The sequence below is a fragment of the Sturnus vulgaris genome, chromosome 6 (assembly GCF_052056855.1).
Source record: "Sturnus vulgaris isolate bStuVul1 chromosome 6, bStuVul1.hap1, whole genome shotgun sequence".
Classification (NCBI taxonomy): domain Eukaryota; kingdom Metazoa; phylum Chordata; class Aves; order Passeriformes; family Sturnidae; genus Sturnus; species Sturnus vulgaris.
Genome location: NC_142248.1, coordinates 36,834,823 through 36,954,506, shown reverse-complemented (window position 1 = coordinate 36,954,506; position 119,684 = coordinate 36,834,823). Strand labels below are relative to the sequence as shown.

Sequence of the window (119,684 nt, the reverse complement as noted above, 5' to 3'; positions counted from 1 at the left end):
TCTGCCTGCCTTTCTAATGCCAGCTGGAATGAAAGCCTGAAAGTCTCAAGTCAGAGCACAGTTAAAAAAAAAAAAAAAAAAGAAGATGAATGTAGTGTAAGCACATAGACTAGTATACCTTCAAATGCAGAAGACAAGGTGCTGAGACAAGGACAGAAAAGAAGAAAATTAAATGGTGAGGATACAAGCAGTGACTAGGAAGAGCTGGGATTAAGAGACCAAGATCAAGGCTAGCTGAAGAAAGCAGAGCAAATCTTTTCAGTTGAAGGCAGGCCAAACCCTTATGTAAGGAAAATGGGTAATTTAAGATTCCACAATTTTTTGATCTGTTTTGTTCTGTCCTGCTGTAGTGCTGTATCTTTACATTCGCCTGTCCCCTACATAAAGAGTAATCCCATTGTAATGCCATACCTTATTTTTATGAGGAAGCCAATAGCTGAAATATAGTGACTCACCAAGAGTATTTCAGCTGAGTGAACACAGTGATTCTAATAACTGTCTGCTAATTAGCAGGTTTTTGAGATAAAGACAGTTGAATAGCTTGCATCCTCTGACACCCCAAATTAATAATGCTCCAGTAGCAAATAATAAAGTGGTAGAGACTGACATTATTACTTTTTGGTACAGTACAAAATAGATTTAAATTAATCTGGCTTGTTTATCTACACAGTCTAGACCATTTCAAAATGCTGGAAACCTCTGCCTTGGCTCTAACATATGATGCCCTAGAGATCTCTATATAAAACGAAAATAATTTCTCCTAAAGCAAGATGCAAAAATTTATACATTACAATTTTATGAATAAAATTAATTAATCAACAATTCATTACATTCTAAAAGCTTCATCTGACCATAATAATCCTTGTTTGCAGCCCAAAGAGTATTTGGTAATTGCAGAGTGATGGAATAATGTGGATATTTTTTGATTACAGCTCATTACATAAGATAACAAGGAAGAATTTGTGTTTGAATCATAATGAAAACTTAATTGACACCACTCTTCTAAAATATTTCCAATGACTAAGTTTCAGTCTGTGTCTTAATCAATTTTATATTAGAAAGAGATTTCAACGAGATGATGCTGTGAAAATAATTTCATTGCATTACAAAACCTTTGACTGGATCTTCTAAGCAATTAAACTCGAGCCATCTTGGAAATCTGACATAAATGCAATTCTAACTTCAATATTCTTTAAGATTGTACAATTTCAAGTTTCTTTTAATTTTTCTACTACCTTTAATCAAATTTAAGCTTTTGTCTCTCTCTCTCCACTCAAATAGTCTACAATTTATATCTGCAAGATAACTTCAGGAGGGATAGATTCTAGAAACCAGAATCTTGCCTCAGCACACAAGTTAAACATAAGCAACATGGATAATCGTACAAAATTCAGTTATTTTTCTCAGCCATGATTCCCAAAGAGCCTCTCTCAGGACCTTCCCTCTATCCAGACATGCTCCTACTGAGGGTGAGTGTGCTGAGAACTCAGACAGAGGGAAACGTTCATAGAAGCTGAGGCCTCATCCAAGAAAGCATTTCTACCATGAGCTCACCTTTATTTCAGAGACCTTTCTAAAGGCTGTACTTAACAAAATAACAGATAACCTCCTATGGAGATAGGTACCAGGTTGTAACAGGAACAATTACAGTGCTGCCCATCCTTCACATAAGACACACCTGGCTGCCCGAAGTTTTAAAGGGGTAATGGTACATTTGGAATTAAAACACCAGGAGGGAAGAACACAGAACCACCCCCTTGGAAAATGCTGTGCAGTTGGGATTCAACCTGCCTAGCAACAGGCAAAGGCTACCTCACTTCCAGCTGACCTCCTCCTGACTTTTATGAGGATCCCACAGCTTGAATTAGGAGTAACTCAAAACCACTGAACAAGTTTCTATTTAAAGGTACAGCTGGCTTCTATACTAGAGGCACAGTGAAGAAAAGTGCAAACTTCAGGTTTCTGCTAAACAGTTCATTGCTGAACAAGGAAGCAAGAAATAAAGGGCAATCTGGAAAACTAAGAAAAATTGCTTTCTCGTTTCAAGACTCACTTAAATTTCATGCCCTATGTTAAAACCTGTCATAGCTGTTGATAAGGTGATTAAAACCATGCAGTTACAATATCTTGGTCTAGACACTGTAACTGGACTCACAGCCTTGGTACAGGCTTATTTCTCACTGCAGGCAATAAGGAACATAAACTACAAACCAGTGGAGTACACTATGCTCATTAATTAATTAAAATCTGCTGTTTGCAAGAGTATTCTGAAAATTTTAATTTTTTTCTCTGAAAAAGCTTTTGTTTGCTGAGTATGTAAAAAAAAAGCGGATAGAAACCCCTTGCATTTGTGCCAATATGAAAAATCAGAAGAATAAAAAGATGCTACAGAGGGAAAGTTGTTGCTATACATTGTTTCTGGATTCCATGACAGAGACAATTTACTTGGTGCAATTATCCTGTGTATGTTAAAACACCTTTACAGACTAACCAGACCAAAGACAAGCTTACAGCACTCACTACAAGATAATACAAGTTTATATGGAGTCATTATTAGGAATATATATGGTTTATGTGATTCACAGACATACCATTTTTCATACATATACATACACATAAAATATTTTCTAGAACCAAGTAATACAATTGCAGGAAACACAAATTTAAAGTACACTTACAAACAATCTCTATATATGTAAATACATAGTAATGGCCTAATGAACTTTATATTTGCTGAAGAATAGCCCAGCTCCTCTTTGAGTGCTGAAGAACTTCCCCTGCACTGAATAGCATGATGATAATTTTCTGTGTCCAAGCAACATCAAGAACTATGGAGAAATGCATGTGTTTGCCATAAATTAGAGTAACATGTTAATTGTTTTCGCTCCCAAGAATCGATTTCATTATAGGCTTGTGTACTAACTTGTCAAGAATAATAGGAGTAACGTAGTAAACAGAGATAGCATTTATTTTTTTAAAAAAGTTTATTTTTTCCTTAAAAATATTTATACATAGCTTCATTTTGCTTTTATACAGTCATAAAAGTAAGTTTAAAACTCAAGTTTGAACATCAGGATTCCAAGAACACAAATGTATTGACTTCAAAATTAGGTTTAAGCAATCTGTCACACCTTTCCCTGAACTCTCAGAAGGCATTTTACAGTAAGTTGAGCTGATAATAGACTGTGCATTATAAGAAGAAGCAGTCCTACCTGCCCTGTAACCTTCCCCTTTCTTGTGCATAGAAGCTATTTTGCCTTGAACTACAGTATTGCTTCTCTAACCCTCCAGTGATCAGGTCAGGGAGCTAAACTAGTACAAAAATGGGAAAAAACATCTCAGGAAGATGGAATAGATATTAACTGATCTGAACATCATTCACTGTTAAATAGTATGTCCTCATCTTTTGGTGAGGACAAGAGGAAACAGTCTCATATTGTGACAGAGGAGGTCAAGATTGGATAACAGAAAAAACTTCTTCAGCTGAAGGGATGTCAGGCATTGGAACAGCTGTCCAGGGAAGTGCTGGAGTCACCATCCTTGGAGGTATTGAAAAGATTTGCAGATGTGGCACTATGGGACATGGTTTAGTGGTAGACTTGGCTGTACAGGGTTAAAGCTTGGACTCAATGATTTTAAAGGTCTTTTCCAACCTAAATGATTCTATGATAAACCCTGGTCTAAGAAAGCTGCATTGACAAGATGCATAAAAAGAGTATTAATTTTCTTAAATTTAGGTACTCACTCAAAGCAGAATAGGACTGGATGAGCACTAAAAGATTGACACAAAAGGGTTTAAAATTTGTCTCCAGGGTTGAGAGAGACAGTAGTACTACTTCTCAACAGCTAAACAAAAAGCCATCTTAACTGCATTATGAAAGCATAAACATAGAGGTCATAGAAGAAAAGACAACAGTCTCTCTCCTTCTTACAACACATCCCAACAGAATTTCACATTCCATACTCTGGTTTATTTCCTAAGCCTTTGACAGACTAACAGGAGAGAGACATCCTAAAAAGTAACTCTGCTTGTTATTGCCAGATCTTGATTTCTCCAGCCCAGTCACATGTTGCAAGGAGCGACGGCAGGACTGGGTGAAATATTGCACTCACACAAGCTTCTTTATGTGCAGACAAAGTGCGAATAATCCTTGAAGTATGATAGTTGTAGAAAAACACTTTGCCATCTGAACTTCCTGTCACCAAGAGTGTTCCATCTGGAGAAAATTCACAGCCCACTGCAAATCCTTCCACCTGTAAAAGAGTAATTTTTGATGCTGATTAAAAAAGTTCATTGTGGTATGCTGAAAATTAATATAGTACAAAACCCACATATCTTTAAATAAAGATACACTAAAAATTTCTTCAGGTCTTTATTAAGACACAGCTATATCAAAAACTTATTTAATCAAGCCATTAAGCATTCATAAAGTCATCTAATAACTATTTTCTTCAGAGTGCATATGATTCAAAATAGACTGGCACATGGGAAAGCAAATGAAGCAAATTAATATCTATCACTGATTTATAATAAAACACTATTAGCAGACATTAAAAAGCAGAGGTGCTTTAATATCTATCTTCCTTTTAAACTTGGATACTGAGTTCCTGGTGGGGAAGGATACCTTGTGTCCTTCGTATCTTTTCTTTTTGTTGATTCGGTAGGGTCGCTGGGCAGAAAACAAAGCCATGTAGTTCCCGTTGGTCTGAGCTACAAACACAGACTCCTTTGGGTGCAGGGTCAGACTTGGGCACGTGTAACGCTCCTGAAAATTATTTTAAAGGAAGTTTTGTTGTATCAAACAGAAGATTAGTTCAAATGATTCAAGTTACCTCTTGATATATTTGAAAGCCCATGAAGGACAAGGTAAGGACAAGTCATCTCCATATATACATTATATAAAGATATTTAACTCACTACTGACCACTGTAAGTCTTACATCAGGACAAATGCTAGATCAAACCTCTACCCTGTTTTCCTAGATATTGACCAAAATCCCCTATTTCTCTGAGTCATAATTATACTGCAGAATAGCTGCAGAAAGGTAATTCCAACCAGATGGTTCTCCATCATTCTCTTCCTGCCCAAGGAAACCCAAAGTTTGAATGTGAAAGTGAATCTTCTTCTCCCATATCCCTTTCTCCACAGCCATACTGTGCTTTCCACGCTACTTTGTACAGTTCTGAAATCCTCCATTCTTCCAGTTCTGGCCAGACTGACAGGAACAGAAAACATCTGATTGAAACAGACACCTTTCCCCATCCCACTCTTACAAAAAAGAAGAAAGAGGGAAAAAAAAGGATGATTATTAGTCTCCTTATGACAGTGATGTGGGCTGCTGCTGGCTGCAAACTCATAAATACCTGCAGTAGTTAGTAAGACTTGGCTTTACTGTACAGTTCCTATTTAAGAGTGAATTAAGATTACTATCAAAACTCTGCATGGTGACTCCCTCAGAAATCAACTGCTCTCCTAAGGCTTCCACCAGGTCCAAAGCTCTTCTAGTTTCAGCCTAACCTAAAGACAGAGTGCTGAGTTTTGATGCCATGAGAGCTTTGGCTGTAGGATCCTTCTGCATGTGAAGAAGCCCATGGTGGCAGGGACCACTGGAAACCATGGGCTGTGTGGTAGAGCAGGAAGAACATCAGATTGGTTTTGTTGTGTGAATTGAAAGTGAGGGACTGGAAGGAAGTTCTGGGTACTGTAAATTATTAGGCACAGTTCAACTGTGTGTTTCTGCAAGGAAACTGGGTCTGGAATTATGGCATCAGAGAGCACAACACAATCCACAGGAGCACGGTGCTGTCATGCTGAGTATGTTGTAGTAATGGGTTATTTTAGAGCTGTTAACTATTCATTTATTAATGCAGACAAGCAATAGATCAAGTCCTGTTGGGATCTACTCTGTTTGGAGAGCTGAGGGGCTCACTCCCACCTCAAAGGTTTCAAAAGTGAAATTCAGAAAAGTGAAGCAGAGTTTTGCTTATTCACAGTGCAGAAAAGTAGGGGGGGGGGAATTCTGGTCTGTAATTTATATATTCACACTTATTTATTTTTTCCTTTCCTATTGTCTGTCCAAGGTATTGATAGATCCAATATTGTACAAAGACACCATTCTGGAAATTAAGCATGAAACAATCCCATTAATTCATCAACTATGTGTTATTGTCAGCAGAGTACTTTTCATTTCAACCAAAAAGGATCTATATAAAATCCAATCATATTATATTACATAGGATATTAGACTTGGGTTTTCAAAAAGACCGAGAGAGTTGAAATTTTCTATTAACTGCCTTGGTAATCTCCTTTGAAGCTGTCAGCCTTTCTAGACAATTTAGTCCATTAAATGTCTTGCTTGGTTAGATGACTGAGAAATACTGCACCTGCACTGATAAATGCAAATTTTACCTCTGTGATTATTCTGTATTAGGTATCTATATGCATATATCAGGTTGCTATTACTACGTGAATATTAAACTCAATTTGTTAATAACCCTCATTGCAACTGACAAAAATGTATGAAAAAGTGTGGGAAAAGAAACATTGCACTATAGCAGCTACTGCCATGCACCACTGGTAATCCACATTGTCACTGCAAAGTCCTTGCCTAAATATAGCGTAGATGTCAATGAAATAGCACTGAAATGTAAATATTTTAAGCACAAGGAGGTCTCTCAGTCCTCAGGGTTATTTTTTAATAACAATTAAGTGTTAAGTATAAAAACAAAGAAAGTCATCAACTTACATGTAAGGCATCTTATACATCACAAGACCTTACTGAAAATCAAATGCCTTTTTTTCTACACTGGCAAGTATGAAATATTAAATCATGACCCAAACAACAGTAGTTGTTAATCTTACATGAAAAATCTGATTGGAGATTTTGGCAGCACTTTGGAAGTCCCACGCAACGATGGTGCGATCAGCTGAGTCCCGGCTCACTGCATCCGTGCTGGTAAGAAATTCTCTTCCTTCAGGGAGGAAGAGTATATCCAAAGTCTGCTGTACTGCAGCTTTGTACACTCTCAACACCTAGTAGACAAAAGAATTTGTTATTTTTTGACAGATTAGAACTTGATAACCTATGTTTTCCCTTTATGTATTAATAAGTATCTCCATTAAATGACATAATATTTTTAAACATCAAAAGGTAACTCAATTTTAAATGTTGACATACTAGTATTTTAAATAGCTTGGTCAATGAATATAAAGAATCAATATACAGGAAAAATAAATTATACTTTAAAAGCATCAGTTTGTACAATTTATATATTATATGTGTATTTAGGTAAGAGCCTGTTGAAAATTACCAAGGAATTTGAGTAAGACTCAGAAAGGGCTTCAGACAACACATTGTGAATGTGGGTCTACACAAACTCCCTTCCATATTAGAAACTCTTCTAGATTCCCTAGAAGAGGCAAAAGAATCCTTGGCAGAAAGCTGTCCCACTCTGTGAGTTGAGCTTTAAAATGAAGGACTCAGGAAGTTTGGGGTGTCCAAAGCAGCAACACTAAACACAACACTGCATCCAGCTGGGGACAAGCCAGGCCAACCAGAGCAGCAACAAATGTTCCTTAGCTGCCTCCCAGGATGAAAGCCAGCAGACCAGCCACCTCAGGTGTCTGCAGACCAACACACACAGCCTGGGAACAAGCAGGAGAAGCTGGAGCTGTGTGCTCAGCCAGAAAGTGAAAGGGGCCTGAGGATCCTCATGGACAACAAGCTCGACACAAGTGAACAGTGTGCAGCTGCAGCAAAGAAATACAGCTGGGTGCTGGGGGACATCAACAAGGGCATCATTAGCAGACATTGTCATTGTCCCACCCTCGTCAGCTCTTTTCAAGTCACATCTGGAACATTCTGTTCAGTTTCGCCCATGCTATACAAAGACATGGGGACAGGCTGAAGAAGGACCAGAGAAGGGCAGCAGCGATGCTCAAAAGACTGGGAAGCTGCTACATAAGGAAAGGCAAGAGAGAACTGGGCTTACTCAGCTTGAGAGAAAAAGGTTTAGGGGAGACCAAGTTCCAATATTTAAAGGGTGGCTACAAAGATGATGGAAACTCCCTTTTTACAAAGACCTATGTGGAAAAGAGGAGGGGTAATGGGTACACCTGGGGATATTCTGATTGTACACAGAAAGTGGGTTAGATCCATGCAGAAATGGGTATCAGACACAGGATTCTGAATATCCAGCCTGTAATAAACTGGATCTTTAAGAGATATTTTTAATTATTCTAACACATGAACAATTTGAATTTCCTTTCTTTCCATCTTTCTTCATGAAATTCTGTATCTATGTTGTCTAATTTGAATTTTGCAAATCAATACTTTTGCTTTCTTTTTTCTCTGATTTGCCTCCAGTGAAGAGAAACTTCAAGGCAAGTGGCCAGATCAAAGCAAACCATCTCTCTGAATATGGTGATCCTTGAAACTAGGACATGGGAAGACTCCTAGTTATTAATATCTGAATCTCTCTCTCTCAAAGATAGCTAAAAACATAACTGCCTGCACTTCCAACGGGTATTCAGAGGTTAGTTCTTCTTCTTCTGTCACTAGAAAACCAATAGAGTGGAGAAAGTGCTTGAAGCATTATCCTGAAATGACTCCCAACTTTGTGAGTCATTTCAGTGCCTACCTGATACCCCTTATATACCTAGTGACTACTGACTTCAGGTCCCAGACCATTTGCAGATACTTTTTTCTTTAAATAACCACCAAACAAACAATTTTCAGGTGTCACAGTGAAATATCCTAAATTATACCCTTGTTTTACACTTTGACCAATAAAAGAAAAATAACTTCAAGTACCAAACACAACATGAGAACTTCTTGATTTCTTGCCTGAAACTCAAAAAATCTATGACTGTTGGGAAAATGTTCAGAAAGCTGATCCTGCTTTAGGGTGGTGATCTACTTGTGGGTGTCCTGAGGTCCCTTCCAGCTCTGCTTCCTGTGATCTCAGCATGCAGAAGGATGGCAGCAGCAGCTGCTCCTGTTGCTTTTCACAGGTTTTGTGAAATACACAGTTTAGACACATCATGTTTGCATTCAGTGAAGAACCTTAGCCATGTAAGCACTCTACACACCCCATAATAAACAGCAATAAGATGTAAACCTGCACACTCAAAAACTTGCACATTTCTCAGCAATCTGTCTGCTTTTTTTAAGAGTGAATATACAAATGTGTTACTTGCTCTCATCAGATTTTACAGTCTCAGAATCTGCATAATATACAAAGCAATTAAACTTTGTAAAGCCAAAAGGGATATTTCCATATTTATAGCCTCTCCTTTCTCTATGGAGAAATCACCATGCATATTTTCTTCACAGAGTTATAAAAGGAAGTCTATAGTTCATTAGTAAAGCAGAAAATGAAGCTACTTTGTAGGAGCAAAAATGAAAAATAAAAACTCAAACTGAAAAAAAAAAACCCACAAAATATAATAGCTGCCTGGAATGCGAAATGGAAAACCCTACAGAAACCTGACAGCTGTAGGATGAAGTTAAATTGAGGGGAGTGGACACAAAAGTCTGTCTGGACACGACAGCCTGAGGAAGCAGCTACTTAGCAGCAGGCACCTTCTGAGAAGTGACAAGTCCCAACCAGAGAGTCAGCAGGAGCAAGAGCATGGAGCAGCACAAGTGTAGAAACAGGGACAAAGAGCCAGAAACAAAGGCCAGTTAGTGCTGGGAAATGAAGAACAACATAAGGCAATAAATGACAGCAAACTTCCAAATGGATATTCATGGTAGTGATTTTTAATATTTTCTCATTTTAAAGCTGAAAATCACAGACATACTGTTCACATCTTCATCATTTAAAAAAGCTCCAAACTTGTGAAATGTGAGTACTTATCCATCCATATGCTGCGGCCAGCATTGTAAAGGGTTTAGGTTTTGGACTTGCTTTTGACAGTTTTTGGAGCAACAGACACCTCTTGGTAAGGTAAAAGAAGATATTGTGAAGTGGGTAATGTGCAAATACTGTTCAGGTTTGCTGAAAATCTGTTGGGTTCTTACAAAACTGCCATTATCAATTTAAACATTTTCATCAGTAATCATTAAATAATATTGTTTGTCTGTTATTTAATAGGATATTTAAGCAAATTACCTGTGTACCTTAGCTTTGCAACAGGGAACTGTCTATCAAAATTAGTACATTCTTTTTTCTATATGTTTGATACATACCTCCAAAAAACTGTGCAATTTTATCTTCAAACCACACAGTAGGAAGTAACTTAGAACAGTAAATTAACACTTTGAATAGCAACTGGGAAGTTGATACACATAGTATTTCAATTGCCCCATAAAGACAGCTTTCAAAAATAACTAATTGCAATATCCCTGCTCAGGAAAGTACTCATAATTAAATCTGCTTTGTTCTACCTTAGGCAATTAATTCATGACGTGCCTGAGGAACTTGTCTGGGGAAAGCAACAATTTGCCCACCCTGCTGGCTTTAGTTTGTTAATAACAGCTTCTGCTCTTGTCCTACTTGCAGATTTATCACCCATCAGCACTGAAAACCACAGTTCACTTCTTCAATCTCAGAATTTTATGGACATAAAAGAATTCATTTCAAAGGAAGGCCTAACTGTTCCTGGTGTCAACACAATCCAACATAATAACAAAGCTTCTTCAGTAAGGCGGGAGTTCATGGCTGCAGGACCTCAAAAGAAAGGTAATTTAAGCAAATTAAATCCGTTTTAAACAGATTCTTATGGTTCTGGTGATTTGAAAAGCAAACTGTGATGCTGAATTCAAGGCATATATTTCAGATGGGTGTTCTATACTTTTTTGCATTAAGCACATACCATGCACATACTGGTATTCTGTTTGTCAAGAAATCTCAAAGCCTCCACATGAGCAATTCAGAAGCTGCTATTTGCCCCAGCTCTGTGCTGGTCTCTTGTATGCTGTGTGCAATGCACTTTACAAAAAGCACCTAAAATTTTATGCTAGTGATGAGAAAGAAACATGCTTTTATAGTCATTGTCCTGGGCATCAGAAGAGGAGGTCTCAAAACAAATTTATAGGACTACAGACAATATGACTGGTCATCAAAAAAACCCCTTAATCAGTCAGATCCATGGCTTCCAACCTGTAAAATTTGGCATATTTTTTCTTTCATTTCTTGTCCTACCTTTTTAGATTGTATGATTTGGCATGGACCTGCCTCTTCCTACTGACATGCTGGGTAATTAGATCAATGGGAGACCGATTAAATTTCCTCTGTGAAACTGCTACACCATAAACAGTAACAAAAAGTAAATTTTAACTTAAAGAAAAGCTTATTTTTTTACAAAATAGAAGGGGTTTTTATCTATTGCAGTGCAAACCATTTGTGTCAATCTATTTTATTTCTCTTCATGCAGTTAAAAAACTCTGTTTTTCTTTACTGTTTTTTTCCCCGTTTGTAACTGCTCTGTTTTCAGAGATACAGCTCAAGATTATCAAGGGATCTTGAGAATAATTAAAAGGAAAGAAACACTTTTTAATATAAAAAAGGGGTTAACCTTAATCTGGTATTGAGCTCTAAGTCTTCAGATATGAACACTGGCTTTTTTTAAAGTCAATTTTGGATCACTTGAAAAGGCACAATAATCTTGTGATAAAAATCATCAACCATTTATAAGAAAAGAAAAATTTCCCATCATATCTTTTAAAATTTAAAATTATCTCCCCATCTCAAATAGGATAAGAAGTGAAATTCACATATAGGAAAGATACAGGAAGATACAGAATGGTTTTTCTGCGAGGACCTCACAGAAAGTTTTTATCCAAAAACAAGGAATTCTTACTGCAGAAATGAGATGACTGAGGGGAATCTGAAAGAATTTGAAATAAAGTCTGAGCAGCATGGAGAAGGTGAGTAGTTTCCTCCATTAGAAGATTTCAGACTGCAAATGAACAAAAGGCAGCTTCAAAACGCACAGAACGAGATGCTTCTTCAAGCACTACAGATTTAAACTGAATTCCTTGCTAAATGAAGTTGCAGATGTAAAAAGACCAAGAACAACCAATTCGACAGCGTGAAAACTCAAAGTGATCCAAGAAAGACAAAGAGGAAGGAAGCCTCAAACTCTAAGTTGAGAGAGGCCTAGGTAACCATTGCTGGGAATTGTGATAAAGACATTTGCTGTGCTTTGTATTCTCATTCTTCAAAAGTGTATTGGTCACTGCTGGAAGTGCAAAAGGTGTCTAGAAATGAGCTGAAACTGGAACAGCCATTCCCTGACAGTTTCTCACTTGAGCACTCCCACTCCAAAAGAAGGAATGTTGCATTCCTGGCTCGTTTTAGTTCCTCTGGAAGCACAGGAGTGACTCTCCACAGACAGGTGTAGGATTTTCATCTGCATTGCCACCATATGAGGCTCCCAAAAATCACAGCACACTGCTCACCTCTGTGCCACAGACACATAACATGTGCCTTCACACTCAGAAAGGACCCCTGAATGTTAACATTTAAAATCAAATGCCATTATGCAAGTGCAAATATATCCCCACCATATTTCTTTGAACTTTTGTCCATGGATTCAGGAAGGATTTCTCTGAGAAGAATAACTTGAGCTTTCTAAAACACTGCATAAATCATCTTATTTTAATTACCTTGTTCTTCCTAATACCACCAGTACATGACAATGTATTGGCTGTTTCTATAGAAACCAGAAGTGGAAGCAGCTCCATGAGTTTCTACAGCCTTTTTTCATATTTATATGCTATCCAGAGACAAATTCATCAGGGCCTCCTAAATACATGCTATTTAAAATGACTGCATCTCATCTGAAAGAAATTGCAATAGAATGTTTCCAAGGAAACAAATGCAGTGCATTTGCACCTATTAATTTTTTAACTGTGCTTTAACAGCTTGGGCTTATTTCTTTATAAACTCAAGTATGAAGAAATAGCTCACCAACATACAAAACATCTCTTTAATTTTTTTCTTTTTAAGCATAAAGTTGTAGATGAAAGTTGTAATTTTGTAGCTAAATAATGTTCAGAGTAATAAACAAAGATGTGGGGGGGGAAAAAACCCTGCTGTTACTCTGTCTTGAACTCTTTTAATAAAAATTTTACAGTTCATTTCAAGACTTATTTGAAAAGCTTGAAATAGGAGCTTTCACTATTTTTTTTCTAGTTAATTTCTTCTATATCTTAGAAGACCTCAATCTTAAAAATGGGAAATTCTGTGCAAATCTTCATACTTATGTTTTTCTTAAATTTGCCTTGACCTTATACTAATCTTCTTTCAAAAAAAATTTGAAAATTTTGTTATTAACTCCAAATGGTTGAACATTTCTATTTCTTTGTACTCTTTCAACTTCTAGTAACTTGTTGCTGTTTTTCCTGCATAACATTCTATTGCTTTTTTAAATTGATTGTGCTAGCACAAGACTTTCTGCAACAAACATTTTTCAAAAATAAAATAACAAATTTTGTCTCCATTTAGTGTCATGCCTGAAGCACTTAATTAAATTCTTTCCAGCCAGTTCCCTTCCTTGAGACATCCCTTTTAGCCAGTTTTCTCATTATACAGCACCTAAGTTAATTTCTTCCTTCCTCAGCTTCTCTTACTGCTCTATCAAAATCCAACATCATAAAGTGACATCAAGTAAACTTCACATAATCAATATTCCCTTAAATAATATAATTTTTAAAATGTCTTTTATTTCTATATCTGTAACTAATCTTTTCTTCAAAGTCTGTTCTGTGGCTGTCCAGTCATATTTTACTGGGTCTCCTCTACCTGATGCCTTTCTTCTCTTTCCCTCCTTGTTTAACATAATCAGTGGATTTGCATTTATGGAGTCTAAGAGCTTCAAATATTGCTTTAGTATCAGAGCCACAGCCCTGTCACCTTTCCCTTACTCACTCTCCAGATTACTGATTGGTGCTTCATCAGGACTTGCTGTTCTGACAGTGATCACAAATAGCTCTTGCCAAAGCTCCAACAAACCTCACTAGCTTGTGACACTGGACACATGAACATCAACAGACAAGAGGTCAAAAAGAGACTATATCCAACAGCTGAGTAAATTATTCCTCTGTTTTTAATAGAGTTCAAAGAAAAGTCGTTAGTGATCTCCACTTTTAAATTCCCTCGCATTTCTGTATGGACACAATGAAAAACCAGTTCTTGAATGCTTACAAAACAGGTTTCATCAAAGCAGAATACAAATAAAAGGTAAAATATGCAAATCTCAAAAATAATTAGATGGATACATTTAGAAACTTTAAGTGAGTACATTCAGATGTAAGCTTTGACTGCTGTATGTCCTTTCACCAGAGCTTACAGCATCCCTGCTCTACACTACACAAACCTTGCTGACACAATAAATTGTGTACATACATTGTTTCAATGCAGTTTGACCATTTACCAGATCATGAATTTTGGCTCCTTTAAAAGTATTATCAGTTTTAGACAGGTACAGTTGAAGTCTTTCCCTGATAGTACATCTGTGTAAGCTTAGAAACCCAAATTAAAAAGCAAAAGAAACATCTGTAGTCATTTACTTTAATGAATAATAGAAGGTCCATATTGCTGGGTTAAAGGATATAAGTCCCAAACTTTTGTTCTCTTTGGTATTTCAAGGAATACTATAATTTCATGTAGAATAAGTGGTTGGAATATATATTGTATCCTGTTTGAAAAGCTAATATAGATCAGCCAAAATCAAGGGCGACTATGCTGGCTTGTGCTGAACATCTTAAGAAATTCTTCCATGGCTCAGAGAAAGGAAATACTTCTAAAATACATAATTACTTTAAGGTCTCGGGGTTATTGCACATTTCTTTTTACAGGATTTTACAGGGTTTATCTAGGTTCAGCTCCGAGGTCCAAAGATCCCACGGGAGCTGCTCAATGTGATGCTCCTGCCTTGGTCGACACCACAGATCGTTTTGGGTTTTTTTAAACACAGCAGCTCACTTCCAGGTTTTCTAGTCTTTTCATAAAATCTCTATAAATATTTTCCAAATTTTTCATAAATTGAATCAATCTGTTATACAGTAATATAAAATCCGCAGAATAATCTCTTTACTAAAACTGGATTTAACACAAACAGAAAGAAATACCACTGAAATAAATCTCCATAGGCTATTCAGCTGTCTCTTTTATTTTTTTTTATGCTTTGATTACTTATGTCTGTACTTTTGAGATGCCTGTATACTTTACATTTCACTGAGCAGTTAACAAGCTGTCCCATCCATTCATTTCTCTGAAGTATATTTCTTAGCTTTATCTTAAAGATTTAAACTCCCTTATTGTTTTTTCATTCTTTGTCTTACTTAATACCCAATGCTGCATTTGAAACTATTTTGCCTATTTGCTAAACAGGACAGGGATAGCAATAAGTATCTTTCAACATTTCCCCTTTTTTTTTTAATAACTGCCTCTCTGATTAATGGCCAACTGCACATTTCTGTCGTGTTTTAAACCCAGTCAGCAACTAAATACCACACAGCCACTCGCTCACTTCCCTTGTACCATGAGTGAACTGTCACACTGAATTGAAAAGATTCATTTATACACGTCAGCAAGGTTTGCATTGTGTAAAGCAGGGACACTATTAGCTCCCCTAGAATTTTTCAGTGTTTTAATAGCTGAGAGGCTGCCTCAAACCAACTTGATACATTTTCTCTGGGACTTGAAAATCCAATTTTTGTACCACATTCAAATCACAAATAAATATTAGTAATTAAAAAAATTCATAAATTCATGGTCCTGGTCAGAAGTACTAACTTTTTAAAATATCACTGTGAGCTATTCTATGTCATTTTCCATCAGCAGAAAGCATCAATGTGGCAAACTGCCATAAAGAAGCTCATTTAAACCATGGCATGTGTGTGCAATTGGACAACATTTTTGCAATTTCATATTCTCTGTCTGTTATGCTTAATGTTTTCCTCTGAAATTACACAAAAAATCTCCTTATTTCCTGATAAAATTATCATTTTGCCTCACAGTTAAAGTTCTGCAAGAGAATAACTTGTTAAAACATAGGAGTACATCCTAAAGTATGACCCCTGAAATTGAATTACCTGCAAATGCTGAAATTGAGTTTTCAATGTGCAATGAATAATAAGATTCAGATGCCTGATTTAGGGTGTTCTCTCTATTGACAAAATATGCTGCAAACCTGAAAAGGCTATCAGGAGTATGATGATAGGAACAAAAAGAATCATTAGTTCACCCACAATCATTCCAAGCTGAATGACAAGTTAATACACTTGAAAGAACAGGCAAAACAAGAAAATCTTGGAATTAATTAGGATGAAAGAACTTGAAATATAGAAAGGTTGCTTGTATCAAAATTGAAACAAAAGTGGCATGAGGCCTCAGGCATCTATTTCAGTTAAGAGAAAATGTTTTTTATTAGAACAGGATGAATTTCAAAATATTGGCTAGGACACTATCCAGTTTTAACTAAGGTTATAACTGTGTAATATGGAAAAGATGTGTGAATAAAGATAACAATAGAAACAGAAAGCAGGAATACCTGAAGAATCCATTGAAATCCCCCAAACTAGGAAGTGGCAGACATGACACACTGATAATTCATGCCTAACCAACATTTCATTCTATGCCCAAGAGTTTGAAATGTAACTACAATATTTTGCAGTAATGATGCACAGGTGAGACTAACCTCCACCTGAGGACCCTTTGTCTATTCCTTGTTACTGCCTCGTGTAAACACCTCTTTGCTTTGTCCCTGTCGCAGCTACACTGTTCATTAGTGAAGGACATGTTTCTTCTCTCCCACCAGTTTTCAGGAACAGTTTCACCGAGAAGACTTTCCAAGACAGCCAAACAGCAAACTCCAGCCCACAGAGATGCACATATTTCTGTAGGAGGCACCTTCTGCAGAACATCAGGCTGAGGTGGTTGGCAATATTTGGCAATCACAGCCCGGGATGTTTGTGGTGCTTTGCAGCCTCTGTCCAGGTTAAGCACCACATGCTGTTCCATGCCTGCTCCTCTACACAAGGAACTTTCTGAATCTACATTTATGCAGGTCTGAACTACAATCAGGTTTGCCAGAAAAATCATTTGACAGCTTATCTGTGGTTAAACTGAGGCACCATCAGAATTTAAAACCTAAAAGGAAAGACCTGCTTTAAGAGACAAACACATTTATCGTCGTCATTGCTTGGAATACAATAACATTTGATACCTTGTCTAGTGACAAGGGAAAGCACTACTGAGACTGACAATTCACAGGAGGTAAAAAAGGGCCAAGAACAGCATTTTTCAAGCCATTTGTCTTGGTGATATTATAACACTGTTCAAAGATAAAACAAAAATACTGCGGATTGGCAGAGATACTGACAACAGGAGAGTAGCAGACTCAGGAGACAACTCAGAACTAATTTTTCTAGCACAAGCACTAGCATCTATTCTCTAGCCCCTTAGCTCTACTTGAGTCAATGCCAAGTTTGCATAGTCTTCAAATCTTGTCATCAAAATCACTGGTATCAGAACTGCTGAAAAAAAAATGTATTCAAGCAAAAGTCTTGGATTGTAAATATTCATTGTAAACTAATCTTCTATTTCTTTGAAACTGAAATGCTTTCTCCATTATCAATATTTGAGATTGTGTCCTACCACCTGTGAAAAATTTCTAACACATTCCTCCACAACCATACACAACAGGAGCCCTGTCCAGACAGGCACATTTTTGTAACATGTGACTTCAGCCATTTGTTACTGTAGAACAGAATTGGTTATAATTTCCCATCTGGAAAGACTTGGCAGTCTAGACACACACAAGCTAGAGGCATTGCCAGTTTTGGCATGATCACAATCATCAATCAGAATTGATTTGAAATCTATAGAAAAGTCATCTTCACAGATTCTCAGAGAAAGTTGCTAGTTGCTCAAAGATACGCACAGGTGCAAAAGCCATCACAAAGAAATGGCATGGGGTGAAAGAATGTCTCTGGCTCTGTACACAGTCAGACTATCAGTTGACTTTGTGTAAAACTACAGTATCATTTTCAGAAAAGATTGTTGGACCAAGTCAGAAAATCGCTGAAAGAATGTTTTGTCACATACATCTGCCATCTTCTCCTGGACTACAAAGACCTCAAATTTGACATAACAATCAACAACCTTTAAGCCTTAAAAAGATGACACGCATTTAGTTCCTGAAGCACCTTTTAAAGGCAGTTCAGCATACCATGACAAACAATGGGTTCTCTATGTTAAAAAGGACACTGAAGTACTCAATTACAGACTGCATCTCCTCAATTAAGTTCTACTGCTATGAGAAAAATTGTATTCTCTATGTCATTTGCATGCTATGAAACCACTGATCCTGCTCTTCAGGAGAAAAGACTTCTATTAGTCTTTCTTCTTCAGTTCCTGCCAGGGGGAACAGTTAAACAGAAAATCTAATTTCCTTTTTTGAAAGTTACATAGATATTTTTTATTAAATGCACTTATATTTTGCAATTTAAAATTAAAACCATCTTCCTTCACAGACCTGTACTTTGAGAATCTCTTCACATGCCTGTGAAGGAAAACTAGCCATCATACTAGTATGATGGATGCAATAAATCCCATCCACTTTTACAAAGATTTTCATACTAACATATAACTCTGAAACTCATAGTAATTTTATTTTCAGAGTAGCCTCAGATGTGGCAGTCTCAATATGTATTTACTAATGTTTTCCTTGTAAGAACCTATTCATGTGGTAGAGATCCTACATAATTAAATTCTTTCCTCAAATATCAGTGACAAATGCAACTGCAGCACAGGAACTTCACCGTTAATTGCACAGGAATACTCTGTTTCCTCAACAGAGCAACTGTCACCATGATTTCAGAGTCCCCTTGTTAGAGCCCTCATACCTGAAATGCATCTCCCTGTATCTCTCACCTATTATTCTTAGGACATCACAGACAAAGTGTGGCTATGTTGTCTTACCTTTTTCAGGTCCCTTCTGCTATCCTCAAGAGCAAACAGATGGCAAACCATGATGAGTAGGATCTACCCACAGAGAAATCCAAAGGAGAACAAAGAACTACTCACTTTACAGACCCTGCTTCTCTTTGAGCTGTTCTGTGCATGAGGATGTTGCTTACCTCACACTTCCACTGGCAGAGTACAGCTCTGGTCTTACCTGAGCTTTGAATGGCAGCTGGGAGCACATTGTTCTTTGTGATTCATAAAGTAAAAGCAGACTTATCTGTGGCCCTTCATGAATGTAAAAATTGCTCCTGGCTTCTATACAAAAGGTACAGGAATACACATCCCAACCCACATGTAAGAGCTTGAAGAACAAATTTCCTGTACTGTTTCCTTGCTTTTCACAATCCCTAAGTGAGCTATTTGCTTTGTTTATTTCAAACAGATATTACTTATATCTATAGAAAGAGAAAAATAATATTTTTCTGTACAGTGTTCCTCATAGCACTTAAAACACATTACAGAGGCTCATATGAACAAATAGGAACACAGTGACAAATGCAAAAGACTTCAGAATAACATTTCAATGAAAGACCAGTAAGTACATCTAACGCTTTGGTAACACACAGCACACACAACCTAGGAAACAGTCTGAAAGAGAAAGAGAAAAAATATTTCCTTTACCTTAGAAGTCCTTAAATCCCACGCTTTAACTTCTGGGCTGAACCCTCCACAAAGGAAAACATTTGACTCTGTAGGGTGGAACTTCAGTGCACTGATCCTAAATTCTGTTTTGCTGCTAAATATCTGCTTCCCTAAAATCAAGTGACAAGCAGAGATTAAAACTTGAGCAAAAAATGAAATATATTATTCATTTCAACTTAGTTTCAAAAATATCAAGATTGCTTAAAGTGAACATACTTATAATAACACATTTCAAATATCTGTGACTAGTGTAATTTAACAAAAATAAAAGACAACTCACTAATGTCTATCCACTTGAAATTGTTCCTACTCCTGGGCCACTGCACACTGACTGCTTCCTACTGAAAGGAGACAAGAAATTCTTCCCACACTAAGGAGAGCAGATCCACCGAGGTCACAGTTCAGAGAACAGGCAGGAAGAAATCTACAAATCTAATGACTGGTTTCCCTACAGAGAAACCACAGTCTTTTTTACTTTCAGTGAGATAAAAATAACTAGAACAAAACATTGTCTGTACCTAAATACCAAGTCCCAATCTATATTACAACTCTTAAGTTGTTTACTTAACTCTCTGTGAAGGTAGGAGTGAAACTTCATCTTGAAATTAGGAAATAATTCGCAAACCACCATAGGAAGGCAATAGCTGTTCCCATGGATACACTGTTGCCAACATTTAATTGTGTACACTAATCTCCACAGGATCCTGTGGTTAGTATCAATTGGCTTGCCTGCACTTTGGAACACAACAGAATTCAGCTAGGTTAATTTATAGGACTTTTCCATAGTTCACCGCTTCCTTTCCTCCTAACAAATTCATTATATTACCGTACATTCACTGAAATAAAATTTGTGGAACAGCAGTATGGATCAAGATAAATATATCTGCTCACTTTCACGATAACAACTGTGATACATATCCCATATGAAGATCTACATTAAATAAAGTTACTGCTGTAAGCAGCAGTGAAGGAGGTACTGCAGAAGTAGAACAAAAAAACCCTTTAAAACACTATGATAAAAGCTTCTTAAAATAGTCTTTAATTTGCATTTTATGCAAGTGAGGGTTATCTTAAAACAGGCTTTTTCAAACAACTGAAAATACTTTCAGCTAAAAACATTACTGACAGATGTAAACTCTTGCAGTTAGGTGTACAACACTGAAAATCATTCACACAGATTTTTTTATACTTATTTCATTCTCTGGGGCCAGTTTATTTGATTTCATCATCAATTCCATTTTCCTCATCTGCTGAACTCAGCTTACACAGTCAATAGGCTAAGGCTTACAAAATTACTTATTTATTCAGTTTAAAGAAGAGAAAGGTTTTACTTCATCACACATGCTCATCAAGGGAAAAGAGCCTAAAGGAGGTTCAAGTGCTGTTCTGTGTGAATTCTGGTATTTGTAGGGGATTTTAGTCCTTTTTTCAAATGGCTCTCTACTGATTGCCAGTGCAAGATCTAAAAGGCCTCTCTGCCACCACATTAAGTGAAACACTTAATTTTGTCCATGAGTTCCTTCCCCAAAAGGACAAAAAAGTCATAAGGGCAGCAGAGATTTTCTCCACAAGTCATGTCTGTGGCCATCTCTTGCCATGGGACTTTTCAGAACCCCAACAGCTACAAGGAAAAGACACAACAGGGAAGGAAGTATTAAAATCATCAGTTATAAAAGCAATAAGATATTGTTGTCATGTACACCACTACCAGGCATCATTTGGGAGGGCTTTACAAAAGCCACATACACAGGCGTCTTGCTCTCACCCACAGCACTTAAGAGGCTCACTCCTCAGTTTGATAGCACTTTGCTCCCAAAGGAATTTGTTTCTTACTAGTTCCCAGTCTAATAAAAATCCTGGGAGTATACTCAACAAGTTTTCGATGAGACTGCAGCCAGAAATTAGCAAAAATGCAGACTACCTGTACTAATCCTGTCACACAGCTTTATAAAGGACACATCAAGTGATCACTGTTCTCCATAAACTGTGCTGTCCAAATGGCATTAGACATATCCATAACTGATTCAGTGGAACGCCTCATTTAAGCTTTCAGCAAACACTGGCTTTGCTGTGTGTTTACCTCCATAAGACTTCTCAAAATTGCTTTTTCTATAATAAATATTTCCATTCTCTAGACTAAGACACGAGAAAGTCAGGTAAAACACAGGCAAAAAAGATGTTCATTTAGTTCAAGATGCATTTAATCTACTAAGTACAAGATCTGTTACCTTTTCCACAGACAGGCTGGTTTAACATAATTTGTTATTAATTAGTCAATTTTTCAATCTCATTCCAAACTGTTTCCAAGTAATTTAATCATTTGCCTGATATTTTCTTCAGAAACTAAAATGCTCTAATTCCCTACTTTATCTCCCCCGCTTTGAAAGAGAAATGGGCACTGAATTTGCCCTGTTCTTGTCTTCTAGAGGCTGCAATTTATCCAAAAGCTCTCAGTGACAGTCACTAACATAATTAAATCATAATAATCTCAGTGTTATGAATTCTACATTACAGTGTAATAACAAATAAAGTTAATGCAAACAACTTGAGCATCTTACTCACCTCTATACTCATTCTTTTTCCTATTTTAAGCTGCTGCCTTACAATTTGACACAGATATTAACCATTTTTTTTTGCTTAAGTCAGAAACAATGACAATAAACTAATCCTAAAAGCTCAATCTCTTCAATTAACACTTTGAAAGACAGCTCTCTCTCTCGTTGTCTCCCAAAGTGAAATTCAATCAAACATCTCTTTTTGGAAATTGAGTAAACATTGTTCTGAAGACTTTGGTGTTATTAGATGTATACATGAATTCAATCCTACTGCTGTGTCACCGAAAATGAGCCAGACTGGAATGTAGACGGGCTGAACAGCAGCAGTTAAACTCAAAAAGTACTAGAGAAAGGAAACACTCTTATTGTCAGAACTAAAATTTATTCATGATTCACTCAGAAATTTAGGAAAAATATCCATCTGAGAGATGAAACAGGTCAATGCAAAAGATAACATGGGGCATATTAGCTCATGCAATTCAGTAATTTGAGATAATGAACTCAACTCTTTGCTTTTTCTCTACAAACTTTGCTTAGTGTGTTATACTACTATAAGCAGAGTTTATTCTTTCCAGGCTATGATCCTGCTATGATGGAACCATAGCTTGGGAAATCCAGGTTCAGGGTTTGCTATAGATCCTCCTCCACTTTTCTGGAAATAATTTTTTCAGTTACACATCTTTTTCTCTACAATTACTCAGTTTATTAAAATGAAATACTTTGGAGGCATTAATTTATATATTGCAAAAGATGGCCTTTGAGGAGAAAACCCCTTTATCCACAACAGGTATAAGTATGCAGCTTGTATATACCTTTATTGTATATATTTATTTCATTTTAGCTCCTAAAGGCAGCATAACCAACTTATAGACTAGAAAATTAGGTCTTTTGAAAATATCTTTGGCTAACTGAGGGAAAATCCATACCACATATCATTCTCCTTTATAAGAGGTTGTTATTCTAAAGCAGAAATCAAATGTTTCTCTAAATCCTTAATTTTCCCAATTTCAGTAATATCTACTATATCTTTTGCAATTGTGTTTTATGTTCTTTAAAGGCTTTAATTCAATTCTCCAAGCATTAAAGGTTTGTCATTAACATAACAATAACATGCACAACATGGAAAAAATCTTTAAAAATATCTTGAATATATGTTTCTGCTTCTTTATGCAGCAGCCTACAGTGAAACTGCTCAGCTACAAAATCAGATGTTTTAAAGGCTATTTAACATTCTGAATTTTTCACAGAACATCAGCACAGTTACTCAACACAGGATGTTTCTGTAATTCTGTAATCCTCAGGTTCACACACCTACCTGCATAACCCAAAAACATTTACTACCTTACTCTAATCTGTAAAGAAAAGTGAAGCCTGAGACTTACAAGGACACGAGAGCAATCCTGCTTTAACAAAATGGATTTCCCTCTGTGTTTAGAAAAAGACATAAGACAATATATATAAAAATATTTCATTACAGTCACAATCCCTCTAATGCACAACAGTGAGAAAAAGCACTAGATTGATTAGACATCATTTGTTCTTAACAAATCAATGTTTTCTGTTACTTCTCCATTCTTGGTGTGCTTACAAATGGCCTTATTATTTTTTCAAGAGCCAAAGTTATATTGGCTACCCATTTTTCCTAATTTTTGTCCCTACATGCTCACAAGTTCACAGCATGTGAAGATGTTTGAAATATTAAATAATTTTCTCTTTTAACTTTTGAAATGTCCCCAAAATAAATAGTTTTCAGCAAGGCTTTACACCAGTGAGCATAAAAAGTAAAATGCTTTTACCTCCTAGCTGGAGAGTGACCTCTCAATTATGTTCAGCATATTTCATAAAACTGCTGAATCTTGGGGCAAGCCTTTGACCTCACATCTAAGGTGCCTGCATACACTCAACAGAAAAAAAATAAACAAGCAAACAAAACAAAACAAAAAAATCAATCAACTGGGCTTTTTTCTGTGGTGTCTCATAAAAGCTTTCTGCATATTAAAACATACTCTCTAAATAGAACTGGGAAAGAAAAGGAGGAACAGAGGAATGCCACAGCTTTCCTGGGGTTATGTTTAGGTAAGAGAACTAAAACTCCTATGTGAATAAATATGAGTACATTAAAAATAGTAATGTTATATCTATAGGACTATCAAATTAGAATAGAAAAAAATACATAGAAAAGAAAATTTGAACCATTCTCTTCGTAGGTACAAAATGTTCCATTAAGAAACTCTCTCATTATAATGCTGAGGAAATTATATTTGAAAGCAAGCTCAGTCCATGAACTAAAATACAACTGCAGCATTTGGCAACTTAGGAAATGTGCCAAAATTTCTTGGAACATTCCCTCTGTCATAATATTAAAGAAATGAAAAGTATCTACAATATGCAAATAGTAAAAACCCCAGCCAATGTTCTGCCTATGCTATTATACCAATTCATTTGTGACTAATGAAAAATCTACTGATTAATAAAACATGCATTCCAAAAATAAAACAGTTATAAATAAATTCTAAAAATACAATCACCCTTCCAAAGTTGATAGAGCATCTCCATTGCATCTGGATGTAACAGAAGTTAAATGTCAAACGTATTTGACCTAGAACTGTTTTAAAAGCATTTTTTCAGTGCTCTCTGAACATAGCACTATTTAATACTCTGTGAATAATAATGTGTCTGAACTACCAGTAATAGAAAATGACTGTGTGTTTTTAGAGAAAAACAAAACCAGAGAGTCTCAGACTACTGCATTATTATCACATTTGTGAAACCATTCAAAAGGCTTTATTTTTATAAAGAAATAATGTATATAAAATAGGACAATAAAAAAAAATAACCAGTAACAGGCAGCAAATCCACAGGTTTGGATTTACCAATATTCATGAATCTCCGTAGTGCAGTACTAAACTTGCCTGATGCAAACTGCAACTAATCACAGAACCACTCATGTGAATGACTCATGAATAACCCTGAGTTCTTTAAAAATTTACATACATTTTGGGTCTGGCCCACACCGAATGTGTAAAATAGCTTTTAAGAAAATCATATTTGTAGAGAGCTTCACATCCTGGTGTTAAGGAACTAGATGGCCCTTGAAGATAATAAATTATGATCTACAAGAATTGAATCTAAAAAAGACTTGCACAGCAATTTCTCTTATCTCTTACCCAAGCACAGTAAGAGAACTCTTGTACCTCATTAACTTGAATTCTTCACTTGTCCTGTTCTTTATCACAGTATCGTGTAGGTTGGAACTCCAGGGATCATCTCCAGGGACCTCCAGGGATTGTCCAAATCCCCACTCAAATCAGGTCCAGCTGCAGCAGATTACTCAAGGGTCTGTCCACTGAAGTTCTGGGTATCTACAAGTATAGGCTCCACAGCTTCTCTGAACATCCTGGTTTAGTATTTGACAACCCCTGAGTTGAGCCAACAAGTTCCTATATTGTTCCTTTGTCTCTTACCCTTTCACTGTACATCTCTGACAAGAGCCTGGTATGGTTTTCTCTACATACCAGGTAAATACTTCCTCATGTGGCCTGGAATGACGTTGGCTTTCTTTGCTTCAAGAGAACACTGCTGATTCATATCAAGCACCAGGATCTCCAGTATTTTTCTATGAAGTTCCTTCCTAACCAGTTTAGTATCAGCCTGGTCTGCTGCACAGGATTACTCTATTCTAGATGCTTGCCCTTTTTGAACTTCCTGAGATTCCTAGCAGCTCATTTTTAATGCTTGCAGTATCTTACATCTTTTTATATATAAGAACTTTCATTAAATACACATGACAAGGGAAAGAAGTTTGATGGTGTAAAACTGCAGGATAAGATTTAATGGATGTGTCTTCTAGCCTTACATTAGGATTTTACTGCCAACAACAAAAGTTCTGTTTCATGATTAATGAGATTTCAGTGTTTGCTTCTATTCTGATGTTGTTCAGATCATAAAGATTGGAAAAAAAAACCAACACTCCAGAAGATGCAATATGTTAGGACATGGGATATTCACATTCAAGTCCAATCTTAGAAAGAGTATTTCCTGAATAATTTATTCTAGTGCTGTTTGTTAAAAAATTGTTGACACATTCCTTTGAGAAATATCATAACTAGCCTTCATCAGACCCAGAACAATTAGCCAGACTACAATTTCAATTTAATAGGGCAGAAACTATGTTCCCAACAGAAAACCAACAGAAAATGACAAAAAACCCCATACAACTCAGCAGCTCAACACCATGCATGTACTAAGTTGTATTTGTAACCTTTTTTAAACTTTTTAAGTCATTCTATATAGACCATTAGGTTTCTTTTAGTGAAGGACATGTAGCAATTTCTATAATACAGATACAATATATAAAACATCTACTGAAAACAAAGACAAGAAAGATTAGATTTTAGGAAGCGACTGGAAAAATGTTGAACCAGAACAAAATATATAAGAGCATAGAGCCTGAAAGAGAGCATTATTATTTATAAAATCCCACTGGCATGCATTTACTACATTTAAACACACTGGTAGTTAGTTCACACTAGCAATTCAAAGTAATTAGGACTGAAGTCCAAAAAAGTATATGAAAGTCCTCTGTGAAGAAACAGTTCTAACATCTATCTGAAGTTAATCAAAGAAATCATCTCAGCACTGATGAAGACTGAGGAGGAATGAATGATTCAGTGAACTAATGTAAATCAAAATCTTATAGATGCCTTAGTGTTTTCAAATGGAAATGAGGCTTTTTATATCAAATTGATTTGGATTCCAGAGGCAAACTGCTTGCCCTGTCTCTCTGAACAGAGCTGACTGAAATGTATGAAAAGAGGAGTAACTTTACAACAGGGAAGGAACTCAGAAACTGGCTTGCATACATAGGAAATCAGACTAAAATTCAGATCACTCATATTATGCTTTTCCAAATGAGGTGTGAAAGTCAGGTCCAATCACAACTGCAGTTCAGAGGAATTACAAGGAATTCTGTGTTCTGTAAGGCAGTAATGAATATCTGATATTTCCAAGTATATAAGCATTCATTTTACACATACAATTTATTTAAGCAGCTAGAAACACTACATAAGAACCGTTTATAAATTTATCTGCTTTGAAACTTAGTAAATATATCTTGCTATTATTGTCATTTCCTAGAGAAGTATAAATGAATACCTGTAATCAACTTACTCCAGACTCCTGTCCCATTACTGGATAGTTAAGCCAAAGAGATGTTGGAGATTAAAGGATATTATTTAAATTATGTGTCTTCGGAATTTTTCCTATGATTTTATGAGATTTTTCCCAGAGAAGGGAAAAATTACTCAGACACCCAAAACCTATTCAGCTACTGTAAATCTCATTATGAAGATAGCAATTCTGCTTCGATTTGTAAGCATTACAGACAAAAGTAAATGCACTTCCATTAGTAAGATTCAGTTATATGTGAGACTAGAAAGGTTGCTCTAGAAGTCTAACAAATTAATGACTTGGTATATTAACCTCATATTCTACTACATCAAGTATATAAAGCTCTTTGCCTCATTAAAAAAGCTGAATATTCTCAAAACATCAGTATTCTGTAACATATTTTACATTCATACACTGCAACAGCTCCCTTCCAGCCATCACTGAATTCAAATACTTCTGGTACGACCATTGTTGAGAAAAATTAATTCCTGATGCATGAAAAAGAACCTTTTCCTCATGTGAACAATAATTTTAAATTTTCTTGGCTGCTTTCCCAGTTCATCTGAATAGGACTTCTGCTTTCCAGATACTCACATACAATGTAGTTCTTGCTTTCACACAAGAGAAAATCCTCCTAGACAAAAGCCGCTTGTAATTTTTGTAAGGATTTCTATTGTAGTCTTACAAAAAATATTGCACCTTTGCAGGAGTTAAACACTTAAAAATAAACTAAGTGGGAAATGTAAAATGTTGCATCTCTTCCCTTGACAAGGTCCCATTTTGGATGTAATTCATACACAGGCAGAGAGATGTCCTATTCTGCACAGCCCCCGTGAATGCTGCTGGATGTTGGTAACACACGTTAAGGAGAGAAGGAATATAGCTGATAGAAGCACTTTAGTTTGTGAAGGAGACATGAGGAGACACAGAATCAAGGAAATTAGTTGTTAAGGTTACAACAATCAAATCCCAAATCAAATTCAAAAATGCATCAAAGCAACACAAGTTCAGTCTCAAGGTTTCATACCAGAATTTAAGTTTCTATACTCCTAATTAAGGTCCTATTCAGAAAAAAGAAAAAATCACCTAATTAACTTCAAGCACAAGCTTCATCCCAAGAGAGAATGAGATACAAGCCTATGTTTAAATTAAATATATGTATAAATGTTACTGAAGTCAGCCTTAAGAGGCTGCTCAAACACTTTAATGAATGACTGTGACAGAGCATAAAAATACACATTTCATTCCATTCATCTGTGTAGCACCTGAAAACAGAAATTACATGTGATTGTGAACAGTGAGGTATTTCCGTTTTCTCAAACTTCTCCAGCTACTCTTAATTGCCAAAATGCATTTTTAAACTAAGGTCACATTTCAAGAATTCTAACTTTCATCTAGAGATTTATCTATATTTTAGAAAAAAGAATAAGGCTAGTAATATCCCAAGTTATCTGTACACAATAAAGAAATGGCTATAATACACTCTTCATGGCTTTTACCTGTTTCTACATCAGTTAAATGCAGCATGGAATCAAAGCCCCCACTGAGGATCCTTCTTCCACAGAACGACCACCGGGCAGCCCGAACAGCACAGGAGTGACAGGAGAAGGATTTTAAACAGCAGCCTGTATCTACAGCATCCCATACCTTAAAAAGAAGGATAAGGACACCTTTACAAAGAATCACAGTATTTTTTTTTAAATAATAAGTCACTACAGCAAATCATTTTGGTTGAGAAAGCTTTGCATTCTGAAGTTGTGTCAGCTAAGCTGTAAAAAAATGGTTTGAAATAATTGCATGGTTGATTAGAATTAGGGCATTTTATTAACAAGCAACAAATCAGTAATACGTTTTTATTACTTTTGTTATTTCTTGAAATGTCTACATTGCTTTGTATTCATATTATACATTCCCATTCCTAATGCTGTCCTAATCTATGCAGGGATGTATCCAAATACATTTTATCTTTAAATCATTTTTCTTCCAAATTTTTTCTATATCACACTGTGCTTTCCATCAAGTAAATATAATCCTTGAATATTACAGCTTTCACATCTGCCCATACATGGGCTTTTATCATATTTCTTAGTTTGTAATTTTAAGCAGAATTTTACCTTAACTTCACTGAGGAAGCAGATAAGAATATCATCATGCAGCTACATGGAGATTTTTAAGGACTGGTCTAAGTCTTCTCACTTTTCATTTTCTTCTGGACAGAACTAAGTTGATGCTGAGAATTTCTGAAAATCCCACTAGTTATTCAAATTTTAAGTATATAACAGCTACCATTTTGAGAACATAAATAGTCCTGCTCATGTTTTAAAAGCAATTTTTAAAGCAATTTAATTTTTTGAAATTTTTTATTTCTTGTTTCCAAGTAATATATTTTAGAAAATACAACTCCTTTGAGTTTAGTTACCAAGTACAGTTGACAAAAATTAAAAGCATATCCTTTTCATGGTTCTCTTTTTGTCATAGTTTTAAGATAAAATTAGAAGTTTAGCAACAAATGGCCCAAATAAAAATCCAGTATGATCAGCTCTGTGACAGAAAGCTAAACATCAAAACTATTTTCTTATAAATTTTCTTCTTCAGTAAAACCTGGATTATAAAATATTCTATGGTTGTACAATATAATACCTATTGAGATTAGAATGTGAACAAGGAGAAAAAAGTGAGACTTTGGGTAATGTATTTTTTATCTTCAATTATATTTTCTTCTTACTGGACAAAAAGGACTTGCTGACAGTATAGTTACATAATGCATACTCAGAAGACAACATTCCATTACAGAAAATTATTTGATAAAAAGATCTTCTATCATGAAGCACAGTTCTGCAATGCAAAGCAACCAATTATCATTAATTACTTGACTAGCCAGTAAAGACTGAAACTGTGATGGCCATACCCTTAGTATTCTATCCTAATCAAAAGTTTAAAAAATCAGAGAAATTTTAATATTAAACAGCTTTTGAAAGCAAGTTTCTCTCTTTTAATGAGTTTAAATGATTGTTTCAAGTTTCACAGTATCAAAAAAGGGTTAATTATGTCTTGGAGGGCTTTTAATACAAGGCAGATAATGAAAATGAATCAAGATGAAAGGAAAAGCAGGTGGTACACGCTTCCAATATTTTCTGTTATGTTTTAGAGATTAAGTACAAAAACTCAATTTTCACAAGAAAGGTAAAGTAAAGCAAGTCTGACAGCACTTCTTGAGTTCATGCTTCGTTAAAAAAAGCAACATAATTGGAAATGGCACATCCTGAAAGCTGCACATTTCCCTCCATTACGTGAGCTGCAACAAGTGATCCACTTCAGTGGATGAGACCACTGACCATGCCCAAGGGATAATTTACCAAGTAACACATTTCTTCCCATTGTTTTATTTTCCATCAGCTCTTTTTTGCTCAAGTAATGGTGGTGTTGCAATGCTTTCTGGAATTAGATTTGCATGAGCAAGGCAGTTGTGACTGAGGAAGTTTACTGCCAATTAATGTAAACTTTTAATTACAGAACCAGATTTTGAGGAAAAAAGAACACAAGTTAAAGAAGCACTTAGGGGAGTACCATCTCACTTCAGTCCAGTGCTTCTCCCCCCTGCTCCTACTCAGCTCCATCAGTTTTCACTGGGCATGATGGTGAAATGCTCACAGAGCCCCAGGTTACAAAGCACCAGTCTGTGCCTCAAGTGACAGAGATGTTAACCATGGTATATGCACAAATGGAGAATCTTCTGCATTTCATTACAAGGGAAAATGCTTCAGATCCTATCAGAGGATCACTGCAAAGCCACCATCGTGTCTGCATTTCCTTAGGGAGCCTCTTAAGCTTCCCCATTCCTGTGTATTTCCACTGTTTAACCAGTGGTAAGTGAAAAAAATGGGGCTGGTGGAGAGTTCCACTGTTCTCTGTCCAAAGCTCGAGAGGAATGTCTGTTCAGCTGCTGGTGCTTGCTCCATCAGGCAGCCACCACCACTGAGAAAAGGAGAGGTTGCAAAAGGATGAGTCCTCTGCATTTGAGTTTGCATCTCTCTGCCCAAGACTCAGATGTCACATCAGCAGATTCTCCAGGGTGATGGGCATTTCAGGATTTTAATTTCAACTGAGAGAGTCAAGTGTGTCAAGAATAACTTCTGTGGAAATAAAGACCTTTCTAGTGTTTTTTTCTTCACTTCTTCCAAATTCAAGGAACTAGGGCCATTGATGCTTCCTATTTCAAGTGACTGATGAAGTGAATCATGTCTTCGTTGGTAAAAAGAAATATGAATTACAACCTCTTTACCAGAAGAGGATCCCAAACATATTCATCTGAGTGGCATCTATACGTGAACTCAAAAATGGATTTGTTTTTTAAACCAGTCTAAGGCTGAAGATAAAGTCTACATTCCCATAATCTAAGAAGTCATTGGTTTAATAATTTCAAAGAGATTTTTTTAATAAATTAAGTGTCTTAGATCTATTTAGAAAAATTCACTTTAAATACCAAAAGCTGCTAAATTTTAACCTGTTAATAAATACCTTTACAATGAACATTTGTAGAATAAACTGCCAAATTTATATGGAATAAAGATCATATTTAGTACTGAATAAATTACTTGGGCAGAGGAAACAGTTCACAAAAAAATACAGAGGCTGAGATATATATGAGTCTTCCTTGACAGGCATTGAAACACATGTATCAAGTATTCTAAGACTAGATATTATTATGCATCTGCCAAAGCAAGACACATTTATATGAAATTATTTTTACCAAGAGATGAACTGCTTTAAGTGTTTGTAGCTTGACTTCAAAACTCAGCTCTCACAGAAACTCAGTATTATTTCTAGATGAAATACTGAATTCTTATTAAACCTGAGGTTGCTCTTTTATCTTGTGATGACCATTGTGATTTTAATTGCTGAGCTAAAAAGTTAAAAGCACACATTTTATCCTGCTACTCTGAAAATACTTCTTTTTTACCACACACTCAAGCAATGTTACCTATTATAAACAGTAACCAGTACATTCTTTCCCTTTCCCTAAGAATCACAAAAACAATGAAATATGCAACTATTATTAGAAAAAATAACATATATTATCATATTACCTCCTCTAAATCTACAATTATTAACTAACTAATTATACAGTATTTGAAAGAAAGAAACAGCCGATACTCATTTCTGGCATAAAGGTATCATAAAAACCTTAATTTTATTTTTTTTTTCCAATTTTATTAAAATTGGCTTTAATTTAGCAAACAGGTTCATCTTTCACTACTATTTCTTACTCTTCTGTCCTTCTGTCCTTCACTATTTCTAACACTGCATTTCTATTTCTTTTCCATAAAGCGTTTTCATTTCATTTCCTCTCCCATTATAGAAAGTATGGCGATTACATAGTTATCTGCTAGGATTAATATATGGGGCCAAAATGGCAGGCACAAACAGCAAAGTGACAAAATTATACTAAGTGATTTCTTTACAAAAGCAATTTTCCTTTTACTTTCTCTGAGGCACATTGTAATTCAATTGCTCTTTCACATTCTTCACAGTATTTGGAAATAAAGGCCTCAGAAGTTGTTTGCTTTCCTGTATAGCCTAGAAATGCTATGAAAATACTGTAACATGTATTTTAGGTAACATAACCAGACCTCCCTGCCCTTGAGAACAGAAGTTCACAAAGCACATAAGCAACTACACAATATAAAAGATGAGTTTTATTATAGATATGTTTCCAGATCCTATTTTCTGCTTTCATGAAAACAGCCTTGGAAAATAAAGTAGTTTGGGTTGAAGATAAAAACTCTCTTGGCAAGTCACAGCAGGAAGCAGGAGAGGGTAAGCACTTGATACTCAAGTAAACAGCAATCACAGAATAAAGCTCTGGGGTGTGCTGCACTATCAACCAGCTCATAAGGCACAAAAGAAAGGCTTTTATCTTACTGATCATACAAACTAGGGATTCATTCCCAGAAAAAAAGGACACAGTAACATAAGAGTAACCAAAATAATATGAGAACTCATCAAGCACACCAAGACTGATAAATTAGGAATTGAGCACATCTCTTTCATTGCCATGCTACGATTATCTATGATGCACTTGCCTCCAATTTAGAGAGCAGAAAAGAAAATCCAGCAGCCTGACTTTTAGAAAGAGAAAGGTGCATCTATTCAAGCAGGCAGTCAGTAATTGCACAGTGAACCTGAGAACAATGATTCAATTGTGATAAATTAGAGGTTGGAAGCAAGTGAGGAATTAAGTTGTATGCATTTTGAATTTGCATGCATAGAGGAACTACAGCAGAGCCAGTCAAGAATACTAAACAAGAAATTAATTTCTGGAGCATGTGTAACAGAATTAAAAACTTTTTAAATGGGTAGATACATGTCCATTTCAACATAACATCCATACTAAAAGAACTCTTCCCCCCTCAGTCTAGCCAAGTCGTGCCAAGTTGTGTTACCAACTTCCTCTGTCAATGGCTCCTAATGAACTACAGTAAGAAATAATTTCATACTTGTCAATTACTATAAATACAAAAGTGGCATTTAAGAAACAGCCCTGTTCAAGGACGATGTGGGATAGTACTGAGTTACAGGATGCATGAAGAAATTACTATGCTTTGACTAGAATAAGACTGTTCCATTCCACAGCACACTCACAGCCTCCTCCACAGACTTCTGAAGCTGAAGACATGAGCCTCTCTTTTCCCTTTCTTGGAACAGCACTGCTCCCTGATGTGTCTCAAGGAAAACTGATTCGGTTTTTTATTTTGTTTTTTAACTGCATAACTGAATTCAGGCTTGAAAGACAATATGTCATATCTGCTAACATGCAGAGATTCAAGAGAATGGTGCTCCCTGAACCATACTGCTTTTCCGATTTCATCAGTATCTAAATACAGTCATTTCTAACAAATACAGTAGAGGAGGAAGCCCCAAACTATCTACATAAAATGTCTTTCTAGTTTTCAAAGTAGTCTCTGATCTGTACTTTAAAAGGTTCTTTGAAAATCAATGGGCCAGAGGACAGAAATATGGAAAATGGAAAAATTAAAAAAAGGTATCTCCTGCTGTTACTGCTTCTTCAGATTCCCCCGTTGGATGAGGTGCAGCTTTGGGCAGAACTGCAAGAGCTAAAACTGCCCCTTGGTTATCTCTAACCTACAGCAAAAATGATAAGGGGATACATAAAGTACTTTTGTTCATAGAACTGAGACAAGAGAATGCAAGGAAAGGAAGCAATAAATAGCCAAGCATTAGAATTGTTAGGTGTGCCTATGCCTCTCCAGCCATTGTATGACTTACAAAAAAGTCTGATCTTGCATGTAATATATATAAATTCCTAAAGTAACTACAGGAATATTAAGAATGTTTTATTCTTGTTTCAATTCATGTCTTCTTAAAATATTGAGCTAAATAATACTGTTGTAGTACAAAGTAAAATTTGTCAAAAGAACTACAAAGGAGATCACTTGAACTCTTTTGTCTAAACCCACAGTTCAACCGTGTGAAAACTAAATTAAGCTCAAAAAAAATCTGTGAGCTAAGGTCACTTTGTGTATAACTTTCAAGTGCTAATAAACTTACTTTCAGTTATGAAGGATATAAATAGATGTTCAGATTGTTACATGGACTATGAGTGATGACATTTTGGACATACCAGCTTAATTGTTAAATCAACTATCCCAAAAAAGACTTTTTCTGCAGGATTCTGTATAGCTAGATAAAGCTAACACATTTTCAGATGTGTTGTACACTTGTTTCAGGAATGTTTCAAGTGTCCTAGGGAACATATTTTAAATTACATCCCTCTTCCTAATGTAGACATGGTGTAAGAAGTATATATCAATGCTGTCATTTGAACATTTACAGATTTCCACCAGCTTTCTTCTTACAGCAGTTGTAATTCAAAATGCAATTATCTTACTAATCTGAAGGGAAGAACCAACTTTACTGTTGCTTTAATATCTGAATAAGAGAGTAAGAATTTGTATTTGGACAGCTTATTACTAGACAACCCTTACTACTGCAGAAAGAAGGAGAATGGAAAGTAGAAAAATACGCTAAATTCAATTGGCTGAGACAGCCAGCATAAGGTCTACATTTGTTATTTTTCCCCTAAAAATTTTAATATTAAAATATCGCAAGTGTATTAGTCAAATCAATTAGGTGTAAAATCTCTTTTACAAAAAAAAAAAGAAAACAAAAACAAAAATACAAACAAACAAACAAAAACCCCAGAAACAAAATCAAACTAAACCCAAAAACAGCCCAGTATATTAGATATAAGATTGTTCTAATTTTGTAGGAGGCTTTATTCAGGCAGAAGCATTTTAACTTATAATACTTGTGGCATACTAGCTGGCACTACTATTAGAAACTACTCAGTGGTATGAAAACTGATTTGCACACATGTCAAAAAGCTTTAGTCCTAGAAAATCCAGCAAAGGTTAAGTACAAGCACTACATGAGCTTCATGCCAACCATGCCTGTGAAACACATTTCCAATGATTTGGGGTTTTATTTTAAATAAAATCCTTCCCACAGAAACTCAGCAGCCCTGTCCCCAAGGAATGTTCTGTAATTGTTAGTTGTGAAGCTTCGTTTGGGTGGTTTTCCCATTAATAGGAAAATAAAAACCCAATCAAAAGTGCACTTTGAGCTGCCAGCATCCTATAAAATAATTTTAAGAAAACACTAATGGAAAAAGATAAAACATTGACATTTTCAGTTGGCAAAGGAGGGACAAGACAAATAAAATAGAATTCTATAAAAAGGAAACAAAAATTCCATACCATTGTGGTAAGAGCTGCCCAGCTGATTACATACAATAAAGAAATATTCTTGGTAAAGCTTTCAGAACAAGAGCTACTACACTTCATTTAAATATACTTAATGATTCCCTACTTCAAAAGTTAACCTATAACACAGGGAAAATCTAATCAACCAAGGAAAAATGAAGACATAAATAATTTTGAAGTATACAAACTATCTGGGGGTTTGCCAATATAAATAATTAATATTGCCTCCACGGGAGTCTTTCAAGTCAAAACTGGCAAACAGAACTCTTCAGAAAGAAGTAAATTATATTTTTTAAATGGTAACAGTAAGACACTGAACAACATCGATATAAATATTTCATAGACATTTCTATTAAAGAATTTGCAAATTATATATTCCCCTTGTAACAGAAGTGTCCTCAGGACATACTAATCTCATCTGTGAAAACTCTTTTTTTAACTATTTGATTCAGAAATGGAAAAAGTAAAGAAAATATGGACTCTGTTGAATTCCCATTTCTTGGATGTCATTCATGTCTAGAATTACAGACAGAAAGATGAAATGTACAGTTGAGCCCTTATTTCTATTCAGTGGTTTCAATATTCTTTCCCTGTTAATTCCATGCAGTTTCTGGACAAACAAGCTCAATCCTCCACAACCCTTCAGAGGGAGGCTGCACACACGGGTGTTGCACAGCACCTACACAGAGCTGGTGTCCAGATGAAATGCTGCTAAACACTCACCAGTAACACATGCATGGATGCAGTAAGATGGAAGAGCAAAATACTAATAACATATTTAAGCACATGAAAAGTAAGACCTGCTGCTCTTATAAACTGAAGGTAGAGATTAGAATGAGATTGTTTATAAAGAATGTTTACCTAAAATTATTATCTCTATTGTAAGAACTGAAATACTGGAGAAGTATGAACAAGTGCAGGTGAAATCTTGGCCTGCCATGTCATTTACATGAAAACACAGTTAAAAGTTTCAAAGTAACTCAGCAGAAGTTCTGAGTTCTTTCATGACATAGCAACTCCTTGTAAAATTTTCTTTTTATTATGGCATATTTGTAGCTGAGACTGTTGAGCTGAAATCCTGACAAGTTTATACTGAACTGTTTCCATTCAACACCTGGGCTTCACAGAAATAACAAAGCTGAACAGGCAGTTCCTTTCAGGCTTTTTACACGAAGTAACATCAAAGTGGATATATAATAATATCCTTCTTCATGACTCCAAGCTTCCGAGTCACATGTACACATGAAATACACCTCGTGGATGGCATATCAATTCCATGTACACATTACTGTTATTACACAATGCAGATAATTTTTACAAAAGTCAGTCACTACCATATGATTGCTGAGAAAGAAGATATACCAAATAAAACAATCAAAATAAATCTAATACTTCCTTTATTTGGGAGAATGGTAACTTATAAGGTTTATTATGCTTAATAAATAAATGAAAAAATTAAGTAGACTCCTTTAAATGAGAATATGAAACTAGCATTCTAAGTGTTATAATACTTCAAGGATCAATATCTTGGTTTAATTAATATCTTTGATCACTACTTAAACAAAAGTGTTTTAAACTTGAGATTGTCTTTTTAAAGGAATGTTTTAAAAATTAAGCTTCAGAGCATTTTTAAATGCTGGAGCATTCCCTCATTCACTTGAAAATAAAACCATGTTTAAAGGGGTTTTGGGTGGGGTTTTTTGATTGTTGGCTGGTTCTGGTTTTTTAAAAAACGTGTTTCATACCACAATCATGGGCCATCCCATAGCTTTGTAGCATTTCCAGTGAACATCTAGTTAAGATATGGCACCAAGCTTTGAGTTTTAGGGGCACAAGTTTACTGCAGTGCAGTGTGTTGGGCAGAGAAGTTTGTTTTTCTAAACAGAGGTAAGGGTTACAAGTTTCAAATATGCATTTATTTTTAGTATCATAGTGTAATACAAGGCACATTTGTATTGTGACAAGAACACATTACAATTTGACAAAATCGGTTTAAACAAATTAAAATCAGCAGGAGCTATATATCTTACTTGTTTAATGAACAGTACCAACAGCACAAGTTCATCCCCACTAAATAAAAAAATAGTGAAACAAGCTCAGTAAGATGATCTTGCCACTAAAAATACTTCCAGGAAAGTGGGCAACTGAAGAGAAGTACTAACACAACTCAGAGTTCCTTGGATATCATCTGAATTTCTCTGCAGGAATAACTGCCACTCCAGCAGGGGTATGTAAACCAAAAACTGAGGAGACATACTGAAGAACCTAAGAACTACCAAAATTTATCAACTTTGTCAACTATAATCAAGTTGGCAAAGACACAGAGAGATGTGAAAAAGCAACCTGGTTTCTGGTAATAAGTATTAGAGCTTTAATTAATATGTCAGTTAGAATCTATAGTATAAAACTGTTCAAAACACAGCCGTCATACGGTTGCTAGCATTTTTTATTAGGTTACATTTCTTGACAGTATTAAGTTGCAAGTAAAATGACATGCCTATTTTCATTACTTTTATGTATTTTTTTTCTACATTGCCAAGTGAAATCTTCACAATTCTAGCTTCCTTCCTTGGAACCAAAATATCATTAGTAAGAAAATTCTCCTGAAACCTTTAAAAACTTCAGGGAAATAAATTACACAGTTAGACTTTCAAAACATGTTGATTCCTTCTACAAAGCACAGATTTGTTTGTTAGAATGTTTTATACCACATGTATCATTTTAAAAGACACTAGAAAATTGCAGACATTCGCAGAATAAAGTCTTCACTAAATGAGATCAAGATCTCCAAACACACAAATCATTCTTGTGATTTTTATTCTGGCAGACAGCTAGTATTCCCAGTTCTCCTTTGTTCTTAAAAAGGAAATATTTCAAAGGAATGGAGTTGCAATAGATGTTAAGAGCAGCATTCTTTCCCCTATTCTAAGATTTGGAGAAACACTGCTTTTCATTGATATGAGACCACTCTAAGTAGAACCCTGTTGCCTTAGAGTCCTTTAAATGCCAGCAAGACTTGTGGGACAGCAGCAGAGCCAGCAGCAAACACCTTTAGAGCGAGATGTCAGCTCAGCATCCTCTGTACTGGTACCTCCCTTCACTCCTGGTTTCAGCACAAACTGTAGCACCAAGACCTCAAGTGGAGACGAATGAATCAGTCACATCACACACAACACTTGCTCATCCCTCTAAAAGGCCTGGAAGCTGCAACCTCTGGAAACTACAGCAATTTCGACACACCGAGAACTGCAAAAATTTGAACATATATAAAGGTGTAGGACTCATGTTATACATTTGACTTTGGCTACATATTTTAATGTCCAAATGAATCAATAATGCAGGGCTGCCCATGATAGCTTGTGGTAGCATTTTACTGAAGCTATATCACACCATTAGAAATAACCTAGAGTCTTCTTTACCTTCAGAGGAAGAAACATCAGAGCCCCCTCTGACAGCTGTACAACTTTAACATCTTGATTTGTTTCCACAGAAATAGCCTTATCCTGCAGTTCAGAAACAGCAGTGGAGAGAAAAGATAAGCCCACTGTTTGATTAAGTTCCTGCAGTAAAGGTCTTGAAGTAAGAGCAGTTATTTTCCTTACCCAGAGCAGAATATATTTTGATAAATACAACAAGCAGTTTGATTATTTAAGTGACGCTGAGGATAATGCTAAATTTGAGCTGTGTAATAGAGAAAACTTTGTAATGAAATCAGGTTAGCCAGAACAAGAAGAGAGCACCAAAAAATAGGTAATTTATTTGAATAGTTTTTTTTTTTATTTAACTGACTATTTTTAAACTGTTTTGAATAATACACCTGGCCTGAAGGCTGCAGGGATAAATTTTGGCTGAGGTCTTCTCAAGGTTTTTCTGCATAAGATGTTATTTAGCAGGATGGATGTACAATATAGGAACCTCCATTTGTTCTAGCTACGCTAGGGTCACCCTAGTGTAGATTGAGAATTTTTCCAATTTTTCTGGAGGAAAACATTCTGCTTTACTACAATTGTTTGTACCATTACTGAGTTATTATGATGCTTATGTGTCTCTAAGCACTGGGGAAAGTAATGGGAAAAACAAGAAGTTTATGGTCCAAGTGACAAAGACCTCTCAGTGCAAGGTTTGGTCTCCTGCTTCCCTTGCGTTGTGAGTGTTCTGTCTTCTAACACACACACCTAATTGCTGCATGTGAATGGGAAGTACTGCTTCCTAAGTAAATTAAAGAGCCTCCAGACAGCTCCTAACACAAAGCTGCCTCCCATAATCCTCAATGACAATTCCTCACAAGGAGATCTCAACAAGGTCCAAATCTCTGCCACAGGAATTTCTGCTCAAGTGGGTGTCCACTGGACGTGTGAAGGTAGATTTTATCTAGTATGAAGTCTGTGAAAAATACTGTTAAGCCTTGAAAGCTGAGGAGCATCAAAGAATAAGTAACATGATGGTAAACAAGTGATTTATTATATTAAGGATATTTGCATATCCTGGCCACTCACTCATTCATGAAGTGTAGGAGGCAGATGCCTCAAAAACACATCAGGTTGCCTCACAGATGGGGATGACCACCTTGTGTGCAGCAGTGCATGCACATTAACCCTCAGCAAATACCTGACTTTTACATGTAGTAGAAGAAATCCTGCTCTGACACAGTTACCGAGAAAAGCTGTAAAAGAACTCATCCTTTTTTTTTTTTTTCATTTTTCCAGCTTCCCTCCAAGAGTCAGCCTTGACCCTGACATGGGGCCAGGCACAGCACAGGGCTTGTGACCATGTCATGTTTACTGTACCAACAGTAGCTTCACCTTCCCTTCCAGCTTCCTCACATGTTATGTTGCTCATAACAAATATATTTCAATTTCATATTTATCTCCAGCATGTTGGGGCCATTACACCCATTTCCACACTTCATATCTGTGTGTCTCTACATTAAAGACGAGGATGGTTTGGATTTGTTTCCCCAAGTAGGTAAGGCCCCCACCAGCATTACTCCAGCTGCCTCAGGTACACTGAAGCTTGACTAATTTACACTAATTTTGGCATAGATATACAACATTGGCTGTGTCATGCTATTTTCTTTTTAAGTATATTCCTTTTTCAAATGAAGTGAATACAGCAGCTCTCTTCGCCAAGCAATTTACACAGCATCAAGCGCATCATTAGATTACTCAGATTTTTATTTTTTTCTTTTAGGGAACTCAAGTATCTACATATTAACAGCTTTACATAAACCAAAACTGATTAGCTTTTGTTATTTCTCCTTTGCAAACCACTAAACAAAAAAGGGCCTGGCATTCATGTGACAAATAACAGAAGACTGCAAATATGTTTAATATTCTTTGTAATACAGCTCAGTTCCTATAACATCATTTAGATTGCCCTACGGAGTTTCTGTACTTTGTACTTTATAACATTTAATCTCTCTCCTGTGAAATCTTGAAGAACAACTTATTCCATAAGTCAACCCAACAGAAAGTTATTGACAATGATTTCATGATGAGCTTTGTCCCAAAGGGCATTGGTAGGTAATTTGCAAATCTAATGTACATCTAGTCAGCAGAGGGTTTTCAATGCTCACTTACATTCCTACCATGTAGTACAGTCATAAAGCCCACCTGAAGTTGAACCTGAGATCTTTGATTATGTTTTTCAGAAATACAAAGCACAACAGTTTGCATCAAATTTTAAGATTCAAAAAATAACCTCAAAAGAACAACTACCTAATTTTTTCACATTCCACACAAGACTTTGGTAAATAGGTTTTTATTATTAGGTCGGGAGCTGTTTATTTTAACAATAAATTCAAAAACACAGACACAATATTAATTTAAAAATACAGGATTTTTTTTCTTAAAACCAATAAGCATATAAAAATTTTTTACTTTGTTTACCTAGATATCTTAAGCTGAAGACAAACTACAATAATTTAAGACACAAGAACCTGTACCTCAAAGAGAGATTATTACTCCAAATATTTCAGAGCTAGTTTCCAGATGTAACTGACTTTTAAAATTTAACTAGAAGCTCAGCTCAAATGAGAAGTCCTGCTACACAAGTGTGGGTGGAAGCCTCTATAAATACTCATAACTGTACATGTTAAAAAGCATCTACTATCCTCTCCAGCAATAGTTTAGAAATTAGGCAACAAGCTTCCATATTTGTTGTGATTTTGTCATATTATGGAGATCGTATCACTAACTTTCATTTTACAGCAGGTGTAAGAGCATGGCTTTGCAACTGGAATGAGAAGAATAGCTCCTGCTAAAATCCTAGGACCAGATTAAAAGTTAACTTTCTCCTATGTGGATGTTGACTTGAAACTATGAATTAATGACAGAGTTATCAAGGAGCAGATATGAACATACTGACACCTGCAAACATTGCCTGGCATTTACACAGGACCCAATTAAGTTATTTTTAACTAGAGAAGTAAATGTAACATTTAAATTCTTCTAAAATATACACCACTGCCCTCCCCTGTTTTGTTCTAAAGCCTGATGAACACACTCCATTTAGCAAGCAATAATGCCTAACTGTGGTATTCTATCAGTAGGGGCTGCCTCTGATTACATTCCCATAGTGCAAACCTACTTGATCAGCACATCAGTGCATGAGAAATCCCAGTTAAACTCAGCCCAGAGGAATAGCTGTGTATCCCAGCAGAGCATCGCACCAGCCCCACGCAGCAGCTTTGGCACCAAAGCCAGCTCAATTGCTCTGGGGAGCACAGCCCTGAAAATGCTGAAAATGAACATAAACCCAAAGGCCCACCACAGCTCCCAGAGTGCTCAGCTCCTTGGCACCACTGCAACATAAACATTGAAACAATGCAGCCTCGGGTTCAGCATTTCTCACTGCAGCAGCAGTACAACACACCTACTGAAAGTGCTACTTCACCGAGAAATATTTCATTGCATTTACTGCACTGCCACTGCAGACTTACAGAACTAAGAATTTTAAAATTAGAAATTAGAGTCTGGATTATCAAAAAAATTGATATTCAGCTGCTGACATTCCTTGTTTATTTTAGAAATCATTCACATTTATGTGCTTAAATAGGATTTAAATACTCTTGAAAAATTTGATCAAAACTAGTAATTTTTTTTTTTAATTTGTGCTGATATATAGTAGCCTACAATGCTACTAGAATTTTCAAGTAAGCCAAACCCTAACTGAGATACCCAAGAGCAGATTTCTCAAAGAAGAAAAGAGCCCTTCATTTATAACAGTAGGAGAAAAAAGTAAGCAAAATGTTTTGTTTCAACCCATTTGGCATAGCAGTCACATGGGTGAAAGTTTTTGGACATCATTACCAGACCATTCAGTTAGAATGGGTCTATGGCATTACCCAAATATTTAAAATCAAAACCTGGTGGTTTGATTTGAATGACTTGTTTTCCTCAAGTCATTCTACAGATGAAAAATTATGATTGGGAAGTTTCCCCAATGAAGTCCTTACCAATTCCAACACTATTTTCACATAACATGTTGGAGACCCTCCCACAGTCAGATTCACTTCATTATTTTAGCTTCTTATTACTCAATGTCTCCTCCATTTGTGTTGCCATCACTAAAACACTTTTACTACTTGAAAAAATATGCATCAGTTCCCTTGGTTATGCCTTCATGTACCTGCAGTTATTTCCACTCCCACTGCAGAAAGCACAATTAGTTTAATTAATCTTCATGACTTTCTAAAATGTAATAGCTTTTTTCCTGTTCTCTGAACTAGTTTGAAATTGATGTCTGAGAGATCAAACATCTGCTTAGCATGTTGCAAGTACTGTCCTGAATTAAAAACTTTAAAGTATTTAATGTACTATATAGGAAAATACTATTCTGAAATGTAAGCTAGAGGTTATTACCAGGATTTCAATGGACTCTCCATTCACATAGGTTAATGAAATGTGTAGGCAAAGAGAATATTTAGTTTGTAAGTGAAAGTAATTGACAATAGAGGTTTTCTGTTCATTTAATGCTCTTTTTATATATATTTAAATATATGTTTTTTTAATATACATACACATTTTCACATAAGCACACGTAAAGTGCACTGCTGCAAGCAAGTTGAAAGAAAGATTCACTATTGAAGAAAGTTTTATTTTAATGGAAAAACTTTGAAGAGAGTCCCTGGATATTTCAATTAAGTTTCTACCGGAAGGCGGAGAAGAAAGATAGAAGAGGGAACCTGGAAACTAGAATATAGGGAAGATTTTCTAGGATCTATGAGGGGTTTATTTGGGTTTCAGTGTAAGCTATCTTGGGCTGTGGAATGCTCTCTGCCAAGGAGAAACATCCTTAGAGAGAAAAAAGCATACAGAGTGTAAGTGCTATGACTGAAAAAAATCCTTCTGGTATTATCATAAGCCATACTTCTTTAGCTGAAGATGTCAATACACCTTTGTAACACCTCATGATGGATCTAGCCTGCGGGTCTCATTTGCTAGTGCTTCTCTTTTCTTATGCTGCCAAGGGAAAAGAAATCAACTGCTTGCTTTTTTAAAAAAATACTATACACATCGCAGTTCAGGTGTTAAAAAACAAATGGAATTAAATAACTGATTATCCATGCTGCAGTGGTATAAGTAAATAGTACAGAGGGCCTAAGCAACTGCAACACTTTCAGAATGATTTAAATAAAATCTGGATTTTACCTTTAGAAGCAAAATACATTTTTCACAGTAGGAAAGAGATTCCGGAAACATAAGTACTACCTTGAGTAATTATTGTTAATTAACTAGAGATGAGGCACTATTTCCAAATGTGACATTTAAAGCACATAATGTGATTGTGAATATTCACAAAGATAATTAAGTTCATCTGCTTCAAGTCCTTGATTTAGGCACATCTGAAAACACCTCTTAAACTATCATTAGACCTGTAATCAAGTATTTTGTTGCTCAGGAAAATTGCATACCTTTGCTTACCTGCTAATATTGGGATATGTATTCAAATGCTAGTATGTGGCTTTTGATAAGAATCTCTCCTTCAGGCAAATGCTGGGAAATAAAAACACTCATTCTGATTGTTTTCTCAGATAGGACCATTAAAAATTACTTCCTCACATGATAAGGTGGAAACAAAACCAAAATTTTCTGTTTCCCTAACTGAACTCATGATCACAAGACTGATGTGAGCCACACTTAACTGAAAATATTCATCATCAGGTCAAAGGTACCCTCAATGCACATACCGAGGATATCATTCGTGTTAGGTTGCATACTTTCTTCTACCTTCTTTATAGCTAGGTCCATTTCTCTACAAAAATAAAAATGCAACCAAATTCAGGGATGAAATACAATGTATAAAGTAAAAATGTAAAAATCAAAAAACGCATTTGACTTCATTCTGTTGGAAAAAAGTTTTAACTATTACCATCTTCAGAGGCAGGAGTCTTTAATCATCAACTCTGATCTTGGTCTTGATCGAGACCTTCTTGGAGAAATAAACTCTGAAAATAGGAAAAAAATGACCCCAAGAACAAAATGTCAGAAGAGTCATAACTTGGAGTTTTGTACTTTGTTCTTTTAAGAGTAATGAGAGCTTCTTTCCACTAGAAAAGAGATTAATGAATAATGTGCTCCAAGATGGAGATGAAACATTTAGACAGCGTTCTAAAGTACAAAAGGTTAAATTTACTCTATCGCTCTCCAATTATTTGACATAGAGGATTTTTAATCAGTCAAAACAACAATGTGAATAATTGTGTACTCTAAGGATGTCCTACTGGTCTGTATCTCTCAGCTCAATTTGAATAGCAGTTTTATTCTATACCACAAAACTTTTTCCTGATCAAACTTTTATCAAGGATTATGTTTGAAAAGAAAAATATGACAAAATCTTTCTAAAAAAAGAAGAATTGAATGTTCAATTGTTCATTGTGCCAAGAAACTCCTGACCTTAAATCCCCAAAGCAGTGAGTTACTGCTTTTTATAACAAAACAACCAAGGAATAGAAAGAATAGGCAAAAAGCAAAACTATGCCATTAGTATTTTCTCCTATTTTATCTGTTAGTACGACAAGATAATGTCTTCAGACATTTTAGGGGAATAAATATGTATGTTTCCGATGCTCATCACTGAATTTACAGCAAATTAAGAGGAAAGCCACCACTTAAACCATGTTTTTCTATTGAATTCGTTTGCTCTACAGAGCTAGCATGATGGTATTAGACCATATACACCGTTACACATAGATTATTGTATGCTGTTTTCTCAAACCATTCTAAAATCCAAATTAAGTATCCTCTGAATTATTGCAGAGATTTGTACTAAAGAAGCCTAAAAATTAACATCCTATATATTAGGTAGCCCAAATGAAAAATCAGAAATTCTCAGCCAAAACATCTAATAATCTCAAGAACAGTTGAGAAAAGTCAGACCAAATAGCAAGATTCACACCAACACTTTGTTTGATGTTTTAGTCATCTGTACCAATCAATCTTTTTTAGCTATTTCCCATTATTTACAAGAGAGATGGGCTCACCAAAGGCTGAGTAACATGGCAAGCTGACAAGGAAAAAAGAGAACACAGGAAAATGAAAAGAGAGCCACTATTTTTTTACTCTGAAGACAGGCAACCTTTACATTATACACCATGCTCACAAAAAATACAATTTGTAAATAAGTGTATATATCCAGTAAAGGATATTTAAAACCATCAGTTATCGAGGACTCTATCCTTCTCGAGCAAAGAGTTTCTGCCATGCCATCAATCGTCATCTTTTAACATAGCGTGTTCTTTATTGTGCAGAGATTCTGGGACAGCTACACCTGAAGCTAATCACAAGTTTTCCATAAACCACTGACTCTAAGGAATATGCTCATATAGATCATTCTCAGCCAGCTAAAAGTTCTGAGCGTGACTAGGTTTTTCTGTAGCTACAAAATAGCAATTGTACATTCATGCTGGGCAGACAGCGCAAGAGAGTAACTTCCCACGCACACCAAAACAAAGTGAAGAATTCCCATCTAGTTTGCAGTTAACCTTTAAGTGTTCTGTGACTAATCATGGCACTATGGCTAACCCTGTGGATGTTCCTCAAATGGCAAGTTCCTGGAAAACACAGAAGTGAAAAGAAGCTACAATATCCTTATAAATCAGCTAGTGATTCAAGCTACCGTTTGTTCTAAAATATGAAAAATCAGAATTATGAGACAAAGTTAAGTATAGCAAAGATACTTAAATCCCCACCCCTGCTGTACACTACATATCCACAAAAATTTACTTCAGATACATTAGCTACTTCACACACAGCAGTGGGCATATTTGGGATGACATGGTTCAAGCAGAGCAGTTTGACGCACATGTTCAAGTAATTCAAGAGAAACATACATTTAATGACAGGTAGCTATTAAGAATTGCTTTTAAACCACTAAATTCCCTACTGCTGCCCCTACGTGGGAGAAGAACACAGCACAAATTTGGCAGCTTCTCATCAACTTCAGAATGCAGTGTAGTGTGTGTAGTAGTTTGTTAAGAATAACACATTTGCTCACAAGACCTAAAAGCACAAACCCAGTAGTGGTTACTAGCAGACAGTATTCATGCCCAGAAAACACTTCAGCAATCAAGATCTTACCAGCAGGCAAAGGAGAAGAACTTCAAATGTATTGCAGCTCTCCAGGAGATAATTAGCTGAATTACTATAGCCATTTATTAAATAATCTGGTTTCCCCTTCATCTCTATGAATCATATTCATTAACATCAATCACTTCTTCAAAGTCACAAACATTTATGCTCTATTAAAAGCAGGGATTCCTTATAAGTGCTAGACACCTCAACTTCAGACTTACTGCACTTTGGAGGCAAATTGCCTTAAGTATCCTCAGCTCCTACAGGTAAGGAAGGAGTGGCTACTTCCACAAGCATATCCCAGAGACTCTTGCATGGCACAGATTTGGATCATCCACTATCGGTGTAAGAAGCACTGTTCTATTGAGAATACAAGTCTTAGTAACTGCACTCCCAGCTTCTGAAACACTGTGTGTCTACTCCTACTGACCTGTGATTTATTTTTGAGAACAAGAAGGAGAAAACCACTACAGACAAACTCCTTTTAGTTGTATGGGTTTTTTTCTTAAGCTTCAGTTAAACAGTATCTAAAAATTCAAATCATAGCTGTTTGTACTGTACCTCAATACTATCATACTTGATTAATATAAAATTGCCAATCAGCTAAGGCTACTCATGTACTTTACAGCTTTAGACTGTAAAGTACACTATGATGTATGTACATCATACATTTATGATGTACATCTATAAAATCAGATACCATCAGACACCATCTTCTTCACACAGTCAATAAAACAAAGTACAAACAAAAAGGATCAATTAAACCTGTCTCATTCTTGCACATTATCCACTGGGAGCCCCTAGCACAGCAGGGACAACAGCTATGGACAAGTTCTGGTGACCCAACCATCAGATGAGTGGTGGCTGTTGATCAGCACAACACAGCTGGACACTGCCAGCTGTGCACCCACTGACAGCATATTTGTGCACTGGCACAGAGGAACACATCACTGCAGCAGGTCTAAAAATAAACTGTAGAGAGCTGTACTTAGGGACTAATTTCTATTTGGAAGAAATTACCTAATCCAAATTTACAGGCAAATTCTGTCCATCCCCAATGTTAACCAGGTGATTTTCTTATTTTAAGCAATGTTGGAGTTTTACTGCCCAACCTGATTTGGAGTAATATCTGATAGGCAGTACACAGTCATTTAGAACAGCTATCTGAAAACCTGAGCTTTAATGAATCTTGCATTTATCAGTCAGCCTGGGCTAGTTACATTTTCTTTACAACTTCATTCTTTCAACTAAAAAATAAACCATTTATTATTCTCAAGGCTATTGAGAATGTTAATAAATGGGGGAGGAAAAATCCCAAAACACAAACAAAAACAAAGAGAAAAACCCAATAAATCAAAACGAAATATTAAATATCCTCTTCTCTGGAAAATATAGATGAAATCCTAAATCCACTGATGTCAGTGACATAACCCAGTATTAAACATGAAAACTAGTCATTTAATTATGGAAATAAACTATTAATTATGTCAAGCAGCTATGTGTTTTGCTAGCAACGAGGACATTTTAACTAGTACCATTTCAGTACCAGCAAGCAGAGTAAGATTGAACAACCTAATTAATTTTAACTTCTTCTGCATTGTTAACATAGTGCTAGCTTTAACATGTTTATATGACTATGTCAGCCCCAACCACCTGCACCCCTAACTCCCATCCTTTCCATAGAAAACCAGCTGTGTCCCTCCCTTAGTAGATAAAGATGAAAAATTCCATGCACTAGTCACAATGTTCAAATGAGAAAAATTCTTTTAAAGAGTACATTATAATTTGGAAAGATGCAAAGAGACCAGAGAAAAGGACAGATTCCTAGTTCTGACTTCGGGAAGCAAGGTTGTTACATAGTTGGCACATGCACAACACACAAGCACATGGAGCCTTGACTTTAACAGCCATTTTTTTAATCCAGCAACCAACCAAAACATCTGAGAAAGGCAAAAGTTTTTATAAAATTTTCAGGTATGTCCTAGAAGAAAAATCAGCAGTTTTATTAGAAAGAATATAAAATAAAGCCTCCACAAGCACAGTGAAAGTAAAGATCAGCCTTAACAATCTAACCAGCCTGCCACCCAGCAAGTATGAGCTGCAAGACAAATCCAACACAATTGCACACCAGCCACAAAATGCTTTTTCTTTGAGGAGAGATATTACTGCAATGAAACATGATATGTGTGATAAAGGACAGTAAGTCATTAATTCCATAGTAATGAAGCAACTTCTTTGAAAAACAAGGGATTTTCTAATGTTTCTTTCTCCTATAATTTAAAGGGAATTTATAACTAACAGTGTTTTTATAGAATAAATATATAGCAAAGGCGTCAATTAACTTCTTTCTACGAGATTTCATCCAAAGATCAAGTGTCAGCAATCCTTGGTACACTCACTGGTATTATGACCTAAAAGATGCAGCTATGTGATGCACGCTAAAAATAAAATCTGCTTTTAAAAAAACAAGGACATGAACATACTGAAAAGAATAGAAACTTCAGGAAAACTCTTTCTAGCCCTGATGCCAGATAAATCCTACACAAGTAATCTCTCTATAGAACCTGAAAAAGTAGAGCAAAATTTCTCAAAAAGTTGTTTCCTTGACAACATTGACAAACCATGAAGGGTAAGGAATCAAAGTCATAAGATGCCTTGTGGCTTTGTTAGCAGATTTTTTTAAATATATAGCAGTATGTGAGATGCAGCTACAAAGCTAGATTTCTAGAAAAGAAGCAAAGTTAGATTGGTGTTATTTATATTTTCAAACAGCAAAAATATTCAGAATTTCTTAACTGTTACCAAAAAATTGAGATACTCCTATAATTATTACATTCACTTAAGAACTTAAAACTACTGTAGATCTTTTTTTTTTTTCCAAGTACCAAAAACTTGACTTTTTCACCAGCAATCTTACTGAATGGGGAGAACACCATCATACATCTCTCCCACCTCAGCTGACATTCTGCCATTCGATTGCACAGCAGCTGCCCACACAGATCCTGTGTGTAATTGGAGAGCTTACCTTATGACATTACCAGTTCAGCTTCATTAGAGGCACTGCTCCACTGACATCCCTAGCCCTGACTCTTCCCTAGCAGGCTGGCTGTGCTGGGAGGTTGCTTTCTCCTCTGTAACTTCAGAGACACAGTAAACAACTGGAAGAGATTCCAGTAGAAAGGAAGTGCAGAGCTCACCCATTTGGGACAGATGGGTTGCTAAGAAAAAAATCAGATAAACACTTTAAATTCATCATACTTCTGCAAATAATGATACAAGTAACCAAAACTCTATTTAGGTAACATGAGAGAACAGAATCCTTTCTTTCACATGTATTAAGGATATTTAGAAGTCATTCTCCCTGCTTTTGGATTTCCACAGAAAAAAGGTTTGTGAAATAATATTGTCACAACAGCCATGTCATCCTGTGCATCTCACCTGTGGCCACTTTGCACCTGTTGATCAGTGTCAACCAAATTTTACAGAAGGCCTCAGTGTTTTAACCTCAAGGCTTAATCATGCTAAGCAGCTGAATAAAAGTAGAAGACACTGCAGAAGCTCCAGAGAAAGAAATTGAAGAGGATTTGTAGTCGGACTCAAAATACAGACAGGCTTCAGTAACTTCCCTGCTCTTGGAAGAACTTCTATTTTCAAAATTTTTCTTTAAATAATTCCCAATTTATTTTTGCGGGGGCAAGGGGGAACACAGGCGTAGTAGCTACACTGCAAAATATCCATCCCACGCTTCTCCCCCACAGCCACATCCTCTAACAAAGCCATAAAACAGTTAAAAATGTTTCACAAGAACACTTGGGGTATCACCCTTGCATTCTTTAAGATCTTAAGTCAGGAGTCATTTCCAAGCGGAAAAAAATCACATGACATCACAAAGCCAAAAACCTCACCCATAAGCTGAGAGGCTTGTTGCATTTTTGCCCTCCCCCCTTTCCTCTAATGTCAGTCTTCATATAAGTGTTAAGATAAATTCTAATCCAAAGCAGTACTGAATTTAGTTCTTGCTAGTGCAGAAGGAAAGAAACAATGGCTTATCAAACCCTACAGAGATGAGGATGGTGCTATTTATACTCAAAGAAACATACTCCTTTGAAAAAATCCTTTGAGGCCTAAGCATGTGTCAGACACTCTGAACATAATAAAAACTATACAAGTCATCTCCAGCTGTGGATTCTGAAAAAGTGAACAAAGGCTTTACTAGGATTTCTGTTTCCTTGACAACAGCATCACTGGAAACAAGAAAATAATTTTAAAAATATATCTCTCTAACAGTGATCTCTAAACATTATCAAGGTACTACAATACCAAATGTGAAACAACTCTTACCCACACAAACCTTTGGGATGGAGAGACCAAAATTCACCACTTTCATGAACTGTTCTTTGCTGATACGTGTCACCAGCTTTTGCAGAACAATTGTGAGAGCTATCTATCACAACCTGACCCGAATTATCATCTACCCAAGGCACAGCCAGAAGCTTTCACTGATGGTCAAGTACATTCTCTCCTGCAAGATGTTCCTTTTCTTACAAAAATAAGCATTATGGAGGATTCTTCTTATTGAAGTGAATGAAATAATTTTGTTAGAAGAAGACCAAGGTATACAAAAAAGGCTGATATTACTATGCATGTACCTGTCACCTAGGTGTACTGCCATCTTAACAATCAGCAAATCTTAAAGTCACTGGAAAAAATATGCACAGCTCTAAACAGACAAGGGAAGAAGGTCAGAACCTTCATAAAGAAAAGTCTGCTTCAGTATTTCAGAACAGCCTATTTAGTAGCCTCTTCAACAAGAAAACAGTGGGCTTTTTCCCACCTAGAGGTAAGCAGCACACAATATCCAGAATATGAGCATCTCTTTGCCACTTCCAAGATAATGGGGAGAACTACTTGTTATTTTTAATATACATTACTTAAAATGTATCAACAGAGATCTTCAAAACATTTTAAACAAAGAATATATATATCAAACAGAATTATTTCCCAATTTGTCATGTTATCATCACCTACAGTTAAGGGAATGTTGCCACAATTAGATTTTAAAAATCAATCTAAGAGCTGCCCTACTTGAGGTACTAGCAGCATGATAGCTAATTCTGCTTAGTGAACAGTTTGAAGCCAGCCTAGCTAGGACAGGGCTACAGCCATCTGACAGCTATGCCTGAATGTACAGGAAATATGCTGGCAGCTTAAATTTATTCCTTAATAAACAGACATGCCTGTGACAGAACAACAAAAAACACTGCCTATTCCAAGTGAATTGTGTACAGAATGGTTGAAAACAGAAATATTAGATTTTATTACTCTGAGACAGGGTAATGGCCAACATCTAGGAAATTTGTGTTGCCACTATCTGTGCCACACACAGTTTATGGATTGAGGCTATCATCTTCTATCATTCAGTCCAATACAACAGGATCAAGAAAAACAAAATTCCTGGAATATACTACCATGCTATCTTTCTCCTAACAGACACAAAACATAAAGTAATAAAATACTTTGAAAGTGTGATTGAAAATTGTATTTCTTGTGGCATTTGACACACTCCAGGAACCAAAATCCATATATTAAATTTCATGAGTATGAGTAACATACTATTCTAAATCTAATGATCACAAAAGGGTCTCAGAAGACTGGAGAAGTATCTGGAAGAAATCTCTTGAGGTAGCAAGTTACAAAGATGTACTACTTAGGAGCTCAGAAATCCTGACTTGAAAATAAGCACAGACCAGACGAGGACTTAAAGGCACCACAAACCTTTGACTTGCTCTTCTTCACACATCTACATAGAGACTGACCCCTGGGCTAGACAGAGCCCTAGTCTGAACCAGTATGGTTGTTCTGTTCTTAATCATGGCAAGTCAGCAATGCCCCTGTTCAAGAGGCTGATATTATTAAACTCATTTTTAAAATTTTACTTTACTTGTGTATATAGAGCTGTGACTAAATGACCATTCAACTAGGCCAGCAGAGAACAAAATATATAAGAAAAACTTGCAACAATGTATTAGAACACAAAGTGCTATTAATATACATTTTGCATACTCAAAAATTGCAGCATTTTCTTTCCTTGACCTTGTTTAACAATGGAGAGTGAAAGTGCTGAAAATTACTAAATCTTCTGCAACAAACATAACACCTGCTGTGATGCTCTAAATAAAATATGAGAAACACAAAATTAATAGCTTACAGATGATTATATAAAGATGTTACCTTGAGTTAATTTTAAGGTAGGAAATACAGAATAAAGGCATAGGATGTTGAAGTTATGAACAATTATGAAGTTACGAATTGTTAACAAGCTAAGTTCAGCACCAGTAACTAGTGAAAATGTTAACATCTGTGTGGCTCTGTGGCATCTATGGTTTTTCCAAGTAAAAGATAATGACAATGTGAATGCAGCATTGTGGTTTCTGCAATTGATAAATGTCTTTCAAGACACAACTTTTTAATGTTCTCTGCTACCGAAGGCAAAAGGCTGTATTCAATGGTAACCTGTGATTCTGGATTCTGTATTTGGGGTTCTAAACCAGAAATACCTAAACAAGGCCTGATTTTCAGAAAGCATTGAATATCCACATACTATGGGAACCAGGCATCTTTAACAGCAGTGATAATTCTCAAAATTCATGCAAAAAAACCAGTTGATGAGATATAAAAATAATGTACACTATTTTGGTGTTTAAGTAGGAAAACATAAAAGTGGCAGTAGATACCTAAAATTCATTTACAGCAGCTATTCAAACAGAAGGTAAAGAAGTGTTATTCAAAGAAAATAAATTTAATCAGTTCAGACAACGTTTCACAGTCCTTAAAATACATACCTTAGCTAAAAACATAAAGTCACTCACAATACCATTAGAGTGTAACCATGAAGAGGAGTACCGCCATAGTAAGAGCTCCCCATTCCTTACAAATTTAAACTTAAGCATTAAATATTCTTCTACTAATGCTCCAGATTTGAAGAACTGTGGGTAATTTGCAATGCCTATCACTTCCCAGATGGAGTTCTATCTTATTTTCAGGTCTCTCAGAAAACTCAGGTGTTTTCTTATACATTTAGCAACACATGCATAAACTTGTAACTTTGGTCTTTCAACACACAGCATAGAGGCAAATATTAAAGTCTTTGAGTCTTCAGAGGCAGTTTAGTTCTCATCCCTTTCTAACACGCCGAGGTGCCCCATCTGCTGGTAGGAGTGTTACTCTAAGGAATTCTGCCCCTGAGCTGGTAACTGATACTGTTTTCAACTTTACCACTTGATAACTGTCTGAGGTGTTTTAAATGCTGCAATACAAAAGCAATCAGATCAAATACTTTTAAAGAAAACCATAAAATGCCCTAACACAGTTCATTCATTCTTAACTTTGCAAGATATTTTTACTAAATGCTTCTGTGACCTTCCAGCTCTAGGCTATTCTTCAGTCAATAGAAACTGGAAACATCAACTCATTTATTGTAAATACTTTAGCACGATTTACATTGATTCATAAAGATGCTAAAGTGCACTTTTCAACCTGAGAGAACATAAATGGAAGACTGTTCTTTTCTCCTGATCGAAACAGAGTACATACACATACTTAAAAAGTAAAAAACAAACCACCTATCAGTTCCATATACACAGTTTAGATACATATCTGTGTGATATGATTGACTTAGTCATCATAATTTAGATGGGAATAAAAAAATTACGATCACTAAGGTAAGTAAACCAAATGTTTCTTCCTTCTCCATAGTCTAAAAAAAAAAAAAAAAGAATATCCTTTCCCACAAAGGAAAATTATTAGCTTGTGATGAAAGAGGACATTATTAAGCATATAAGAACAGATAAAATATACAAAAGTGGCTAAATAGTGGCTAAATACTACACAAATTGAGTGGAGCTCTGGTTCAATCACAACTTAAACTACTACAGTCATCTCAACTTAGAACACTCAGTTCTGAGAAATCCCCATTAATATTGGACTCTTCAAAACATAAAAGCCTTAATGCATAGGCTGAGTGTAAGGACTCAATCCAAAACATTTACACTTAAAAATAGTCACAGTTATTCCTGTGACTAACTGAAAGTACAGAGTTTTGAAGCTCTGAATTACCTCTTCTCTCTGATCATACAGATTTTAGGCTTTTAACCGTGCTTTGAGTTTTACCCAAACCAGATGTTGAAAGTAAATCACGCAAACATCCCGAGTGTCTGCACATTCCCATTAGAGGTAAAGAGGACACACATTCACTGCCTGGATTTAAATGAGCAATCCCAAGCAGGTGTTTTGGCGGGGGGGGGGGAATACAATCTGTTTGAAGTTAAAAGGATGAGGAAAAAAAATAGTTGACCTGCATTTTCAATCAGTTGTTTTATGCTTACACCGGAAAATGGGCAACTTCAGGCAACACTAGACAGCCAAAATCAATTCCCAGAAGGTAAAGCAGTGCTGTCACAGTCACCAGGGATTTATGTGCTCGTGATCCCAGAAAGGGAGGGAATGTGGGAGCCTAACACACCAAGCGAATCCTCGGTGTCGCCGCGCCCTCTGCTGCCCAGGACGGCCCGCGTGTAACGGCGCGACAGCGACCAGACTCCCTAGGAAATCACAGCAAGGGACAGCCAGAGCTCGCTGCCTCTCTACGAGCTGCCTTCCAGAAGATAAAGTGTGGTTTCAGATATTTCCCAAGAGTTACGTTATTCCTTTATTCATTTTTTAGACCCGCATGCTCTGAAGTGTTGCCAACACTAATATACTTCATTTATATTGAATTTCCAAGGTTTGGGAGACCTAAAACAGTCAGATTTCTTCAAAAATCGGCTTTGCTGTTAATGACTGACTCCAAGCAGGCATGGTAACACCGATTCAGAATAATAATTTTTCTTTATGCTCAGAAGGCAAAGCAGACTGGCCATTATTTCAACTTTTTAATAATTTTATATAGCAGCAACAACTTAGATTTTATGTTTTTATATCAAATTCAACACATCCATAATTTCACTTGTCAGTAGAATGAGGCTCTGGAACAGTCAACAAACATTAAGCAGATGATGTCGCAATTTAAGACAAAAGGTCAAATTCAGACATCTGGACATCGGTATTGTACAATCTAAATTTACATTGCTGCTAGCAGAAACATCCATCAGCCCTTTTTTCATATCTTAGCCTCTTCCTTCTAAGTCTGTTCTTCAAGCAACAGCCAAGATACAACAAATATACTAAAGACAACTTCCAAGGAGAAACAAAGGTACTTTTTTCCTCCATTTAATGTTTAAGAAAAAGAGGTTTAAAAATCCTGGGAAAGAAGATTGAGGAACTATGTTAGTATGCTGGTACAAGTGATGTTCTTTTTCTCTCTAGGAAGATTTACTGAAGTCCTAAATTTTGAAAGTAAGAAAATAATTGTGCCTGCCATGGCAAATACATGTTAGATGCAATAAAGCATGTCTTCCACCAGAAAGGACACTTTCTGTGCATTCTTATGAAAGATATGTTCCTGTGCAAGGGCATTTCAGAAGACTAATATTTGAACCCAGAGGCATAATCAGCCCTATATCTGGAAAAGCTTACACAGAAAACATTTTTACTACACATTTTAAAAACAGAAGCTTCATTGGACTGACTAAATTACCAAAGAACTGAAAAAAAATTCATTAAAGCTAGGAGGAAAATTCACTCTGAGTATTGAGCAATTAACCCTTGAAAAGAACTGAAGTGGGAAGACCCCTTACATCACAACAAGACACCATTCCGAGATGCAAAATCCATCTGACTTGACCCACCTCCTCCAGGAGATGTCACACAGGCTGTCAGAAAGGTAAAGGTCTTCAAAATATTATTCCAGTGTTGGCAGGTAGTTGCTTAATGACTCAGGACAGAATCTGTGTGCATACCATAGTGCTCATAGGCCATTGTGATAAAACACGGATACAGATCATGAGAAATGACCTAGCAGAAATCTAACTTCTTAAGGTCTAAAATACTGACATTACTAAAATTTTAAAAAACCCAAAACCACCAAATTCCAAGCTAATGGAACTAACTGTGGGTACAGTGAAGGATTAGGCGGCAAGTTCATAATAATCTTATAAAGCATCTCTTCAAATTCTGAGTACATTGGAACTGTTAAATACACACAAGCAAGGATGTTATTTCCAGAAGAGCATTGTTTAATACAATATTTTTAAGTCTGATGATTGAGCCAGAAAGTATCTTGCTTTACATTACCTTGACTGTTTTGTCCATAGAAGCTGAGAGAAGCATGTGACTTTGTTCCCGTACAGGACACCACTGGATTTCATTAACTGGGCCGCTGTGTTTAGACATGCAAAATATTAAGCTTTTGGGAATTTCAGTCACTTTATATTTAGATCCCAAATATGGCTTAATTAAATCAGAGATCTTTCTCAAAGTCTGTTCTCCTGATACACTAAACTTAACATCACAATCTGAGCTACCTCTCTGGTCAGCTTCTTCTTTTTCAGGTTTACTGGAATTTTCTTGACGCAGTCGTTTAGGGATATATGGTCTAATTCCTGTTATGGTAGTAGTGTTGTCTTTATGTGTTCTCTTCTGGGAAACACCATTTCCAGAATTTGTTGAAGAGCTTGAAGCCTGTTCATAGTTTTTGTAAGCCACAGATAATGCAGCATGGCCAGAGTACACCCTGGGACAATAGGGACGTGCCGTGTCAGTGTTGTTATTCTGTGCATAATGCTCAGGGGGATCTTCACAAACCCTGCTCCTGCCAGATCTGCCAGCGCTCCCAGAAGGGTGCATTTCATATGCAGATTTTGTACTACCAGGTGCAAAGTGCTGAACACAACTCACAGAAGAACTCAGCTGGTTTGTTTGTCTGCCAGAAGCATCGAGGGCTTCAGTCTTTTCAGCTTCTGTCTCAGAGTCTGAATCTTCATAAGCAACCAAACTCATTATGGCTAGACACAGCAGACTCCAGAGATCTCAGTGCTGCAATCCTCCAAAATTATGATCTAAAATAAAGAATTGATTATTCAGAGCACAATTAATTACAGAGTCTACAATTTGAGTAACTAAGGGATATAAATATGCCTTTCTTAAAGAAAAATTTCAAACCTCTTATTTCTGTTTATTAATGGAATTTATTCCTCTATTATAACACACTGTACATTCTATTAAACAACACGATTTGCCTCCAAGCCCTTTGCATACATTTTTAATGCATTGCAGAGGTGTATTTGCATACCACAAAACAATGACAATGAGGATGAAAAGGAAAACAACCTTGCAATATAAATACAGCAAATTACTTTGCCTTACTTCCAGCATTACTTCTATACACACACATAGAAGAAATTATTTAATTATGTAGTGGTTTTGTATGTACATTCATAAGAATATAAATACTACAAATCTTTTGGAGTCAGTCTAACAATATCTATATCTTAACAGTACAGATGACTTGAAAGAAGTGTGTAGGGGTTCAACTGGCAGTAAAAATGTGAACACATTTTTGACCCCTTCAGCAGCCTTGCAGTATAAGGAAATTTTCCAACTATATCCACAGAGCATGTTCCACACAGCCTTTAGTTTTACAGATGAGGTATGTCAGAAGCTACATTGAATTCATATTTGCATCTACTTACAGAAAAACGAGAGCATAGATGCCTCAACTGTGAAATAAGTTTTTTTCATTATGTACAGGAGAAAGAAATCTCATGCTAAGACAACATATGTAACCTGCAGAATAATTCACCCTCCTAAAAATCCAAGATTTTTCCAAATATTTGTATGGAGTATGTACAGTATAGAGTTAACTACATTCAAACAACTGATGTATCTGCAAAGTAATATTTCTGCTCTGCTGTTTATAGGCAGGAAGTACTGGTAAGACTGATTAAATGTGACATTTTATTACTGCTTTGTTTCCCTGCCAAGCTGTTAGCACTCATTATGCTGACGAGATTTAACCCACAACACTTTCAGACAGGCTGCTGAAATTCTTGGTTCAGGTCAGCAAACAAACTGCCCTCAAAAGCATCTTGATGACAACAGGGAATGCAGCATGAAAGTCAGTATCTTCATAATCATTTGCAGAATTGACACCACAAATGAAGGGACACCACAAACATAGGTCCTACAAATACTTCTGTAGCAGTAGGACTCTGGAGCTTGCAAAGATTATTCATTTAACTTCAGAATTAGATCTATTTGAATTAAAATAACCATGTTTCATGTAACCTACAGAAGAGTTACATGACTATATATTCTGTTAGCAAATTTCTAAGCACAGATCCAGAATATAGGTACTTATTAAGATACACACATTCATCATCACAGATCTTTCCCAAGATAAGTGATCAAGACATTTAACTGGAACAAGATGACCAACATTTCAGCACATAAAAGCAACAAGATCTCCCTCTAGAGGACATTTTGTCATTATCTGAAGTTTAAGACGGCTATAAGTAACAGCAAACAAGAGCAAGGAAAACATCTTTTTTTTACAATACAGTTTTTAATTCATTACAACAATATTTCATTTAAACAGTGTCAAAAAAAAAAGTAGTGTTTCATGAAAACTAACAAACCAATTCAAAAACAGTAAATTGAAGTTCCTAGCAGTAAATTGCAACATCAAATAAATAGGAGCTTTGAAGGGCTTCACTTCAGTAATTGTATCAAGTGGTTACTGTTTGTGTTGTAGTGCTTCACACATTTCCCAGAAAAATGCATCACGCCCAAAGAACAAATAGAGCAAGAAGCTGACCTCTGGCTAAAAGCTATAAACTAGGATACACAAGTGGATTGGGTTAGACTTACAAAGTTACTTTAGCTTAACACAAAAGAACCCCAAACTGAGATTCAGAAGGGCGAGATAATGCCTTGCAAACACAAGGTAAAAAATGTTTTCCATGAGATACTGAAAAGAAACTGTTCCATTACATTTGGTCATCATAAATCCATCCCACCACACACATCACCCATAAACGTCAGTATTTTGGTAAAATCAAAGCTTCTCTCTCATCTGAAGACTTCCTATCAACTTTTGTTTTTCAAGAAACACCAGCCAGAGAAACTGCCCTAACGAAAGAAAAATAGGGGATCCGGGAGAAACCACAATATACTTGATTGGAAACATCCTGTAACTAAACTGTGAGTTTATCAATGATGTGATGTGCAATGTATTGAACTAAAAGAGAAGTTTACAGCATTTTGGTTTTCCTCGTCTTCCACAAGACTGATTTATCTGAACGCATTGAGTGTTCAGCTAAGGGGCACAGAGCCCGTGGATGCCAGCAGAGGTTTGCTAAGGGACTGAGCACCGCAGGTCGCTCACGGCGGGGCCCCGGGGCGGGCAGACGGGAGGCACGGCCCTGCCCGGGGCGCTTCCTCGCTCCTAACGCCCCACAGCCCCGAGGGGGAAAGAACAAGCTACTGGAGAGGGTTCAGTCGAGGCCACAGAATATAAGGGGTCTGGAGCATCTCTCTTATGAGAGACTGTGGGAAATGTGTTTAGTCTGGAGAGGAGTGAGGGGATCTCATGAATTCACACAAATGTCTCAACGGCCAGTGCCCAGAGGATGGTGCAAGGCTCTATTCGGTGGTGCCCAGTGACAGGACGAGGTGCAATGGCCATAAAACTAAAACACAAGAAGTTCCACCTCAACTCGAGGAAGCACTTCTTTTCCTGAAGGATGGCAGAGCACTGGGCTGCTCAGTGAAGGCATGGATTCTCTCCGTCTGGAGACATTCGGAACCCACCCGGACGCGTTACTGTGTAACCTGCTCTGGGTGACCCTGCCTGGGCACATGGCTGGCCTGGATAACCTCCAGAGGGCCCTTCCAGCCCGAACGATTCTGCAAACAACCGGCCCTTTCCAGTCCCTCCGGATCAGCCTCAAACGAGGAAGCGGGTCCCGGGAGGGCCCCGGCAACTGAGGCCGGCTCCTCCCTCTCTTCCGCAGTGCCGCTACCTCTCCCCAGCGCCCCGGGTGCCGAACCCACCCGTGGTGCCGGGACAACAGCACCCGGCACCGTTCCGGTTCCGATTCCCGTTCGGATTCCCGTTCCCATCCCCGCGGTACCTGCGCTCCCGGCAGCGCACCCGGAACTCACCTGCCGGTCGCCGCCGCGCCGCTTCTAAAACCGCCCCGGGTGAAAGCAAGACACCCCACCCAACAGTTCCGCATGTCACAGCCCCCGCGCTGGGGCCGCGTGTTGAGAAGGGCAGGGGTCAGACCGCGGCTCCTTGAGCGGGCAGAAGCGCCTTTTTCGCCGCTGCCAGCGGGATGGAGAGCGCTCCCTTGGGCTGGTGTCTGCAGCACTGTGTCTGAATGACTGTGTGAAGTAATGGTTCCGGGAGGTTGTGTTTCCCAGCCGGGAGCCGCGCCGGCCGTGCCGGCTGGGGTGATGCAATGGTGGTGACAGAGGAGCTTCGGGTGAGGAGCGGCGGGATGGGCCGGCACCGGCACGGGGATGGGACGGGCACGGGATGGGCCCTCGCGGAGAGACCCCGGCGGGCGGGAGAGGGGCTGGTTGGGTGGTCACTGCCGCCCCTGTGACCGGTGCGAGGTGCCGGGTGTGGAGATTCACTGCCGGGCACGTTTTCTCCTTCCCCTAGAGATGCGCGATGCATTTGAGAGATTTTCCTCCATTCCCTGCGGGGCTACCTCGCCAAAAAGTCAGGTGAAAAAGCCCTTTTCCTTGGGAAGGGCAGGACGGGTGTGCAGGTCACTGGGAAATGCGTCCCACCGCAGGAAGGGCAGAGCTGGCGAGTGGCTTTGCTGTGCCCGGGCAGGGCGTGGCAGGGAATGCTGCAGGACGCCAGGGTTAGGGAACATTGGAGTGTTGGGTGATTGTGTGCACGGCAGGAGCTTTGCTCTTATACCGCTGCAGTGTAGCAAAGATTCGTGTCGGGCTTTCTTGTGGTGACTCCTCAGTCTTTGAATGGTCGTGTTATCTGTCATCTTGAGGAATCGTCCTGTACACTGTTATTGTTATTTCGTGCCTAAATTAATGCTTGCCGTGACTGGGAAGGTAGGTCTGCTATAAAGTGCAGCCTTTCAAGGCCTGTTTCACATGACATCTTGGGGATGCTGCCTACTCATGACATCTTGGGGATGCTGCCTACTTTAATTTTACTTTTCTTTTTCGTTTTGATTTTTTTTTACAGGAGGAAATACAGTTTTCAGGAATGTAAGTGCTTTTTGACTTAGTCTTGCATTCTTTTATTTGCTCATGGAAGTTTGTTCTGGACTGTTGTATTACTGTTGTCTCTGGAAGTCATAATGTACTTTCATGCAATGTTTGTCTTCTTAACTTAATGTGAAACCCTATTTTTTAATTCTCAGGTGTCTAACTTACCAAGTCAGACTGCAGACAGTGAAAATGATCATAGATCTGTGATGGTCAGCCAGTTGGAAAGAGGGGGGAAGATGCAGTAGTTTTCTGATACCTTTGCCAAGGATTTTGAGCTTTGTCTCATAGCAGTTTAATATTTTGAAATGGACACAGGTGCAGTACCCATTATAAGTTACCTGCATTTCAGGTAGAAGAAGCACACATGTCTTGGCTTTCAAGTTCACACTGGGTCATTCTAGACTCTGGTCCTAAATATCCTAGTAGTTCATTCTCCAATTCCCATGCATCTTTTTTTTCCTCCAGATATGCTTGCTTATGGTATGTAATCTGTCTGGGACTGTTAATTTTTATAATATCAATAAGAAAGCAAGAAAAAAAATCTTGGTAAATAGTAGAATATCCAGACATTCGTTTTTTATGGTTCACCATTGCATTAATGAATTTCAAAAGGTAAAGACCTCTGTTCCACATTACTTAATTCCTGTCTTGAATTCTACTGAAAAATAGGGTCAGTACTGAGGTAAATAAAGATAATCTTTAGGTAGCAGTCCATATGTTTTGCATTTTATAATCACAATATCCTCATCTTGTTGTACCACCTAGATTAATTTTGCTACTTCTTAATGAAGATGCACCTTCATTTGAGATTCTCTTTTCAGCTTAAATCCATAATATTCCAGACATTTTAAGGAGTCTGTTTTGCTGCTTTCCAGAAATGTGCGAAGTGTCAGCTCTCATTTCAGCCTTTCTGAATGGAGGCAATCTATCAGTAAGACTGTACTATAAGGAATTAAGTTAAAACAACGAGTCACAATTTGTTCTACACCAAAGAAAATTCTTAATTATGTCTTTATTATTTTGTTAAATTTGAAGCCAGTAAATATAAATGGCATGTTCCTACAGAAAGGGTGTGTGTTAATCTTCATAAACATTTTCTAATATGTTTATAAATTTATAATATTTATTCTATACTTTCTTTAATACTTAAAATATTCTTTGCCCATGAAGAAGAAGAAGGTAATATCCAAATAAAAAATATAATGAAATTGTAGGAATGCATCAAAAATTGTTTGATCTGCTTCAAATTACTTTTTTTCATCACACTGTTGAACTGCAAAAAGTCAAGTTTGAAGGGATCAAATTAGCTTAAAAACTTAATTAGTGTTATGTAATCTAAGTATGGTAATCCAAGAGTTAAATAGAGTAAAAAAATTAACATTAACAGGTGGATGTATCCACTTCTCAGTTTTCTCAGGGTATTCAGCTGAAGCTGAAATATGGGAATATTGCAGCTGACTGACAAACAAAGCCTTAACGATAGCTATGTTTTGGTAACCACCCATTAGCAAATGGACCTTCAAAGTTTGCTAGGCAGGTGAAGGCTTTTTACAATAGCAGTTTAAATAAGCACTATGTACATGTAACCAAGGTTATGATTAAACTGATTGTTTTGTAGAAGGAAGTCTTTGAAGTATTGCTGAACAGCTAATGCAACTATTATATGCTTCTGGAGGTTTGGTTTTGTTTGGATTTTTTGTTTGTTTCAATTCTGGGAAAAGGGAGCTAAAGGAATGTGTATTTTTACTAACACTCAGTCGATCTGTGCTGCATGCACAGCAGTGGATCAGTAATTTGCTAGGGGGTCTCTCCAGAAAGACAAGACCTTTGCAAGTCAGTAGTTTTTCACATGGGCACAGAGCTTCCCACTTGGTGGGCATGGGCCGTGCTTAGGGAGACTGCTGTGTTCTTAGTCTCAGCCATCTCCTCATCTTACACCATCTCCTTTTTTCTGCATAGTTCTGAGAAACACTGGCAAATTTACACCCTATTGCTGACCCAAGGATTCTTTGGAAAGCAGCATCTCTCACCAGTCATCAATGTGTTTTGTAACCTCTGGAGAAAAGCCATAAAGGAGATGACTGAGCTTTGCTCTTGTGTGTGTTTTTTGGGGCTGAAGTACTCTACTGCATATACTGAGACAAAATTCCGTATCGTAGTTATGAAAGTCTCATCATTTGACAGGGTATCAGTGCAGGAACATTAATTAATCAGGAATCACATAGCCTCTACCAGTTGTTCTGAGATGCTCTGAACTCTATATACATGTATTTAATTATTTTCATTTTGCCAGGAATTTGACTTTGAAAAGGTGTTCTAGTGTTACATAGAGAGACAGCATGAACAGTGATGTCTAAATTTACCTGATACTCTTGTCAGTCTCTGTCCATTTTTGTGTGAAACTGAAGCTCACTGTGTACTGTCTCCACATTTATCAATTTGATATGAATAGAACGTGGTAGGGATCAATATAGTTTTTATTTTCTTATTCTATTCACCTAATCTTGAAGACTTACACTAAAAAGTAAAACATACTACTTTCTGCCCTGCAGTTCTCTTTGTTGCTGCTCTTTTGAATCTCCAAGCCAAAGAGTTGGAAGAGGATAAATTCAGTTAAGCTGTTCCTAAACAGATCTTTGTGCAGTCTGGCAAAATGGCAGACAACCCGAACTGTGATTTGCAGTCTCTGAGTCCACTTCAGCTGTTTGAAAGAGTGACTGAACAAGGAGAGAAAGTCAGAGCACTGAAAGCAGGAAAAGCACCAAAGGTATTTGCATTTCATGGTTGGGACCCAATCTCTTTTGAGTGCTGAAGAATTTTATTGTTCTAAGATCTGTTTTGCATTGTGATGAGAAAATCTCTTGTTAAAAACTGCTTATGTCCATTTTGTGAACTGTGGCATACCTGGAGTAAGGTAGTCACTAGCAAGACCAAAATTTTTACTCCTGAAGTAAGAACAGAGACCTAGACTTAGAAGTCTGCTTTATCCAGTTGCCATACCATATGACAGGATCCAAGGCATTTATTTCTCAAGCAAATTAATGTCACTTGCATTCTTGCCTGGTTTTAGATGGTTCATGAAAATCTTTTTCTCCAGACATTTTTGTAGACATTATCAAATATGTCTTCCTTTAACTGTACTGACAGTCCCTTCTTAGTCTCCCTTAAATAATTCAGTAATTTGCCATTTATTTCAGGTTCTCTATTGTGTAATCACTATTTTGGCAAGGAGAGCTCAGTTTTAATATGGACTGTCTTAATGTATTGCCTGTGGGAGTAGGCCTTGAAAACTGAGGGTCAAATAAAGTGTTATTCTAAGTATTGCTTGCATGAGATTTTACAATAGCTTTATATTAGAGAGGTCATAACCATAATTTCTTGCTCTAGTTTGTCTTCAAGTCTGTCAATGAATTGTAATGAATATATTATTTTAAGGTGAGACACTAAAAGCTTTGTAAAGTAAATTAGATCATAATTTATATTTTATTTATATACTTTGGAAATTTATGGTAAAAGTGCTAAACTTGTTATACTTCTGAAAAGCAAGTATGCATTTTTTTCTTAGGCAGAAGTTGAAAAGCAAGACAGAGGTGCTTTAAATATCTTGGCAATGGTGATGATTTATATTCTAATAATTAAGGATTTGCTTTTCTTCTACGTTTGACATTGATGTTGAAAACATTTAAATAGACCAGAGTTTAGAGTTTATTAATGATGCAATTCAGATCAAAGCATGGATATGGAATTTTGGAAGGTTGGGACATTAATGTAATTATCTGTTTTAAGTATGTTAAGGCAAACAGTTGTTTGGGTTTTTTCCTTTATTCAGGATGAAATTGATGCAGCAGTGAGGATGCTCTTATCATTAAAACTGTCGTATAAAACAACAACAGGACAAGACTATCAGGCAGGCTTGCCTCCAAAAGATCTTGTATTAATAAACAATGGTACAACTAAAGAAGAGGATGAAGATTTAGTGAATCCCTGGAATGTGCAGACATCGAATGCTAAAGGCGTGGATTATGACAAGCTCATAGGTATAACTCTTCCTTCAGTGCTACTAAGGAATTTATGTAAAGTGATCCTAATGACCACAGAAACAGCAAGGCATCATAACAAATCCAGATCAAAACATCATAGGTAACATTTAATTTATGTCTAATCTTAGCATTTCCATGTCTAAAGAATTTGCTGTAAGAGATGAAAATGTCCCAAGTGGAGATTTCCTATGAAAGACTTAAATACTTTGCAAAAAACTTTTAAGTTCAAAATCCAAGTTTTAATGTGGTTTGTTTTTTGGTGTAAGTACTGTTAATTAGAAATTACACTAATGAAGATACTGTGACTGAGTGTCTGCATCTGCAGTGGTTGGAATGCAGAAAAGCATTTTGGCCAGGCTGAAGGATTCTTCCCACCCGTTCCTTACATCGCTTATAGATTAGAGAGGGTGAGAATGATCCAAAACCAATGCAGAAATCTCTTAAGTCTAATGATTTCTTCAGAAGGCATACTTTCAGGCAGCCAAGTGCTGGCTGGAATGAAGGAGTTGCAGGTCATTCAAAAACATGCAGTGTAATGGAAAATGTTTCAGATGGGGTTGTTACAAAACTTGCAAAGTTTTGTAGTTTAAGTTGTCTATTTTAATGACTTGTTTGAGTCTAGTATAGAAACAAGTGAGAGAACTATTCATTAATTTCTCTATTTTTGCTTTTTTTCATTATTATCAATCTTCAGTTCATGTTTAGTACCTTAGTTGTGCATGGCTGAGGTCTGCTTAGTTTTTTTCTCACAATAGAGCATACACCCTTATGTGGCAGTAATCATATTTGCTTTTGGGACATTTGTTGTGTCAGCATTATTTTAATTCTTTGTGATGTTACTGGGAGATCGTGTCAAATGTATGCACACATTGGCTGAGTCTGCAGGAAGTAACAGGAGAAAGAAAAAGTTGGAAAGGGAGAAGTGTGCAAAGAAAAATATAGGTCAATGTGAGAGAAGGAAAAAATATATTTATTAGAATCTGGAAGTGGACAAGCTCTCATAATCTTGTTACTTGCATAGGAGTTACAGAGAAGTGATTTGGGGATGTTTTTTTCCTTGGAAGAAGGGGTTCTGAGCATTTTAGAAAGGAAGAATTGCACAATTGTGTTGGCGCAATCTCAGGATCTTCCTAAAAACAGCTTGCTATAAATCAGTTCCTGCCCTTTTTTTCCAGTAACTGTGTACATAAGACCTTTCATCTTCCACAGAGTGTGGGTTAGCCTAAAGGGTTTTTACTTCTTTACACTACTCTCAGATTAGTGCATTTGATAAATGAGTCATTTCGCTTGTTCTAAGTGCTGTGTTGGAAATTTTTCAGAGAAAGTTAGCCTAGCCACTTCAGGATGTGAAGCAGTTGCTGGTTGTTATCGATAAGCGTCCTTCTTTTCCTTCCCTTTTAAAAAATAACAATAAAAGGTGTTGTCTGAGAACTTGTTACATTGGATAGCTCCTACCCTAAGGGAATTTTTTGTGCCGTCTATAATCTGTTACTAGTGGTACCTGAAAAAGTTGCCACTGTGCTTATGTTTAATCAAACATAGAAGAAATTAAATCAGTGTTTAAATTGAAAGAGGTCTTCTTCTCAAATGGTTGTCCTAGATGTGCACTTAAGTGGTAGCACAACAATACAGCCTGAAGATATTCTGGCAAGAAGGCTTCTGTCAGCTAATACTAGATATGAACATCCCTAGAAATGTGTTTGTTTGTTTGAGCATGAGCAAAGAGCCGAGGAATGAGGGAGAAAGAGCTTTTTATGCTATCCGTGCTGATAATTCTGTAAGCTGAGTATTGCAAGTGATACCAAATGGTTGAAGTTGGTGGGCAGTTTCTCAGGCTATGTAGTCAGCTCGTCTCTCCAAAACAGAGTCAGCTAGAGCAGTAGGATTGCTTGTCTAGTAGGGTTTTTTAATCACCAAGGATGGAAATCCCATGACCTCATTGCGCAATACATTCCAGTATTTGACCATGTGCACAGTATGAAGGGGTTTTTTATGTTTAAATGGAATTTCCTCTTTCTTCTAAGTTGTACCATTTGTCCCTTGTCCTTTCACTGGGCATCACTGACAAAAGTCTGATACTGTCTTTTTTATTTCCTCTCCACTTCCTCTTATTACATATTTATATACATTGATAAGATCCTTCCTGAGCCTTCTCTTCCCCAAGCTCAGCAATCCCAGCTCTCTCAAACTCTTCCTTGTGTGACAGGTGCTCTGAGACCTTCATCTTCATGGTGCTTTGCTGGATTCACTTTATTATATCCATATCCTTCTTATGCCAGAGCCCAGAACCAGTGCTCCAGATGTCTCCTCAGTGCTTAATGCAGGGAAAGGATCACCTTCGCTGACCTTCTAGCAGCCCTGTTCCCAACGCAGCCCACAAGGCCTTACACCATCCAAGCTACAAAAGTGCATTGCAAGCTGTATTCAATTCCTTGTCTGGACCTTGGGACCCTGAGGTCCTTTTGCTTTCCAGACACTTGGCCCCCTGCTGTACCCATTATTCTTTCCCAAATTCAGGACTCTGTGTTCTTTTTTGAATTTCACGAGATTCTCATAAGCCCCTTTCTCCAGCCTGCTGAGGTCCCTCTCCATAGCATCACAGCAATCTGTTGTATCAGCCACCCCTCCCAGAATTATTTCACCTGCACACTTGCTGAGACTGGGCTCTAGGCTCCAGCTGGACTTTGTGCTTGCTGCTCACAACTTTTCAAGCTTGGCAGTTCAGATAGTTTTCACTTCCCCTTGCTGTCCACTTGCCTAGTCCAGACTTCATCAGTTATCTCTGAGAATGAGCTGGAAAAAGCCTTACTAAAGCTGAGGTAAACAACGTTCACTGTTCTCACCTCACTATAGTTACAGCATCATAGGACTATTAAGTTGGTCTGACAATGATTTTCCATTCCTAAATCCTTGCTGGCTGCTACCCAGTCACCTTCATGTCTTTAATGTTTGGAAATGATTTCCAGGATCATTTCCTTCAGCGCATGCCCACAGATTGAGGTGAGATAGACTGGCCTGTCCACCTCAATTCCACAATTCCTCCTTCTAGCCCTTTTTTAAGGTAGGCATTTGCTTTCTTCCAGCCTCCAGGAGCCTCTCACAGTTGTCATGACTGTTCAGAGATCATCCAGACTGGCTCGTCACCAGAGTTACTGTATAACAAATATTAGGGTATTGATTTTTCCATGTAGTTATAACAGGGTAATGGCAAAGAGGAAAAGTATATAATGAATTTTCAGCAAATGCAAATATGTTTTTGAAATGACAGTTCTCAGGACTTCTGCACAGTGAGTTGAAAGCTGTATTTTGGTAAAAGCTAGAACACCAGAGATTTTTTTAAAGCTTGTTTAGGAGTGGAGACTGTCTTTGTCAAAAGCTGTTTAGAAAGGCAGATTCTTTGTGAGCAGAGAGCCTAAGATGTTCTGAACATTCAAATAGGAGGAAATAGGTGGGGAAAAATGATCAGTTTTTTTAACAGAAAAGGTGAACATGGCCAAAGAAAAGGGAGCTGTGCAACCTGTGAATGTTTAATAAAGATATTTAGGCATTTCCAGAGAAGTGTTCTATACCCCAGAGAGCTTTTCTAATCACTTTCTATGACAGTACACAAATATTTCTAGGGTAGCTAGTCGCAGTTAATCTGGGGTATTTTCATGTTTTCTGGTTCTGTCAGATTAGCCTCTTACCAGTTGCTGTTGATGTGCTGAATCATTTTCATGCTCATTTGATCTCTTTTTAGCATTCAATCAGATTATAATTTACCATTTTGATGCATTTTTCATTTTATTAGTGCAATGTTGAATAGTTCTCATGTTGAATAGAGCAGATAGTAGCAAGCAGTAGACTCTTACATAGATTTTTTCAAACAAGTTTTAAATCATAGAGCATTGGCCTGATTATTAGGATCCCAGAATTACTGGGAATAGAGATAATACTGCTATTTTACTCTATCACAGCCTTTCCTAAACCACCAAGTCGTAAGTCTTACTGATTGCCATGAATAGCATTATGCATTTCCTTTTCAAGCCTCTTGAGGGGAGCAGTGTCTGTAATCATATACATAATAAAGAAGAATTAAATTTGCAGAAGAGTATTTGGGGTTAGTGATGTTGTTTGAGTGAAAGCAAGAGAAGATGTTGTCTGACAGCAGAAAATTTAGACATTAAGGGAAAAACATTCAGAGCCTCATAGGCATTTTTATTGTATGGCTTAGGTAAAATTGGTGATCTGAATGTGTTTCTTTAGCATGTTTTTTTGCTTGGAATATCAATGCTTTGCTATAAGGAGACTGCAGTTATAGTAATTCATGGATGGAGAAATACTGTATGTTGTGGGTGAGCTGAGCCTCCCAGCATAGAGATAATACTGGAGGTGACTGCTGAGTCTTCAAGCAAGAATCAGGAAAATTGACTTCGACTTTTTGACTCGAAAGTGTCTTTTTTAATCTAGCCTGCATTGGTATGTTCTTGGTATTCTAAGATCTGGTTGTAGCTATGCTGTACTTATTTTAATTATTTTTTTAACATTTTATGATTGTAGTTCGGTTTGGCAGCAGTAAAATTGACACAGATCTGATTAATCGAATAGAAAGAGCTATTGGACAAAAACCTCACCACTTTCTACGTAGAGGAATCTTTTTTTCCCACAGGTGAGTTCTTTTATTAAAATTCAAAAGGTCCTGTTGGGCAGACTTCCCGTGAGAATTATTTGGAGAATTATTGGGAGAAGCTTGTAACTAGCAAAAACCATGTGCTTTTATACCAAGGAAACCAACTGTGCCATTTGAAATTAGCGACGACTGCAGATTTCCCCTGGCAACACTTGAAACTCTCGATTGCGTGGGTTTCTGATATGTCCTCAAAAATCCCGAACTGAAGCAATGTGCTCAGAGTGCAGGCTCATTTTGGCTCTGTGCCAGCAGCCAGAGGCAGCGGCCTGGCAGACAATTCCAGGTGCCACTGGTGATTTCAGCAGGGTTCTCATGCATCTGTTTGTGGTACAGAAAAGGCTCAGGGTCTAATCTTAAGCATGATCCTGGCAGTGACCTTCACAGTTTAAGTGTTAGCACACGGGGCCTTTTGGGCTGTGGCAGCAGCTTCCACAGAAGGGCTGAGCATGACTAAGGGCATGACCTCCACCAGAGTTCAGCTAAGCTGCTTGGTTAAACCTATTTGAGAAATGGTCCCTGGCTGTTTTACTAGTCCCTAGAGATTATTATCCAATGGAGTAATTTTAAAAGTTGCACAATTTCAACATTAAATTTTCGCATTTGATTTTATTTTTCTTTGAGTTTTTTTTCCCCATGGAGACTGAAGGGGACTATGCTTTTCTTGAATTAAAAAATGAATAAGCAAGAACTTTTTTATTTCTAGGACACTTAACATATTATAATTTATATATAAATACTTTTGGCTTTAAAAACACTCAGATTTTGAATAAAAGCTTTTTCCTGTGGATATTTCCTACAAAATAACTATATCTTGTTTTCTGTTTTTTTTTCTCTAGAGATATGGACCAAGTACTTGATGCTTATGAAAATAAGAAGCCCTTTTACCTTTATACAGGCAGAGGGCCATCCTCTCAGGCAATGCACGTTGGTCATCTTATCCCATTTATGTTCACAAAGTAAGCTATTTCTACCAGTTGTATTATTCAATGTGTTTTTTTCAAAAGTAACATTGAACGTGGCTTGTGAAACTGCCCAGATGTTACTTTGCAAGTACTTCTGATTATATGAATTGAATATTAATGAACTTAATTCAATCTTACCTTTTCACTGAAATGATCACAGTCCCTGCATCACCATAAAGCCCTCTTCTTTAAGCTATGTGACACTCCTTAGAATTTCTGTTGTTCCTAAAAACCAGTTCATTACAAGACTCAGTAACATTACTGTGTAAGGTGGTGCCTGCAGCAGCAGGACACAGAGACATTGGGCTCAGAAAGGTAAAACCTCTTTGAATTCTGTTTCTTTTGCAACTAGTGACCTCTGTCATGTGTACAGAAAACAGTAAGTGTAAGTCTTTATTCTAGGTAAGTTGTCATTATCATCTGTATAAAACATTTTATCTGTTCACATAAATATAACTGCAAATGAATACAAAGAAAGGAGCAGACCTCTCCATATACTTTTGTTTAAATATATAAAAATATTTTAGCTGCACGGTTTACATCTTCATGTTAACTTAATTTGGAATCAAATATGTCTGCTTCTATTAGGTGGCTGCAAGAAGTATTTGATGTTCCCTTGGTAATACAGTTAACTGATGATGAGAAATATCTTTGGAAGGACATGACAGTTGAGAAGGCCTATGAATATGCTAGAGAAAATGCAAAAGACATCATTGCCTGTGGTTTTGATGTCAATAAAACCTTTATCTTTTCGGATTTAGACTATTTAGGGTAAGTATAAATTTCATTAGAGCATTGTAGTGAGAAAAGTGTCTGTATCTTCTAACTTTGACTACCCAGCAATGTTTTAACAAGTGTGTCTAAATTTGAAGGCTTCAGGACAAGTTTTGTAACACTTGAAATAAAAACATATTAATTTTTCTGCTGTCCAACATCTTATATATTATTGTCATTCTCCTGTATAACATATGAACAAATACTTGTGTGTGCAATGTATAAATTCTGAAAAATATATTAAACCAGCTAAAGTGTAAAAATACCTAAACCACCAAGAAACTTCCGGATTGATTTGCTTAAGATGGTATCAAAATCTCTCAAATATGTTTACACTTTGTTTGCTTTAACAGAAGGCATTGCAGCAACTTGTTGTGGTCAGTTATTTAATAATACAGCATTGAGTGAAGTTTAAAGGAGAATGTTTGTAGTAATTATTGGGGGAAGGAAAGAACAAATTAAACTTTCAAGGCATAAAATTCCTGTTTGTAAATGGTTCTCTAATCATCATCTCAATGGGCCACAAAAAGTCTGAAACCTAATGAGATTTAATCCTGCAGGGTTTTTAATGTTTTCAGCTTTTGCAGTCACAGTCTGTACATACACTCTCCTCATTTTATTTTTCTACCTTTTTTTTCTTACAGGACAAGTGCTGGATTCTACAAAAATATTGTCAAAGTTCAGAAGCATGTCACATTTAACCAAGTGAAAGGAATCTTTGGCTTTACAGACAGTGATTGCATTGGTAGGAAATCATACTAGTTACAAGAAACAGTGCTTGCTCTCACTTTAATTTGAGCTATTTTAAGTAATAGTTTAAAGAGATTAGTGTCTGCCACTCATGAAACAGGTAGAAAAAGCAGGAGGATTATGTTTCCAGGCAGATTCTGATGTTATTGTTGTTTGTTCAGAACAGAACACACTTTACAATGAAATTTCTAGCATAAAATCTACCTTTTTGACTTTAGTAAGAGTAAAGTACAAAACAAGAATGTTGAAGGGTCCAAAACAGAGAACGACTATTTCTTCTATTTTCTTTTTTTATTCTTTTGTTACAGTGATTGGAGCTATAGACAATCTTAGCTTCTAGAAATTTCTATGCCAAATTTGTAAAGAAACATGTCAGAAAAAGTTGCATTAATACCCATAGGCATTTACATATATGAAAAAAGTTGAGTGCTGAATAGCCTAATTATCAAGGTTCTGGGTAACTCAAGTCTCCCATTTACATCACTGCAATTGCAGGTTTCTGTCACATGGCCAAGAAAAAAGATTCTGTGTAAAAATGACATTAAGTCCTGGATGTTTCTGAGCATTATCATCATCATCATTCTTTGTCCAGTAATTAGGCCAGTGACAGCTTTCAGCCTTCACTGTAACCAAGGAACACATTTCCACTTGTTTTAGCAATGCTCTGATAAAAGATAGAATTGTGATTATGACTTCATCACATATGTGTAAAAGTCTTGTTGTCTGTTCTGATAGGATTTTGATCAGTTCCAGATTGGGCAGGCTGTGATTTAGCCCTGTATAAAAAAGAAAACATCTGTTTTGGCATATCTGAGATGCTTCATGAGTACAGCGTGCATATAGCAGTGATTCAAGATCTCAGAGTGAAGCTTATGTGATAACTGTAGCTATACTCTCATAATGTGAAAAAAAATGAAAAGCTTAGTCAATTCTCTTTCTGAAAAGGGTAGATAGTTCAACGATCAAGAGAGTATGCAGTGATGAACTTTTGCTGAAGTTAATGTGGGCACAGCTTGCTTTTTGTCATTAGTTTCTATGTCCATTGCAGGTTTGTTGACATTGCAGAAGGTAAAGATGAAAAGGTTTCCTCAGATAAGGCAGCAGATAAAGATAGAGCTTGATCTTCAATGAAGTATTTGGATGATTCATTTGTGCATTTTACATATTGCAAAAAATTCTATTTATCACTGCTTCTGTTGATTGTTTAGCTTTTCCCAACATGTTTTTTAGGTAAAATCAGCTTTCCTGCTATCCAAGCTGCTCCATCCTTCAGTTCATCATTTCCACAGATATTCAATGGCAAGGAGAATATTCAGTGTCTTATCCCGTGTGCTATTGACCAGGTTAGAAAATGATATTGCTTAATTTGGTTTTCATGGATTTGGTTTTGTATTGTACCATTCAAGCTTCATGGTGGTGTCCTGAGGCATCTGTAAAACTTTCTTGCTAGGACGTCTCTGGGGTAGAAACTGAAAGACTAAAAGATGAAGGCTTAAACCAACAATCATATATTCATCCAGTCTTGGATCTCTCTTGATCTCAACTCTGTTCAACTGAGCTGACATCTAGGAAAGCAAAGACAGTAACATCTATGCAAAAGCGCACTGACATGGGGTAGGAAGAAACTTTTGACCATCTCCATGGTAACTTGGACAAGATGGAATGAGCTCAACTTGCAGCACAAGAGATTTCATTTGAGCCATGGGGGAAAATCCTTTCTCAGTAAGAATAAAGGAGCATTGAAATAGTTTGCCAGAAAGGCTGCAGAACCTTAACAATTCAGATTTATAGAGAGAGCTGGAAAAAAATCAGATACAAATGAGAGTAATAGTCTTTACTTCAGTAGCGTTTCTAGGAATCACATCCTGCACTGTCTGAATTGTTAGCTATTTTTTGTCACAGAGATAGACTCTGGAAGATGATGTAATTATATTCATCAGCCACAGTATTATGAAGTAATATTTCACTTTGGTTTAAGTCACATCATCAGCACAGCACTGCCAGCTTGATTGCTGATTTAGCTCAGATTCTATGCTGGTTGTTAAAATGTTTTGGGAGAAAGGTTTCATCTTAGGTGCATCCACCTCCAGGCATATTAATCATAGTTTTAGCAACTATTTTAATTCGTGTAAAATTTCGTAAATATGCCTGTTACTTAAGGGAATCAGAGTGTACAGCACTATGGAAAAGAAAAAATGGGATTTTGTTTGTTGGTGTTCTGAATTAACTGGATTGAAAGCAGGTTCTGGAATATTTCGTGTTTTGGGTTTTTTCAGTTTTTGGTTTTTTCACATCATTTCTTATGGCATTAACGAGTCGGCATCAATCAGCTCTCAAATCACATTTTTCAACTTTATTCTGTGCTTTTTATTGATTTAGGATCCTTATTTTAGAATGACCCGTGATGTAGCACCAAGAATTGGACAACCTAAACCAGCCTTACTCCACTCAGTCTTCTTCCCAGCCCTGCAAGGAGCACAGACCAAAATGAGTGCTAGTGACCCAAATTCCTCCATCTTCCTCACTGATACACCCAAACAAATCAAGACAAAGGTAAGGACCTGAAAAACCTGGTAGCACAAAGCTTTACAGCAGAAAGGACTGGGAGTCATAGAGACGTTTGGGTCAGGAAAGACCCTTAAGATCACAGAGTTCAACCATAAACCTATCCCTGTGTCCCCCCCTAACCCTTATCTATAGGTGCCATATAAGTAGAAATAGTCTCCAGCTCCATCAGGAAGTGCAGCAGAGGTTGGCCCATAGCTCCTACCTCACACTCCTTTGATGTCCCCCCTCAGCTGACTCACACTACCTTCAGACAGCTTCTGGTTACAATGACAATTTTTAATGTTTTCCTTGAACATACATGAATTGGTTTTTCCATACATTTCACGGCAAAGCATCTTCAGCAATTGACTGAGTTATGCAAATTTAGCTAGACTATCAAATATGATCTTTTGCATTACCAGCTAGTCTGACAGTACAAATATTAGCTGGGACAGCGTACAAAACATGTTTGTTTTTCTGATACCTGCAGAGCAATGGTATAAGAGTAAGAGCTGTGGAGGCTCATGCTCTTAAAATAAATATTTTGTTGCCATAGTTTGAAATCTGACAGGCCATGATGTAAACCTAATATACAGCTCTTTCTCTTGACTGCCTTTCACTGTTGGGAGCATCAAACATTGCACGGTGTTAGTTACAACACAGGTCAGACCTTTCCTGCTGCTTGAGAATCTATTGCTGCCAATTCACAAAGAAATGCGCTCACTCCAATTTACAAATAAACATTATGCTGAATTTCAACTCAGAACGGGTATTTTCTTCTGAGTATGTTCCTAGTTTGTTTCCAAGTTCAAAGGAAGATTACTCTTATCTGGTGTCAGATGATTTAGTTTGGCAAAAGTTCACCTGTGTTGTGGTGAAGAAAGTGAAAATCAGTCCTTGGTAAGGAATTTGTAGGCATGAAACCAGACATTGAATAACTGTCAAAACAAGAAGAAAAGATATTTATGTCGTTTCTACTGGGCAGGCTTGGATTAATTATCTTATGGTGACTCTTCTACAGCCACCTCATAGCCCTTCATTCTCTTTTGTAGAAACTGATCAAGCAGTACTGTTTTGAAGAATTGGAATTCTTCATGTGTTTGGATTATAATTTTTGCAGTTTATTTGCAGTTACAGAGTTGCTTTAAAAAAAAAAAAAAGCTGTAATTTCAGAATAGAGAATAGATGGTTAATGGTAATATTGGTAACATTCTTCCATATTTTTTTTCCTGGCAAGTAACTTGTGATCTGCAAAGAGATCCAAGTTCATAAGTCCTAATTCTACTGTCTTTAAACTACTCGAAAAAATAAAAATAATAATTCTAACTACTTGGAATATAAGAGACATAAAGAAAAATCCTGAACACAACATGAAGTGTTGAGTAATGGAGGACAAGCTGAGATTTATTTCAGCTTCTGAAGCACATCAGAAATAAGTCTTTATGGAAATAGAGCTTGAGTGAAAGACCAAATACTGTTATAGCAAGTAAATAAAAAAATATATTAGGAAAGGTGACTTCTGATCATGAACGAAGATGAAAAAGAGAATGCTACTTTGGACAAAAAAAATTACTACTTACAGCATTTTTCAGATTATTGGTACATTGTTAATTAATGAGGTTCAAAACTTAGAGGTAATGGAAGATAAAAAAATATTATATATCAGGAATGGCTAAGAGGATTCTGGATAATCCAATGAGATGAGTGGCAGCATTTTAATAAAGTTTTCTTATTGTACCTATCAGCAAATTACAACTCAATTGCTTTTTTGTTTTCCTATAAAGTGTTATTTAGATTTTATGTCTATAGTCATATAGAGGGATTCAGAGAAATTCAGGGGGAAAAAATCAGTTCCTCGCTCGCTATGGATAGGTCACTGAAATCCTCAGTCAGGTGTGTGATGAGTCAGGTGAGGTGCCAGAATATGTAAAAAAACTGCATTTGAGATTAAGAAAGGAAACATTTTGTGTTTCAACAAAAATATGATTTCAACTGGCATATTGTATTTAATTCCTCTCTGTTTAGTAAGAACACAAACTGTAGAGATGAAAGGCATTGAAAAAATTTCATACAGGCTTACAAAATCTAATAAGGAGGAAGGTCAGTTCAGAAGAGTATGTAAAAACTTCATTTTACAGATGCTGAGACAGCTATTCAGGCTGCCCTACAATATAAGAATAGATGTAATGTGGCAGATGGCAGTTCATTTCTTTAAAATATTCATCTGTGAGTGATTTCTGATTGTAGTTCGTTGCCACAAGATTCACAAGTAACTTGGTGGTTGGAGAGATTCAAAAAAGCACTAGACAGTCTATACAGATAGTAGGAATGTTCATAAATTGTAAATATATAACAGCTCCTAGATACCACAGCTAAAAAAAAAAACCTACTTCATATGCAAATGTCTCTTGGCAGGTTGATTAAGGTATCTCAAAAGATACAAGAGCTAAATGAAAGCTCAGCATATGGTTAAGAAATTTTTTTTCCTCCACTTAGCAATTTATTTTCTTTAAATTCATAAGATTAGCATCCTCAGAGAGTTCTACATATGTATAACTGTTCAAAATAGGCCAGTAGCTTCTGAATTTATTGGGAATGGGATTAGCAATTACATTTGTTCAATAGTGCTGTTCATCTGCCTGTAGGAAACTATGCTTCAAAAGAGGAAGGCTGTCAGCAAATACTCTATTTTTAGACTGAACAATTGGGCATTGCTCTGATCTTAAGCATTCTAGACAGACTTTTGTCGTCTTTAACTTTGCTTTCTCTTGTTTTCCTTTTCCCCAAAAAGAGGAGATTAGGTTATCTCTAGGATTTCTGCAGGATTTTCCATACCTTCTTCATCTCTTTCAAAATTAATTTCTTGATAAATATCTTAATTTTTCTTACATGAAGTACATTTTCTGTAAGTACAAATTCTGTTCACAGCTTCAGCAAAAGGGACTTAAAACTTTTTTGTCTGAGTCTTGGGTGGGTTATTTTTCATTTTCACCTAATTTTTGTTCTGATTATGCAGTCTGAGGAGTATGTGTAGCCATTTTTCCCTGCTGGGTTCTAATGACCTCCTTTTTCCAGTCCTGAGGCTCTGCTTTAACTTGTCCCACTCATTCTTCAGCTAATCCTTAGTAAAGAATTTGGAGGATCATGACACATCTGTGTTTGCAGTAAAGGAATCCTGATTGTGGTGGGAATTACAGCGTGAGCTCGTGGTGTTGTTTCAGATTAACAAGCACGCCTTCTCGGGAGGCAGGGACACCATTGAAGAGCACAGGAAGTACGGAGGCAACTGTGATGTTGACGTGTCTTTTATGTACCTGACTTTCTTCCTGGAGGATGATGACAGGCTCGAGCAACTGAAGCAGGTGAGTAATCAAACTGCAGACTGGGTTATTCATTCCCTGCTGTGAGCACAAAGCTGAACCTCAGCCCTCAACAGAGCTGCAGCTCAGTCCTCCTGTGAACCTGCTCCAGGAAGGTAATTTTGGTGTTATTCTCATGCTCTCTGTCCCTTGTAAGTTTCAGTATTAGTATCTCAGGTTTTGTTCCTTTGTGGTGTTCTTTCTCACAGGCCAATCTGTCTCTTCTTTAAAACAAAACATCCCTAGTGTTTTCACAGGAATCTCCAACACTGTAGGACAATATCTTCCCTACCTTTCAAATTAGGTCACCTTGGGATTAGTGTTGTTTTAATTGTATAATACACTCTGCCTGTTCCTTACTGTAAAGTACCTAAACATTCTGCAAAACTACAGAAGCTCATGTCTAAAGCTTGCTGGTTTTTGTTTTTTTCTTATCATCGCAAGAAATCTAACAGCTCTGAGGAATTGATTCATTGACCCCAGGCAAAAAGTGCTTCATACATGTTGCATTTTCTTTAAGCCTGTCTGGCAGACTTCTGTCCCCAGGGTTGGTAGCAAGCCTTCCTTTCATCACCAATACTAGGTGGTCTGTGTTCTCTGGAAGGCAGAAGCTGCTGTAGATAACACCCATGTCACATTGGTTTATCAGCTTTCTCCTGCTGGGAACAGCTGCAAGAAAATCAAGAACTGCAGATTCTTCTCCAGCCCTCTACTCCTTCCCACACAAGAACAGGGTTGGATAGCTCTACTCTTTTCTGTGCTGTTGTAAATTCCTTGTGGAAACGTGAAGCACTTTTGACTTAAAGACATTTTTTTCATTAATCTCCAACCACTGCAAGAGTGTCAGCCTAAGTCTGCTGCATGCAGAGTACAAAGCCTGACCCACAGCTTGCAGCTCACTGCAGTGATGCCTCAGAATCTGAGTAGAAAACATGAACTCGCCCCCTGTAGCAGCATCAGTGCAGCTGCTTCAGATTAGCATAAGGCACTTTCTGAGAAGGCAACCTTGGTGTTTTTATAACAAACTAACAAACAAAAAATAACACACACATCCCAAACCACACCACTGAAATTGTAATTCCATTTGCTCTTGTTAATGTATTTTACTCTTGCTGAGTGAACATCAACAGCATTTACACCTTGAACAGTTGTTACAAATGGCTTGATGACGAGGGGAGGTAAGATTGTCATGTTCATTGTCCTTTCAAATATAGCTGCACTGTCCCAGCTATGGTTGCTAAATGTGGCTGAACCAATCAACTGTTGGCCTGTGCTTCTAAGCTAAAGCATTTCAGTATTGAGCAATGGAATGGATTACCAACTGTGATTATGACTACAGTGTGAACACAGATTCTGAGTGTCTTTGCTATAAAAAGGATATTTTAATCACATCTAGTCTCTTACCCAAATGCAATGAGAAAAAAATATGAGAATTTGTACCTGTTCTTGAAAAAAAAAAAGAAAGGCTAAGGGTGACTGTTTATTTGAACTGGGATTCTGGGGAGGAAACTTACAGTTTCCTGCAAGAAATTACAGGATTTCCTAGTTAAACTTGTGAATATAGTTTATTCAGTCCTCATAATAACTTGTCACATATGAACTTTGCCAGCTGCCTTAATGTTTTAACAGGCAACAAGCAACTCTGCAAGTTGCATTTTCAGAGTGATACCAGATAATCTTCTAAGGCCTGTCCTTACTTTTATGTCATCCAGATCTGTCTTTTAAATAAATACTGATCACTGAGTCTTTTTGTGAATGGCCCCGTGTTGAGCAACCAACACTTTCTTGGCAGGCCTACACCAGTGGGGAATTGCTCACAGGGGAGCTGAAGAAGGTTCTTATTGAAACAATGCAGCCCTTGGTAGCAGCTCATCAAGAAAGAAGGAAGCAGGTCACAGATGAAATTGTCAAGCAGTTCATGACTCCAAGAAAGCTGGCTTTTGAATTTTGAAGAAATGTACATGTAACTTAGCACTTGATAATGCGCAACCAATTAATTGTTGTCTTCTGTTGTATGTCATCACTCCCTACTTATGTACAGCCTGTAATCGGTGCTTTATAAATAATGAGTAAATTATCATGAACAGCAGAGTACAGAAAAAGTTTTAAATAGGACTTGTATCTATTTAAAATCAGAATATGCAAGACATCATTGATCAGTCTTGCAGAAAAGCATGTATGTCAGCCCAGCATTGTATTTTAATGTATTTCATGTTGAAAATATAAATAAAATTTCCATTTGATGATAAAGGCTAACTTGGAAATTGTTTTAAATGTGTTGGTAAGAGGTCATATCTCAAAGTAATAAATAGTAGTTCCATTTTCTTTTGTACTATGTACCTTGGTTTACTAGACTGTATGTCTTCTTGGGCTACTGAGAACATGCTGCACACAAAAAAGTAGTGTATGTTACAAAGTGGGATCAGTACAGAAAGAGTGAACATCTGTGAGCTGAACACTGGAGAAAGAATATCAGCCTTGTCTTGCTCTCGCCTTCCTCTTTGACATTGGGCAAGTTGCAGAAATCTCACTGTACTTTTTTTCTGGAGCTTCTTACCTGATCTGAGTGCCTCTGGAGGGAGGAGGTCATCAAGAAGTTGTCAGGTCTTTGATATTATCGGGTGGAAGATAGTATAGAAATGCAAATATTAGTTTCTAGTTATAAATAACAATTGTTAAATCATGCTGTGAAAATTGAAGTCACACAGGACACCGGATACTTCTAGTACTGTCTGTTCTCTTTCACTGCACCAGGAGGTTTAAACTAGGGATATTAAATAGGGATATTTATTTTAGGACGTATTCCAGTGGGAAAATATACTTTGTTAAAATACCTCACATAATATTTAATTATCTCGTTTCTTCAAAAGAACTTCAGTGTCTTTGCTATGATTTATGGAAGAAAAATTCAAATTATTAGCTGTTTGTTTTGATCTGAACAGTGCTGGGTGCAACTGTTAGATCTGCCTTGTATAGAACAGAAAGTTGCTAGCCCAGATAGAGTCTTAGCAAAGGTGGTTTTATTTGATGTAGATAACACAGGTGGGTTAACCTCGTTATGTTTGTTTAAGGAACCAAGGAAAAGGCAGAAGTGCAAGGCAAACCTAGGCCTATTGCACAGGTTTCAAACTTGTGCTGGAAATAGTAAGGCTTAGCTTTTGTCTTTTTCTTCACCATTTATGCGAGCTGACATTTCTAATCTAATGCCGTTGACTTCAGTGTATTAATGAAAAAGTTTCCCAGAGACTGTCTCCATAACCCACAGGCAAAGCATCTCAGTGCCAGCAAGGACATAACAATGAGTAGAAAAGCTTTTTTTTTTTTTCCCTAGAAGTAGTGGAGCAACTCTTAGGGGGAAAAAGCAACTTCTTAAATCCAGTAATAAATAAGCTAAGTCTTAATTACTTTAGACTTTAATGATGACCTCCCTATTCTTGCAGTGTTCTCTTTGTCATCTTTAAGCCATACATAAAAGATAAGCCTTAAATTGACTTTGAAAGTGCTTTTACAAACTTATAATGCAAATATATTGTTTAAAATATATGCAGATTTGTTCTGCTAGATTTATTTCATTAGCTGAGAATTAATATTGTTATTCAGCAAAGGGAAATATGCTGTAGGAGAAACAGTGCTGTGTTCTAGATAAGCAGATGGATTATTTTATAACAACAATTGAAATATGTTTTGAAAGTTCCAGAAAGGAAAGTGTGATAGGAAAACTATTTAGTATTTGTTTGCTGAACAAGCACTGTTTTCAAGTTCTCTGATTAATTCATGCTAACTTGCTTCTAAGATGGTGCAAGTTTCTCAGAGGAGTCTTGGTGAATTCCTGACTCTTGTAATTATGGTTCATGTCCCAGAGATCATTTTAAAGGTCGAGGCAAGGCAGTTTTCAAAAGCACACTGAAATGTTATCAGGCATTGTTCATTACATTTTCCTCAATTTGCCCATTTTGTTCATCTCACGATAATAAAAATGTAGAAAAAAGTCTGTATCAAAGTTCTTTTGTTTTACTTATTTATTATTCTTTAAATGCCTTGATTTACCCTTACTCTTGTTTTGACCTCTCTTCCTACCTTTTTGGGTGTTGATTTGTCATCTGATGTAGCTGGTCCATGTTTTGAAGTATTGAAATGGGGTGCCTTAGGACCCCCTTCCAGTTAGACTTCAGGCTGCTCCCAGAGCGAGCTAGGAAGGGTCAGTTGTCCAGAGATGACCTGGTCACAAGCCAGACTGGATGTGGCATGTCCCTGTGCACAGCAGCCAGCTCTGGGGTGGGGGAAGGTGTTTACAGTGACACCTCATTAGGTTTGGTGTAAAACTGGTGCTTAAGTGGAAACACGGTGCTCACAATTTCTGTGCAAAAGCACAGATTCTGAATAGCCTCCCACAGCGATTCCACAATCAGCAAGAGGAATGCTGAAACCTACCTGGATATTCATGAGCACTGTCAGAGCAAACAGGAACTGTCAGCAACATGGAACCTGATCCTGAGTGTGACTTCCAAGAGGATTTTTGTCTCAAGGCCACCAACTTTGTTGCTGAAAGAAATTATCTGTACAACAAGCTGCAGTCCATATAGTAAAGTAAACCAAATATCAGCACAACAAACGTGATAACTTCTTTCTCTTGGCTGGCTTTCAGCTAGCTAGTTTATCAAAATAAATAGTTCTGTGATCCTTATTGTAGCTAAAGGTCAAGATAATACAGATCAGAAAATAAAGCAGTAAAGTGCTGAAAACCAGAAGCCAGACACCCAGCTTGGGGTGTGTATAGTGAAGTACATAATGTGTCCTGTCAGTAAAGAAAAATTTATGTGCCTGTGTTTGCAGTACTCACGCAGTCAGTTCCTGTGCCTGTTGATGTTTGTATCAGCTGTGTGTTCTTCCTCAGGTTGTCACCCACTCACTGTGTAGATGTTTTTCCCAGCAAAGGGTTCTGAACAGGATGGATTGCAAAGCCCTTACCTTACCTTCCTGAAATAAGCTGCCTGGAGATATAATTTGCCTCTCATGTAACATTTGTTCAGACCACATGAGAACCTGCTTATATGTGGTGCTGAATACCCCAAGGGTTAGAGTTCTCAGTCCTTGCACTGGCTTCTGCAGTTATTCCCACTCATATTTACAATTCCTCTGTAATTCCTCTCCCTTGGAATCAGCTGTATTTCAGTTACACCCACAGGAGGAGACATTTTCAGTTATCTGAGTGCATGAGTGTACTGGGAAAGATGAGCTATTTAATATTCAAACCTTGGGCTGACCATGGATGGTATCAGTGCTGCCTAACAATAAATGGTTGTTTAGTCTGTTTTGCAGGCATTCTTTCACTGTCTCTGTTCAGAGAATGTAATGGCTGAGAAGATTGGCTAAGGATAACATGGCATAAAGGAGTGTGATTCCAAACATCCAGGCAGAGCAGGGATAAATCACTGCCCAGTTAAACACATCCCTTGTAGAAAGAAGTGAGGGTAGTAGACTCTTAAGAGGAATTCCAAACCTCTAGGACATCATTAAATCTTCTGTTTTAAGGACTTTCTGACTATAGGAAGTTTGGTGCTGATACCCAAAGCTGTCACCAGAGTGGTAGGTTGCTGAGGCCATAAGCATTTTGTGGAGAATCCAGTTCAATATTGGGTCTTTCATTTCACTCCCCTTAAGGTGACAGCGTGAACCAGGCTGGTCTTGTCACCCTGCTCTTGGATCAGCTGAGATCAAGAGCTGGGTAGACTTGGAAGAATTCAGGTGCTTGTTTGATATGATAGCATGGCTATGAACGTGTTTAAAAGGCCAGTTGAAAACTTGAATTTCAGGAAGAGTTGTGGAGCTTTTTAATGGTCTCTCTCTGGGGTAGAAGAGGTTCCCTTTATCCTTGTCTAGCAGCACCTGAATTCTTTAAACTTGCTCTAGTTCTTTCTGTGTATCCAAGATAGCTGACAAGTCCTGAGTCTGCTGCAAAACTGCAGTCAGTGTAGTAAAACCATGCCATTATCAGGTGAGAGTGGCTGCTGACCAGAAGGGTCCTAAATATGAGAACTTCTTTTATTCCCCTTTCTCTCCAATAAACACGTTTTTAGCAGAATCTGAGAGGTTGGACCCAGAATGCTTCAAGTGTCAGCATCCAGGGATTAAACCAGAAGCATATATGTGACCCTTGAGGAAGGAGGAGCAAACTAACATTTCTGGGTTTAGAGATTTTCCTTCTGAAGCAATAGCATGTGCATTGGTTTTTCAACTGACTTTTTCATGAAAAAAAAAATTAGGAAAAACTAATGAAAAATAAGTAGTGGGTAGATGAGAAAAGAAGTAATAGAAAATTCTGAAATTCTTTTTTATACATTTGGCTGCTCCTCACAGCACCATTTAAAAGGGAGAAGAGTGTGCACTTTTAAAAGCTGGAAATTTCGATTATGCTCTACAACTTTGCAACTCTAACTTGCCTAACCCTGCCAGCACACAGATTTTATGGCAGCCTTTCTTTTGCAAAGCAAGGAGGCTTTGCATCCATTCCTACCCTCGCTCCAGGATGAGAACAGATCACTTCCAGAGCTGTGCCAAGCTGGGACCGTGGCCTGCAGAGAGGGCTCGGGGACAAAATCAGGGGGAGAAAATCAGGGGCGTGCCAGGGACTGCGCCTGGCGTGGCTGCAGCGAGAGCATTAGTGCAGTTATGTACACAGACTGTGTCTGCCACTCATTAAAGAGCAGAGGGAAAGAAAGGACATTCCTGCCTCAGCTGGTGCCAAAGGGATATAATTGGAGAGTGCTTTGGGAAAATTACTGCTGGAAGGGGAAGTTGCAGCCTGAAGCACAAATATGTGAGTCGCTAGTGCAGGCATAGCATGTAAAGAGCACATGCTGGAGAGTGTCAAATCTTACACAAACTCCCCCCAGCTTGTCCTTTGGTTGTGAAGATCATTTTCTGTGCCAGTAGGAAAAAAATTTCTTGATTTACCAAAACCCCTGATCAGACAAACAACTGAACATAAAAATTCGCAAATGTTTCAAGAGCCTAAGAAGCAGCTACAGTCTAAATACCTTAATGAGATAAAAGGGAGGTTTTATCTGAAAGGCTCCCTGATGAGTTTGTAATCCTACAAGAATTAAACAAGGCCATCAAATCGTCATCTTTGGGCTGAAATGTCCATTCTTCTTACACTGTCCACCAACTCAACAGTTGTTTGTGGATGTTGTCTTACCGAAAAAAAAAAAATAAAATAAAATACACTTTGGACAGAGTGGAACAAGTTATTTTTTGTTTATGTAATGATCTGTAAATCTCAGTACCCCTTCATATGTTACAAACACAACCATGTTCACGGGAAAGGCACGAATGCAGTTTAAACCCAGTCCTTTGAAAAGCACTTTCGGCCCCTCCTTTCTCACACTTTCCCTCACACAGTGGATCAGGCCTTTGTACTTGTGCTGGTCCGATTCATCTACTTGCATGCGTGATTTGATGACATCCATGGGAGTACCTAATCCCCAGGCCAGGACTCCAGCAAAACCACCAGAAAGCAGCACAACGAGGAAACCTGCAGCAGAGAGTGAAGGGAGAAGGGCAGTTCACTTGTGTCTCATTCAGCTACAGCCATCTCAGATTTGACAACAAACTTTGGTAACTTCCATGTTTTACAGGAGCTATTTCGTGCAGCTCTTGCATTTGTGTGTTTGCAGTGATCTCAGAATTTTTGCACGTGTGACACTTTGGACACCATGTGAACTAGATGTGGTACAGCCCGAGAGCACTCGCACTCTCTTCAGATGGATCTAATTTTTATAATTATTGGGGAGATGCTCTTTTGCTGAATCTTGCCTATACAATCTTTTCTCAAAGTGGATGATTGCTTTTTGGAGCCAAATCACAACTAAGAACCTGAAGTGTCTTTACCTTCTCCACCTGGACTTCATATTCAAGCTCTGGACTGACCCTTGTCTGAGCTCCATGATGGGTCCCAGGAGCTTTGTCCATGTTTAATTTCTTGTTATCCTGGTTTTGCATTAACAGGATTTCATATCCACGTTCCAAGCACTAGAGTATGTGGTAAAAACCCCTCCTGCAGGAGGAGGAGCTGCTCAGGACACGGTGGGGCCAGTGAAGCACTCACACGAGGCTGCTGGCACTAGCCCTGGGACCAAAACCAGCACACACAGAGCAACCCCTCAGGAGGATCTGGGTGAAGTTTTATAGGTACTAGGTGGTGTCTGCCCAGAGCCTGGTTTCCATCTTAGTGTGGGACTAAATAAGCCATTTTTATAGGTAATGCCAGATGCTTTCAAATACCTACCTGGTTTATTTCTCCCATCTGGTGTGAGCCAGTCACACAGGGCAGAATAGGAAAGGAAATATATTGCAGAAGCAGAGCAATCCCTGCAAAGTAATGCAGAACAGCCCTTGTAGAGACCCCCAAAACCTTCCTCCTTGATGATAACCTTCAGACAGTGCAGAGACCCTTGGTACTTTGGCTTGGAAGCAGGCTGATGTGTGATGGAACGGTGTGAGTTCTTCTGAGTCTGCATCCGAACTTTAGCCACCTCGCTAGGGTTTGTCAACACAACCTGCAAGAACAGAGAATGGCATTTTAACCCTCACAGTTTAACAGTGTTTTGATCTCCCTCCTGTAAATTCTTGTCTCCCAGCTTTTCAGGCAATTATATTGTCTGCGAGTTCCAGCAAGCTCCAGCCTCCTCCCCTCTGCCTGTGCTGTTCCACCCAGCGGCAGCAGGACACATGTGTGAGCTGCACTGGGCAGAGAGGAAGGCAAGGCAGAAATCAACACAGGATATTAAATACCTGTAAATACTTGCTGAACTAGATGGGTGTGGAAAGGGGGATGTCCTCAGCCATATGGAAGCATATATCAGGGCTCTTATTTGTATCTGTGTTTGTATTTGAACCAAGACCATCCAGACTATAAAAAGCCTGTGTTGAGTCACTGACTGCTAGGAAGCACCTAGAAACCTGACCATCTGGACTGCTCTGTAAGAGGATTGTGACCAGGCACACATTTCTGCCCAGCATGCCATCGGCCAGCACGATGATGGGATGAGCTCCTCCACATTCACAGCACCTGTGGATGCTCACTCTCATCTGCTTGTGGGGAACTGCTCCAGGGCCCAGCCTCGCCTCCCTGTCCGAGGATCCTGCACGTTTGCCAGGCAGCATCACTTCTCAGTGGTAGCCCATTGAGTTTTAAGTGCTGGCTCTGCCCATTCCTGCAGCGATGCGCTGGGAAAGCCCCGACCTGTGCTTTAACTCAGAGTTATGTCTTTCTTACATAAACACACCGTCGCAGCCACTTGGGGAGTTTGCTGCCTATGCTGTTTTTTCTTCCTTGTTCTGCGTTTCCTGCCAAGGTCTGTGTCATTTTAATGGCACGTTCTTAAGCATTCTGGTGCTCCAAACCAAATCCAGCACGAGCTGCCCAGCAGGACTCGGCCACGCCACGGAGCCAACCAGTGCAGGGCCAGAGTGGGCAGAGCATGACCTCCCCTGCAAAAACAAACCCAGCAGACTTGTTGCAGGCTCCCCTGTGGCCTCCCGGACCAAAAAACATTCCCTGCTTTTCCAGCCGCCTGTGTTTGTGAACAAGATCTCTGGTTGTGCTTTCCCTGTGGGCTGTTTACCTACCCGGGCAGCGCCGGCAGCAGCTCCAGCAAGAGAAACATCCAGCTTGGACGGCTTGGCATCCGCAGCCCCGTATCGCAGCTTGCAGATGGCACCGAGGCAGTTTTTGTATGTGCCAAAGGAAACAGAGGAAACCACTGACACAGCGAGGACTGAGGCGGTCACCCCTTTGTAAAATCCCCGGACCTCGTGGGAAACAGAGGAGAAAAGTGACTTTTAAGGGTGAGTGGCATGGGAAAGCATCTGCTCAAAAGCACTGGCTGTACGTTGCTGTGTCAAAACATTCCCACCTTACAGCTCACCAGCAAAGCTAAATTTTACCCTGAGCCCTCTCCCAGCAGATGCCTGTATGCTACTGGTGCCCATCCTCCCCACACTGACACAGGCAGCTCTGCTTCTCTGAAACAAGGCATCTGCAACTGGTATCAGCAATTGATGAGAGGCACCTACCTTTTCTGTCCTGTATGTTTCCTGAACACAGTGCCAAAATCCTTTGTAGTGGTTCTCAGTCTGAATTCTCACCTAGGAAGACAAGGACAACTTTAAAATGCAGCTATCAGATTAAAAATGAATAAAACAGCAAATGCCATAGCAGCAAACCAGATAATTAACCATAAAATAACATCATCAAACCATTTAATTTTTTTTTTCAAAAGAAACACAACCAAGCACAGTGAAAATGCAGTTGTAATGCAGATAAAGTATCATCATGGGACTAGTGCTCTGAAAAGGAGGGGGGAAACAAAAGGGCCTCTTTGTTTTTGTTCTACAGTCAAGAAATAAAGCTCCAACAAGTACCTTTACTGTGTCCAGTGGATAACCCACAGCTGTGCTTAGACCACCTGAAACAGAGAATATGTTGGACACGGTTAACAGCACATGTCACAACAGACAATTTCACACAGAAGGGCACTGGGGAATAGCAGAAAACAGCTCCAGAGCCCAGCTGTGCCTGGCACCAGACTTCTCGAGCTCCAGTAATGACATTTGAGCCAAGAGTGACAGAGAAAAATGCAGATTTCTCTGTGTGACCAATGCTCACTCAGAGGAGCAAACAGAGTATGGGAAACTTATCAGGGAGGAACACAAAAATGGAGCAGGATGAGACAGGGAGAGACCCTGAGAGCACTGCCCCACGAAGGGTGAAGGGAGGATTTGCTTCCCTGGGCTATATCTGTTTCCCCTCTCATTTTAGGCAGGATTTGGGGCAGGGAGGGATTAGCGCTGGGAGTGTCCGGAGGCTGCAGAGCCCGCCCGGCACGGGCAGCTGAGCATCACTGCCCCTGTCCGTGACAGCATGCCCAGCCCCCGGGGCCGTGTCAATCCTCCAGCAACACCCACGCTCAGCCCTAGAGCCTTAAAGAGCCGCTGGATATGTATTAATCCTCTGAGACAAAGCTACTGCCTTAATGGCAAGTAAAGGCTAAAGAGCTCCAGCAAGGATTTCTCTCTGTTGCAATAATAAATAGATCTCACCTCACTGCATTTCTCAGCTCTTAAGTGTGAGCAGATAATAACGATGCTGACCAGCAAACCTCCTCCCAGTGCATCACTGACCAAGTCAGCTGAGAGGAAATCAGGCTGGAGAACAACGGAGCTGTATCCATGTGGGTTATTTAGACAGAGATCAGGTTCATAGAAGTGCTGGATGAGGCCACCAGGCAGCCAGGCATTCAGAGATACAGGGCACATCTGGTGGCTCACCTGTTGAAAACTGCCTCTCACTGAGTTCTTCGTTAAAAAAGAAAAATTAAAACCCAAGCTACTTAAAAATGTGTTAGTTGGTGTGGGCATGTTCACCTATGATTGCATGGCTGCTTGAGAGCTCTGGAAAGCTCTCCCATGTTCTGGAGAAAAGCAGCAGCTGCTGTTGTGAGTCACCAGGAGACAACCCCAAAGTGCATTGCTCAGAGGAAAGCAACCAACAGCACCTTTCTTGCAGAAAACTGAGGTGTGTTCTTCAAAAACATTTATCAAATCTGACACCAGATAAACAGCATTGAAGGGGGGAAAGGGCCTAGATGGGTGAGAGACAGTGATGGAAGAGAGGGGGCAAGAGAGAATACCAGGCAATGATATGGCTTGAAGAAGCAATGGCTTTGGTCCAAGCAGAGAGTGACAATGCACGAAGTCATCTGGGGACACCTGTGCTGCCCCAGGCCATGAGCCAGAGTAAACACAGACACTGCCAGCCAGGGAAGAGCAGCCCTAAGCCAATGCCAGGGTGACAGTGCTGACCTCACAGCTGCAGTCCCCCGGCCCAAGCACCCATCTCAGCTGGGAGGTTTCCACACATCTCCTTGTTTTCAGAATTCCTGAACCTTAGAGGAGATGGGCACGTGTCGTGGGCTGACAGGGTGCTGCCAACACAGGGGCACCAAACACAGCCAAGTCCTGGCTCACTCCACTGGATAAGGAAGGTATGATCTGCTCATGCAGGTTATATACCAAGGATGATTTTGGTCAGTGTTCGACAAGAACTGACCTCCCTTCTGGAGAAATCACCCTGTTCACATGCTAAGATACAAAGACAGCAGCCCAGTAGGTTGCCCAAAACAGACGGTTTCAGCCCTAAAGGCTCCTGATCAACTCGGTTCCAGTAAGGACCAAACATCTCCACTTGGAAGGAGACTATAAAAGTATATTTTCCACTGCTCCCAGCAAAGATGTGAATCCCCCAAACCTCCAAATAACCCAACCTGACATGAACTGTGCTACTTAGGAGCACAAAGCACTCCAAGAAATTGTCAGAGCTGAGGAGCTCAGCCAAGTCTATCAAAGGCTGAGGAATGAGGGCTCTGCACACTGTCACACGATATAAATAGCCTGGGACTAAGATAGCATGACCCACACATGCCCTGTTTGCACAGCAAAATCAAAGAAGGCCAGCAATGAATAGGGACCATACAGGAGAGTGTTCCTGTAGGACTTTTGCTGATGAACACTGCATCAGCTGTGAAAAAAATAAATAGCAAAACCAGGGGAATTACTTTTTTTTTATTTTAGTGAGCCATTTTTTATGCCTCCTTTATCTGAGATATTCCCAGGTATTGAGAGATGTTGCATCCCTTACACACACAAAGTGCATAGAACGGATCATTCACAGTCTCTACACAAATCAGGTCACTCTGACCAAGCAACTCAAGTAAGGAAAGATTCTAGTGGGGTGGCAATCACCAGGGAGCAAGTGGCAGCTGTACAGAGCCCACCAGGCTGCAACAGCTCTGAGCTGTTGGCAAACCCTTGGCTGAGACAGGCAGGGAGAAGCAGGGATCATTGTCCATGCACTGGATGGGCAGACAGCAACTTTCAAAAATCTTTGTTTTGTGCAGAGTTGGGAACATCAGTGCCCCATACCCTAAGCAAGCTGAGCTTCATTCAGTAACATGACCCTAGCAGGAGCTGCTTTATCTGTAAGGAGACAGCATGTTCCTTCTATAGGGGGATTATTTTATCTGCCCTTGGACTACATGTAACCTCCCAGCTGTGGAAAAGCCCAGACATGCTGCAGACCCTGCTGCTCTACCACCACTGGGTAAACCTCGCCTTTGCTTCCCCAAATCTCTACTCCTGACATAAGAGTCAAGTCATCCTGCAGTCATCAACAGCCCCAGTCAGCAATCCCCATCCCCTGCCATGGCCCAGGCTGCTGCAGCCAGGCTAGAAAGTGTGCATGGGATCACAGGAAAATTCAAGTCAAAAGGGACATCAGGAGGTCTCTAGTCCAACCTCCTGCTCAATTTTACTGGCCAGGAAGGACTGCTTCCCTAAAACATCCAGCCACATTTGCTGGTTATAGAAAGTCTCCACAGTCACTAAGGATGTTCCTCTCACATTTTTTCTATCTGGAGCCATAGCAGATCACTGTTTCTTGGGCTGAAGACGATGAGTTTATCTCATTGCCACAGAATCCATTGCCCAGAGGTGATGCACAGTATTTGTGCAGCTGTCTGAGGTAGCCAGAGGCTGGAATTCAAATGGGCATGATGTCTGCTGTTTTTCAGAGGTGCTTAAAGCCATGCTTGCTCCAAGACACTCTGAAAATAGGTCTAGGTCACAAGAATGTCATTTACTAAACAGAAAGTCTTATTTTTTGTGTTGCCTCAACTTGCTTGATGCTCTTTAGCTGGGTTTGTAGACTCCTTAGGAACACGGAAACTGCTTCAGCTCTAGCAAACATAAGCCCTAAAACAAGCTCAGCACCAAAACCATCCCAGTTCTTGCATGATAGATGCCCAACCCCAGGAGCTGTCCCATCTGAGGGAAAGGATGATGGCCCTGAAGCCCTACCCAGGTACCTCCCATGTATCTATGGGCAAGCTCCCGCCTCTGTCAGCCACTGAGAAGTTGCAGTATCTCTCCTAGAAAAGCTCTGAGCTGGATATAGAGGACAGGATGGAAAATCTTGCTCTCTGACACACTGAGGTCAGTAAAGTGCCTTACAACAAGCAAAGACTCTTCTGGTCCCAGCTGGATCTCCACAGCCTGCATGCCCTCAGGCTGAGCCTGTGTCCGGGGCACACGTGAGAGATTCTTGCTGCATGGCTGGGTAGAACACGATGCTGGAGCCTGGACAGAGGGTCACAGCATAAACCTTGGCTTTGCATGAGAGCTGGGGCAGAAAGCCAAGGTGAACGGCCATGTTCAATCTCTGTTTTCAGCTCTCCATGTTCCCTTGCAAAAGAAGTTTGTCCTTAAGTAACCTATCTCAAACTGTGCTAAAAAAGCAAAGGAGTCCAAGCAACAAATGCAATCATCTCTGCCCCACCATGAACATGAAGTCTGAGAGGAGGTTTGGTTAATCCTTCTGGGATGGACATCCCATTGCCCACCTTAGGAGAGGGCTTCCTTCTCCACAGGGTGCTCTGAAGTCAGAAGGGAAACAGGAGAAAGATAAGCTATCGTGCTGGGGCTGGTTATATCCTCCTCTCCCACGAAGGGTCTCCCAACACCCCAGGAGGACCAACACCCCAAGCATAGGCACAACAGGCACCTCCAGGTCTGGATGCTGCTGAGATGCCAAACCTCACCCCAAATTTCAATGAATGCCAGAGTCAGATCTCTTGTGTTGGCTTGGGCTGGATGTGTCAGCCACCTGGTAGGTTTACCTGGCCTTTCTGTCAGTGGTGACCCAAAGGCTTTTCTCGTGGTATTTATTGTTGTATATTATCTTGTATACGCCACTAAATCTAAGGAAATGTCAGTAAAGAACTGAGACCAATGGGTACATTTTGTCGTTTAAAACAAAGATGGGTTTGAGCAGTGCATGCTCTAAAAATGTCTAGAATTTAATCACACTTCTCTCTTGTTACTTTTTTTATATACAGCTAACCTACTTTCTCCCAGATCAAAGCCTGCAGCATAGCTCGCCTGTGCTGAGATCACCATCACAACTGCAAATACGTCTCAAGCTAAGATAATGCAAAGGTCATTCATCCAAATATTCTGAATGCAACAAGAACACTGTGTTTCCTCCCCTCCTGTCTCACAAATCACACCAGAGCCACCATCCCAGCAGCCTGCTGGGACCCCTAGATGCCACACACGAGGGGGTTTCGCTGTCCGGGCAATACAAGCCGGTTTGTAGCTGCACAAAACCTCTTACACTGTCTCTTCCTATTAGAGTTCTACCCTGTCCCACTGCGATCAGACTCGAGGGGATTGCAGGCAATGACCTCAGCTGACCAAGCTTCAGCACTGCCTCTCCAGCAGCTCTGTGAGCCTGCTCTGATGACATTCCCCACTTAATAAGCAAGAGCACACTTTTAACCAGCAGTCCTCATCGAAGGACCCAGCTCTGCTATTGAGACCGGCTCTTTAGCTGAACGAGGAGGAAACACAGCTATCTGCTTTTGTCAACAAGCACTAATTGGTGTATTTACCTCCGATGGCCCCAGCAATGAATTCCATCCAGAGTGCGGCTGCTGCCTTGACCCCCCCGGTGAGCGGTAGAAGGGACGAGGAGGATACAGGTCCGATATTCCCAGAGCCCTGCCGGTCCTTCGCAGACAGTGATTTTGTAATTTGGATCACCTTCCTACAGTCTGCTCTTGCCTCTGGGGGTTGTGAGCCTGGCGGGTACTTGATGAATCCGTACCCTGGTGGCAGAGCCGGGAAGGCTGGAACTGTTCCAGGAACACAGTGAATCAGTAATCCCATGAAGCCCTGAAATGCTGCGCCAGAGCTGCTGTTCCCAGTGCCCTTTAGCCTGGAAAGCCCTGGGGGTGGTGACTCGCAGGGTAAGGCTGGCTATGGAGGGGCCATCCCCTGCTGGGTTTACTAGCCCCACAAACCGGCTTTGCACACTGGCTTGCCAGAGGACACTGCTGGCCAGCGCCAGACAGGCGCTGCATTTGTGGCTATTTGCAGGATTCCTCCTCCCCCATCCCAGCCCTCTCTCCCTCCTTCTGATGGACCACACACCCTTTCCATTAATGAAAATTCCTTCTGCCTTTACCAAGCCATTTTTCTTGACTTTCCTAACACACAAAGCTGACCCTAAACTTTTATATAAATCCCCATGGTTTATTAACCACTCATTATGTATACAAATTGTGAACCCCAGAAATTAATCCAACCACATCCAGAGTATTTGCTTCTATTTCAGACAACAGCAGCAGTTTTCCCAGCTCCTGAAGCGGCTCTTCTTTATTTCTTGCTCGGATTCCTAACCCCCTTTCCAATGTCAGTTCCTCGTAGAGAGACCTGCTGATCAAGGAAATGTCATATTGCCTGTTTTGTACCGCAGTCCCGTTACCAAAGGGTGCCTCATCTACATGTGGGAGGTTAAGTTTTGCCCAGAGAGACCCTGGAAACTAAAGTCCTGATGCAATGAAGGGCTTGCCAAGCCGTGACCTGAATTGTGCCCCTCTTGTAGAGGTTTTCCCGGGTCAGAGCCAAGGTACATTGGCAGCAAAGGGAAAAGAAAATTTCACGGCTGCTGCCCCCTGGGTCGGCTTTACAGGGGAGCTGAGGACTTTAGTGCCATTTCCTGCACATTTTCCAATAACCTATTTCTCACTGATGCATGTGTTTTGTGCCAGTGACATATAGCACAGCTCTGTGTGAGCTTGGAAAGAGAGTTTCTGAGAACTGAAAATGAAAAGATTTTTATTAACTTGCTTTCTGTGATTTCTTAAGCATCCTTCCCTGAATGCTTTCTGTTCTGAAGAGGACAAATTGTTCCGGTTTAACATCATGCAAGGACAGCAAAAACTTAAAACCAGAAGTAAAACATTATCTAGAGAGGTAGCAATGTAGCTGCAAAACCTCACTGGGTTGATTAGTAGCTCTTCCTTGTTATACCTGGTGTCCATACAGGAGTTATTAATGGTTCATCAACAGTCTGTGCATGCCAAGAGCAGGGAAATCTGTTTTTCCTCTTCTCCCATCATCTGATTTTGCTGCTGTCCTTGCAGGACCCCTCTAGCAGCAGAACCAGGTGTGGGATCTGCTGTGTCAGTGACACACGGGGACAAGGACACAGTCCCCTGGGGAGGGGCAGCCTGGAAGCACATGGCACGGGGAGGGGGAATTTTTCTACACATTGCAGTGACTGGTGCCATATCAGCAAGAAAATAGAGGCTGGTTGGCATTTCACACTGGCTGACTATAGCATCAGGGCCAATTAGTATTTTCCGTGAAATATCAAAAGACCAAGAAAAATTCCTACCTTCTTTAGCTGAGCTGAACAGCTCCAAGGGAATCTTCCTCATGAAATCTGAGACTGTAAAAAAACCAAACCAACCCAACCCCCTTTCTTTTGTGAAAGGAAATTAATCCTTTGTTTATTTTTTTAACCTTCATCCATGTCAATGCTTCTAACAAAATGTTACTTGCTTTATATAGCAGGAATCTGACTCCATAACCTTTTCATAATGGTTTTGGTCATTTCAATGGGGCATACCAGGAGAGGTCAGGTTTTCCATTTGGCTGGGATGCTTTGCAAACAGAGGTCATTCAGAAGGTGTCCATATGAAAAAAGAATATTTTGGGGCTTGAACCATTTCACCTTGCCCCATGAAGGTATCACTGGGACAGCCAGCTCTGCAGGAATGCACACACAGAGCTGCTTCAGGGACATCTGCCTCAGCAGGGCTTAGCAGAGTAACATGAGCCTCAAGCAAACACAGTCACCACTACACTGCTCTGTCCTGGTGTGCAGTCAGGACTTAGGGGAAAATAGGACCCAGTGCCATGCTCAGCCTGGCCACCACGTTATGGCAGCAAGGAAGGGTTTTCTGGAAGAGGAGCCCCACACAAGGGTTCAAGTGCTCACACGAGAGCAGCTACTGAGGAGGGTGTAATCCTGCATGAAGGAAACATCTGAGAAATGGAGCCTGTTTTACTGCTGGCACCCTCCAAACAGCACAGACCAGCTCCCCCCTGAAGAGAGGGACCCTCAAGGCAGCAATTCCACTTCCCTAAGCAGGATTCCTCCCATGGACAGAGTCCTTGAATTCTCACTCTTCTTCATACCTTGCTGAAGGAGCTTCCTCCTCTGTCATCTCTGCCTTAGATTTCAGAGATTTACCAGCCTCATTAATTTACCAGAGCCAGGTCCCCTACAGGCCAATAGAGACAGTCCAGAAAATCCATCCTCAAGAAATCTTGAGTTATCAGGCATTTTTCCAAGAGGAAGTACAAATCATTCCTGTCCCACTTTGACACAGTGTCCAAGGAGTGCAGATCCAGAGATCACTGCTAATCTAGCTTGCAAATAAACACCATGGCCCACATCTATGCAGGGAGGAGAGAAAGTGCCTGTTCCCAACCTAGGTGGACTTCTCAAAGCAGGCCCTAGGAAATCACACACAAAACATGTTTTGAGTCTCCACAAGGGATAGCATTCCATGAGAAATAACTCAGAGTTCTTTCCTCCGGTAGCAAACTGTTCAAAATGGGCCAATTTCACAGGTGATTTTGAGAAAGCAGAGCATGAAAGGTGCTGTCAGATAAAACGACAGATCTGACTATATGAAGCAATCTGCAGGAAATCATGAAACTGAGTGATAAAAAGTGAGGAACATCCTAATTTTGCCCAATGTGTGATGGATGAAACACTTAATTTGCTTCACAGGAGGAGGCAGCTGTCTGCCCGCCCAGGCAGAGAGAGCTGCTCCACTTCAAAGTGGCAGAGGGTCTAGAGGACTGGTACAAGTGATGGAGCAAAAGGAAAGGTGGGAAGGGAGCCTTTAGGTAGGCAATCAGTGTTGAATAGCATCACGTAGGTGAGACAAAATAGCAGGGGCTTCCTTTTACCATCTTCTTCCACAGCTCAGTCACAGGATATTACCAGTTCCATCCATCCTGCAAAGCCTGTCCTCTTCTGACTCTGCCACCACCTGCCAGCTCATGCAGCCAGATTTGCAGAGAAAATGTTCCTTCCTCATTTCCTGCCATAACATGTTGCATTTTCTATCCCACCTGCACTGTGCAATACTGCACTCACATGCACATCCATTAATTCCTGTCAAATTTATTTTGGAAAAATCCTTGACTGGAGAGATTGTTCAAACAGCATTACCCTGTGTCCTGGGGTGATTATATGATGTTTGTATGCCCAATTGTCTGCTCTGTTTATGCTGGATATTAAGTTCTTCACTTTTAAGACTGGTTCTGAGAGCGAAGAGGAGAAAAAAGAAGCGTGCAGTTGGTTTTCAGAAACTACACTCACTCCTCCACATTCCTACTCCTAAATTGTGTTGTCTGCAGCACAGACAAACAGCAAGAGAGAGCTGTCCTTCACTTTTAATTAAATTTTAGTTAGCTAAGGCAGAAAAGTTTCCTAGACTGTAGTTTTTCTTTTTCTTAAAACTGTTCATACCTACTCTAGACCCCAAAGAAACCACCGAGAGCTCATGCCTGTAGCCCATTGGGGCCCAGAACACAGCATTTTCCAGTGCAGGAGAAACTAATAAAAAAGTAAGTTAGCCAAGCTACACTCTACGAAAAAGTCTTTCTAAATTTGCCATCTCTTCAAAAGAGCAAAAAATGTTATTATTTAATATTATTCATTTTTTATGCTTATGAATACTTTGCTTGTTAAATAAACACTTTTTTCCACTTTTCTCCAACGAAATCTTTTCCCAAACCAGTTAAGCCACTTAAATCTGTTTTCTAGAGAGTCTCCTTTAGAAGCTTCCTCCCAGGTTTACCCTAAACCCCAGCAAATACACCCTGCTACGTCACCGGGTGTTTGCACATTGCAGAACAGGAAAATGACACCAGCAGTGCTGAGCTGGCAGGGCCTGGCACTTGGCTTGTGTGCTGGGGGTGGAATGAGGGGTGGAACCTCCTGGCTCCAGCCGTGCTATGGATTTTCAAATCAAAGCAGTTCACTGTCCTCTATCTCAGGTTCTATAGAAAAACCAATAATTCCAAGGACTCAAGAACTCACAGCAGGAATCTCACTGCAAAACAAACAGAAGCAGTAAGGAAATTACTCAGCATTGGCAACTGCATCAGGTATAAATGATAAATGATTTCACCTCTGGAAAGCTGAAATGAGGTTGTAGTGTTTCTACACACATTCCCAAGGCAGGGGGGCAGGGAACAGTACATTTCCAAGAAGACTGAAGATGATTGCAGTAATTTAAGAAGTCACAGATTTTCTGGCTTTGGGCAAGTCATTCAATCTCCCTATCTTCTCATCAGCATAACTGGTGTGTCTACTGCCATGAAGACGCTGCAAGGATCCAGACACTTCTCAGAGAGCCACAAGTCTCTGTTCAGGAGTAAATCATGGGAAAAGGTGGAAGTAACAGGATTAGCACCCATCCTACACACAGCCCTGTGAAATTACGTATATATTGAAAATTTAAAGTGTTACATATATCTTTTCCCAAAATCACAGAATCACAGAATCACAGAATCACAGAATGGTTTGGGTTGCAAGGGACTTTAAAGATCACATCATTCCAACTCTCCTGCTGTGGACAAGGACACCTTACACTAGACCAGGTAGATCAGGGCTCCATCCAGCCTGGCCTTGAACACTTCCAGGGATGGGGCAGCCACTACTTAATTAATTATTCATTAATAGATATTGATATTAATATCTATTAATTAGATATTAATATCTAATATCTAAACCCACTCTCTTTCAGTTTGAATCCATTCCCATGTGACCTGCTGCCACGTGTCCTTGTAAAAAGTCCCTCTCCCTCTTGCAGGCTCCCTTCAGCTGCTGGGAGGCCCTGATGACTTCACCCCGAGCTGCACACCAGGAAAGAGGGAGTTTGACAGGACCCCACTGCAGCAAGCTCTCAGAAAGGATTTTATGCCAGCCTACATTGCTAGCACTGCAGCAGAACTCTTTGCTGTGATGGAGAGAAGGGATGTCAGGACTGTTATTGGTTTTCTGACTGCTTTTTGAATCACTTTCCAACATCTTGCACATTTTCTGCCCTTAAATGAACAGAAGATGTAGTCAGTGACTTGGCAGCAGGCTTGGAGAGCCAGGAGCAGAGGGAAGCACTCACCTTCCTGGCCTGCTTTTCCCTACCACCAAGCAATAAAGCACTCTTTATTTCATGATGATGTAAATGTGCAAGTCTCTACCTTTTCAGCAGAGGCACCTCAGGTGTTAGAGAGTAAAACCCAGCTGTTGTAGTAGGAACAGTGAAAAGCTCCAAATCTATTTATTGATGTTGCTGGTGCTTTATCAGTGCTCTCTCCAGAGTCTGTGTTGCTGTACCTTTTTCTGCAATATTCCCAAACTGTGTCTCCTTGAGATCTCTGCTTTACAGCAGTGGAAAATCTATGAGATGCTACAATATTGGCTAGCCAATGGTCTTCTTCCTTTATAACTAGCTGATTTTATATGATTTAGCAATCTCAGAGGTACTTGGAAATTAGAAGGAAAACTCAGCTCTAGAACTATAAAGCATTCTTGTCTGGGATTTTGAGATCAGCTGCTAAAGTCACACGGGAAAGAGTTACTTAACTAAAAGACCTTGCACCAATGAATTCAGAAAAGAGAACTTTTTCTAAATGCCAGCATTATTATGAGCTTATGTTGAGAGGGGATATATACAAAAGAATTTTCTCTTGCAGAAATAGAAAAAAACTGAAACTACAATGAATTAATTAAAGTCTTCATGCAAAAGCAAAGCATATCCCTTAAAAACACTGCTACAAAGCAAGTTTAATGCAGGAGAAGAGCCCCATGTTGTTGGGGGGGGGGGGGGGCAAAGAGCGTCTGATACCCATCCTAACTTGATCAATACTAATTCAGGGGTCTCTGCTTTAAATCTTTGCGAGCAGTGTGCACTGTCCTAGTGCAGATATAGACTCATTTCAGCAGGAAATATTCTGTCCTGTGCCTCCAACATTATCCTTTTTTCATTGGCCCAACATGGAGAAAAATTAAAATCTAAGCCAGAATTTCTGTAGCTTTTTTATGAGCACTCTCAACCTTAACAAAGAACACTAACAATACATAGCCAGTACTAACAGTACTAGGCTCTGAATATCATAGGAAGTGCACAGTCTCACTTATGACCTGCCATTTGTTCAGGAGCCATAGGAGTGTCCACATCCCAGATTTCATGGGAAGTTTCCGTGGAGGAACAATGGTCATCCTGCCAAGCCTGTTCTTCTGGTTTACAATAAATGGGTGTCTTTACTATAAGGCTACTGCAGCAGCCAATATTGCACATAACAATTGGAGGCCCACAAATGACCCAGCAGGAAGTTGCCCTGAAGACTGGCCAATGTATTAAAAAATAGTCCAGACATAAACCTCAGTGGCTGAGAGTCTACTCTGTTAAACAGCCTAGCATTTAGATTTAGCTGGACTCCTGGTCTCCCAGTCATTGACTTTGCATGTGAATACAACTTGTGCCAGAGGATTTCAAATACATGATGTTGAAAGTATATTTTTATACCTGTTGGCAGTGAAAAGCCTTTAGCCTCACAGAAAGGTTCCTGTAAGAACAGGGTAACTTAAAATCAAAGCCATGAGGCAAGCAAAGGAGGTTATCCTCCTAGCTCTGCCTCCTGTTCCCCTAGGCCAAATCAGTATTACCAGTTTCCTTATCTATAAAATAGGCATAATTGCACCTTTTTACCTCACAGAAACAGCCTGAGGCTTAGGTTATATTGTCTGTAAATTCAGACTGGAAAAATGCTGTAAAGATGCCAGTTACTGAGCTTTTATCTTCCTTTCCTAAATGATTTCCCAGCTGGTTTTGCTCAGTGTCACCAGTCACAAGTGTATTTGCTGAGTGACTGAGTAACGTGCAGAGGGAAAGATGGGTGAAGCTGCTGGGCTGAGTGATTGTAATTAGCTCAGGTGACTGGACTCACTCTCTTATCTCAGCCTGCCTCTTCGTGGTCCCTGGCACCTTCAAACTGTGATGCTAAATGGCATTTGGGTTCTGCTGGAGACCTGCTCTCTATACCACTGGTTGCATGTGCTTGCCAAGTCTTCTGGCCATCTCCAAGGAAGGCCAGCAGCTAAGAAACCACAACTGTGCTAAAAAGAGAGAAAAAGGACAGCAACACACACAGACCTCTTTAGGGAAAAAAGGCTAACTTTATTGTATGGTCAGCCCCTATTTAAAGTGTGTTACATGGAGCTAGGACAGGACAGGAGCTCATTGGACAGTTGGGAAAAACATCCCTGGGACAGTACCTCAGAATGTATCCCACAGGAAAGACACCAGGTGTTGATCTTTATTATGAATTCCACCCTGTTTTTCACCACACTATCACCTTGGGAGACTTCCTCCCTAACTGAAGCTGCAGTCAGCTTGTCAGCCTGGGAATGGGCCCGAGAGTCAGGAGAAATCCAGGCCTGAAAAAGAATTTCCAAGCTGTAATAAAGCTCTCTAAATATGTGTGTCCACAAGAAACCTGCTCCACCTGCAGCGAATATAAGATAACATAGTCCTTGTAATACTTCAAGTGCTTTGGACTCAGATCCTCGCCCAAATACACGTTAAAAAATAATTATAATTTCTCAGCCATCACAGTATTATCACAGGCCAGAGACAAAGATGGGACCTGTAATAAAGAAGACAAGACTCAGCATAGACATGTGTAGGTCTGCCCTCTCTGAGCCTTCTTGCTGACCAGAAAAATGACAGAAAAGGAGAAGACTCAGCAGTTTAGATAACAAAACCCAAAGTATGAATGATCTTTGAAAACAAAGACAATGCCAAGGAAATTACTTTGTACTAATGCCTATAGGCAGCTTTTTCTGGTTTTTTGGTCTGTTCATTTCTTGGAAGCATCCAGGGATTTGCTATGGTTTTGTATTTCGAACAAAGCACAAGACAACTGACTGTGAACAGGGATAGAGTCTTCCTCAGAATGAACATAAATGCTGTGGACTGTTTAGTGTGCAGGTTATGCTTCTTTCTCTTCTCCAACACACCAGTAACCCAAACTCATCCACATACACAAGTAGCAGAGGCTGAGACAAACAGCAGAAGGTGCATGTCAGAACTTGGCCACTTCTCCTTAAATTAGAGAGGAGCAGCCTTTCCAGAAGGTATGTGTTCCCAGTAATAAAAATGTTTCCATTTTACCAGGAAAGTTGGAACTAGACCAAACTTTTCAGGGCACCTTACAACTTAGAGCATACTAAGCCATTCCTGTCCCCCAACACCTCTGCATCTGCTTCTCACAAGCATTTCAGGTATTACCCAAGGCAGTTGTTTGTCTGCCACAATTTCCCTGGGAACAGAAGAGGCCTTACATGCTGACCCTGACCAGGACATTTTGGGGGATCACAAAGCCTCTACCCATCAGCAGATCTGTAAGCAAGGCAGCTCTGTTTCAGCTCTTGTACAACTGCATCAGTTACATTTCATGCTTTGAAACACCAGTCTTATCAAGGGATTTTATCAGGTTGGGAAGTTTCAACACTTGATATACAGTACCTTTGAAGCCAGTGGGATAATGACGTCAGAGAATACCCTAAAGCCACCCAAGGTCATAAAGTTAATGGATAATAAAGGCATCTAGTCCCCTGAGAATAATGTTTTAGCTGCTCTGTCTTCAAGTAGAGCTGCATCCAGGGGATCTGGAGTATCCCTCTGACCTGACTCAATAACATAACACTGAGTGGGACAATGCAAACAATAAGTAGGGCAGCAAACAGAAGTCTGTTTAGGAAAACAAAGAAAATGGACCTGAATCCACATAAAGGCACCCACTGAATTCACCTAGAGATTATTTTTCAGACAAAGGGCTGCCACTATACAGCAGCTCAGTGCTTGCTTGTTTTTCCTGTGTACATTGTGTCTCAATGTTTCTCATTTCACCATTTGGATTTATTTTATCACTGCTTTAGATGCCAGCCATTCTTTAAAGCACCCAATCATCAAGCCTGGTTGTGCTGGACTGCAGTTTCCAGGAAATGCAAGGTTTTCCTTGAAAGCAGTTTGCTGCTGTAAATAAAATATTCACATTGCACATGGTCTGAATGCCTCCCATGTTCACATAACATGGGGCACAGAGAGAGATGCTGCCCCAAAGAGACTTTGAAGAGTGTTTTGAGGAACCAAAGAAGGTACTAGGAAGAAGCTCAAAATCTGGCCACAGCTCAAAATCCAGCGACAGCTCAAAACAGAAAGAGAAACTGATTCATTTTTCTGGGTAACACGATGACAGCTGAAGCTGTGATGATGCAGCAGTTAACCTTAGAAGTTAAGGAAGGCTCTGAGGGCAGAAGGCTGTATGAAAGAGAATTCCCATGCAGGGTAGTGCCAGAGCTGGCCAAGCCTCAGCAAATCTCTAGGGAGCAAAGGGGAGGCTCCCCCATCCACCACCCTCCACATTGTAGTGAGACCTTTCTACTGGGACGTGGCCAATTCTTGATACCAAATTCACAAGCAAACAGAAAGATTTTGAAATACCTGAGTCAACAATGTATATTTTATTGCATGCCATTGCCACCAGAATTTCTACAAGTTTATCACAACTCCACATTTTTGTTCCTTTCCTACTTCATTCTGCCCCACTGCCCTTCTGCTTCATGTTATATTTACTTGCAGTGTTTATTTTGTCACACTGCTTGCACTCTGCCTTTTTCTGTTCCATTCCCTAATCTCCTGATCCCCTTGCACAGATTTCAGTTTGGTGTCACCTTCTCACAGATTTCCCCTGTGTGCCATCAAGGACAGCAGACAGCCAACAGGGTCACTTCTTGCCACAGGAGTGAGGAGAAACTTCCTCTGCTATCTCACCCTCCACCATCCTCTGCAAAGCCTCTTCCACCTAAAAGACAACAGGACAAAGGGAAGAGGTTCTTTGAAGGATTATATTAAATTATATCCTTTTTTCTCACACACATGGCAGTGCAGCTGCTGTACATGCTGGTAGACTCTATGTTTACCAAGCTGCTCTGTGTTCTTTCTTTTCTGCCTTCTTTATTTGAGGGACCCACATTTTGCCATGCAGTGGGGAAGCTCAGTGGTCCCAAAGAAATAGAAAGCAGGAAAAGCACCACCCCTCACTCCAGCACTCCAGGGGATGCATCCCAGCAGTTGTAAGTTATGTTTGGAACAACTTTAGCATAATGAGAAGGAAGGCAGTCACAGCTGAGCCTAATCCATGGAGCCTGAAGGGCACAGGAGTTCCAAAAGGCATCTGAGTCACACTGAGCCAGAGGCACCACACATCAGCAAAGTGGACACAAGATCAGACACAGCTTCTGAAGAATCTAGGAAAACAGCCTGAGTGAAGAGGACAACCATTAAATCTGGGTTTCCTTCAGTGTCAGGTTAAGTGTCCTCTCCAAAACCGTATCTATACTGCACACATAAGGCTCTGGATGAATATTCAAAATACTTGATCTAAGAAATACCACTCAATTGTAAGAGTTCTAATACTTCCTTCCATTTATCACACAAATACAAGCATCTATATTGACTCACTGTCCCACCCACACACAAGATTAATAAACTCATCCACATTCACACAGCATTGCCTCACAAGTGTAACTTGAACTGAAAACAAAACCAAACCTCAAGCAAGAAAATAGGAACAAAAGACAAACTCCCCAGTGGGCCTAAAGCCATGCTTATGCCTTAGTGAACCAGCCCTGGACATCTCAGACTTTATACAAATGAGCCCTTCATGTTCTCTGCACTAGCACTTAAAGTGACCCCCACTCCTCTGAAGTGCTTCAGTGGGGTTCAGTAGCATCAAATAAAACACTCTGTAATATTGAATAAAGCCTTTTAGGAACAGCTCAAGCATACAGGAACAAGACAGGCCTTGGAAGATTGCAACAACCTGGGAGGGGCTGCACAAACATCAACAGCAGGATTAGAATTCAAGTGATCTTGACAAACTGGAAATACAATCTGGAAAAAGCAATTTAGCACAAACAGCTAGGAACAACTACAGAAATAAGCCTGCAAGGTCAGGGTAGGGAACATTGTGGCACACAGCTGATCTGTTGGAAGGGACCTGGAACACATCATGTGTCACAGGCTGCCCATAAGCTGTGTTATGCTATGCTGTGTTATGTTGTGTTATGTTATGTTATGTCTCTTGTGAATGTCCAATCTCATTCAGATACATGAACAAACATGAACAACACACGAGTGTTGTTTGCAAATACTCAAAGTAATCTCCCAGAACTCATTCAGCAAGGCCTTAGGGCTTGGCTCAAGGAACTCCACATCAGCTGAAGAAAGAGGGGGGGAAGAAGGTTCAGACATCAGAAGATAATTATTAATATAATTCAGAGAAGAAAAGATTAAGACTAAAACCATCTTCAGATAACCTAGAGGTGCCTACAAAGAGAGAGGAAATGTTTTCCCTGACTCTTGTGGACAAATATTAGAATTACAAAACCACTTCTGGTAGAGAAGGTAATTCCTCTGAGACAGATTGCTTGGGAGATCAGAGGATTTGAATAACAGATTAAAAACACTGTGGCCAGGAACCTTTTAAGCGAAGCTGATCCTTCCAAGGCTTGTGCTACAAGACAGATATACAGCATTTCACCAGCAGAAGTCTGCACGTGATTGTTGTTTCTCTCATGGATCCGGGGTATACAAATACATCCAGAGTCACAGAAAGTCACTTCCACTTATAATTGCATAGAATGCTTAAGGAAAAAGGACTGATCAAGGATTCCTGTCTGATCTCAAGTACTGTCTGTAGAAGTGTGAGTTCAGTGAAACCTGAGGTTCCTGTTAGGATGGGGGTGATAGAGCAGGAGTGAGCAGCTCCCAAAGCCATTGATGCTGTGTCAGAGGGCAGGACCAGCCCACCCACCTGCTCTCTAGTACCAGCTGGTCACCCCCAGGTAGGGCAGGTATGTGAATGAGAGAACTCAAAGCACCCTAGAGACACCTTGGTGCTTGATTTGATTTGGTGGCTTTCAGAGATGGGAAGGAACCCAAATGAGCATCAGATTGGAAGATGCAGGTAATGTCAGGGATTCACTGAATGTTTTGCATTTACAACTTGTCTACTTATTAATTGTAATGATAGTCCAAGAGCTGCTAAATCTGGGAGAGATTCTCTGTTTTTTTCTTCTAGTAGCAGTTTCAGACCTCTTTGAAAGACTCCTTGTCTTTGTTCATTTATCTGTGTGCTTTCTTTGCACAGAAGGTAAAAGCTAGATTGATTTTTAATGTGTTATTCCACTGCAAGAATTTATTGATTTTTTATGGAGCTGCTACATCTAAAAAACAACTGTCATGCCATGGAAAGTAATTTAAAAAAAAAAGGAAATAAAAATCCACCTATTTGCTTTTCCATTCTGTTTCAGGAATTCACCTCTAAAGGCAATTTAGACTGTGCAGGCCCTGAAGAAGATCCTGTTACTCTAAGCAAAGCTGGAATAGGCTACTTATTGTTCTAGGCCACTGGTATTCCCCTTTCTCAGACATTGCCTGCAGAAATAACGAGCAGCTTAAACAGGGCTCCCTTTTCAAACTGTCAACAGCTTGAGCTCCCCATTTATAGGCTCTGGCATCAGGGCACCCTGAAGCCAGGCAATGTTAGCAGGAAAGCAGAATTAATGCAGAACAAGAAAAGCCTGCAGGGAGGGAGAGGCCCCTTGTGCTGGGTGAAGTGCAGCAGTGCTGTGTAACACTGAGATCAGGGCTCTGCAAAGCCCCATGGGCAGCAGGCTACTCGTTTGTGGCTTTGACCACCAAAGATAGGCTCTCATTCCCACACTTCCCTTTGTGCCATGGGGTCAGCATTTAGCACAAAGCCCACATCTGCTGGTGCAACCCTTCCTCCCCTCTCTTGCACAATATTTTGGGGGGGAGGAGTCTGGTAATAGAATCATAGAATGGTGTGGTTTGGAAGGGACCTCAAAAACTATCCAGTTCCAACCCCTCTGCCATGGGCAGGGACACCTCTCACTAGAACTGGTGGCTTGAAGTGCCATTCAGTTTGGCCTTGAACACTTCCATGGATGTGGTATTCACAGTTTCTCTGGCAACATGTTCCAGAGCATTGGCTGCAGGTCAAGGGGGGTAATCCTGCCCCTCTCCTCAGCCCTGGAGTGCTGTGTCCTGCTCAGTACAAGAGGGACAGAGAGCTCCTGGAGTGAGTCAGCAAAGGGCACCGAGTTGATCAAGGAACTGGAGCACTTCTCTTATGAGGAAAGGCTGATGGAGCTGGGCCTGTTCAGCCTTGAGAAGAAACCATTGAGAAGGGATTCAGGCAATGTCTGTCTCAAAAGGATGGACCCAGGTTCTTATTGGTGGTGCTGAGCAAGAGGCAATGGGTAGAAATCAATGCACAGGAAGTTCTACCTGAAGATGAAGAAGAATTTCTTTACTGTGCAGTGATTGCAGACTGGAACACAATTCCCAGAAATGGTCTGGAGTTTTGCTTCAGTAAAGGCATTCAACAACCATCTGGATGCAATCCTGTGCCACATGCTCTGGGATGACCCTGCTTGAGCAGGAATGTTGGACAAGATGATCCACTGTGGTCCCTTCCAACCCAAGCTATTCTGTGAAGCTCTCCCTGGATCCTTCTCTTCTCCAGGCTGAACAGCCCTGATCCCCTCAGCCTTTCCTCATGACAAGTCTGACAGGCATTTTACCCCTGTTAAAAGGAGGCACCCTCTCCAAAGTCCTCATGGTATCAGCTCCTCGGGCTTTCTAACCACAAGCACTCAGGGATGCCTCTCCCAGGAAGCAAGACCCCCCAGAACAGCCTCTCTGAACCACCCAAAACAACTGAAATGCTGTTGATGCTCCACAAGAGGGATGCTCTTCCCCTTCTACCCTCCAACCACCACCTCCCCAGCCTCCCAAATATTTTTTCAGCCTTTACTTCTGTCTCACTACGCAGCTGCCGCAGAGAAAGGAGTGACAGGTTGAAGGCGGGGGGAGAGGGGAGGTGTCGGAGCTGCCCAAGGCGCTCCCGGTCCCGGCACTCCCGGTGCCGGCAGCCGCTTCCCGGTCCGTTCCCGGTGCCGGCAGCCGCTTCCCGGTCCGTTCCCTGTTCGTTGCCGGCCGGGAGCCGCCCCCGCGCGGCCGCCAGTGGCCGGGGGCGGCCGGGGGGGAGTTGTCCCTCGGCCCCCGCCCCGGAGGCGCGGCCCGGCCCCGGCAGGGTAGAAAGGGCCGGCGGTGGGGGAGCGCGGCAGAGCGCCGAGCGCGGGGCCCAGCTGCCGGCATGGCTCTGGATTTCCTGGCGGGATGCGTTGGCGGTGAGTGCCGGGGTCTGCAGCGGGGGAAATAGCCATGGAAAAATGGTGGGGAAGGGGGAGAAAAAAAGGCGAGAGGGAGAAGGGGTGAGAGGAAATGAACAATCAAAAAAAAAAAAAAAATAAACCAAGCAGAAAAAAGCTAAAGGGAAGTAAGGCGAGAAATATAAAAAACGTAGGAAACAGAAAAGAGGCGTAGAAAGGGATAGAGCGAAATGTTTTTAAAATGCGGAAGAAAGGCAGGCAGGTCGGTGGGGAGGGCTGGGCGCGGCGCTGTTATTTTGGGAGCCGAGGATGGTGCCGGGGGCGATGCAGCGGCCCCCGCTGCGGCAGCGGCCGAGCCGGGGGTGGGGGCAGCTCCGGGGGTGTCCCCGTGTACCGGGGGCTGGGGCCGGGGGTCTGGGGCCAGTGTAGGGGCGGTGGAGCGGTCGGAGCCCCGAGCCGAGCACAGCGACCGTGGGCAGCTTTAAGATGGAGAGGGGACAAGGCGGACACGCGTCCTGCGCTTCCCCGCGCATCTGCGGCCGGCCTGCCGCCCTCTATATCGAGCAGTTATTTAATTGTGTTCAGGAGACTCGTCTTCGTGTCTTTTCGGGTGTTTTCGCTTGCTTACTTATTTTTCTTGCCAACCTGGGAAAAATGTTTTAAATTCCTTTTTTCAGCGTCTCTCTGGTTTCATCCTAGTGGCCCTTGCCTTGCCAGGGTTCCTTCGGGGTCAGCTGTAGCGCTGGCCTTTCCGTGCCGAACACAGTGCACATTGCTGCTTTTCTATCTTGGGCTGTGTTGCTGCCGTGCTGGCCTTAAACAACCTGGAGTGCACCATGGTGGGGCTGTGTTTTGCAGGAGAGGGAGGGCAGCTCTCCTCCCACAGACGTGGCAAGGGGCGCCGAGGCTCGTGGAGCTCTGGCTGTTGCCGGCGGTCACGAAGGATTGCTGGGTCACAGAGGTGCAGAGCCAGGGATTCGTCGCTTCAGCCTGTGTGTGCAAAATGCCTGTGCTCAGATTGGTGTCACTAATAGGCCTGCGTGTGACTTCTGAAAAGTCCTTTGATGCTACAATAAAGCAAAGGTTTTTGGAAATGCATGGTCTCGCTGCAGGTGCTGCTGTCACATCTGGAAAGGCTGTAGGCAGAGAGCAGGAATGTTCTGCAGCCTTTAGAGGCGTTTTTGTGCCCGCACAGAGCGATATGTACATGAAATATTGTGCTTTAGAGGAAACCTGCATTTTCTGCCCACTGGACATGCCTTGAGCTGAGGCCAGGAGTCACGGCTGCACATTCCAAATGGTGTGGCACATTCCATATGGTGTGGCACGGAATGTTGTCACACAGCTCAACCCCTGCCTGGGCTCAGAGGCTTCCTGAGAAGCATACAGGCACCTGGTACTGGCCTGAAGGACTGAGTTGTAGATCTCTTATCTCCTGGCTTGGTAGGATGCTCTTTAACTGGTTTGCCAACCATGATGTGCAGTCACACCTCAGGCTGGTGGTCCTGCTTGGGCTACTGTAGCCCCAGACTCAGGAAGAAACTTCAGAGTAATAACCGTGGCATTTGTTTCTTTTCAGGTGCTGCTGGTGTGCTGGTGGGACACCCCTTTGACACTGTTAAGGTGGGTTGATTATGAAATATATTTGCCTCTAAGTAGAAAACTTAGTTTCTCCAAGGAATGGGGGAGGAAAAAAAAATCCCCAGACACTGTAGGAATGTAAATCTGCATGGGAAAGCTTGGAGCAAGCCTCCACAACTACTGTTTTAGATTCCTCAATCTCCAGCTCTTCAGAAGGGAAAATTTAGTAACATAAACCTTGGCCTTAAACTGCAAGTTCAGTACAGTAACAATGTGGTGTTTGGAAGTACAACTTTGCATTTAACTGAATTTTGTTCTAAGCTTGCTTCTCTGCAGCTGTTCAGCACTACCTGCTAAAACTGCCTTTCCTTGCATTTGTAACTCAAACCCACTTGAAAGATTGGATTTTTCCCCCTCAACTCTGCTATTACTCCTTAATTTGTAGCATTAGGTGGATGTAAAAATCCACTGCATGGAGCTTGTCTGGGGACTGTTTCCTCCAAGTATTATTTTATATTTTTATAACTTTTCAGTTTAAATGATGGTTAGTTGTGTGTGTTACTTCAGCTGCTATAAATACAAGATTTGAGTTCTCCTGGAGGGTCCCTCAGCCAAGGCTCTCAGAAGTCCAAGCCCATCTTTCAGAACAGAGTGACCATTTGAGTCATCTTTTGGCAGCCTTACCTAAAGAATTTCACTGAAGAATAGAAGAAGAGATATCAGTGTATTCCCTGCTAAAGTAATATGTCAGGTCACTTGACTGCAGCAGACAGCATGCCACGTAGTAGATCTATATTTGGAATGCCTTTACCTTGCTGAATTTAGATATGCAAAGGCTGATAGTGTTACTGAGGACCCCACCACATTCTGTATTCCAGCACATGGCTAATTCAATACAGAATTCCCAAGATAGTGGATATTGATCCTTCTTGCAAGCTTGCAGTGCAAGCTGCTCAAACAGTAAAATCTGTCATTTTGTTGCTCAGAATGTGGTAAATTTGACAGTTAAATAATTCAGCTAAATTCTAGAATATATTTTCAGGAATGGCATCATCCAGACTGGCATAATTTTTATTATGGTGGTACAGGGCCAGCTGTCTTTTTCTCTCCCATCCTGCCAAGTTTTACATGCTTAACTGAAGGTGATCAGTCATTTCATTGAATCCAGTAAAACTGCCAAAATTCTATGCTCAGACTAAAGGTAATCATGAGTGGGTTTTCCAGGGTTTTTTTGGTTCTTGTTTTTTGTTTTGGTTTGGTTTTTTTTGTTGTTTTAGATTTTTGTGGGTGTTTTTTAAGTGGAACAGCTTCTATTGCATGAAACTAGACATCTAACTGTATAAACTGGGGCTCCCATGCTGATTTCAGCAGATGTGTATAGATATATTGGCTTTGGAAAAAAGCATCTTGCTTTACAACAGAGCAAATAATTTGTTTCTAAATTTTTTATGAAATCCAGTGTTACACATGATATTTTAATATCCTTTAGAAAGTATTAAAGGTGTTTATCTCTATTTTGTTAGAACAAATACTAATGTTTGTATTATTAGCTGGCATAGTCACCACTGTATGTGGAAAAACTAACTCTAACCACCCTTTAAGGAAAAAAAAAAAAGACATTGCATAACTTGTGTATGTATATGTGTTAAGAATTAACTTTTTATTCTTCTGCAGTGTTTTTAAGGGCTAGCTGGTAGTCACCTTAGACTGTGCATTTTTAATATAACTGAACAATGGGAAAGCAGCTTAGATAAGCCAAAGTTTTACTTCTGTCTTGGCATTTAAGCTCTTCTTTTTTTTGGCTGGTGCTCATGTTTCACAGAGCGGGGAGGGGGATGTGGGACACACAGGGAGACATTAAAGCCGGTGAAGTCGCCCTGGGAAACCTGCAACTGAGCTGATCTCAGAACTGGCAAGCTCTTTATCCCTGGTTTGTTGATGTAATGTATAAAATTGCTTTTTTGCTTTTAACTGCCTTTACTTTCTGAGCTAGGGGCTGTCTTCATTAACAGCAAAAGTGTTACTTTGTTGTAGATGACAGATAAGCCTCATCACGGGAGAGTTACCTAGTAAGTATAGCCCAGGTGAACACTTCTGTTTCTCTCAGTCTTAATTTATTCCCAAATGTGTTAGTTCAAGTAAAGAACTGAAAGACTTATGAAGCTTTTTCCCTTTTTAATTTTAAACTGATGTGTCCCTCTTCTACAGCTATGGCATGGAGGGAGCGGGGTTTAAATATCCCTTTTTTTTTAAATGTAGTTTTATTCTGAACCTTCTTTCTGCTATGCATTTCTGGCTGTATACACTCCCACACATAGTGCCTCTAAAACTGAATCTCAGGCACACTGCTGTTGAGGTCTTATCCACTACATATTCTTGGATGATGTTTTCATTGCTCAAATACTTCTGAAGTCACTGATTTCCCACATTAGTGAATACTTGGACTGTTTTGAGGATGAAGTGGTTTGGGTTTTTTAATTTACTCTTGAGTGTTTTTATGCAAGTCTTTAGCGATGTGAAATTGCTGGGTGTTGTTAGTGGACCTAAAATCTTAATAACAGTGTTTTCCAATCAGAAGGAAGCTAGAATATTGGGCAATGAATGGAACAGGTGGATAAACTTTGCACATTATTCATCTTTCCTACAGTTGTACACACTATGGAGCTTGTTGAATATGGCATTAACATGCATGAAAATGCAAGTTTTATGTACACTCATTGCCATACATGGCAGTACCCCTGTGTGACCAGCACTGTGCTCAACAGAAAGAGGTTTCACTCTTACACCTGGGGAGTTAGTACTCTAAATATTCTACCCTACAGCAAGGCTTAAACTGGTTAATACTTCAAAAATTATTTAGACAAAAATAGAGAGGGAGTTGTATGCCACTAGGAAGTTCAGCCCTTTGATATGACTAATTCTAAACCATTAAACACAAGCAGAAAAGATAAAGTTAGAAGGTTTCTAACCTGCAAATCCCCCAAAGCCCATATGTGTGGAAGTCACAGACAAGGTTTGAAACAATAACATTAAATCCTCAATGGAGTAAAACCTTTGTTTGTGCAACTGTGACAGCTTGTTAAGATTTGCCTTTGCTTGTGGACCTGCTTCTTCAACAGTTTTGACAGTCTGTCTACCCCCCAAAAGTCACTTGAAGTGACAAAGGATTTATTTTCTTTGAATCCTACTGTAAGCCTGCTTTTAATGCTGAGATGTTGCAAGACCCAAGGTGATCTCAGCCTTCCACTATGGCTAGCATACACTAATGTATATACTAAAATGACATGGAACTAAAGTTCTGATGTACAAAGCAGAAAATAACATGTTGTAGGAAAGATACTAAAAATGTCAATTTCTTTTTGCTTTGAAGGAAGCTAACCTGAATATAGGATGCTGACAAACCACCTCCATTAATCTTTTTCTAGACACACATATCACAGGCCTTTCATTGCTGTGGTGGTGTTTATTACTTTAGGCAACCATGAAAAAACATTAAGTTCAGGAATCTTTCACATAGATATAAAATATTTTTCTTTTGCTTAGAATAAGAGACTTAAGTTTTTTGCCCTAGAGTTGCAGCAGCAGCATTACATGGTTGTTAAGCATCTTTTGTGAAGAACATTGCAGCCCTCCATGCAGGAGATGAAACACAGATTTATAACTTTATCAATCCAGTGACATCAACTTACTGAGTTCATTGCTGAGTGCAGAGCTTTGCCTGAGCTAGGCAGAACTGAGACTCTTTTTTAAAGTGTGCTGAGGGCAAATAGGCATGAAAAAAACAGAATTGGAATTTTCCATTATAGGTTAAAAAGCTTCCAGAAAAGGGGTCTCCTAAGACCACCAGTTACAGTAGCATTTATCTTTCCAGCAGAACATAACGTTTCCAAAACGGAAACAGTAATTGATTGCTAAAATTTAAAGGTTTGAAGCAGCTACACCCTCACCAATTGCTTGCATTCAGCAGGCTAAAAAAAATAAAATGGACTAAAATTTAAAAGTACAAATGGCTTTTTACTCCTTCCCTTATGCAAAGACAGACATTGTAAGATTTGCTGCCCAGCTACCCTCTGAAAAAAAAATCAGATCTCAATGAATGGGCCCAAATCTGGCATCTAGAACCACTATGGGTAATGTTGAAAGCTTCCATCCCTTTAAAATTATCCTAATCTCATGCTTGACTTGCAAATAATTTCTTTAATTAAATTGTCTCAGGTTTGCACAGGTATTTTTTAGTGTGAACAGAAGTATTCTTGGCAGCTAAAGAAAGTCCCTATTGTAGCCTGTACTGGAAAGCATCTGTTTGAAATTCTAGATGTCAATGTACCCTTCCACTTACTGGTTTGCTAGGAGTCACAAGAAGTTGATGATCCTCTTCCCCTCATGTTTTCACCCCCAAACTTAATTCAAAACACTTACACAAGAGTTCTCAAATTACTGTGCCACATATGGCATTCCAGTGTCCAGCCCGTGCTCTCGCATATGCATTGCTATAGCAAATCTGCACATAGGTACAGACACTAGCTTACCCTTTAGGCTGTTCCTGATGTACAAATTGGTATCTCACACAACTTTTTGTAGGTTCGTCTGCAAGTTCAAAATGTAGAGAAACCTCTCTACCGTGGGACTTTCCATTGCTTTCAGTCCATCATAAAGCAAGAATCTGTAAGTACAAAATTATTGTTTTGTGGGGTTTTTTTAATCTTTGTGTATTTTGGCTCAGGAAGGTGGGAAAGCTGTTAAAAGGCTGACAAATGTTGAAGATCAAGAGATAAAGCATGCTCTGAACCTCACCTGGCTGTAGGGCAGATATTGTAGTCAGAACTTCGCCAGAAACTCTGTGAAGATCACTAAGTCAGAAGACAGTATTTTGAGGTTAGCTTTTTAAATAAAATAAGTTATTTAAATAACTAGTTTTCTGAGAATCTAAGGAATGAGTGAAGGAATTGATGAGGTGTTTTTAGTGCTGAAACTTTAGGAACTTTGTTAAAAAGTTGGCTTCAGGCTTGAAGTCAGCTATTTAAAAAGAAAAGGTATAAAATTTGCCAGAAAGCTTTTCTCTGGTGGGAATAAGATTATTTTCTGGATATGTTCAACTATATTTTTGTACTGCAAAATTGCTTAGATGTTTGTGTCCTAGGCAGAGATGAAATTGTTATTACAAAACAAGGTGGTCCTGATGTGGGCACTGTTAAAAAGCTGGGGTACAAGGGAGAGGCAGAAAGGCTGTGTTCTGCAGTTCCAGGAGATTATCCACACCACTGTTAAAAAGGGTTTTTCCTCCCTTCTTCCATTAGGCTTTTGGACTCTATAAAGGTATTGGGTCACCAATGATGGGACTTACGTTCATTAACGCGCTGGTGTTCGGTGTGCAAGGAAACACCCTTCGTGCTCTGGGCAAAGACACTCCTCTGAACCAGTTCCTTGCAGGGTCAGCAGCAGGGGCCATCCAGTGTGTCATCTGCTGTCCCATGGAGCTGGCAAAGACAAGGATGCAGCTTCAAGGAACGGGAGAGTATAAACTAAAAACGAAGAACTACAAAAATTCTCTGGACTGCTTGATCAAAATCTATCAAAAGGAAGGGCTGAGGGGTATCAACAGGGGCATGGTCTCTACCTTCATAAGAGAAACTCCAAGCTTTGGCTTTTACTTCCTGACCTATGACTGCATGACTCGGTATTTGGGCTGTGAAGCTGAAGACAGTTACGTTATTCCCAAGCTGCTGTTTTCTGGAGGGATGTCAGGAATTGTGTCGTGGCTCTCAACCTATCCCATGGATGTGATCAAATCCCGGCTTCAGGCCGATGGTGTTGGAGGGGTCACACAGTACAAGGGCATCCTGGACTGTGTCCGCAAGAGTTACCACGAGGAGGGCTGGAGGGTGTTCACCAGAGGTCTCACCTCCACACTGCTCCGTGCTTTTCCTGTCAATGCAGCTACCTTTGCCACTGTCACTGTGTTCCTCATGTACATGAAGTCAGAAGACAACCTTCCTGAATGTGAACCAGGTCCAGTAATCCATCAGCCTTCCAGTCTGTGAACCTTCTCTCTTTGTTCTCCTCATCCAAAGCCCGGCTGATTGGGTTTTGTGAAACATGAACACTTGACCCATACAAGTAGTGCAGATTTATGCTATTTGTATAAAGAATTCCTAAATGTAAAAAATTAGGATTTCATCTCACTACTTGTAAAAACAGCATCTTGCCTTATTCAGGACTCCATATCTAGTAGTATTCAAGTAAGAGGGGGACCTGCCTTTTGAAAGTTGCTGTTGTGGCTCCAGAAGAGGTTCTGGAGAGTGTTCTAGCACCAGAAATAGAGTTTTCTTTCACTCAGGTTCTGAACGACTGAGTTGAGTTGAATGCAAAAGTGTTTTCATGAAAGAAGTACTCATTTTGTATGTGACAGGAGTAAGTGTACTCCTCTAAGGTGAAGAAGGGGGAAGAAGTGTAATGGTGGAGGTGTTTTGCAGGTAACCCTGAACTGTAAAGACATGGACTAGCATTCAGCTAGTCCTGTGTTTTACTTTTCCTTTGCTTTTATATGTCAATGGTTTTAGCAGCAACTTTGTTCACACTGATTTGTAAAAAAAAAAAAAAAAAAAAAAGAAAAAAATGTACCTAAGTTACTCCCTGACCTTTTAGCTTTGAATAAATATCTTAAGCACAAAGTTAGCATCTGCACTCAAATGCACTTGTTCCTTTAAATCTCAAGGCTTGTAAGGATTTAGGGAAACTCAGATCTAATAGGACTGGTGTTGTTTGCCCTCACCTCTGTTTCTCCTTTGGTGGGTGCATGAACTGCATTGAGTAGTTCAGCCCAGTGGACTTTGTTCTCTGAAGTTAGTGCAGCTTTGCACCACTTCTCCCAACATGCCCCATAGCAGCCAGTGATGTACAGAAGTCAAAGTCCTGCCTGTGGTATTGCACAAAATGTTTGTGGATGCAATGTTAGCTTAGCAGCTTGAAGTATCTTAGAAATACATATTTAGGACTGGAGGTTTCATACCTTTCCAGAAAATAGGGGTGTAAGTGTCTGAAATGGTTGCTGTTCAATGCACTTGCATTATGAATTTAAACAATACTGATTTTTATGTATTTAGTTACAGTGCTACTGGAAAGAAGACTCAAAAGGGTTTTGGAGAATTTTCTTGTTACATTAATCTGCTGTAATTTTTTTTTTTACCAGTATGTTCAAGAATTGAATTAGCCAAAGAGCTACAAACAATTATTTAAGATTTGAGCTAAAAGCTACACATATTTGGCACAAATAGCCAGGAGGAAGGACTGTATGTGTGTGAGCAATGCTTTAAAACATATCAAACTAGTTCAGTAAGTACAACTTGTTACACTTTTGGTTGGGACAAGTGCAATAGGTGTTTAATTTATATGAATTTTCTAAAGAAGCGCTATTTCATAGCATTTTGCACTGTAACAAAATATGCTGGAGAAACCTGTAAAATTGGTATGTCTATTTATACCTTGAAGGTATGGTGGATGTTTTTAGTGCCTACTTGCACTGAGATTCAAATTGAATGTTAAATCTGTCTACTAAGCTGCATATGCACAACAAATCACAGCAAAGACCATTTACACCTTTGTACAGGAGTATGTCAATTCTTGTATATATAGTGAGGGAATAAATTTTTTAAAAATTTTGCCTTTGGTTCTTTCAAGTTTTTTGGGATTTTTATGTTTTACTCAGATGCTTCTTTGTGTTAAATTGAGCTTGTATGAGGATGGGGTTTCTGGTTTTTGCCAGGGGAAACTTTCTCTGTATCTGCCTTCTGTGCACCACTGGAAGGGCAGGGTCTTGCTCTGGTTTAGGCCCCATCACTGGAGCGAAGAAAGGAAGTTGCC

The 119,684-nt window shown here is 39.2% G+C and overlaps 4 protein-coding genes across 7 annotated transcripts; 2 read left to right on the top strand and 2 right to left on the bottom strand.

Moving 5' to 3' along the window:
- Positions 1–2,965: 2,965 nt before the first annotated feature.
- On the bottom strand, positions 2,966–61,908 carry WDR25 (WD repeat domain 25). 2 transcript variants are annotated; one of them, XM_014871969.2, is made up of 7 exons: positions 61,804–61,908; positions 57,934–58,697; positions 28,847–28,994; positions 19,603–19,733; positions 6,863–7,033; positions 4,626–4,766; positions 2,966–4,254 (listed from the first exon to the last, which is right to left on the bottom strand). In XM_014871969.2, the coding sequence occupies exons 2-7, from the start codon at positions 58,636–58,638 to the stop codon at positions 4,033–4,035; spliced, it is 1,518 nt and encodes a 505-aa protein (XP_014727455.1). In that variant the 5' UTR covers positions 58,639–58,697; positions 61,804–61,908; the 3' UTR covers positions 2,966–4,032. The 2 variants fall into 2 exon arrangements, with proteins under 2 accessions (XP_014727455.1, XP_014727454.1); XM_014871968.2 differs by lacking the exon at positions 61,804–61,908 and adding an exon at positions 61,773–61,803.
- WARS1 (tryptophanyl-tRNA synthetase 1) lies at positions 61,881–82,243 on the top strand. 3 transcript variants are annotated; one of them, XM_014871970.2, is made up of 12 exons: positions 61,881–62,126; positions 62,861–62,883; positions 65,439–65,653; positions 66,716–66,923; positions 71,466–71,574; positions 72,432–72,551; positions 73,146–73,328; positions 73,976–74,076; positions 75,312–75,424; positions 76,461–76,634; positions 79,850–79,990; positions 81,780–82,243. In XM_014871970.2, exons 3-12 carry the CDS (start codon positions 65,540–65,542, stop codon positions 81,936–81,938), a joined length of 1,422 nt encoding a protein of 473 aa, XP_014727456.1. In that variant the 5' UTR covers positions 61,881–62,126; positions 62,861–62,883; positions 65,439–65,539; the 3' UTR covers positions 81,939–82,243. The 3 variants fall into 3 exon arrangements, with proteins under 3 accessions (XP_014727456.1, XP_014727458.1, XP_014727457.1); XM_014871972.2 differs by lacking the exon at positions 62,861–62,883 and having other exon boundaries at positions 62,008–62,126; XM_014871971.2 differs by lacking the exons at positions 61,881–62,126; positions 62,861–62,883 and adding an exon at positions 62,506–62,724.
- Positions 82,244–87,225: 4,982 nt separating this feature from the next.
- SLC25A47 (solute carrier family 25 member 47) lies at positions 87,226–95,921 on the bottom strand. Its single transcript, XM_014871973.2, has 6 exons — positions 95,497–95,921; positions 90,413–90,456; positions 90,065–90,136; positions 89,618–89,800; positions 88,275–88,545; positions 87,226–87,521 (listed from the first exon to the last, which is right to left on the bottom strand). Exons 1-6 carry the CDS (start codon positions 95,771–95,773, stop codon positions 87,235–87,237), a joined length of 1,134 nt encoding a protein of 377 aa, XP_014727459.2. The 5' UTR covers positions 95,774–95,921; the 3' UTR covers positions 87,226–87,234.
- A 14,227-nt stretch (positions 95,922–110,148) lies between these two features.
- SLC25A29 (solute carrier family 25 member 29) lies at positions 110,149–119,483 on the top strand. The gene is made up of 4 exons (XM_014871975.2): positions 110,149–110,261; positions 111,823–111,866; positions 116,406–116,489; positions 117,122–119,483. Exons 1-4 carry the CDS (start codon positions 110,228–110,230, stop codon positions 117,863–117,865), a joined length of 906 nt encoding a protein of 301 aa, XP_014727461.1. The 5' UTR covers positions 110,149–110,227; the 3' UTR covers positions 117,866–119,483.
- The last annotated feature ends 201 nt before the right edge of the window (positions 119,484–119,684 follow it).

Bases quoted from the DNA above. Each gene is read 5' to 3' on its own strand.
- SLC25A29 (XM_014871975.2), top strand. From the start codon at position 110,228: ATGGCTCTGGATTTCCTGGCGGGATGCGTTGGCG. The intron at 110,262-111,822 runs GTGAGTGCCGGG...GTTTCTTTTCAG, and splicing joins CCTGGCGGGATGCGTTGGCG to GTGCTGCTGGTGTGCTGGTG. The intron at 111,867-116,405 runs GTGGGTTGATTA...AACTTTTTGTAG, and splicing joins ACCCCTTTGACACTGTTAAG to GTTCGTCTGCAAGTTCAAAA.
- WDR25 (XM_014871969.2), bottom strand. From the start codon at position 58,638: ATGAGTTTGGTTGCTTATGAAGATTCAGACTCTGAGACAGAAGCTGAA. The intron at 28,995-57,933 runs GTAATGTAAAGC...CTTCTTTTTAAG, and splicing joins CTATGGACAAAACAGTCAAG to GTATGGGATGCTGTAGATAC. The intron at 4,255-4,625 runs GTATCCTTCCCC...ACTCTTTTACAG, and splicing joins AAAGATACGAAGGACACAAG to GTGGAAGGATTTGCAGTGGG.
- WARS1 (XM_014871970.2), top strand. From the start codon at position 65,540: ATGGCAGACAACCCGAACTGTGATTTGCAGTCTCTGAGTCCACTTCAG. The intron at 65,654-66,715 runs GTATTTGCATTT...TCCTTTATTCAG, and splicing joins AAGCAGGAAAAGCACCAAAG to GATGAAATTGATGCAGCAGT. The intron at 73,329-73,975 runs GTAAGTATAAAT...TTTTTCTTACAG, and splicing joins TCGGATTTAGACTATTTAGG to GACAAGTGCTGGATTCTACA.
- SLC25A47 (XM_014871973.2), bottom strand. From the start codon at position 95,773: ATGGGATTACTGATTCACTGTGTTCCTGGAACAGTTCCAGCCTTCCCG. The intron at 90,457-95,496 runs GTAAATACACCA...TCTCTGTTTCAG, and splicing joins CATTGCTGGGGCCATCGGAG to GTGGTCTAAGCACAGCTGTG. The intron at 90,137-90,412 runs GTACTTGTTGGA...TTGTCTTCCTAG, and splicing joins ATCCACTGGACACAGTAAAG to GTGAGAATTCAGACTGAGAA.